Below are 140,017 nucleotides of genomic sequence, written 5' to 3' on the forward strand. Positions count from 1 at the left end.
TCTAGGTGTTATGGGCTAGTAAGGAGTTTCTAACACTGCCATGGAGCTTCGTTTAGGAAGCATTGAACAGGAGGGTATTTCCATTTGTCATGGTTTATTCTAGACAAAATAAAATACATACAATTAATACAATGCAACAGATTGACAATATTTACACTATTTACAATAATACACTAAGGTCATCTCTACAGTCGAAGCATGCAGGCATAAGGATTTTACAATTACAAAGGACCAACTGTGCACGTCATAAATATATATTAAATGCAATCCCACAAGTTACAACATACAGCACAACGGTCAGGGTTACTTAAGGTTCAATTCTCCATTCAATTCTCCAGTCAATAAAGTCCCCCTACATATTACACATCAACTTTCTAAGTATCAAGGCCAAGGCCAACAAACACTCAAGTTCATCACAATCACAATAAACATAGGCAAATCAGGTTCACTCACGTCATTTACGCATAACCTTGAATATAGAACTGTCAGGGCACCAGGCCAGGAGGTGCATGTTCTTCTGCTGCTGCTGAACAACTGAGGATGAGGACAGTTTATATAGGGGACTGATTGGTTGTGAGTGAGTGCAGGTGAGTGAGTGCAGGTGTGGTGAATGAGTGGAGCAGGTGAGGGGTGGAGCCAATGATGAGCCAGGGGGTGGGGTTGCTGTCCAGTGGGAATCTTTTGTACAGCCGCCCCAAATCTGCAAGATTTAAACTAACAAAGGGTCACACTGGCTGTAGGGCCGCCCCATGAAGAACAGATGGGTACTGGGGGGGCTCAGGTGGCGGTTTGGGCTTCACGGCAGGAGGTAGTGGAGGAGACTAGGAGGGAGCCGGGCTGCAGGAGGCGGAGTAGGAGACTAGGAGGGTGCCGGGCTGCAGGAGGCGGAGTAGGAGACTAGGAGGGTGCCGGGCTGCAGGAGGCGGAGTAGGAGACTAGGAGGGTGCCGGACTGCAGGAGGCGGAGTAGGAGACTAGGAGGGTGCCGGACTGCAGGAGGCGGAGTAGGAGACTAGAAGGGTGCCGGGCTGCAGGAGGCGGAGTAGGAGACTAGGAGGGTGCCGGACTGCAGGAGGCGGAGACTAGGAGGGAGCCGGGCTGCAGGAGGCGGAGACTAGGAGGGTGCCGGACTGCAGGAGGCAGAGACTAGGAGGGAGCCGGGCTGCAGGAGGCGGAGTAGGAGACTAGAAGGGTGCCGGGCTGCAGGAGGCGGAGACTAGGAGGGTGCCGGGCTGCAGGAGGCGGAGTAGGAGACTAGAAGGGTGCCGGACTGCAGGAGGCGGAGACTAGGAGGGAGCCGGGCTGCAGGAGGCGGAGACTAGGAGGGTGCCGGGCTGCAGGAGGCGGAGACTAGAAGGGTGCCGTGCTGCAGGAGGCGGAGACTAGGAGGGTGCCGGGCTGCATGAGGCGGAGACTAGGAGGGTGCCGGGCTGCAGGAGGCGGAGACTAGGAGGGTGCCGGGCTGCAGGAGGCGGAGACTAGGAGGGTGCCGGGCTGCAGGAGGCGGAGACTAGGAGGGTGCCGGGCTGCAGGAGGCGGAGACTAGGAGGGTGCCGGGCTGCAGGAGGCGGAGACTAGGAGGGTGCCAGGCTGCAGGAGGCGGAGACTAGGAGGGTGCCGGGCTGCAGGAGGCGGAGACTAGGAGGGTGCCAGGCTGCAGGAGGCGGAGACTAGGAGGGTGCCGGGCTGCAGGAGGCGGAGACTAGGAGGGTGCCGGGCTGCAGGAGGCGGAGACTAGGAGGGTGCCGGGCTGCAGGAGGCGGAGACTAGGAGGGTACCGGGCTGCAGGAGGCGGAGACTAGGAGGGTGCCGGGCTGCAGGAGGCGGAGACTAGGAGGGTGCCGGGCTGCAGGAGGCGGAGACTAGGAGGGTGCCAGGCTGCAGGAGGCGGAGACTAGGAGGGTGCCGGGCTGCAGGAGGCGGAGACTAGGAGGCGGAGACTTGGGAGGAGCAGGAGGCCTGCCTGCCCAAGGAGGAGGAAACATAGGGGAGGAGCAGGAGGCTCATACTCAATTAGCCGCTGAAATACAACCTCCATCAGGTGCTGTACTCTGTTGCTGCCTTCCAGGATATTGTTTAGAGTGGGCTCCTCTTCGGCCATGACAATGTTCTTCTTTCGGCTTCGAAGGACCATATAGAAAAGGATAGGGTGTTTCTAGGTGTTATGGGCTAGTAAGGAGTTTCTAACACTGCCATGGAGCTTCGTTTAGGAAGCATTGAACAGGAGGGTATTTCCATTTGTCATGGTTTATTCTAGACAAAATAAAATACATACAATTAATACAATGCAACAGATTGACAATATTTACACTATTTACAATAATACACTAAGGTCATCTCTACAGTCGAAGCATGCAGGCATAAGGATTTTACAATTACAAAGGACCAACTGTGCACGTCATAAATATATATTAAATGCAATCCCACAAGTTACAACATACAGCACAACGGTCAGGGTTACTTAAGGTTCAATTCTCCATTCAATTCTCCAGTCAATAAAGTCCCCCTACATATTACACATCAACTTTCTAAGTATCAAGGCCAAGGCCAACAAACACTCAAGTTCATCACAATCACAATAAACATAGGCAAATCAGGTTCACTCACGTCATTTACGCATAACCTTGAATATAGAACTGTCAGGGCACCAGGCCAGGAGGTGCATGTTCTTCTGCTGCTGCTGAACAACTGAGGATGAGGACAGTTTATATAGGGGACTGATTGGTTGTGAGTGAGTGCAGGTGAGTGAGTGCAGGTGTGGTGAATGAGTGGAGCAGGTGAGGGGTGGAGCCAATGATGAGCCAGGGGGTGGGGTTGCTGTCCAGTGGGAATCTTTTGTACACACCCAGTCCCAGAAAGTGATTGAGAGAGGATATTAACCGTTTCAGATGGCTCCAAAATGACACAGAGAAGAATGGCCGATGGTTTTTTTTTGGATTATTATCATTTATATCAAAAGTCCGGGAATAGACGTGTGGCTGATTGGACCAAGTAGGAAGTCCGAGGGAGTACGGCCAGGCTTAGAAGGTGTTAATTATGAGTAAAACATTTGGGCTAAAAATGCCAGCGCCAACAGACAATTTATTATAACTAGAAATGGCTTAGCCTACAGATCAGTAACTTATTATAACTAGACATGGCTGCTCCTGGGCCCTTCGGGCGGCCCAGCGTCTAGTCGGCGACCTGGCCAACTCGGGAACGATGTAAGTAGGGAATGAATGCCCCGCCCTTTAATGCAAACCCCATTATACCTGTTGTCATAGGACCCGTTTTGACCATCTGTTTGCCTGTGTCCATTTATGACCATATATGGAGATATCTGTCTGTCTGTCGGCGTCCATTTTATGTCCATATATGGAGATCACTGCAGATACAGTTCTGGGTCCATTTTATGCCCATATATGGAGATCTCTGTATCTGTCTGTGTCCCTTTTATGTCCGTATATGCCCATATATGGAGATATCTGTTTATCTGCGTCCATTTTTAGCCCATATATGAGATTTTGTTTTTGTTTGTTTCTTCTTTAAGCAGAATACGCAGCCTGCTTAAATCTGCATCATTCAAGTCATCCTCCCAGTCCCACGCTTTTTTGCTTGTCTTAAGTTTGTCTTTGTCTTTTTTATTTTCTTTTTTGGAGCGGGAGAGTTCAGCTTGAGTTTTTGAGAACCTGTTTTTTGTCAGTCTTGTGCTGTTGATTTAGCTTGTCTTATGTTTGTCTCCTCCGTCTGCACCTCAGCCAACCCAGATCTCGACTACTGATCCTTGCCGCGGCGGGGAACGCGCGTGCCGAATCTGAAGCCGGTGGGACGAACGGTTCTCGAGATACGCGGATTACATACAGACAGACAGAGATTTGTCGCATTTATAGATAGATAATGCACGTCATATTAATTCTCTCTCTGATAGACAATGTTCCCTCTTTAAATGTAAGTAGAATGATACTTTTTTGGAATAGAGAAATAACTCAATTATTTGTGCAAATTAAACTAATATTACTATTATGGCATTTTCACCCAAGTGAACTTTCATGTTTGTTTGTTTGTTTGTTTGATTGATTGATTGAAGAATGTATTAGAAGTTTGCAATAGGATAAGTAGATCCTAAGCTCTACGGCTTATTTACACAGGAACCACTTTATGTATCTCATATAACATTGAAAGACAGATGGATAGAGTACTTTGCAAGTTTTCATAGGATAACATTAATTACAAAAGTTACAAAATTGGGAGGAAAAGAAAGGGAGCATGGGGGCTTAGTCTATTTACAAGTCTCGAGTAGCAGCCGCCTGAAGGTGACTTTTCAGACCAATTTTGAAGGAGGCTAGGGATTTGCACTCCTTTAAGGCTTGCGGAAGGGCCACATGTTGGTGGTATAGCATGGAGAACGAATTTAAAGCCTTGTTTAGTATTAAATATACATTGAACACGATTAGTGAAGCTGCCTCTGGTGTTGAACTTGTGATCGTGGACATCCTTGACCTCTTTAGGAAGTAGTTTGTCAGTCACTGACTCACTACACATGGGTATCTTTGAGAATATAGATAGACATAAAATAAGATGTAGAAGAACTTACTCAGAAGAAACAAACAAACATACCTTCTGCAAGAATGTCTCCTGGTAGAAAACACACTAATTGCTCCTCTAAAGTAAGGATTCTAGTCTCCACTGCTTTAACTAGCCGCAAATTGCAACACTAGATTTTTTTATACTCGGATGAATCTAGGGTTGCAATACCACCCATAGGGATTCAATGCATGAAAACAGTTTTTTGCTAACTGATTGTATTAAACGACTTCAAACTCACCAATATTGTGGCTCTATGGAAAGCTTGGAATTTACTCTTGCTAACTGCAAAGTGTTTGTTTCTGAAAATTCCACCGTGGAATTGTTATGATTTTATTTTCTGTCAAGAAATTCAGTTCGGGTGATTATTTTTTCTAAGTGCTGGAGTTTGGAAGCGCTCGTGGGAAGTCACTCAGCAGTCCTGTGTACCAGCTCGTTCTGTCACATAGCCTAATGCAGGAGGCAGCGGGACGTGGTGTTATAGAAGACGAGCGCTTCCTAAGTTCAAGACTTAGAAAAAAAACATGGCTGCTCGGATTTTATTAACAGAAAATAAATCATAACAATTCTTCGGTGGATTTTTCAGAAACAAACAGTAGTAAATTCCAAGCTTTCCATAGAGCCACAATATTGGTGAGTTTGAAGTCGTTTAATACAATCAGTTAGCAAAAAACTGTTTTCATGCATTGAATCCCTATGGGTGGTATTGCAACCCTAGATTCATCCGAGTATAAAAAAATCTAGTGTTGCAATTTGCGGCTATGCTTTAACGCTTCTTTGAACTGGAAAATAAATTCCTCCCGTTTTCACAACGAGCCAGCCCGTGACGTCACTCTTTACAGACTGTTGTGTAACGACAATCTCCGACACAAAAGTCACACAAAGGTTTGTGCACTGAAAGGCTATATTATTTGATTTATAACACAGACTTTATCTGTATCATGTTAATTCACTCTGCTCTGTTTACGGTTTCAACTGTTTCAACCCGGACAGGAGAGAGGAACAAGGTCCCCGTCCTTCTCTCTATCTTGTCCGGGTTGAAACAGAGTAGCCTACACTACCCCAAAGTTCCCCGTAGAAGTAAGCCTGCCTGGTTGAGGTGATGGATGTTTTATTACTGATAAATTAACATTATTTTCAACAAAACAAAAACAACTCCCAGAATTATAATGTAATAATGTAGTCATATCATAATTCATAAAGCAAGTCAGCCCCGATAAAATACACGATAGTCTTCATCCAGGACCAGGGGCAGGGCTATTAGTAAACAAAATAAAGTATGATTTTCTGTCACACACAGTGTGTTCCTCTTCTCTGGTCCACTGATGCTTCAAAAACACACACACTGAATGGAAGGATGTAACCCCGTCTCCAGTCTCCCAGTCCGCAATGTTTGCAGGATGAATTGTAGAAGGAAAACACACGACGTCTCCCTCCCTCGTCTCTCCTGTCCTTGTGTTGTGTGTGTAGTAGTCTGTGTACGGACTACGGAGGAGGAGGAGAGGGGAGGGGAGGATGCACGTCTCCTCCTGACGCCCTGAATCTGATAGGTGCTTTTTGGGTGCTCCTGCTGCAGTGCTCCCAAGACGACGCTAGGTGGCAGCACGGTCACTGGAAGAGTAGTGGGCCCTTCAATGTTAAAGGAGTAGTTCAACCCCAAAATTATCAAAAACTATTCCCAAAACAAAAATTTGATTATAGGCCTAATAAATGGGTCTGGTCACCAGCCTCTTCGCCTATAACATTGTCGCCTTGATGGATATGGTCTTTTCGCGTGGCTTTTTCGCCGTGGAGGAGAGTGTTGGATATGGAAAAGACCATATCCATCAAGGCGAAAATGTTATAGGCGATTATGCCTGACACCAGTAAGGTCCACCCCAATTGTTTCCCCACCCAGTGCCTTGCATTTAGGTCCCCATTCAGGGCCAATGCATTTGGGTTCCCATCCAGAATCAATGGGGGTAGGCCTACATTTACTATAATCAATGTTTTTGTCTTAGGAATGTGACAAATACAAGAAATTCTAATTCAACTCAAGTCTCCATGGCGTGACTAAAACTGGTATAATTTCTGAGATATTTTCAATTATAAGTTTGCTGAGCCTTGCACCCCAATTCTTTGGCTCCAAATAAGAAAAAAGGGTGTACGGATGTTGTTATATTTTGTTAATGGTTGATTGAGGATTGTACTGTGAATGGGTGGGTGGGTGATAGGTTCTGTCTTGTGGGTCGACCAGGTATCTGTAATATCACACCAGAGCCAACCGCCAAACTAAATGCAATATCATTGCAATGGTTAATGGTTATTTCTGAGCTGAATGAAATCATGGTCAAATAACTTGATCTGAACATTTGACATTTAAAGAATATTTCTGTAATTAGTAGGCCTATAAATACATTGCTAAAACCCGTGGATAGCCAGTCATTATGAACATGCATCTTGTATAATAAATACTTTTATATTATACTTGTATAGAGCCCTGGGGGACAACTCATATTCCATATTCAATATCCAAAAAAGCTCCGATATTGATTTATTAACTGTCCAGAGAGAAGGGCTGATCACTGAGATAGTGAGATCGATCGTTTGACCCAGATATGGAACCCTGCTGACCTGGGACCAGCCCTTAATGCAGTGTTTCTCAACCTTTTTTCTGCATGAGCACACTTTTCATGTCCCAAGAATCCATGGGCACACCAACATAATACGGGGGTGTAAATATCGTCACTGTCGGGAAGAAACCTTGTATCTCCAAGTTTCAAATGTGTACGTTTCTTCACAAAGCAAAGCCCTGCTTCATCATACAAGATTATCGCACAAAAGTAGGGTGCGAGGCGTTGTTTGCTTGTAGAGCTGCTGTTTTCACTAGTTTAAATCATTTTTAAAATGGTAAATACATTACTGGCTTTCAAGCAGTTTCAAGGGGCACACTTGACCCTTCTCAGGGGCCCACCAAAGGTCCCCAGGCAAAGTGGTTGAGAAACACTGCCTTAATGAACACATTGCTATAATGTCTCCGCAGATGAATAATGTTGATATTTGCCACTCTTGAACATAATGGTGCATTAATTTGCTATTAGTGGCCTCAAAACTGCCTGTGTTTCACACAGAAAGACCACGCAGCTGTCAGACTATAGCCTATTGATTAATGAAGAGAACAATATCCTTATTGCATGCTTAAGATTACAATCTTTGAATATAATTCAAATAAATCAGTCATATGTGTGCTTGTGCGTGTGTGTGTGTCTGTCTGTCTGTCTGTCTGTCTGTCTGTCTCAGTGTGTGTGTGTGTGTGTGTGTGTGTGTGTGTGTGTGTGTGTGTGTGTGTGTGTGGCACAGTGAGAATGCATGATCAGAAACACATCAACATTATTTCAACAGATTCCCCTCCTTTATGTGAAGTTGTAGACATAGATAAGGAGACGAGACGATAACATGTCCACTTGTCCAGTCTGTGTCACATCTGGTATTATGATTACATTTTGATTAAGACGGTATAAAGCCTTCTTTAATCAACAGTAAGACTCCCTAAATTGGGAGACAAGCGTACACAAACTTTAGAAGGCAATGGTAGCCAATCAGGAGGGAATATGGGAAATGGGACAGATCCAAGTTGATGACTTGACTTTAGAGATGGTGTGTATTGTGTACCGCTTTGCGTGATTTTAGTGTCCAAAAATGTGTTTTGCGAGAATCAGGTTCCAGGTCCCTTTTACCCGTCTGTAAAAAGTGCCCTCTCCAGACGATGAATGCAGTTTTTACTATGGTGAAAGAAATGCAAATGCCCTCTTTCCATACCATACCTGAAGGCAGCATTCAAGATAATTGCCTTGTCCAAACTCTCAAGCCTACAGTTCTCACCACCAACAAGCGGAGTATGAACATGATTAGTGCCAAAATGTGAACTTTGGCTAGTAAAGCTAATAAATGGAAAAGAAGCATATTGATCTGAGAATTGGACAAACAAGTTGTATTTGATTGCTCATTATGCAGTAGGCTATAGGCTACTGTATGTTACTGTCTTTTTTTTTCACCAGCCCCCCGGCCCCCTAGCCTACCAGCCCACCGGGCAAATGCCCTGTATGCCAGAAGGCCAGCCCCCCCTGGATTAAGCCTTAAAGTCGACTGATGGACAAAGGACCTTTTTAGTCTACAGTTTACAGTTTAGGCATTTAGCAGACGCTTTTAATTCAAAGCGACTTACAATAAGCAGGTAATACAAATCACTATAATAAGCACAAGATAATATGTCAGTTCATTAACAACAATATAACAAACGCATAGGAATATCAATCTAGAAAAACAATAACATAGGTAGACCACACACCTAATTAGTAAAAACTTCTAAAACCTAAAATAAATGCTATCTAGCTTCATGTATGGTCATTGATGGTCATTGAGGGAAGGGGGAGTGTTACAGTAGTGCTATAGAGCATCGCAGTTGAAGCCCCACCCCGTCCTCACTCTGGTGTCGGAAGCGTTTTCTCCATTCATTTCTTCCATAGACATTTCATAAAGTATTTATTTAAACGTTTTTAAGCCTCGGACAAAGCCACCTCGGCTGGTGAGGAATCATGACAATATTCAATTTTTTTTAATGCAACGATTAATTGTAAAGCTGAAAAAAGGGCAGGGTACAAGACTGCGTACATCATTATTTAAAAAATCGCACCCGTGCGAAGTGAGCAGTGCAAACTAATTCCTGCAAGGGCGCCTGCGCGAATCAGTGTTGATAGGCATGCATGGCAATATTCTTTTTGTTGTGTATGATGTCAGTCTAGAGGTCTGCTCCGACTATATAAGGTTTTCGTGTGTCCTGACCTTTACACCGGCTCAAATTGAACAAAACCCAGGATTCGAAACAGCAACCATAGTCTTCGAGGGTAATGTAGCGTGGTCGCTGTCTTGAATCCTGGGTGGTGGTCGATTTGTGCCAGAAAGGTCCAGGATATGTGGTTGGTCAGACTTTTCCCTCTAACTTTGACTGATGGCCAACGCGAAGAAGTGCTGCGTTGCCTCTTGGAAACAGATTATGTCGGTTACACCATCAGGAGTATATTATGCGCAACATACCAGCCAGGTTTGTTAGTATCCTTGACCAGACCAAAGGCTAATAACAATTTATCGTGCACATTTATGTGTCACCAGAAACTCCATTTGGAGTAGCCGAGATGCAGGAGAAACTCCTAAATGTCGCAACAGATAGAGCCAAATAGAGCTTCTCTTGGGTTATAAAGCAAGGGGGAGACAGAGGGAGAACAGACAGGAGGTCAGACAAACAGCCTGGCCATTAACAGCCTGGTGGCAGTCAAAGAGTGAATAGAAGAGAAAAATACAGCCTCCGGAACCACAGACTCTGGGCTAGGAGACAAAATAACCCTGGTCGAGGAGGTTCCAGAACCACAGGACTTGGGTCCGGATGTTCTAGAACCACAGATCCTTCTTCAAAAAGGCACAAAACCACAGCCTGTTGGCCAGGAGACTCCAGAAATCAATGGCCCTGGTGGAGGTTCCAGAACCACAGGCCTTGAGTCAGGATGTTCTAGAACCATAGAAAAGCATGGGTGAGGAGGATCCAGAGCAACAGGACCTGGGTCAGGAGGCTCCAGAAGAGCAGGCCTCGAACAATATGTTCTGGAACCACAGACCTTGCAGCAGGAGACTGTAAGACAGTCTTCCACACCCCAAGAGCAGTCCACAGAGGCCCAGAATGTGGTCCTTATCAGCAGCGCTCCCATAAACTAAAAATACCACTGAACCTGACTCCATCACTTTACACCACTACTACTGCCGCTCCTTCTCAAGACCCTTGTCTTCACATTTGGAAGCCACTCATTCCAAAATTAGTGGTGATGAAAACTTTGCAATTGGAAAGCAAGCCCCGGATATAGTCTTTGGAGCTTCAGCACAACCAGCACCAAAGCATGGCGGAGAGGAAGAGGGCAGTGACAAAGAGGAAGCATCCAGTAATGTAGATATCTCTTTTGAACCTGTTATGTCACTGCAAAGGGTGGGGACCAAGTCTGGTAAGGAGGATGAGGAGATCTCTTCAAAGATCGGACCAAGCTGTATCGCTGGGACCGGGACATTAATCAGTGGAAGTAGCGTGGAGTGGGCAAAATCAAAATTCTCTTTCACCCTGTCAAACACTTCTAACACATCCTGATGAGGCGTGAGCAGGTGCTGAAGGTGTGTGCCAACCACACCATCTCCCAGGCCATGGAGCTCAAACCCATGAGATCATCAGCCAAGGCCTTGGTCTGGACCGCCAAAGACTACTCAGAGGGCGAGGGCCAAGTAGAACAGCTGGCAGCTATGTTCAAGACCACTGACTTGACTGAATCTTTCAGGAAGACCTTCTGTAAGTGCCCGAAGAGCATGGACCAGCAGGCTCCGGAAACACAGACCCTGGGCAAGAAGACAAAAGAACCACAGACCCTTGTCGAGGAGATTCCAGAACCACAGACCTTGAGTCAGGATGGTCTAGAAAAAACGATCCTTCTTCAAGATGGTGCCAGAAGATTTTAGTTTGTCAAGATCTGTTCGTCAACAAATTCAATGGCCTAAAGGGTGAACCAATCGGGTGCCTCCGTGTCTATGACATCGTTTTTTATGACGTATTTTCTGCGGCCTAAACGCGTTCTAAATCAGGGTGAACCAATAAGGTGCCTCTGTGCCTATGAAATCATGGACAAATGAACAGAATCGAAGTGTTTCATTGGTCTAGTTAACTCATGTTATCATCATTAGTGACATCATCATTTTTAAAAAAAAGCTGTTTATTTGTATTTTAAACTTGTATTAGTTGCCTATCATTTATAACCTGTAAAATGTTCCACAGTCTGTCTAAAAGTGTGGTTATTTTATCGCTTATCAGTGATATTCATCTAATACATTTTGAAATTCAAATTCAATGGCCTAAAGTGTGAACCAATTGGGTGCCTCCGTGTCTATGACATAATATTTTCTGCGGCCTAAACGCGTTCTAAATCAGGGTGAACCAATCGGGTGCCTCTGTGCCTATGACATTATGGACAAATCAACAGAATCGAATGTTTCATTGGTCTAGTTAACTCATGTTATCATCATTAGTGACATCATAATTTTTTTTTCAAAAGCTGTTTATTTGTATTTTAAACTTGTATTAGTTGCCTATCATTTATAACCTGTAGAATTTTCCACAGTCTGTCTAAAAGTGTGGTTATTTTATCGCTTATAAGTGATATTCATCTAATACAATTTTGAAATTCAAATTCAATGGCCTAAAGGGTGAACCAATCGGGTGCCTCTGTGCCTATGACATCATTTTTTATGACGTATTTTATGCGGCCTAAACGCGTTCTAAATCAGGGTGAACCAATCGGGTGCCTCTGTGCCTATGACATCATGGACAGATCAACAGAATCGAAGTGTTTCATTGGTCTAGCTAACTCATGTCATCATCATTTGTGACATCATAATTTTGGTGAAAAAGCGGTCTACTGTATAGGAGCGGTTTGCATTGCGGAAACTACACTCCCAGAATGCATTGCGAATGACACTTGTTTCCTGAAATATATCCCTTAAATCACGCTCAGTTTAGTTATCCAGGCCAGCATATGGCCTGACATGTAATGATTTTCATCTCTGTGGACGATTTTATCGTCATCTTTAACATAGTGCATCATATTTGTAAAAGAAAGACTCTCGCTCACGGATTTCTGCTGAAGTGCAATAATCCGCCGGGAAGACAGGGGGCAGTAATCTACTTCCGCGGTAACCGCAAGATATGTGAAAGAAGAAGAAGCTAGACCAATCACAGACGTCGATTTCACAGGATGTACATGTTCAGCAGTATGGGTAATGCAGTTCTTCTCCGTGCGATCTTGATTAAAACGTGTTTTTACTAAAACTAGAGTGATTGCATGCATACATACTCGGGGGTTATACAGGAGCATATAGAACCATTTTACAACCACCAGCCTAGTGGTAAGTGTACATTTTAAACAAGTGTTTAATTTAATCCTTCCAGTGAGCTATTTTATAGTAGAACATTTGTTTTCCTTACTGAAACACTTGTCACAATGTGTACTGTACACTGGAAAGTTGTTTTTTACTTCTCCAGTGTGGAATGTGGATACATGGTGTGCCTTTAGACTACCAGACACACTGACACACTTGTTACACTGGTGACATCAATCAGGGTTTTCTCCAGTGTGAACACGCTGGTGTTTCCTCAGGCCAGATGAGTCACTGAAACTCTTGTCACAATGTTTACAGTGAAAAGGTTTTTCACCAGTGTGAACACGCTGGTGTCTCTTCAAGGTAGATGCGTCTCTGAAACTCTTGTCACAATGTTTACAGTGAAAAGGTTTTTCTCCAGTGTGAACACGCTGGTGGGTCTGCAGGTGATGTGACTTTCTGAAACTCTTGTCACAATGTTTACAGTGAAAAGGTTTTTCTCCAGTGTGAACATGCTGGTGAGTCTTCAGGCCAGTTGAGTCACTGAAACTCTTGTCACAATGTTTACAGTGAAAAGGTTTTTCTCCAGTGTGGATACGCTGGTGTCTCTTCAGTTTAGATGACTCACTGAAACTCTTGTCACAATGTTTACAGTGAAAAGATTTTTCTCCAGTGTGAACAAGCTGGTGGGTCTGCAGGTGAGATGACTGTCTGAAACTCTTGTCACAATGTTTACAGGGAAAAGGTTTTTCTCCAGTGTGAACACGCTGGTGGTTCCGCAGGTGAATAGACCGCCTGAAACTCTTGTCACAATGTTTACAGTGAAAAGGTTTTACTCCAGTGTGGATACGCTTGTGTATCTTCAGGGTAGATGAGTCTCTGAAACTCTTGTCACAATGTTTACAGTGAACAGCTTTTTCTCCTGTGTGGACACGCTGGTGGTTCCTCAGGGTAGATGACTTACTGAACCTCTTGTCACAATGTTCACAGTGGTAAGGTTTTTCTCTAGTATCTCCTGAGAAAGAGAGAGAGAGAGAGAGAGAGAGAGAGAGAGAGAGAGAGAGAGAGAGAGAGAGAGAGAGAGAGAAGGGGAGAAGTAGGTTAAAACTGTTGAGTATAAAATGAGCATGCAAGTACTACTTCCGGTGCCGTCTGTTTCCGGCCGACAGTACAAAGGCAGGGCCTTTAGCCAATGAGGGATCAGCGTTCTCCGTCACTACCAACAAGTGCGACCTGATATAAATAACCCACACACATACAGACAGTGTCTTCTTCGTAAAGTGACTATGAGTGCACAGTTTGCAAGTTGGCACCAGACAGAGTGCAGTCTCGTTCTGATTTTTTGAGCGGTGGTAAACCGCTCCATAGAGTGGCTTTGCGTGTGTCTGTAGCCTTTTTCCTCAGCATTTTGTCATAGCAAAATGTAAGTACGTAGCATCATGTTTGTCTAGTGATGTCATATGTCGTATGTCTGTAGCCTTTTTCCTCAGCGTTTTGCCATAGCAAAACGTGTGTGTGTAGCAAAGCCTGTACATCCTAGACTCAAATCCTATCCTATCCTAAATCTGAAGCATGACCACCGCTCACTTCACAATGGGTGTGATTTTTAATTTAATTTTTCATCAAGCTCTTTTATTTCAACTCCCAGTTTCTTTTCCCCCACACGTTTAAGTCCTGTCGTGTTTAACACTGACTGACCTCCACTGGTCTCCTCCCAATCATCACTGTCTTCAGTGACTTCAGAGTCAGATTCAAGCTTGACTTCAACTTCAGGACAGCCTTCTTCATCATCGTCTTCACTTTTCACTGCTGGTAATGTCGACGTTGACCCATCAGGCTCATCTGGTCTTTGAAGTATCTCCTCCTGTTCCTCTTTAATGTGTGGAGGCTCTGGTTCCTCTTTATTGTGTGGAGAATCTGTTTCCTCCAGGAGCAGACTGGAGCTCCTCTCCTGTTTAATAGAATCCTCCTCTTTACACACAGCTATGTGCAGGATGTCTAGGAGCAGAAAAAGAACACAATAACGAACACTAGATTCCGTAAGTGTAAATAAACATTTCCATTCTCTATGTCCAAAATGAGGTATCATCATTATAAGGTGCATTCCCACCTAGCGCTTGAATCGTGCCATTCCTGTCGCTGGGTGTTGTTGGTCACTTCTTAAAGGGGCCACACCATGCTTTTCAAAATATATATTTTATATTAAATATTGGTCCATAATACGGTTTTATACAGGGTTAGGGTTTACCTCATGGTTCCACCTCATATATATAGTCTCAATAGAATATAGCCTCCCAAAAAGTACCGCCCCCTTCTCGAGGTGGCCCAATAAGAAATTATCCCCCTGTGACATAGAATGGGGCCCGATTTCAAAAGAGTACCGTTCAGTCACACCCATTCAGAAAATCACTGAAATGAAAGGCAAGGCTTAGAGTTAATGAATTGTTTTTTTTGGGGGGGCTGGAAGAGACACTGGGAAGACCAAAAAACAGGTAAAAAATGAAAAATGTGAAATTCATGGTGTAGTCCCTTTAAATTGATTAATCACTATACATACTATGGATGAAAAGAGTACAGCATTATAATTCATCTAGTCTTAATCTAGCAGTTGTATGTGTCAAAATAAGAATGATTCAGCAAATACTAAACTTCTATTTCATGATATAAAAAAAAAAAAAGTGTATATTGATCATTTATCATTTAAACATTTCCTACAGGACACTGCAGAGAATATTTAACCACACCACAAACCACTGCCAGCTATTTAAAATGTTTCTTTAGTCACAGAATATTTATCTCCTGTACGATCGATTCCCCCGAATAACAGTAATGACGGAGGTTATTTCTGTGCTTCCGCAAAGAAAAAAGAAAGCTAATCATTTCTCGAATTATCTCGACTTGAAGCGGCGTGTCTTGATCTCACGTGCACCGCAAATATGTGAGCGGAGATAAAGGCGTTTCTGCGAAAGAAATTGTCAGTAAACGGATCCTGATCTAATTTTTCAATTATGTAATTTCATGTATTCCTGTGATTCCATTCTTTTTTTTTTAACTACAGTAAATACATATAATGTTACAGCAACCCATTTAGCTCAAGGGTCGGCGCGAGGCGTTGTGAGCTTGTAGATCTGCTATTTTTGGTTGTTATGCTATGTTACCCCTGCATAGCGATGTTTTCTGGTGACTCATACTACCCTCCTAATATGTGAGCAGGCCATGTTTTTTCAATAACCTTTTTCATTTATTTTTAATAATTCTTTGGGAAAATGGAAACAATTAAATACAATAAAATTGTATTAAAAATAAATGAAAAAGGTTATTGAAAAAACACAGCCTGCTCACGTATTAGGAGTGTATTATGAGTCACCTGAAAAAAATATGTGTGTTTTTAATGAACCTATCAAGGTTAAAATGGAGTTTTACAGTTACAATGGATGTGTATGGGGAGAGGCCCTGGAGAGGAGGGCAGGATAACATTTACACCAAATATCTAAATATTGAATGAAGCAAATTAAAATGTGCAGGGTGTTCATAAAAGCCTAATGAGACCATAAAATGACCAAAAGTATTTTTGAAAGTGAAATACGGTATCCCTATACACTTACTGAAGTGTGGCTGATCTTCAGGTTCCTCCTGTTTAATAGAAACGGCCCTGGCTGAGTCTGGAGAGTTCATCTTCACCTGCAGTCTGGACTCCACACACTGGTCTGGAATGAAGCGATCCAACAAGGACTTTAATAACTTCACACCAAGTGTGTTCAAGAATATGCAAATAATGGTCTACAGTGAACGTAGCTAATCTGCCTTTAATGTTTCTGCAACCATGCTTCCTATACCCTTTACTATAGGGCCGTACAGACTTTGATGTGTCATGCGTTTCATGCGTTTAATATAAAACAGAGGAAGCATATGATACAAATAAGTGTAGCTCAAGGGCTGTGACTGTGGTCCAAAATGTATCCCCAAACTCCTTTTTTTAAAACCTGTGTAAGGGGAAAGTAGGGCTGAAAAGATCTATCATATTGACCCAAAAATATTATGTTAATTTTTTGCCATAATCAAGCAGCCCTTCATTATTTCTGACCTGATGGTGGCGCTAAAAGATGAAGCTCAATCAATTGAACACTTGGTTAGGGTTAATCCACCAGGAAGCATGAATGCACTGATTGAGTTTCACGACAATTTCATTTGAAGACATTTGGGGCTCTATCCCTAAACTTTTTTGCAATTTTTTCCCATCTTAAAAACATTGTTTAATATTTCAAATAGCTTATCTTTATGCTCACAACGGGTGAATGTAGATCGGCTATTAGTAGTATTTTAAAATGTGTTTCGAAATAGTAAAAAGAAGAAGCAAAGAAGTTTAGGGATAAGGCATGGATAGCTGCTAGTGTTTGGCCAAAAGATGGCGCCAGAGGAAAGGCCAATCAATCTAGGATCATCTCAGCATTATTGCAGCATTAAAGTATTTTAGATTTTGAATTTATTGCGACCGAAGGTCGCAGTGAAGTATGTAAACAGGCACATCCTGTCAGTAGGTCCGTAACACCTCTGTGTCTATAGCTGACCTTATCGGGCCCACCTCACCGCTTATCACCACATAAGCGCGGGGTGGCTCACAGTAGCTTACAGAGTACAGCATCTTGCAATGGGCCTGGTGTACAAGATAGGCTACACTTCTAAAATGTCAAGGAACACCAGAGGCAGCTCCACTAATCATCTTCGACCCAGTTTCAACACTAAAAAAGGCTCTAATTCATTCTCCAGCTATACCAACAACATGTGGAACGCCCTACTGCAGGCATTAAATCCCTAGCCTCCTTAAAAATTGGTCTGAAAAGTCACCTTCAGACGGCTGCTACTCGAGACTTGTAAATAGACTAAAGCCCCCTTCTGTTTGGTGGACAGTGCAGGGGGGGGGGGGGGGGGGGGGGGTGAAGGCGGGTGTGTGGTTGTGTGGTTGTGTGGTTGTGTGTGTGTGTGTGTGTGTGTGTGTGTGTGTGTGTGTGTGTGTGTGTGTGTTAGTCTGAAAGTCATGTTTGTGTAAGATTAAGTCTGTGTAGAGGCTTTTCAGATAGTAACCCAGGTCAAGATGTCTTTCCGCTGGTGTCAGTGCGATAGCACAGCAATGCTGTGGACTGGAGACGTCCTTGAACAGGATACAGTCCGAAAGTCAAAACACCAGGTGTCTGTGAGGGAGTGCGTGGGGGGAGGGAGGAGAGATAGGCTTTCTCCAAAGTGTTTGTGGAGAAATAGTATTCCCAGATGATGGGGAACCGCACTAACAGAATCCATATATGGCCAAGAAATACAGATTGTGCGGTGGTCACTTTTCACTTAAGGTCTTTTTCTGCTAAAGAGAAATTTGCCCGGGACCCAAACTAGTGAAAATAGGTGATCTACAACCTCGTGACACTTGAGCTTGTAGATTTGCCATTTTAACTACTTCTTAATTATACGTAAAACACACACACACACACACACACACACACACACACACACACACACACACACACACACACACACACACACACACACACACACACACACACACACACACACACACACACGCGTAAGTGTGTGTGTGTGTGTGTGTGTGTGTGTGTGTGTGTGTGTGTGTGTGTGTGTGTAAGGCTTGCGGAAGGGCCAAATGTTGGTGGTATAGCTGGAGAACGAATTTAGAGCCTTGTTTAGTGTTAAATCTACGTTGAACATGATTAGTGGAGCTGCCTCTGGTGTTGTGATCGTGGACATCCTTGACCTCTTTAGGAAGTAGTTTGTCAGTCAAAGAAAGGGTCAAACTCGTTCTTCTGCTATACCACAAAAATGTGGAATGCCTTCCGAAGGTCTTAAAGGAGTGTGGATCACTAGCATCCTTTAAAATCGCCCTGAAAAAACACTTACAGGCAGCAGCCGTTTGCAACTGGTAAAAACAAACAGGCCAGCCCAGCCCTACCCTCCCCTGCCCCTTCAAACAAACCTAGCCCAGCCCAGCCCTACCCTCCCCTGCCCCTTCTTTGTATATAGGCCTACCTACTTACTGTTTGTACTGTATTTTGTTCTTTCATTTTTTTAACTGACTATCTACTGCATAGTACTGTGTTCTATTCGTCTGTCATTCAATGTTATATGAGATACTTTAATGGTTTCCTGTGGAAATAAGCTTAGTCTTTTCTAGGATCTCCTTTTAGGTGACCTTGTACCCGTGAACTGTACCCGTCATGAAACTGTACCCTTTCCTTAGCCGCAAATTGCAACTAGATGTTGCAATTTGCGGCTAGGATGAATCTAGGGTTGCAATACCTCCCATAGGGATCCAATGCATCAAAACAGTTTTTTGCCATCTGATTGTATTAAACGACTTCAAACTCAGCAATATTGCGGCTCTATGGAAAGCTTGGAATTTACTCTTGCTATCTGCAAAGTGTTTGTTTCTGAAAAATCCACCGTATAATTGTTATGATTTATTTTCTGTCAAGAAATCCGAGCAGACATGGTTTATTTATTTATTATGTCCATAATTACAACACCAGAGGCAGTGCCACAGATCACGTTCAACCCAGAGTCAACTCAAAGAAAGGGTCGAACTCGTTCTTCTGCTACACCACAAAAATGTGGAATGCCTTACCGAAGGCCATAAAGGAGTGTGGATCACTAGCATCCTTTAAAATTGCCCTAAAAAACCACTTACAGGCAGCAGCCGTTCACAACTGGTAAAAACCTAGCCCAACCCTACCCTCCCTGCGGCTTCCTTGTATATACTGTACATACTGATTGTTTAGACTTACTGTTACCTGCCCCTTCCTTGTATATATTGTATATACTGTACTTACTGATTGTATAGACCTACTGTTTTCTTTTTTTTCTTTACATATCTACTGCATAGTACTGTGTTCTATTTGTCTGTCATTCAATGTTATATGAGATACTTTAATGGTTTCCTGTTGAAATAAGCTTAGTCTTTTCATGGATCTCCTTTTAGTAGACCTTGTACCAGTGAACTGTACCGTCATGAATCTGTACATTTTCCTATGCAAACTTCTAATAAAGCCTTCAATCAATCAATCAATCAATCAATTTTCTAAGTGTTGAACTTCGGAAGCGCTCGTCTTCACGCCATGTCCCACTGTCTCCTGCATAAATGTCACATTTAGAACCAGGTGGTCACAGGACCGTTGAGGGATTCATCCGATTATACAAAATCTAGTGTTGCAATGTGCGGCAACCTTTTCCTATGCAAACTTCTAATAAAGTCTTCAATCAATCAATCAAAGTCACTACATGGGTATCTGTGAGAATATAGATAGACATAAAATAAGAAGTAGAAGGACTTACTCAGAAGAAGAAACAAACATACCTTCTTCAAGAATGTCTCCTGGTAGAAAACACTTTAGCTCCTCTAAAGTAAGGATTCTGGTCTCCACTGCTCTAAAAGCTTCTTTGAACTGGAAAATAAATTCCTCCCGTTTTCACAACGAGCCAGCCTGTGACGTCACTCTTTACAGACTGTTTTGAAACGACAATCTGTGACACAAAAGTCACAAAAAGGTTTGTGCACTGAAAGGCTATATTATTTGATTTATAACACAGACTTTATCTGTATCATGTTCATTCACTCTGCTCTGTTTACAGTTTCAACCCGGACAAGAGAGAGGGACAAGGTTCCCGTCCTTCTCTTTATCTTGTCCGGGTTGAAACAGAGTAGCCTACACTACCCCAAAGTTCCCCGTACAAGTAAGCCTGCCTGGTTTGCGAGGAAGCTATTCGCAATCTAGTCTATGAAGGGAGCGCTCGTTTTATGGTTAGATACGCCAGCCAGTTACTGTCCACGACATTGCAAGCGGCGCGAAGGCCAGCGGACCTTGGTCCTGCTCTTCGCCCCCGAGCGCCGCAGGCGCGAGTGGTCGCGAAGAGCGGGCCAGGGCCGCGCGGCCGGCGGAGCGCCGCGCGAGTTACGAAGCCGTGGTGAATGCAATCGTTATATTTATGCCCAGGCCGTAAGGCCTGGGCAAGCGCACGATAAACGAAACGTTTGGTGCACCTCGCGCGGTCCAAGTGACTACAACCGAGCGCTCCCTACGTCCGGTTCAGCCAATCACAGGGGGCTTGGGGGAGACCGGAACCAGACCGGAACATGGACAGGCTTGCTTAACGGTGTCGGTACTACATCCACTCGGGCTCCATATCTGCGCAGGGGTCCTTCGCTTGCAAATGACGTCACACAATATGGCCGAACACAGCAGACCTACTAGCTCACAACACATAACAAGCGCAGCGCTTTGTAGGCTTGTAGATCGGCTGTTTTCGCCCCACCACGCAGCATGGCAACACCATTCTACAGAGACAGCAGTGTTCATTCTTCTCTTTTATAATTAATATATGATGATTGTGAATTTCACTTCTAACCTTTACTGAACACTGGAACATGACATTCCCAAAAAATAAAAAAACAAAAAAAAGATAACCAAATAATATAACCAAAATATAACCAAAAATATAAAAAAATATAAAAAAACAATATAAAATATAATATATATATATATATATAATATATATAATATATTATATAATATATTATATATATATATATATATAATATAATATATATATATATATATATATATTATATAATATTATAATATTATAATATTATTATAATATTAATATAATATTATATAATATAATACTATATATATATATAATATTATAATATTATAATATTAATATAATATATAATATTAATATAATATTATATTATATAATATATAATATTATATATTATATATTATATTATATATATATATATATAATATAATATAATATAATATATATATATAATATATTAATAATATATATAATATATTATATATATATTATATATATATAGATTATATAAATATAATATATATATATATATATATATATAAATATAAAAAAATATAAAAAACCAATATAAAATATAATATATATATATATTATATATATATAATATTATATATATATATAATATATATATAATATAATATATATATATATATAATATATTAATAATATATATAATATATTATATATATATATATATTATATATATATATTATATAAATATAATATATTATATATATATATATATATATATATATAAATATAAAAAAACAATATAAAAAAACAATATAACCAAAAAATAAAATAAAAAACCAAACCTATTTGCCAAAAATAGCTGATCTACAAGCGTGTAGATCTGCTATTTTTTGGCTAAAGTTCTCCTCAGAAAAGGGATGAGAGGATTGTTAATTTATTCTAAAAGAATGGTCCTATCACACATAGATTTGGTGTCTTCCCCTGTAGTAATTCTGAGGACCCCTAGGGGCCCTGGACCCCCTGTTGAAGACCCCTGCTGTAGATGCACACAAGGTGTATTTTCATTACTTACATTAATATAGCCCAGCCTACATTACATCTGCCCAATCTAAATTAACAGATAAAGTAAAATTGATAATTAAGTAACTGGACCTAATTAGGTGTAGGCCTACTGGTGTAGCCTACTTGTATCAACAACCAATTGATAGCTCTTCTATGGATTACAATAGAAAGAATGGAATTAACATGTTAAGTGGCCTTTAATAGCTCACATATCCCGAATTTCAATCTGAAAGAACCTGGAAAATGTGTTAGGACAATTAGAAGTACACTAGTATAGAGACATATATCATACACATATTTTTTAAATACATTTGTGTCTTTTAAAAAACATTATTTAGTGAACTTTTATTTTGAAGGCTAGTGCACTTTTATTTTGAAGGCTGGAGCCTGGCTTATTGTAGCTATCTCCCAGGCCGGAAACGCTAATGCAGCTCACTTCACGGAGCTCAGACGGAGGAGCCGATCCTATTGTGTGACGTCATCAACAGTCGCAGGACCCCCGCACTAGGATGGCAGAGCGAGCAGATATTTGACCCACAACGGCCAGACGCGCCTGGTTTAGGTGATGGATGTTATGATAAATGAACATTATTTTCAACAAAACAAAAACAACTCCCAGAATTATAATGTATAATGTAGTCATATCATAATTCATAAAGCAAGTCAGCCTCGATAGAGGACAAAGTAACTGATGATGCCAAGGAGCCGCTAGGTGGCAGCACGGTCACTGGAAGAGTAGTGGGCCCTTCAATGTTAAAGGAGTAGTTCACCCCCAAAATTATCAAAAACTATTCCCCCAAGACAAAAATGTGATTATAGTAAATGTACCCCCATTGTTTCCCCACCCAGTGCCTTGCATTTGGGTCCCCATTCAGGGCCAATGCATTTGGGTCCCCATCCAGAATCAATGGGGGTACATTTACTATAATCAATGTTTTTGTCTTAGGAATGTGACAAATACAAGAAATTGTAATTCAACTCAAGTCTCCATGGCGTGACTAAAAACTGGTATAATTTCTGAGATATTTAAATTACAAGTTTGCTGCACCCCCAATTTTTTGGCTCCAAATCAGAAAAAAGGGTATATGGATGTAGTTACATTTTGTTAATGGTTGATTGAGGATTGTACTGTGTATAGGTGGGGGGGTTCTGTCTCGTGGGTCGACCAGGTAATAATCTGTAATATCACACCAGAGCCAACCGCCAAACTAAATGCAATATCATTGCAATGGTTAATGGTTATTTCTGAGCTGAATGAAATCATGGTAAAATAAAGTACACTTGATCTGAACATTCTGAAATTTGACATTTAAAGAGCAATATTTATATAATTAGTATATATACATTGCTAAAACCTGTGGATAGCCAGTCATTATGAACATGCATCTTTTTTATATTATCTTGTATAGAGCCCTGGGGGACAACTGATATTCCATATTCAATATCCAAAAAAGCTATATTGATTTATTAACTGTCCAGAGAGAAGGGCTGATCACTGAGATAAATCATTTGACCCAGATATGGAACCCTGCTGACCTCGGCTGGGACCAGCCCTTGTGTTTCTCAACCTTTTTTCTGCATGGGCACACTTTTCATGTCCCAAGAATACATGGGCACACCAACATAATACGGGGATGTAAATGTCGTCACTGTCGGGAAGAAACCTTGTATCTCCAATTTTCAAATGTGTACGTTTCTTCACAAAGCAAAGCCCTGCTTCATCATACAAGGCTGTCGCGCAAAAGTAGTGAAAACAGCAGATCTACAAGCACACAACGACTCGTCGCACCACGAGGCGTTGTGTGCTTGTAGATCGTCTGTTTTCACTAGTTTAAATCATTTTTAAAATGGTAAATACAATACTGGCTTTCAAGCAGTTTATTCTCAAGGGGCACACTTGACCCTTCTCAGGGGCCCACCAAAGGTCCCCAGGCACAGCGGTTGAGAAACACTGCCATAATGAACACATTGCTATAATGTCTCCGCAGATGAATAATGTTGATATTTGCCACTCTTGGACATAATGGTGCATTAACTTGCTATTAGTGCCCTCAAAACTGACAGTGTTTCACACAGAAAGACCACGCAGCTGTCAGACTATAGCCTATTGATTAACGAAGAGAACAATATCCTTATTGCATGTTTAAGATTACAATCTGAGAATATAATTCAAATAAATCAGTCATATGTGTGTGCTTGTGCATCTGTCTGTGTGTGTGTGTGTGTGTGTGTGTGTGTGTGTGTGTGTGTGTGTGTGTGTGTGTGTCACAGTGAGAATGCATGATCAGAAACACAACATCAACATTATTTCAATAGATTCCCCTCCTTTATGTGAAGTTGTAGACATAGTTAAGGAGACGAGACGATTATGTCCACATGTCCAGTCTGTGTCACATCTGGTATTATGTTACATTTTGATTAAGACGGTATAAATCTTTCTTTAATCAACAGTAGTAAGACTCCCTAAATTGGGAGACAAGCGACCGCCAGGTAGCATACACAAACTTTAGAAGGCAATGGTAGCCAATCAGGAGGGAATATGGGAAATGGGACAGATCCATGTTGATGACTTGACTTTAGAGATGATGTGTACAGCTTTGCGTGATTTTTGTGTCCAAAAATGTGTTTTGCGAGAATCAGGTTCCAGGTCCCTTTTACCTGTCTGTAAAAAGTTCCCTCTCCAGACCATGAATGCAGTTTTTACTCTGGTGAAAGAAATGCAAATGCCCTCTTTCCATGCTATACCTGAAGGCAGCATTCAAGATAAAATTGCCTTGTCCAAACTCTCCGGATTTTGAATGAAGCATCTTATGTTGAAAGTATTGCCCTCTCTCTCTGTGTAGAAATCCATGCCGTTACGCCACATCTCCAGTATTGACTTATGCTTCGGTGTGTGGTATAAAGCTCCGAAAATAGAAAGCCGACCTCCAAGCTCACTGGAGGTCTGCTATTTTCTTTTTTTTCACACTGAAATGTGTCTTGCGACACAGCAGCCATGTAAGCGAAACATTTATACAAACATTTGACACAAAGGGAAAAAAAAAAAAAACAGGATTATATACATAAGGATAATACAGACAAGAGCAATGTCTACCGCCTAGCCTTCCTCTGGCCAAACTCCTGATTAAGCCTTAAAGTCGACTGATGGACAAAGGACCTTTTTAGTCTACAGTTTACAGTTTAGGCATTTAGCAGACGCTTTTAATCCAAAGCGATTTACAATAAGCAGGTAATACACATCACTATAATAAGCACAAGATAATATGTCAGTACATTAACAACAATATAACAATAGAACAAATGCATAGGAATATCAATCTAGAAAAAACAATAACATAGGTAGACCACACACCTAATTAGTAAAAACTTCTAAAACCTAAAATAAATGCTATCTAGCTTCATGTATGGTCATTGATGGTCATTGAGGGAAGGGGCAGTGTTACAGTAGTGCTATGGGTTTTGGTGGAGTCTGAAGAGGTGAGTCTTCAGTCCACGGCGGAAGCTAGGGAGTGAGTCTGTAGTTCTAAGTGTGACAGGGAGTTTATTCCACAGTTTGGGGGCAAGGAGGGCAAACTGTCTAGGACGAGTGGATTTTTGTCCTGGGGGTTTTAGCGAGGGTTCTGTCAGCATCCCTGTGTAGGGGTTGATCAGGTTTTGGAGGTATGGAGCCATACCTATAGGTAATATTTAGCAGGATTGTAGCAGCGATGATGTGTGGCAAGCTAGACCGGTAGCGACTCAGGGCAATACATACAGGCGAGGGCACCTCAATGGTTCCCACAGCATAGAGTAGGCCTAGCGTAAGAAACTATCTATCCACCTCCTTATCAACATACAAAACAAGTGTTTAATGTAATCCTTCCAGTGAGCTATTTTATAGTAGAACATTTGTTTTCCTTATATTACTGAAACTCTTGTCACAATGTGTACTGTACACTGGAAAGTTGTTTTTTACTTCTCCAGTGTGGAATGTGGATACACTGGTGTGCCTTCAGACTACCAGACACACTGAAACACTTGTTACACTGGTGACATCAATCAGGGTTTTCTCCTGTGTGAACACGCTGGTGGCTCTTCAGTTCATCTGACCGACTGAAACTCTTGTCACAATGTTTACAGTGAAAAGGTTTTTCACCAGTGTGGATACGCTGGTGGGTCTGCAGGTGACCTGACTGGCTGAAACTCTTGTCACAATGTTTACAGTGAAAAGATTTTTCTCCAGTGTGAACACGCTGGTGTCTCTTCAAGGTAAATGCGTCTCTGAAACTCTTTTCACAAGGTTTACAGTAAAAAGGTTTCTCTCCAGTGTGAACACGCTGGTGAGTCTTCAGGCCATATGAGTCACTGAAACTCTTGTCACACTGTTTACAGTGAAAAGGTTTTTCACCAGTGTGGACATGCTGGTGTTTCCTCAGGCTAGATGAGTTTCTGAAACTCTTGTCACAATGTTTGCAGTGAAAAGGTTTTTGGCCAGTGTGAACACGCTGGTGGGTCTGCAGGTGAGCTGACTGGCTGAAACTCTTGTCACAATGTTTACAGTGAAAAGATTTTTCTCCAGTGTGAACACGCTGGTGTCTCTTCAAGGTACATGCGTCTCTGAAACTCTTTTCACAAGGTTTACAGTAAAAAGGTTTTTCTCCAGTGTGAACACGCTGGTGAGTCTTCAGGCCAGAGGAGTCACTGAAACTCTTGTCACACTGTTTACAGTGAAAAGGTTTTTCACCAGTGTGGACATGCTGGTGTTTCCTCAGGCCAGATGAGTCTCTGAAACTCTTGTCACAAAGTTTGCAGTGAAAAGGTTTTTGGCCAGTGTGAACACGCTGGTGGGTCTGCAGGCTAGCTGACTGGCTGAAACTCTTGTCACAATGTTTACAGTGAAAAGGTTTTTCTCCAGTGTGAACACGCTGGTGGGTCTGCAGGTGAGTTGACTGAGTGAAACTCTTGTCACAATGTTTGCAGTGAAAAGGTTTTTGGCCAGCGTGAACACGCTGGTGACTCTTCAGTTTAGATGACTCACTGAAACTCTTGTCACAATGTTTGCAGTGAAAATATTTTTGGCCAGTGTGAACACGCTGGTGTCTCTTCAGTTTAGATGACTCACTGAAACTCTTGTCACAATGTTTGCAGTGAAAAGGTTGTTCTCCAGTGTGGACATGCTGGTGTTTCCACAGGCCAGATGAGAATCTGAAACTCTTGTCACATTCTTTACAGTGAATAGCTTTTTCTCCAGTGTGAACACGCTGGTGGTTCTGCAGGGTAGTTAACTGAGTGAAACTCTTGTCACAATGTTTGCAGTGAAAAGGTTTTTGGCCAGTGTGAACACGCTGGTGTCTTTTCAGGATAGATGAGTCTCTGAACGTCTTGTCACAATGTTTACAGTGAACAGCTTTTTCTCCAGGGTGAACACGCTGGTGTCTTTTCAGGGTAGATGAGTCTCTGAAACTCTTGTCACAATGTTTACAGTGAACAGCTTTTTCTCCAGTGTGGACACACTGGTGGTTCCTCAGGGTAGATGACTTACTGAACCTCTTGTCACAATGTTCACAGTGGTAAGGTTTTTCTCTAGTGTCTCCTGAGAAAGAGAGAGAGAGAGAAGGGGAGAAGTAGGTTAAAACTGTTGAGTATAAAATGAGCATGCAAGTACTACTTTTACAGATATGTATATTTGTGTATAAATGTATTTATGATCAACACAATCTTCCAAATGGGTTTAATAGCTTCTTTTCATTCAATTCGGATATTCATTCATATGTCACACGACAGTCAAAGGACCTTCATGTACCTTATTGTCGTACTTCCCTCAGGCAGTTTGCAATAAGGTATAGAGGTGCTAATGTATGGAATGCTGCCGATCCAAGGGTAAAAGAATCTTCATTACCAGTCTTTAAAGCCAACTACAAAAAAATAGGTATGTGGGCTCATACAAGCCTCAGGGAGATGAACGCCCCTGCCTTACATAGTTCCGGGTCACCCTTGGGCAAGGTGTAGCACCCGTATGCCTCCCCCATCAGGGTTACGAGACTACTGCCTTGTAGTGAGGCCCTGGAAGGTCAAAGGCTAAGGGACCTCCCCTGACCAGAAAAGGGTGTCTGAAGAAGTTGCGCTCTCAGTACACTAATTAGCAAACGACAAGATCATGAAGACACAACTTGTTTGCACCAGGGTTAAAGCCCCTGCCACCTCAAGATCATCCAAGTCACCTATGGCTACAACCATGATGAATGACGGGCTGGTTCTAAACCCAGATGGAAGAATCAGTTCTGATGCTGACAAGGATGATCCGGAAAGAAGATTTGTACGCAGAAAGACACCTTTCAGTGTTAGCACTTTTAATGTTCGAACTATCAGTTCCATTCAAAAGAAACACGAGTTGGCTTTCCTCGCTCAACATCACAATATTGATGTCATATGTGTTCAAGAGCACAGAGTGCACCATCCAGATGTACTTGTTCAAGAGAAGATTAACACCTACACGCTCATTACAGCCTCAGCTGAGAAGAACAGTACAAATTCTACCATCAGAGGTGTTGGTTTTCTTCTGTCACAAAGAGCACTGAAAGCTTGTCACAACATCACTAAACACTCCGAACGGATAATATCTATGACACTCGTTGGCAACCCAGAGACAACTGTCATTGGTTGCTACAGTCCAACCAACGAGGACAGGAATGAGCCAGATGTTGTCAATTTCTACAAGGATCTGTCCTCTGTTGTTTCAGCCGTCCCAGCACATAACCTGCTAATCATCGGAGGAGATTTCAATGCACAGCTTGGACCTGAAAAGGCACCCTTCACCTTTCATAAAGCAAGTAACAAGAACGGCAGACATCTGTCAGACTTTCTGGATCAATTCAACCTCATAGCCGCTAACACCAAGTTTCAGAACCGCCTAGGCAGGTTGTGGACGCATCGATATCCAACTGGACATCTTGCACAACTCGACTATGTATTATTCAGAAAGAAGTGGCAAAACAGTCTGAAGAACTGCAGAGCTTACACATCATTTGATAGTGTAGGTTCTGACCACAAGATTGTCTCCTGTAGGTGCCAAATCAGCTACAGGCAGACCAAAGTCCCTCTAAAGGACCCGATGAAAAAGGTGGACTGGAAGCGGGTCGCCGCAGATCCCACGCTCTGTCACACATATACAGTGGCAGTCCACAATAGGTACTCCTCCCTCAAAGAAGAGATGGAGGACAAGACAGACTTAAGTGCCAAATACAACCTCCTAGCTGAAGTGACTAAAGCCACAGCTTTGAAGACTCTCCCGATGAAGCAAAAGTGTGCCCATTCCATCTCTGATAGTACTGCAGTTACCAAGGCAAGAACAGCACTGAAGAAGGCCTCAGAGACCCATCGGAAGCGTCCTACCAGAGGTTCTCAAGCTGGACTGAAGGCAGCCAAATCTGCTCTCGACGAGGCCTACACCAGAACACTTGATGACATTGTCAAGTCTAAAACAGCTGAACTGGAAACTGCACACGAGGAGAGGAGACACTCTGCTGCCTGGGAAGTTCTCAGAGAATTGACCAATAAGAAGTCCTCCCCAGTCATTAAGATCAGAGGTAAAACCTCAGAAGACCGCTTGAACACCTGGTATGAACACTTCAGTAAACTCCTTGGTACTCCTGATCAGCAGCCAGTCGACTTAAGTGCTCCATTCTATAACCTAAAGGTTTCCGACAAACTGCCTATCAGGACAGACCCCTTTTCAATGGATGAACTGCAGACCATCATCAAAGGAATTGGCAAATCAAAAACACCTGGACCTGACGGAATTCCTGCCTTTTTATGGAAGCATGAGCTATTTCATGAAGAGCTCCTCATGTTCTGCAACGAAACTCGCAGGGGCAACAAACCCACCGCCTTCTCCATATCCAGCCTCATACCTCTACCCAAGAAAGGTGACCTCCAACAGCCTGGGAACTACAGAGGTATTTGCTTGTCAGCCATTGCTTCCAAAATCTATAATTCTCTTCTGCTTAACCGCATAACATCTCACATTGACCCAGTTCTCCGTAGGAACCAAAATGGATTCCGTAGGAAAAGATCAACTCTACCACAGATCCTCGCTTTAAGGAGGATCATCGAAGAACTACGGGTAGCAAAGAAGAAAGCCTCCATCATTTTTGTAGATTTTTGCAAAGCATTCGATAGCGTGAACAGGAAAGCTATGATGCATATACTGCTCAACTATGGAATACCAGAAGAAATGGTGAAAGCAATAGCAGTGATGTATGAGAACCCTGTCTGCTTTGTTCAGAGCATTGATGGACCAACAAAGGAATTCCAGACAACCACAGGCATCCTTCAGGGGGACACACTTGCTCCTTTTCTCTTTGTCATTGTTGTTGACTACGTCCTCAGGCAAGCACTAGACACCATCTCCTCCAAGGGTCTCACAATAGGCAGAAGATCCGGTCGTCAAAGTCAGAAGTGGCTGACCGACCTTGACTATGCAGACGACATCGCATTGATAGCTGAACACACATCCTCCGCTCAAGAGCTATTAACATCTCTAGAAGTGTCAGCAGCCAAAGTGGGCCTTTTGCTGAACGCCAAAAAGACAGAATGCCTGCTTCTGAATGAAGACTCTGATCATTCAACCATCCGCTCCATTGACGGCAGTGACATCAAAGAAACAGAGGAATTCAAATACCTTGGATCATACGTAGTCAGTAGCAAAAAGGACTTCCTGACAAGGAAAGGACAGGCCTGGAGTGCTTGCAATAAGCTACGTCTTATATGGCAGTCAGACATCTCAAGAGCTACCAAGATCAACTTGTTCAAAGCCTGTGTGGAAAGTATCCTGCTGTATGGTGCTGAAACATGGACAATGAATAAGGAGTTCCGGGATCGTCTTGACGGAACATACACAAGACTCCTCATGCGTGTCCAGAACCTTTCATGGAGGAACCATCCAACTAAAGCTCAGATTTATGGAGGCATCCCTCCCATCTCATTTGTGGTGGCACAAAGAAGACTCCGCTTTGCAGGACACTGTCACAGAGCAAAGGACCAGGTCATCTCGGATATTCTTCTGTGGAGACTCCCCTGCCCATCAAGGGGAACTAGACCACTCACATTCCCAGATGTTCTAAGTAAGGACACAGGACTGACTGTAAATGAACTTGGTGCGGCAATGAGCAACAGAGACCAGTGGAAGCAGCTTGTGTCGCTGATCTCGAGGGCACTCGAATGATGATGACAAAAAAATGCTCATTGCTAAAAAGTAGTAGATATGTTGATTATGTGTACAGGTCTGTAGGTAGAGTTTGTTGTATATGCATGTACTCCATTGTATGTAAACTATACTTAGGCATGTTTATTGTACATATTATTGTATGATGTTTTAATTTTACTTTTTATAATATGTATACTTATCCCTGATTTTATAAATTAGGGGAAGTTCTTCATAAGCCACCAGGCTTCTTAACTTCTCCTGCACAATATTGTCACACAAATGTATTGTTAATTGTATTTCAACTATGTGCTAATAAATAAATACAAAAATACAAAATACTTCCGGTGCCGTCTGTTTCCGGCTGACAGTACAGGGCCTTTAGCCAATGAGGGATCAGCGTTCTCCTTCACCACCAACAAGTGCGACCTGATATAAATAACCCACACACATACAGACAGCGTCTTCTTCGTAAAGTGACTATGAGTGCACAGGTTGCAAGTTGGCACCAGACAGAGTGCAGTCTCGTTCTGTTTTTTGGTAAACCGCTCCATAGAGTGGCTGTGCGTGTGTCTGTAGCCTTTTTCCTCAGTGTTTTGCCATAGCAAAATGTGTGTATATAGCATCATGTTTGTCTAGTGATGTCATGTGTCGTGTAAGAGCAGAATCATGAAAACATGTTTAGTTATTTTGTGACCATGGGGTGGCGCTATGCATTATGAAGGGGCCAAGTTCAAGGGCACCTGTGGGAGGTTTTGACCCGGAAGGGCAAAGGTTTTTGACTGCAAGATACCGTTGTTTAAACACGCTGTGCCGCGAATTGTTTGTTATGTTTGATGATTCATTCATTCATTAACTCATTTTGCGCCGATCCCGAGAATACTCGTGAAAAATACTCTAGTATCACATGGTGCCGATCCCGAGTATACTCGTGAAAAGTAATATATTACTGTAACGGCGGTTATCCTACCACGTTGATGGGCGGAAGCTCCTGAGTCCATCGCCCTCGCTGATTCATCATCATCACGGCTCCACGGGCACAAAAAAATAATCCCATAACATTGAGGCAGACGGGGAATCTCATCTTTAATGTCCATTATCTCCGAACAACACTTTCAGAGGGAAGATGGCAGTAGATGCTCGCTTATATAACACATGTTGAAAAGCACCGATCCGATCCGCCATTACACTATGTTGACTATGACCGATTCCTGTGAAGGACGCGATGACGTCAAACCGGAAGTGTTTACGCTATGGACTTCTGGCCTTCAAAATAAGACAACGCTAGTGAATGCAGCCTTTTGCAGGCACGCTGGACATTTTAATCCGTAAAAGTTAATAGCACAAAATGAGTTAATATGACTGCTTGTGGAACCCAATATATATATCATCACAGTGAAGTAAATAAATGTATCTTATTACATGAAGAAGTTGCCTGCATCGTATAATTTGAACATTGAACACAGCGAAGTTGAGCGAACGGTATGACAATAGATCTAACAGACCATCGGCGCGTCAGCCAAGTCCAACCACGGAGTCAACCCCTCGGTAGCTCGGTATGAGACCGAGCTCCCTAAATATGTCGTATGTCTGTAGCCTTTTTCCTCAGCGTTTTGCCACAGCAAAACGTGTGTGTGTAGCATAGCCTGTACATCCTAGACTCAAATCCTATCCTAAATCTGAAGCACGACCACCGCTCACTTCACATTGGGTGTGATTTTTAATTTAATTTTTCATCAAGCTCTTTTATTTCAACTCTTTTCCCCCACACGTTTAAGTCCTGTCGTGTTTAACACTGACTGACCTCCACTGGTCTCCTCCCAATCATCACTGTCTTCAGTGACTTCAGAGTCCGATTCAAGCTGGACCTCAACTTCAGGACAGCCTTCTTCATCGTCGTCTTCACTTTTCACTGCTGGTAATGTCGACGTTGACCCATCAGGCTCATCTGGTCTTTGAAGTATCTCCTCCTGTTCCACTTTAATGTGTGGAGGCTCTGTTTCCTCCTGGAGCAGACTGGAGCTCCTCTCCTGTTTAATAGAATCCTCCTCTTTACACACAGCCATGTGCAGGATGTCTAGGAGCAGAAAAAGAACACAATAACGAACACTAGATTCTGTAAGTGTAAATAAACATTTCCATTCTCTATGTCCAAAATGAGGTATCATCTTTATAAGGTGCATTCCCACCTAGTGGGTCGCTGGGTGTTATTGGTCACTTCTTAAAGGGGCCACACCATGCTTTTCAAAATATATATTTTATATTAAATATTGGTCCATAATACGGTTTTATACAGGGTTAGGGTTTACCTCATGGTCTCAATAGAATATAGCCTCCCAAAAAGTACCTCCCCCTTCTCGAGGTGGCCCAATAGGAAATGAGCCCCCTGTGACATAGAATGGGGCCCGATTTCAAAAGAGTACCGTTCAGTCACGCCCATTCAGAAAATCACTGAAATGAAAGGCAAGGCTTAGAGTTAATGAATTGGGTATTTTGGGGGGCTGGAGGAGACATTGGGAAGACCAAAAAACAAGAAAAAATAAACTATATTTAACCACTTGAACAGTCAATACTTAATAAACTTGACCTTTCACTCTGTACTTAGTCTGCTCTTTTTCCCCTCTACACCAAAGCTCTTGGCCGAACATAGTCGATCTACAAGCTCACAGCGCCTAGCAGCGCGAGGCGTTGTGAGCTTGTAGATCTGCTATTTTTGGCTAAAGTTCTCAGAATATGGACACTAGGTTTCAAGTAGATAATATAAAAAAAGACCCCCCCCCCCTTGGAGGACCCCCTGTAGTAACCCTGAGGACCCCCGGGCCCTAGGGGTCCCGGACCCCCCTGTTGAAGACCCTTGATTTAGATTGTTGGCACCTATATGTTGCTGCTTTCAAACTGGGGGCCACTTCTGTGTCTCATTAGTATTTGCTATATATATATATATATATATATATATATATATATATATATATATAAGGTTCTCAGAAACGTTTGGTTAGATTTTAGAAGTAGTTTTCAGGTCTAAATGGGTTCATTTCAATCATGAATTTAACTCATTTGCTGCCATTTAACAATACCTTCGTACTCCAATCCTGCCATGAGTCTCCATAGACTTCCATGTAATTAGTAGTGCACGGATCATGCACACCCATGCCTAGATCATGCACCACGTGTGTCCACATTGCTCACAGCTTTCAAACAAAAAAATCCGAATGGAAATCCGTTCAGGCATTCATGAGTTAACAGCCACTATGTTTTCCTAATATGTAAACAAAAATGGCTGCCATGCTTGAAAGATGGGGTTGCTATGGGGGTTAAACATGCGATTTCGCGATCGCTATCATGCCTACTATAGTTTTTGGGTTAGGGTTAGGGTTAGGGTACTCGGTACTTGAATTATTATTATTTTTTTCTCGGGTTCCTCGGGCACGGCAGGGCCGTACATCGGGAAATTCTCGGGTTCCTCGTGAACAGCAGCAAATGAGTTAAGAAACAATATTAAAACATAATACTTGACAAGTTGTGAGCTTGTAGATGGACTATTTTCAGCACATGTCCCCCCCTGCATAGCGATGCTAGGGTTCAAGTGGTTAAACTTACTGAAGAGTGGCTGATTTTCAGGTTCCTCCTGTTTAATAGAAACGTCCCTGGCTGAGTCTGGAGAGTTCATCTTCACCTGCAGTCTGGACTCCACACACTGCTCTGGAATGAAGCAATTCAACAAGGACTTTAATAACTTCACACCAAGTGGGTTCAAGAATATGCAAATAATGGTCTAAAGTGAAAGTAGCTAATCTGCTTTTAATGTTTCTGCAACCATGCTTCCTATTCCCCGACCCTTTACTATAGCGCCGTACAGACTTTGATGTGTCATGCGTTTTAGAAATGGTTTAATATAAAACAGAGGAAGCATAGGATACAAATAAGTGTAGTTCAAGGGCTGTGGCTGTGGTCCAAAATATATCCCCAAACCCCACTTTTCTTAATTTTTTTTTTAACCTGTGTAAGGGGAAAGTAGGGCTGAAAAGATCTATCATATTGACCAAAACATATTATGTTAATTCTTTTGCCATAATCAAGCAGCCCTTCATTATTTCTGACCTGATGGTGGCGCTAAAAGATCAAGCTCAATCAATGGAACACTTGGTTAGGGTTAATCCTCCAGGAAGCATGAATGCACTGATTGAGTTTCAGGACAATTTCATTTTAAGACATTTGGGGCTCTATTGTCGTCCATACCTTAACCCTTATCCCTAAACCTTTTTTTTTTACCATCTTAAAAACATGTTTAATATTTCAAATAGCTTATCTTTATGCTCACAACGGGTGAATGTAGATCGGCTATTAGTAGTATTTTAAAATGTGTTTTGAAATAGTAAAAAGAAGAAGCAAATACGTTTAGGGATATGGGGTAAGGCATGGATAGCTGCTTGTGTCCAAGACTCCAAGTGTAGTGTTTGGCCAAAAGATGGAGGAAAGGCCAATCAATCTAGGATCATCTCAGCATTATTGCAGCATTAAAGTATTTTAGATTTTGAATTTATTGCAACCGAAGGTCGCAGTAAAGTATGTAACCTTCTTGGGCCCACCTCACCGCTTATCACCACATAAGCATGGGGTGGCTCACAGTAGCTTACAGAGTACAGCATCTTGCAATGGGCCTGGTGTACAAGATACACTACACCTCATGTACCTGACAAACTACTTCTAAAATGTCAAGGATGTCCACAATGGCACAATCACAACACCAGAGGCAGCTCCACTAATCATCTTCGACCCAGTTTCAACACTAAAAAAGGCTCTAATTCATTCTCCAGCTATACCACCAACATGTGGAATGCCCTACTGCAGGCATTAAAGGAGAACAAATCCCTAGCCTCCTTAAAAATTGGTCTGAAAAGTCACCTTCAGACGGCTGCTACTCGAGACTTGTAAATAGACTAAGCCCCCTTCTGTTTTTCCTATTTTCTGCTTTTGTAATTGATGTTATCCTATGCAAAGTACTCTGTTCTATCCATCTGTCTCTCAGTGTTATACGAGATACATAAAGTGGTTCCTATGTAAATAAGCCATGAAGCTTTCTAGGATCTGCTTTTAGTTGACCAGTGATTTGTGCTGTCATCAACCAATCAATCAATCAAACAAACCTCAATGCCTGTGGCTGACCTGCCCACATATGGAGGCTGACCTGCCCATATATAGAGATCCCTGATGTCATCCTGCCCATATATGGAGATCCTCCATATATGGAGCTGAACCAACAACATTTGTAACACATCAAGGCATACATGACACGCTGAGTCGCAGTGCAGCCCCTGTACCACCACATACTAAGTTCAAACGTAGCCTAGTTGTAACATAAATGGCTTCTAAGTCAAGACTTACGCATTACAAAAATCTCAGCTGTTGCACCACTCTAACATATCTCTAAGTAACTACTAAATATTTACACCAGCCTTTGTGCAGCACTAAGTCCTTACTAAGTAACCTATCTCTATGGGAGTAGAGCAACTACACTACTAACGTGGCAGACAGCATTATATCGGCTATTTAATTAATTCAACAATGAAACGACCCATCTGTTTAAAACATACATTAAGCCCTATATACATTTCGGCCATTTGAAAATAGCCGATCTACAAGCTCACAATGTGTCTGCGATTAAGAGTTCTATATTGCAGGATTGATGAAGATCTTCCCCCTCCAAATAATGTGCTGCCCTGCGTTACTTCAAAACAGGGCAAAATGTATGAGGGGCCAATATAATTTCAATTTGTGATACAATCCGTGTGCAAGGATGCACTCGCCATGAGCACGCGTATCAATATGACTTTGTGTACATGCGTGTGGAGAGACGGAGCTCTCTGTCTGTTGACAAAAGACGATACAAGCTTTACTTTCTTACTAGAAACAGTTTGTTTTCATTGGATTCGGGAGCTATGACGTCATTTTATGCGACTATACTTTACTTTAGGAATAGTCTATGCATTACTAGTTACGTTATGCCTTAAGCAGTCGTGGTGCAACACATGTTAGTAACTCACTTAGTTACAAACTAACTAGTAGTTACTAAGCCTCTAGTAAGGACTTTACTCAACCAGAACTTACGTTCTGGTGGTGCAACCTGCCCCAAGTGTCTGTGAGGGAGTGCGCGCACGGGGGGAGAAAGGCTTTCACAGTGTTTGTGGAGAAATTTGTGGGGTATTCCCAGATGATGGGGAACCGCACTAACAGAATCCATATATGGCCAAGTAAGAAAGACAAATGGTGCGGTGGTCACTTTTCACTTAGGGTCTTTTTCAGCTTAAGACGCGCAAAAGAGAAATTTGCCCGGGACCCAAACTAGTGAAAATAGGTGATCTACAATCTCGCGACACTTTAGCTTGTAGATTTGCTATTTTAATTATAAGTAAAACACACACACACACACACACACACACACACACACACACACACACACACACAGTACATCATGTTTGAAGGCAGTGTGTGTGTGTGTGTGTGTGTGTGTGTGTGTGTGTGTGTGTGTGTGTGTGTGTGTGTGTGTGTGTGTGTGTGTGTGTGTGTGTGTGAGAGAGAGAGAGTTTATTTTATTCCTCTATCCAGACATTTGGGCTAAAAATGCCAGTGCCAACAGACAATGTATTATAACTAGAAATGGCTTAGCCTACAGATCAGTAACTTATTACCAGTAAGACTCCCTAATCGGGAGATAAGCGCAGCGTGATTTTAGGCCAAAATGTGTAGAAGTGTGGAAAAATGTGTATGTAAAAGTCGGCCTGATGGTGGCGCTATATGGGACAGAATAGAATAAGACAGATGCATGTTGATGAGATGAGTGTAGCCATACTGTGTACCGATTTGTGTGATTTTAGGGCAAAATCTGTAGGAGCAGTGTCCAAAAATGTGTTTGAAAAAATCTGCCTGATGGTGGCGATATATGGGACAGATCCATTTTGATGACATGAGTGTAGACATGCTGTGTAGCGATTTGCGTGATTTTAGGGCAAAATCTGTAGGAGTAGTGTCCAAAAATGTGTTTTAAAAAATCGGCCTGAAGGTGGCGCTAAATGGGACATATCCATGTTGATGAGATGAGTGTAGACATACTGTGTACCGATTTGCGTGATTTTAGGGCAAAAATTGTAGGAGCAGTGTCCAAAAATGTGTTTTTCAAGAATGGGCCTCATGGTGGCGCTAGAAGAGGGCCATGTGAGAATTGATGGGTGGAGGTCGTGGTTTGGCAGGCAAGGAGTATGTGTGCAAAATTTGGCATGGATCGGGGCAACGGTTGCGGAGATATGAGCAGGGCAAAAGTGTGACGTGTGACGGAGGGACGGACAGACGGACAAACAGACAGCCGGTGGAGGTTTTGGTAGTAAGTGCGACCCAACTAGACATGGCTGCTCCCTATTTGTGTAATCACTTGGGCTTATGTTACTTTTTCACAGAACACTTCCTGAATACGCAATTATAATTCATAAGCTTTAAGGAGTGATTGATTACTATTACTAATGCTATGGAGACTTGAGTTCAATAATACTTTTTGTTTTTTTGTTGCATTACCAAGTCAATAATTTGATTAAAATAAATGTACCACCATTGATTCCCCATCCGGAATCAAACGGGGTACTCTACATCTTTTGTCTTATAAAAAAATAATACATAAATCAATTGGGAAGGGTTAGGGTTAGGGTTTGGAACAGAGAAACAACTAAATTATTTGGTCATGATTTGTGCAAATGAATCACTAATATTACTATTATAGCAGGGCAGGGAATTCATGAAGGCCATGGACGCCGTTGCCACTCAGTTTGGCCTTGTGCCCCTCAAACCAATGGCATGGCCTGAGGCCACAGTGGCCTTAATGCCCCAGCTGACTGTACCACTTTCTCCTCTCGTCCTCTCTGTCTCTTTCACAATTATAATCCAGTGACTTTGATTGGTGCAGGGCTGAGCATGGATTCACCAGATTGTAAATACCATAATTGCGACCGTAGGTCGCATTTACTATCAAAAGCTCCACGGGCTGTCTGTCAGTCAGTCAGTCAGTCAGTCAGTGAGTCACACTTTTGCCCTGCTCATATCTCCACAACCGTTGCCCCGATCCATGCCAAAATTTCCACACAAACTCCTTGCCTGCCAAACTACAACCTCCAAGGACCCCCGGAGTTCCAGGGACCCCCAGGTCCCTGGGGGACCCCCAGGTGTAAAAACATTACCACATACACGTCACACTTTCCCCCTACTCATATCTCGGCCACCGTTGGCCCGATCCATGCCAAAATTTCCACACAAACTCCTTGCCTGCCAAACTACAACCTCCAAGGACCCCCGGAGTTCCAGGGACCCCCAGGTCCCTGGGGGACCCCCAGGTGTAAAAAAAATACCAAATGTGCAAAAATGACCAAATGACCACCCCCACGGGGCTGCTCACAGGGAATTCCCGGGGACCACCCACTCCTGGTACTCCAAAACGGATGCAAAAGTGGTGGCGCCCCCAGTGGAGGACCCCCTCCACTGCAGCTCACATAAAATGCCCTAACTCGGCCTAGGAGCGTCCGGGAGAGCCGGGGCCGGTACCTATTCGTCCACCAAGGCAACGCGGAGACCCCACCCCTCATTTCTCACATGGCCCTCTTCTAGCGAGACCTACGGTCGCTTATCTCCCGATTAGGGAGTCTTACTGGTTTATCTATTTCACTGCAGATTAGGTTATCATCCCTATTCCCTATCCCTTAAATTCAACAAATTATTTCAATGGACTTAAATCGTATTTTATTTGATGGCTATCATGACCTGGCATTTGGCCTTGTGCCCTCAATACATTGACAACAGCAACGGCCAAGTGGCCATGCCCCTAAAATGACGAAATTCCAGGACTGATTATAGCGTTTTGACCCAAGTAAACACTGTTCAGGTTCACTAAATCCCATTTTCTTCCAAATTACACAAGGGTGTGCCAAATGTAGTTCTGAGAGCGGCCATTTCTTGGGTAAACAGTAAACACAGCCTATCGGCTATATGATTTTAGGACGGCTACATATGTAATCACATAGCCGCTGGCACACACTATACAAACACATATAGATAAAATATAGATATAAAAGAAGAAGAAGAAGAAGAAGAAGAGAAAGAAAGAAACAAACAAACATACCTTCTCCAAGAATGTCTCCTGGTAGAAAACACCCTTTAGCTCCTCTAAAGTAAGGATTCTGGTCTCCACTGCTCTAAAAGCTTCTTTGAACTGGAAAATTATAAATTCCTCCCGTTTTCACAACGAGCCAGCCTGTGACTGTGACGTCACTCTTTACAGACTGTTGTGCAAAGACAATCTCCGACACTAAAGTCACACAAAGGTTTGTGCACTGAAAAGCTATATTATTTGATTTATAACACAGACTTTCTCTGTATCATGTTCATTCTCTCTGCTCTGTTTACGGTTTCAACCGTTTCAACCCGGACAGGAGAGAGGAACAAGGTCCCCGTCCTTCTCTTTATCTTGTCCGGGTTGAAACAGAGTAAGCCTGGTTTAGGTAAGGTGATGGATGTTTTATTACTGATAAATGAACAGGAAACATTATTTTCAACAAAACAAAAACAACTCCCGGAATTATAATGTATAACGTAGTCATATATCATAATTCATAAAGCAAGTCAGACTCGATACAATTATGATAGTCTTCATCCAGGGCTAGAGTAGCCTAATTGCCTCCGCCAGGCTAAAACATAGATAGAAAATAGACTATTTACAAGCTCGAGCCGAGCGTGTAGCACAGCGATTTTCTGTCACACACCAGGCCTGTCAACTCTCCTGGATTTCCCAGGAGTCTCCTGGATTTTGACCCCATCTCCTGGCATGCTCCTGGATTGGCAAATCTCCTGGATTTCTCCTGGATTTTGTATCAAACTCCCAAAATTCACCAGAACACAGGAAATTACATCTACTATGTTAATTTTCTTCATCAAATCTGTACACCTAAATTTGGCAGTTTAGGCTGAAATTGTACCCATGCTAGTAAAGCAAGCCTGATAAAAGTATCAAACATGCACAAAATTCACCACAACACAGGAGATTAAATCTACTATGTTAAAAAAAAATCTGGGGGAGGACCCCCAGACCCCCCGCTTTAGGGGTGGGGGCAATTCATGCAAGATCATACAGATATTCACTTAAGTAATGACTTACAGATGAGACATCATTATTAAAGATGTCTTACTTTGCTGCAGTCATCAAATCTGTACACCTACATTTGGCATTTTAGGCTGAAATTGTACACATGCTAGTAAAGTAATCCTGATAAATGTATCAAACATGCACACAATTCAACAGAACACAGGAAAATATATCTATTAATACGTTTTAGGGAGAGCACCCCCCAGACCCTGGTTGGGGAGTTCCGCGCACCCCCAAAAAAATAAATCTCCTGGATTCTGACAGTCCAATGTTGACAACCCTGGTCACACACACACACGCACGCACGCACGCACGCACGCACGGCACGCACGCACACACACACACACACACACACACACACACACTAAATGAAGTGGTTTATCTTAAACGTCTATCAGTCTATGAAATTGTTTTCTGATGGCACCTGCTGGTTACATTGAGCAACTGCAGCCTTCAAGGAGTTTCTGAGTTTCTGTCTCGAGACTGGAGCAGTTTTCTCTTCATAATCATCTCAGTTCAGAATGTTTCAAAGTAGTTGTTCTTCATGTAGATACAACATTAATAAATGTACACGCATGAAGCTCAGAACCTATCACTTTGTGAGCTTGTATAAGGGCGAAATTTCTGCCCTTGTATCTGCTAATTTAGATAGGCCTATAACCTTTAGTTCTGTAAAAATACATATTTTATGCACTGGCCAAGATGCAGGGTATTTCACCAGTTCCATGGACACTAAACTAAACACTGACTACAGTCACCACTCCAACTGAAGTGTCTAACTATAGTCCTTTGCATGTGAGATTAATATCCACCACAATCAAAGTAGTGGAAACTTCTCTACCTATCTCTGCAAACTGTTAATAAAATATTTATTCAATCGATCTCGATCAATCAATCAATCAATCAATCAATCAATCAATCAATCAATCAATCAGGTAATTTTTTAGCTATAGAAGTCCATTCAGTGCACTGTTCACAGCACAGCCGTGTGCATTACAAACTGGTTGTAAACAACAACATACCAACACACTGATTGTACACTGAAATAATAACAACTACTACTAAGACGCCTCAAGGCGACCTCGCCCTAAATGGCGAGGTCGCGCCATCTTGGCCATCAGGTCAGTGATGTAGGCCTATACCAGTTACCCATATATGAAGACCTTTGTAGACCTCTTGGCCATCTGGCCAGTGATGTAGGCCTATACCAGTTATCCATGTATGAAGACCTTTGTAGACCTCTTGGCCATCTGGCCAGTGATGTAGGCCTATACCAGTTACCCATATATGGAGACCTTTGTAGACCTCTTGGCCATCTGGCCAGTGATGTAGGCCTATACCAGTTACCCATGTATGAAGACCTTTGTAGACCTCTTGGCCATCTGGCCAGTGATGTAGGCCTATACCAGTTACCCATATATGAAGACCTTTGTAGACCTCTTGGCCATCTGGCCAGTGATGTAGGCCTATACCAGTTACCCATATATGGAGACCTTTGGTACCCATAGATGGAGATCCATACTGTATATGGAGATATGCTGTGAGAGCCCAAACATGCTTACCGAGTTATTTGTTTTGTGAAAGTCCTATGAAATCTATGACATCTGACATCATACATACAATCCCTTGTATGCCATTACATGGAGATCCCTAGCTGTCTGACACACCCATGTGAACTGTCTTGGCCATCTGTCTTGGCCATATATGGATTCTGTTAGTGTGGTAGGCTATGTGTCAAGGGGGCCAATGAATATTGTAGTTTTATGAAAAGTATTCTTCTGCCCCTAACATATACATGCAGAGTCACATGTTTATGAAACTTTCTAGAATGGTAGAGAGGGTTATTCCAAATCTAACTGAAACCAATCTTACTCTAACAAAGCAAACGTTTGAATGAATGCATAGCTGAATGTGTAGAGTGGACGCCTGCTAAAAAAAACAGGAATCAGATTATCATAGATCATAGATTAGATTCCTGGCTCCGGCTAATGTTTAGCCGCTAAACAGCAAAACATAAAGGGAGAAGCACACACCTAAGTTGGTGAGGTGCTGACCACGCAGGTGAATACTGGTTAAGAATACTGGTTAGCCGCTAAACAGACCTGCTAGGAATAGTGATGAAAAGCTATAGTCTATTTAGAATAGTATAATGACTCCCCCCTTGTCAGGTGAAAAGAAGCAACTTGGACTCCTCATGCATAGAAGGAAGCATGAGGTCATGTCATGAGCTCTCCCCAGGTTGGCAGAGGGAATGTAGCGCCCAGGATTACATTAGATAATTGACACCGGATGAAAAATGGGTAACAAAATCGTGGGATAAAGAATCTAGGTAATAATAATAATAATAATAAAGAATGTGATAGTTTCATTTCCCTAGAATTGCACCTTTCTATATAGTTTCCCCATAGTCTTCTTCACCCCCCCCCCCCCCCCCTCCCCCTCCCCCCTTTCTGATTCCTACTTGGCCCCTGTTATCGCTATATTTTTAATTGAAATGTCACTAGAAGAATCACTGTATGAAATTTGTCTAAAATGCCCCACTGACATGAACCAGAAAACAGGCCCACAGATCACTATGTCACACATCAGTGGCGTCAGTTCAGAAAAAGCTAAGGTATGGCAACATGACTGGTGTCTTGAACGCGCGAAGACACCAGTCATGTTGCCATACCTTATCAACAGGCATGATTCATTTATTTCTGAGAAGTACATTTTCTTTTTTCCCCCGTTTCTACGGTTTCTTGGGCTGGATATGGCAGCCTGGAACGGTTGTTAAAGTGCAGCTAAACTTGGCATGTTAGTAAATGTGCCACAATTAACAATAATGCATCGCACCTGTGCAGCTAAAATGTGGAGGATATAATTATAATACCTTGTTAAAGTGACCATTTTGTAAAATTTTGCATTTGTAGTTATTTTACTGTATTTTAACAACATAATAACCAGCACAGATAGACAAAGAGGCATTTATGTATTTATATTTAAAAGTAACTTTTATTTCCCCCCCTGAACCCAGGATATGGCAGCTGCATACCCCTGCCATACCCAATTGACGCCCCTGTCACACATTAGCAGGCTGGTGTTGAGCCCTGTCTCTGGGCTGTATACAACTGAGACATCAGCAGGCTGCTGTTGTTTCTGTCCCCACCACCATTCATTAGCACTTCTCTGTCCTGCCGAGGGGTGGCGTTAGAAGCAAAAGACACGTTCATAATTGAGGGGTTCTCAGGCTGCTCCCCCCACCCCTCTCTCTCCCCCTCCCCTCCCCGTGTCACATGGAACGTGCGCTGAGCACGCACAGCAGCAGCTGGGGGGGGTTTTGCGCGTGTAAGAGAGATGATAATGATGACGGGGAGGGGGATTAAAGGAATTTAGCGGCTGAGAGAGAATCTTGATATTTCCACATAGGTATAGGCTATAGCAACCAACCGGAGAGAATACACACACAATACAGATGCAGAAATAGTTGCGTTTTGGCACAAGGTGGGGAACAACAGACACATAGGTGAGCTGTGCTGTGGTTGTGTGGCTGTGGCTGGCAGCCGCCCGCGTCAAGAGAGGACGCCAGATGCAATATGCTGCATTCTTCGCGCTGTGTGTGTGCGTGTGTGGAGCCACGACGCACGAAGCCCCGATAGTTCTTCTCTGCCGTGATTGATTATGCTTGCGGAGGAAAGGAGGTTCGAGGCTGAGCAGGGACTGAAGAAGAAGAAGAAGCCTCCACCGGCAGAACTGGCTGCGGCTGCTGAGTGAGTAGAGGATGGATGGATGGATGCTATAGCGCAATGTCTGTCTGACACCGTGGTGGAACATAGCCTATTCACCTTAGTCCAGTGTAGGCTATACGCCTTGGATTAGCCCATATGTATTCAGATTAATAAACCCATTCTATTTTATTTTTGGACACAATCTGTCCTTATAGGCTATTATTGACGATACGGGCCCTAATGCATTGCTTTGTGCCTCGCAGACTTTGATATTATGTGTTTTGCATTGGCATCCGTCGCTCATCATTCAACATCATTTTCATACGCGGATGGACACGTGCGCGGCGGCGGCGCCCGCCTCACTCTCTGTGTGTGTGTGTGTGTGTGTGTGTGTGTGTGTGTGTGTGTGTGTGTGTGTGTGTGTGTGTGTGTGTGTGTGTGTGTGTGTGTGTGTGTGTGTGTGTGTGTGTGTGGTGTTGCTGCTGCTGCATCGCCTTTTGTGGTTTTGACGTCCGAACGCAACCCGTATTGATCATCAGAGAACGTGGACGTGATTTCACGGAAGCATTCGATCCGTTCGTTTGGGTTTTATCTGTTTTCATGCCATCCATGGCTGCTGCCGGAACCGTATATGAATCACAATTGGAGGGGATAATTAAGGCTATACGACCGACAGCCTGCTATTAACATTTAGATCCCCCCTCCTCCCTCTTCATAAATATGGGGAGGGGGGGTGACCTCGGGGACACAACACAGCGCGGTTACATGATCACTTTGATCTCGGGAGGAGGGAGAAAAAAAAAGAATGAATCGGAAACGCTTTGATGAGCCGATGATGATGAGCAGGCATGCAGGAGGCTTTATTATCAGAGAGAGAGAGAGAGAGAGAGAGAGAGAGAGAGAGAGAGAGAGAGAGAGAGAGAGAGCGCAGCTAAAAATAATCCTCCACAAGCAGCCCTGATGATAATAAAAACAAAACACAGCACAAGACACACAACCCCCTAAATGAATGAATGAATGATGGCAGGTCGTCGCTTTCATCAAACCCAGATGTTTTATCCGTGGTCCGCGGCCGATTATTATTATTCTTTTAGCGGATGTCTATGTTGTGTTATTATCATTCATTCCACAGGCGTTTCTCCTGTCAGTCAGTTGGTAGGCTACTCATATTTTGTCTCTATATAACCTGTTGTCAGAATCAGCACCAGAACAGAGCAGAACCACTGCAGCCGGAGCTGTCCATGGTGCTAAACGCGTTGTGAGCGTTTGGCGTCTAGCACCATGGACAGCTCCGGCTCCCACCGTACGAAGGTGGCGCTTAATATAACGACAAAGAGAAAAAAGCAAAACACCTGATCACAGCTGGATTGTTAACGTGAAGATCAGCTCTTTTCAACAAGCGACGACGCCGTCTTCAACGTTTTAAGGCCAACAACCCCTTAGTTGAGAGAGAGATGAAGCAGGGACCCCCACAACCTTTTCAGAGATTCCATATAGTTTCATCGTTTGACAGCACAATCATCAGTGTATTTTGGATTCATTGATGTCAATTTGTGTTTTCAGATATGTAACCACTTGAACTGGCGTCAATACTATGGTCAATACATAAATTGACATTTCACTCTGTACTTATAGTGTGCTTGTAGATCTGCTATTAGCTTGTAGATCTGCTATTTTAGCTGCTATTAGCTTGTAGATCTGCTATTTTCGGCTAAAGTTCTCAGAATATGGACACTATAGGGTTCAAGTGGTTAATATAAAAAAGGAGAAAAAAAGCTTCTCACAAAGATTTGGAGCACCCCCTGTAACAATTCTGAGGACCCCCTAGGGGTCACAGACCCCCTGTTGAAGACCCCTGGTGTAGAGGCTGTATGGTATGGAGTGTAGGCCTACAGGCTGCACTACAGGCTAAAGGCGAGGCAAGCAAGCTGCTGCAAGTTATTATTATTATTATTTTAACATTTAAACTATAATTATCTCGAAAAAAAAATGTGTTGTGAGCTTATAGGTCAGATATGTTCTGCTACATGATAATGTCCCCCCCCCCCCCCCCCCCAGGATAAGAATGCTAAGGGTTCATTCAAGTGGTTAACCATGAATGATTGATGGTTTTATATTCACTAAATATAAACATGTTAGGCTTCTCACAAGGAAACACACACATGGTGGTTTTCAGGGGAGACTGATGAAAGATGATTTATAATTTGGAGGCTTTGTTGGGGGGAGTATATACTGATATATACTGTATATATATACACTGTATATATATATATATGCCTCCTGCATCAATGTCTGGCAAACACAACAGCATTTTTCTGCAATTCAGCCCCCTAGAGTTGTTCAAATGTAGACTGCAGCCAGCATAAAATACAAATCAAGAATAATTGTGTACATGGGATACACATACAGTATATGTATATATATATATATATTCTTTTCTACATTGTTTTCTGTTGTTCTGTTTTCTTGTTTTCTCATGATGGAGACATGATTGTGTGAATGCATTCAGAGAGAGCGCGCGCGCGCACGGCAATGCCAGGCTACTAACACTCTTCCTCATAGGGCCATGGTTAATCGTTGTTGCAAGCAAACATTTGACCTAATTCACATTCTCACACAATAACAGTCGACCCCCCTCCTCCCGTTCTCTCTCTGTCCCTCTCCCTCTATCCCTCACACACACACATGCACGCACGCACGCACGCACGCACGCACGCACACTCACTCACTCACTCACTCACTCACTCACTCACTCACTCACTCACTCACTCACTCACTCTGTGTTTGTGTCACCGTGGGTGAGGTTTTGCACCGCACAAAGTCCCATGAGGTTTTATCAAACGGTGAGCAGATTGGCAGCAGGGCTGTGTGCTGTGCAGACTAGAGTAGGATATTAAATAATGGACACACATGGAAATGTACTGGAGATTCTGAGGAAACAACGCATTATCACTGACTCGACTCAACCCACCCTGCTGTTAGTTACACCTGAGAGGAAGCATGTCTTCATCACCTTATCTGTGAGACCAAGACACTCAGCAGCTTCCTGTTGGAGAAGTGTGCGTGCACATTAACTAGATCAGGGGTCTTCAAAATTTTCAGGCCAAGGACCCCTTAGCTGAGATTAGAGATGAAGCAGGGACCCCCACAACCTTTTCAGAGATTCCATATCGTTTGACAGCACAATCATCAGTGTATTTTGGATTCATGTCAATTTGTGTTTTCAGATATATAACCACTTGAGCCGTCAATAATTCATAAACTTGACCTTTCACTCAGTACTTAGTCTGCTCTTTTTCCCCTCTACATCAAACCTCTTTGCCAAAAATAGCCGACCTACAAGCTCACAACGCCTCGCGCTGCAAGGCGTTGTGAGCTTGTAGATCTGCTATTTTTGGCCAAAGTTCACAGAATATGGACGTTAGGGTTCAAGTGGTTAACATAAAAAAGGAGAAAAAAAAGTTTCTATCACACAATGATTTGGAGGACCCCCTGTAGTAACTCTGAGGACGATGTTTCTGGTTGACATTGGCACATTTCACTTGTTTTTTCATCTCACTCACATCACTTTGTCTGCTGACCTCACTCAGCAACGAAATAAAAATAAAATAAACAAAAATTAAAATAAAACAATTCACAGGAGGCAAGCAGTGATCACCCCATGATGTGTACTGCAATGTAGTTTCAAATGCACTACATTGCAGGCATTTTTTTTTTGTTGTAAAAAACTAAAAAAGAAGAAGAAGAGGTGTCATGTGACATGCATGATCTGGGCAGATTGCCCCATGAAATGTGCCAATCTCAACCCAAAACAACGGTACCTACCTACTAGGTAGTTAGGTAGGTAGGTAGGTAGACCTTTATTGATCCCCATGGGGAAATGTCAGGTGTCAGCAGCAGTATGTAAACTGATATTACATGTAAACTGATATTCGAAAATCCCCATACAGTATGTTTACTGTTGAGTCATCTTCCTCTACCTATCTATCTAGAATTCCTCTCACATTTAATTAAATTGTTTTAGATGCAACTCAAGTCGACATGGCGACATACCTCTGCTCCGAGCTCAGGCACGGCTGCACTTATCTTTTCAAATCAACCTGTTATAGCGCCAACATGAAGCCAATCATGCTACAGATCATGAACGCATTGTGTGATTGTCACCAAACTCTGCACGGACATTCTCAGTAGCCTAAGGATGATCTGGAACTCCAGATGATTCAAATTGGCCTCATCGTGGCGCTATAACAGGTTCCACCCTACGCTACTAATGAATCCAACACAACACTGATTATAGTGCCATCAAACAGGCCAATATGATATCTATGAAAAAGTTGAATCTGCAACACAATACTACGTATGCTACGTACTGCTTCCTCTTTCTCTCAGCCGAAGGCCCCTGCAGTAAACCTCCCCTTGTCATACTTTCACAAAAATAGCAAAAAGCTACTGTAGGTGGATTGATAGTTGAATGAATCGCTTAAATTGCTGTTTCCCACGTTTAAAATTTGAGCCCGGCAATTACACACATTTAGGCCTAACTTTTGTCCAAAACTGCAAATCTTTGAATTAGGGATGTCCCATATTGACTTTTGTACCGATAAAACCCCAAAACTACCATACAGTAAGAACTCCTGTAAAAAATAAAACATAATAAATAAATAAAAAATACATTTTGTTTTACCTATACCGATATCTTTCCATATAATTCTTTATGCAAATATCGACCGATAATATCGGACATCCCTACTTTGAATATATATTTTTAAAAGCGAACATTTGTAACTCAAATATTTGCTACTGGGTGGTCCCTGGAGCAACATTATTTTGAGATGGGGGTGTCCGCGGCCAAATACATGCATGAAAATGTTTGAGAACCACTGATTTTAGAAGAAGGATTTATAGAAGACATTTCTAGAATCGGGTGAAAATATTCAAAGACTTGCACACGTTTAACGGATTTGAGGAAACATCTCTGATGGAAAGATGAAGACGATGATAGATGTTCTTCCAGTCAGCCATGCTGTCCCAATCAGCAGGGGCGTCACAAGGGGTAGGAAAGTGGGACTGAGTTACCAGGGCCCAAGGTGGAGGGGCCCTAATAACTTTATCTAACATTCATGGCGGGCCCGCAGTGAATCCTTGTACCCAGGGCCCAGAATTTGGTGTGACGACCCTGCCAATCAGTGTTACTGCCAGAGAGAAAAGAAACCAGGTCTATGGAAACAAGCCCAAAATAAGCTACCCTAGTAGTTACATACTGTAGCACCAACCAACACACAAATAATCCTGACATTTCTTTTCACAGATGTATGGGGGAGGTGTGTCCCTGTCACAATATATTTTCAGATGGGGATCTGCAGACTAGGGATGGGACGACAAGCGATATTATCGTTTATCGTGTTAAAAAACACTCACGATAATCGTATCGTGGAGATTTAATTCATCGTGATATCGTCCTCCGTCTAGAGACACACTCAGTCTCCTCGAGTTATTGGCTTAGGAATGCGACAAAAAAACAAACAAAAAACAAACAAACTGCATGGGGTGAGAAATCGATTGCACAAATTACATTTTGGGGGTCAACTATCGCTTTAAACAACATTAGGAAGCAAGCCCAAATAAGCAACCACACTATGAAAACAAGCCCAAATAAATAAATACGAAGAAATTGCCAATCGGCTATATTACTAATTCTAATAACTAAACTATCCAAGCGACTTTATGTTGGTTGCGGTACAGAAAAATAAATAAAAAAGAACCCAAAGTCACTTATAATAAGCGGACATGGCGACTCTGCTCCCAACACAACACCAGTCCAGTCCATTCCGGTCCGGTCCGTCTCTTCTCCAGCCAGGACTTCCGGGTGGCCACCACCTGACAGCTGTGAGCCCACAGGTGACGGACAGTGTTCCTAATTTGGAGCCACAGGCAGAGAGGATTGTGGGAGAGGAGTGGTCTGGTGGTGGTTGGGGCGGTGCATGGGGAGGAGGGCTATGTTTAGCAGAGAGAGAAAGAGGAACTGAATGGTAGACTAGAGCAGTGGTTCTCAACCTGTGGGTCGGGACCCCCAGAGGGGTCTCCAAATTATTTTGGGGGGTCCCCAGATGATTAGCTTAATGTGAAATATTGTTTTCTCACTCTAGAGTTAACAAACCAACATAAAGTTTAAGGGTATAGAGGGTATCTGCACATTTCTAAAGTGACAATTTAAAGGACAACTTAGTTTTTTTACAACAAGGGTTCATAACTGTTAGAAAAGAAAAAGTGAGTGTTAAAATGTTTTCATTTGCTTCGTTCTATTGTTTTATCATGTTTACCGTGCTAAAAAGTGGGGCATGCGTACAAGTGGCTAAATATGTATTTTTAGACACAATAAGCCAGCAGTTTCTTTATTGCTATTTACAGTAACACTTCCAGCCCCCATAAGTCACATCTAACCATGAAAGGTTGCGTTGTATCTTGGGAATGGGAATTCTGTGTAAAATGACATATTTAGCCACTTGTACGCATGCCCCCAACCACTGAAATAAGAATCTCTAAAACAATAGAAAGAAGTAATTGAAATAATTTTAACACTCATCTTTTATATTATTTAATTACAATCTAAAATATGAACCCTTGTTGTAAAAAAGTAAAGTTGTCCTTTAAGGACTTTTTGATACCTCTAAAACAACAAATTAAACATTGGTCAAATTGTCAAATATTAGAGGCAGAAATTCTGAAAATAGGCGATCTACATGCTCACAACGCCTTGCAATGCGAGAAATGTAGCATAGAGAAAATAAGCATAACCAGAACTGCACTCTGTCGAGGTGCCAACTTGCGCCTTGTGCACAATTAGGCCATACAGTCCATGAGAGGAGAGGGAGAGAGAGGCAGGGAGACAGAGAGAGACAGAGAGAAAGTGAGAGAGAGAGAGAGAGAGAGGCAGGGAGACAGAGAGAGAGAGAGAGAGAGAGAGAGAGAGAGAGAGAGAGAGAGAGAGAGGTGTAGACAGACCCATTTAACACATTACATTTTCAGAGTTTCACACCAGAAACAAACAGATCCACAAGCCCACACAAGTGGCGTGACGTGCATGTCACGGTAGAGCTCTGATGTGAGCTTCTACTGTACTTATTTTTTCGCTATATTTGGAGAGTATAAATGAGGCTTGTGAGACGCGGAGGGAGGCGAGGGGAAGGGAAGGAGCCTGGATGTTGAGATGTGAGATGTGACAGCAGCAGCAGCGGTGAAGGCTCGTCTCATCATCTCCGTCTTTCAAGCATCTTCAAACACCTGCCTCACAAGAAGACTCCCACGCAACGCGAGGCGAGGCGAGCCATGTCCTCACGTTGTTTTGTTGAACACCTACACCTTTTTCCCTTCATCTCCCTTATTAGCCTCCCACTGTATATCGTTACCTTGAATCTCAATAACCTTTCATGTATTTTCTTAAATTAGCGTCTTAACTCGTCATGCTATAGTGTCACACAAAAGTAGCAGAAAATAGCAGCTCTACAAGCTCGTAGCTCTGTGCTATTTTTGAAAATCATCGTTTTTTTGGACATTTTCCACCCGACAAAGCGACGATATCTGGTCGGCTCTGTCGTTGTCAGTGCAGGTGTGATTACGGCGACACCGTCGCAGCTGTGAATCAAACCAGTCGTGTTCTCCGTTGTTGAACGTTTGGGTCCGTTCTGTTGAAAGCGATGCGTCTCGCTGATGAGCCGGCGATGTTAATGAGGGCTCCTGTGGATGTTTCCATTTTGGCAGCGGTTTGCGAGTACGTCTAATCTCTCTGGAGACAGACTGTTGGCTCGCACTGCAGCTTACAAATGCTTCATGCCTAAAGCAGTGCTTCTCAAACCGTTCTGTCTCAGGTCATCCCTGTAAGTAACGTTTTCATTCACGGCACCCCTGAATATATACCGTTGTTCCCTGTTGAGATTGACACATTTCACCCAGGTTATTTTATCTAACTCACGTCACTTTGTCTGCTGACCTCACTCAGCAACGAAATAAACACAAATTAAAATAAAACAATTCACAGGAGGCAAGCAGTGATCACCCCATGATGTGCACTGCAATGTAGTTTCAAATGCACTACATTGCAGGCGCTTTTTGAGAGTGAAAAAATAAGAATGTGTGATCTGGGCAGCTTGCCCCAGGAAATGTGCCAAGCTCAATAGGGAACAACGGTATATAAGACGCCCTAAGGGCGAGGTAGCATACAGGTCAGTTACAGGTCAGCTATATCCATATCTGGAGTCCGTGACTTGAGGTCAGATGTAGAGGTATTGGCCAGCTCCATATACGGAGATCTAGGTGATGATCCAGTCGTCTCCATGTATGGCTATCCAGGGTTTGATGAGGTCTGTGTCATGATCTTCATCCAGGTGATGATAGTCAGCCACATATGGAGATTCATGTGTTGTACCAACTTTCTCGGCTATGGAGCGTGAGCGTGACATGACATGACTGACGCACAACGCATATGAAGCGTGACTGACGCATAGTAAATGCGACCCTGGGCGTTGTGCCGGCGTCGTACGGTGTAAAAAAAAAGAAAAAAGAACTGGGTCAAAACGTTGAGTTTTTTTTAAGTTGGCCAGACCCTACTGTACTTTTACTCCACTACAATTATTTGAAAACTTTAGTTACTGGTTACTTATTTGATTATTATTACAAAACATACATTACCCACTTCAGCCCTATATAGATTTCTGCTATTTGAAAATAGCCGATCTACAAGCTACAAGATGTCTACATTGCCTATACATTTCATACTGTTGAAAACTTGTGAAATGGGACACTCTGCATAATGATTACTTTCTAGAAAAGAACCGGTTCTGGTTCTTTCTCCCGCCTATGGGATGAACCAGAGGTGTGCTTTTCCACCAAGAACCGGAGTTGGTTTCCGAACCGTAAAAGCTGGTTCGGAACTGGAACCACAAAATCCTTGGTTCCACTGGTTCAATCTGGTTCAATCTGGTGGAGACGCAAGCCGGTTCACAAGAATGAACCACGGTTCCAAGAAAGTTGAACCGGCACTGGTTCTGGAACCAAGGTTCGTTTGGTGGAAAAGGCCCCTTTGAGTACTTTCTCCACCACTGTGTATACACTACAGCCAGCACTGGAAACAGTGATTTTGATATGTATGGCAACGCATGGCATGCTGTGAGGAATTCTCTGACAGAGATATCTATGGAGGGGTTTTCCCTTTCCAGAAACAGGCTGTGTTTATGAATGGTCACTTGAGAGATTTCAGAGGTGTTGGTTGTCAGTTGGCTCATGTCTCATCATGTCTCTCCCAAACTATCGCTGCTTTTCACTCGCTTCACTGAATGAAGCTGGGCTGAAAGCGGTGGGGGGGAAAAACAACTAAATATATCACGCCCATTTTGAACGTCTTGTGAACCGAGCTAGCCGAGCTATTTCGGCTATAGTCACAAAAACCCGAAATCAGTTCTGAGAGATTTATTAATAGTTCACCCAACTTACTGACCCGTGTTGTGGGTTATACCTGGACCTTTAGAGCAGTGGTTCTCAACCTGTGGGTTACCAAATTATTTTGGGGGGTCCCCAGATGATTAACTTAATGTGCAACACTGCATGTTTTCTCACTCAACAGTAAAACAAACCAACGTAAAGTTTAAGTTTAGAGGGTATCTACTATCTGCACATTTCTAAAGTGACAATTTAAGGACTTTTTAATACCTCTAAAATGACAAATTGACCAAAAAATGACCAAATTGTCAAATATTAGAGGTAGAAATTGCGAAAATAGCTGATCTACATTGCTCACAACGCCTCGCGTTGGGAGGCGTTGTCAGCTCGTAGTGCTGTATAGGGTATAGGGTGGGGGTCCCCAGTTAAAATATGATTATTTTGGGGGTCGCGGCCTGCAAAGGTTGACAACCACTGCTTTAGGGAGTGGCAGTGGCTCGGGAGGTAGAGCGGCCATCGTGGAATGTGACGGTTCACGGTTCGATGTCCATGAGCAAGGCATTGAACCCCTAACTGCTCCTTATGAGCCAGTTGGCGCCGTACATGGTTTCCTCTGCTCTCGGTGTGTGCTGTGAAAGTGTGTATGAAAGGGTTCATGTGAAATACATTTTAACATGTTTTGGAGAAAGGTGCTAAAGTACCTGTACTATAGTACTGTAAATGCAGTCCATTTACCAGTAATCCTAGCAGTCAAGGCATAAGTCTTTAGTCTGCTCAGTTAAATAAACAAACAACTAAGCAATTAGTTGTGTTCTACTTGGTTGTAGATCTGTGTATTGGCATCATATTATTTGATAACTATTATGTGTTCACTCCAATAAGCCACACGTCTTGTATCAAACTTTGAGAGCCATGGTTTGTAAGCTCACATCATCAGGCCTTCCATAGCACCTGTGGAAACACTTTTCTATTCATCTCTACATGCACAGCAGCCATATTGGGGGAAAAATGGTCGTCTTCCTTACTTCCTTCACAGGTCTTATCAATTATACTAATGAAGGCCCTGTTCCATTTATTGTTGCACATTGGTTATCAAAACGTTTTAATTTCAAGGACCCCCAGGTGTGGTTATAATATGCAAATGTCTCCAGGAAGAGAAAAAGGCTGTAGTTTCTATTAGCTTGGGGGATCCCCATTGATGATGTCACTGGTAGGTGGGTTTCTGAATTGCTCACTAGTTAGAGACACAGAGTAGACAGAAACGTTGCCGCCGTTTAATGAGTGTTAAAAAGGACCGATTATTTGAAGATGCGGTCGAAAATGGGCGAAGAGTTCCCCGTAATGATGTGTTGATGTCTGATTTTCAGCCTGCTATCAAGTCGGGTCTCTCTGCACTCTGCCGACCCACAAAATATTGACTCTGTTTTTTGTTTTTTTTTGTGAGAGAGGTTAAAAACTGCGGGCAAATCCTAATTAGCAGCATGACTAACGGCTGCGTTAGGATGAATATATTATCAGCATTTCTCCTCTCATTTAGGATCTCTCCGGAGCCACGCGTTTACGGCTGCCGTGCTCTGAGCATCCATGGACTCGCCTCGCTATAAGTGGATGTTAATTATTATACAATCCTACGGTCGTTACCATTCCATGTACATATTTGGATGCTCATTTGTTCGGGAACAGACGTGCGACCTGACTGTGTTATAAGACGATGGATTGTTTACAAGTATGTGCGCGATGAAATACAACAAATAGATATCGTTTTTTATTGGCAGAAGTCTGTCTTATCTGTCTATAAGAGGGTCAGTGTGTGTGAGTGTGTGTGTGTGTGTGTGTGTGTGTGTGTGTGTGTGTGTGTGTGTGTGTGTGTGTGTGTGTGTGTGTGTGCGTGTTTCCACATTATGTTTTATACTGAAAATACGTAACTTCAGTGGTGGATCCCCCAACGGGCCTAGAGGGGTCATGGGGGCTCTCAGTGGTTCCCAAACGCTTCAGCCTGTGACCCTAAAGAGAAATTAGACATTCGCGCTGGGGACCCAAACTAGTGAAAATAGCAGATCTACAAGCTCAAAATGCGTTGCGTTGTGTCGTGCCGCGCCACCGCATTGAGAGCTTGTAGATTGGCTATATTTTCACTACTTCTTAATTATTATAATATTGTATTTATGGAATTTCTGAGATGTGTTTGTTTGTTTGAAAATCTCCATCTTTCCATCTTTTGAAATATATATTTTATTTTTGGTTGGAAAAGAAAATAGGATTTTCACTCGAGTTTTGACCCATACAAATGTGTTCCGTGACCCACAAACTGGGAAACAGTGCTCTGTATTATTTGAGCGACTGATAGCCACAGTTCTAGAGCCAGACCACTACAACTAAACAGGCCTCACATACAGAGCCCCACTGGCATGAGGGCTCATTCAAGCAAGTCAGAAGGGACTCAAAAGTCTCAATGATTACCTCTGCTCATAAAAGCTGATGCAGCACTCGACGTCGGTCCATGACCAACCATGGCTAAACACAGCACTGCTAGTCAAATGAACTCTTCTTGATGTCTGGTCTAAAGCCCCAAATTGAAACGTATTAGCTCACGGACCCCCATTTGAAAAGATACGCCAAGGACCCCAGTAAGAGAGGATTTTTACGGCTCTAGCAGTGATTTTCAACCATTTTAATTTCAAGGACCCCCAGTTTGACATGCATTAGGCTACAGACAAGTCAAATCTATGTTCATTTTACTCTCAGGACATAAACAGATGAGGGTCCATTTGGTGGACAGGGGACCCCCTGGAACTCCCTCAAGGACCTGGGGGTCCCCAGACCCCACTTTGAGAAGCAACGGTCTTGAAAGTCACTATGTCAAAGCGCAGTGAAAACTAAGCAAGGTATAAAGATGCTAAGCAAGGGATAACAACGCCTCTGCCATGGCATCAGGGTCTAATCACCCTGTCAGGGTTTATCTCTCCATAATGACCCACTCCCCAATGATTATCCTGCTTATTACACGGCTACTTAATAAGGAAATTAATAAATTGACCCAAAAGTAACGGTAATGAAAGCACTGTATTCCATTAATTTAAGCCAGGCGCGTCCAATGCAATGCGGACGGTCGCCTCGGAAAACAGCAGGAATTGTTGAACAAACAGAATCAATATTCGGTTACTGCATTTTCTAAAACGGCTAGTTCCATTCCTTGATTCTGATTGGCTGGTTGCTGTGGTATATGAGACTATACACACCTTGAATCAGTTTATATCAAACCCAGGTGCGTTATTTCTTTCCACAGTGTTCCACAGTGCACCAATTATCTGCACCTGTGTTGTTTCTGCAGCCTTTGCCGGGAACTATTTTCTTGTAGCTGGGGACTACTTTCTTGCAGAGCAGACCTTATAGTGTATTATTAGTGACATAGAACAGTTTTAATTGGTACATGTCTATGATTTTTCATGTTGCCATATTCTAATCGTTTTAGAAAAGCAATAAGCCACGCGAGGCTTGTGGTTACCTGTATTTTACACCGGATGAGAGGGTTGGAGACACTCCCTACGCCTCTCAGCCGGTGTAAAATACCAGGTAACCACTCGCCTCTTGTGGCTTATTGCTTCAGTCTATTTCTCACTACAAAATTTCAAAAGCATTCTTGAGAGCAATGTTTAGCTGTAAATGAGTTTGTTTGCATGGCTGCCATGTTGGATACGGCAGAATATCAAGCAGTGCAGATTGATATGGGCCAGGTGCTCTGAGCCTTTGATTAGACAGCCGGTCTGTTACTGAGCTCAGCGGTCATTATTCAAAGATAACAGACCACGGTATTCAGTCATTGACCAATCAGAATCAAGCATTCAACCAAGCCGTGTAATAACAGTCTTCCCTGTGTAACCTCCTGTATGCTCGGTGCTTGCAGGGACGCATGTCGGCCTCTCCTCCATCAAAACAAGCCATCTAACACATTCCTGGAGTCTCCACCCAATATTCTCCATGGTTACCAGGCATAGTTCGCCTTGTCTTTACTTGTGGAGCAACTGTCTACAGCAGGGGTATTCAACTGAATTGTTCAGGGGGCCACATTGTCAGAAACCCAAGGGGCCAGGGGCCTTACTAACCGGGAGAAACCTAGGCCTAACCTATAGTTAGGCCCAAATCAGAAATTAGCCTACAAAAACAAATATGTTGCTACATACTGTACATGTACTGTAAGCCCCTCCCAAACACAAAATGTGTTCCCGGCCTGAATGGGTTAATAGCGAGTTAAGAGCTGCAATATATTTCGGTTTGTTTCGCTGCAGAGGATATACTGTATACAGACCTGCACCGCATGACGTAACTTGCCTTAAACGCCGCGGTGGATTCGAACGCTCGGCTACTTTACCGCTGCGCTACTCGCGCGCCCTACAACTGCACTTTTTGCTCCCAAAATTGCCGATTTACACACTCGCAGTGAGCGTGTAGATCTGCTACTTTCGGCGAATGCCTCCCCCCGCCCCCCCCCTGCCTGGAATACAGGGACGCAGGGCCTTCTTGTGGTTAACTCTGCGTGCAAATGTCAGATCACTTTGTAATTACACACCACCTGTTGTCCCTTTCTCCCACCACAGATCCCAGCGGGAGCGTGCTGCTGCCACCTCTCTGCGTACATGTGTGTGTGAGTGCGTGTGAGTGCGTGTGAGTGTGAGTGTGTGCGTGTGACAGCACGTTGTGTGCTGCTTCTCCGCGGTATACATGTGTGTGAGCGTGAGCAGCGCGTGTATGACAGCAGCAGCGCGCTAGCGCCCCCACATGGCCTCGATGCAGGACGGGCTGAACTTCACGGCTCCTCCCGTCGGCAAGGTCCTGCTGCTGGGCTGCATCGCCGCCGCCTCCGCCTTCGTGGTCACCATACTGATCGTGGTGCTCTGCGTCGGCTGCCAGAGGTGAGAACGCTAGGCCAGGGGGTTCCCCACCAGGGGGGGTGCCCCAAATAATTTTGTCAGGATAGAGTAGGGCCTTCCTCCAATCAAGTGGGGGCGGGACTTACACGCACCAAGGCCTGCCCCCACTTGATCATGATTCACTTAAGTGAAATCACTAACCTACCTTTAATGTGCAACATTGTTCTTCACTCAACAGTAAACAAACCAACACAAAGAGGGTATTTGCAGACATTTATAAATAACTTTTCAATACCTCTAAAATGACATTAAACATTGGCCAAAATGTCAAATATTAGAGGCAGAAATTGTGAAAATAGCAGACCTACATGCTCACAGCGCCTCGCAACAATAGAACCGTGTTGTACAAAATGTAATGCCTCAACAATTACAACTCCAAGTGCTCTAGGGTGGTGGTGGTGGGGGGGGGGGGGGTCCCCAGTTCAAATATGATTATTCTGGGGTTTGTGGCCTGAAAAGGTGGAGAACCACTGCATTAGACCAGGGGATTCTCTACCTTTTCAGGCTGCGACCCAGACAAAATAATCCTATTTGAACTGGGGATCCCCAAAAAATAATCCTATTTGAACTGGGGAACCAACAAAAATAATCTAAGGTTGTATAATCAAGTGTAAAGTCTGGCCAAAACCTCTTTCACTTGAATGGGGTGTATTTGCTTCTGCAGCCTGTAGGAGGTGAAATAGCGACATCTGCTGAGTGCCTAATGGGAACAGCATTCTTCCATATGAGATTCGATTTCAAGAGCTCTCCCTTGCCGCCTGGGTGAGATTAGGGATATATATACACCCAACTATTTTAAAGCTCCGATGCAAGGATCACGGAATGCAGTGTCCCTCCCTCCCTGTCACACTTTAATGCGTTGTTTAATAAAGAACAGAACTGTCTGGGAATGAGCATGTGATTAATTAACGATTCACATTGATATGTTAAGATGTCACGGAATGTCTTGGACATGAATGAGGAGACGTTGCTGGAGGAAGGTGTGATTCCTTTGCATGCTCAACATTCCAGTTCCCCCCCCGTCTCAGGACACTGTTATATCACATTATTAACGCTGCTTGATGCTCACCCAGGGGTCGACATTTGTTATGTCCATACACAGACACATGTGTCCCTGGCAAATTTAGATTTACACACCATTATAGTGGTCTTATTTTGTCCATAAGACACAATAGAGGGTATGCGCGTGACATCACTGTTGCTGGAAGTTATGTGGGAACGCCTACTGAGTGGCAAAAAACAAATTTCCGCCAAACAGAAAAGTCCTATCTGATTGTATTAAACAAAGTTAAACTCACCAACATTGCAGCTGTACTGAAAGCTTGAATTATCCTCTTTCTATCTGCAAAGTTTTTGTTTCATAAAAATCCACCATAGGCATGTTATGAGCTACTTTCTGTCAAGACATTCTGCGCAGGTTTAGTGTCAGAGTTTGGAAGCACTCATTTTCAACAACACAACATCCTGCTGCCTCCTGCATTATGTGCAATTTAGAAACAGGTGGTATGCAGGGCGGATGAGTGGTTTGCAACTAGCACTTCCAAACTCCAATGCTCCATGCTGCTCAATGTTTTGCCACTCAGTCTAGATTAGGGGGGCGGGTCCCAGTCGACGTGCATACCCTCTATTACTGAATGTCAAGTCTCCGGGTTTTGTTCAGAATAGCCTATGTATGACACTGATTTCACTATGACACTATGCCACTATGGTCTCAAATGTTTCATTTTTGCAAGGACCCTGTAGCAACTCATAATGTAATAACGGCTCATAATGTAATAAGGGCTCATAATGTAATAAGAAAAATGTAATAAAAACTCATAATGTAATAATCAGCTCATAATGTAATAAAAAAACGAGCGCATAACGTAATAATGGATTTTTCAATAATGTAATAATGTAATAATGTGTTACATTATGAACCTCCACATAGGAGGCTCATAATGTAATAAAACTTCATAATGTAATAACGTATTTTTATTACATTATGAGCTGATTATTACATTATGAGCTTTTATTACATTTTAATTATTACATTATGCGCTTGTTTTTTATTACATTATGAGCTGATTATTACATTATGAGTTTTTATTACATGTTTTTATTACATTATAAGCCCCTATTACATTATGAGTTGCTACACACCCTGCCAACTTTGTTGATGAAGAATGGAGCAACTATCTGCTAAACATGCAGCAAATGAATACATATGGGGATCATTTAACTGTACAAAGAGCATCCACAATGTTCAACATACAGTTTGTGATTGTATCGACATTGGGTGTTGATGCAACATCGATAATATCCCCATGTGGTCAGTATGACGAGTCCGACAGTCTGCCATTGCTAGATCTGGGCCACTTTGCCGAACAGGCATTGACAGTAAGGCTTGCCCACCTGCCCCCGGTAAATAAAACTTTGGGGCAGGTGAAGTTTGCTTTCAGGTTGCCCGACCGGGCAAGTGCTCATTTGAGAGGGGACACGACCGTCTATAAACACGACACAAGATATCTGTGTAAACACCTGAACGTGGCCATAAAAAAATATATAAAATGACAAAGTGTGAAACCATAGCAATCATAACTACCTAGGTATTTGTATTTGGAGGTATTGAGGTATGATTAAAAATTGTTATCGAGTTAAATTGAGTGGTAATTAAAATCTTACCTATCATTTTATAATGGACGAGTGTTGCGCAAGTGTACATGACCTTTGGGCAAGTAGAACATGACCTGTACTTGCCCGACGGGCAAGTGCCTATGATGGACCAGTCACACACTTGATTCAAAGAGTGCACCACTTCGATCTGTCCAGACTTAGGGCCAGAATGAGGTACCGGGTCAGGGCCAGAGTGAGGGCTTCTGCTTCGTGGACTCTTTGAATCAAGTGTGTGACTGGTCCATCAAGGCTTACATAATGATCCCCATGACCTTCGGCAAAGTGGCCCGGAACTAGCAATGTCAGACTGTCATACTGACCACATGGGGATATTATCGATGTTGCATCAACACCCAGTGTCGATACAATCACGAACTGTATGTTGAACATTGTGGATGCTCTTTGTACAGCTAAACGATCCCCATATGTATTAATTTGCTGCATGTTTAGCAGATATTTGCTCCATTCTTCATCAACAAAATTGGCAAGGTGTGTAGCAACTCATAATGTAATGAGGGCTCATAATGTAATAAAAACATGTAATAAAAACTCATAATGTAATAATCAGCTCATAATGTAATAAAAACAAGCGCATAATGTAATAATTAAAATGTAATAAAAGCTCATAATGTAATAATCAGCTCATAATGTAATAAAAAATACATTATTACATTATGAAGTTTTATTACATTATGAGCCTCCTATGTGGAGGTTCTTAATGTAACACATTATTACATTATTACATTATTGAAAAATCCATTATTACGTTATGTGCTCGTTTTTTTATTACATTATGAGCTGATTATTACATTATGAGTTTTTATTACATTTTTATTATTACATTATGAGCCGTTATTACATTATGAGCCGTTATTACATTATGAGTTGCTACAGACCCCCTTAACTCTGAGAGTGTACACAACTACACATTGACCCGTAATGGTCCATTTGGTTCCACTCTCATTCAGTAACAGACCTGTTATGGTCATTCAGGGCTAGTTCTTTTTGTGGTTCTGGTAAACATTACTGTCCACTCATTTTGTACTGTACTGTATGTCCGTGGCAAAAATGGAATTTTGACAAAAAGCTCCACCACAAGCCAGCATGGCGACAACCCTTGTGCTCACCTCACAAACCTTCACTTTTTTCCTCAGCAGAAAATAGATCAGGCCTCCTCCAATCTGTAAATATATATCTTTGTTTTAACGTAGAAATGGCTTGTGATGATGTATTATTAATTGCTGTTGTGTCCATAGGAAGGGGAAGACTCACAATGTCTCTGGTGAAGGTAGCAAACACCGCCTCATGGACATGGTAAGGAAACTTATAGTTTTAGTCTCAGTCTTGATAGCTTGTAGAACACTATGCATTGTTAGCTTGTAAAACATTCGTTTTGGCATACGTTTTGATTGATGTGTTGAACTTACTGCGTACATGTTTGTGTATGTAATACGTCATGTTGAACTGTGTAGGCCTACATGTGTCTTTTTGTCATCAGGGAATCACACGGCTTGCGTGGCCAGACCGTTGCCTCCCACAATTTTCAAATGCTTTACAGTTATACAGTCTGGAACAATGGAAGCTCTGAAAAGGATTTATCCTAATACAAATCAAAATCATTGTCATTTCATGAACGTAAAAGACAAACAGATGAATAGCATTCAGGAAGTGTAGTATCAGACTCTATAGCGGTGGTGTCCAAACTTTTCAAAGGAGGCCACATTAGAAAATATTAAATCACCCAAGGGCCGACTACATCTCCTGGCATAATGTACCTTCGGACCATAACAAAGTCACACATACAGTATGCATTTAAACAATGTTATTCAACTATCATCATCAATATCTAATATCAATGGTCCTTTGTCAGGTGTCTGCTCTTAACAAAACACAAATAACTTTTTTCCCCCCAGCCTTATATCACATTACCAAATGTAACCAGTCATGCAAGGTAAAAAATACAATAAAATGTCCTTTCTTTGACCCCTTCAGAATGAGACAACAGGGAACAAGGAATTCTGACAAATAATACTCTGGGGAAATATTCTTGTTTGATGGTTCTGGCGGGCCGTTTATAATTTACGAATGAAGCTGCGGGCCGTATAAAATGTGTCCTCGGGCCACATTTGGACACCCCTGCTGCATAACATTCAGGAAGTGTGCTTTCAGACTCTATATAGCATTCAGAAATTGTGGAATAGTTGTCTGGCTACGCGAGACAAGGGAAACAGCGGTCTAAACTGTGTATGTATGTGTGTATGTACTGTACAGTATGTGTGTGTTTTCAGGCAATCCCCTGGCAGTCTAACCTGTGTGTGTATGTGTCCATGTGTGTTTTATCTAAACCGTATATATGTGTTTATATTTACTGTAGGTGTGCATTTCCAGGGCATCCTCAAGCAACTCCAAACTGTACATGTGTGTATGCGTATGTGTGTATCTTCAGGGAACCCGCAGACGGTCTAAACTGCATGTGTGTATATGTGTATGTGTATGTGTGTATGTATTTATGTGTGCTTCCAGGGGATCCTCAGGCAATCCTCTAAACTTCGCTCCATCAGTAAATCGGACACTGAGATGAACAAGATGAACTGCAATGGCAAAAGTGAGTGAATCTCTTAAACGTTCTACACATCATCATCATCATCATCATCATCATCATCATCATCATCATCATCATTGCTGTCGGGCGGAAACCTTGCATCTTCACAACGAACGCCCCACTTTGTCTGTTTTGTATTTTCGTGGCGCAAAAGCCACGAAAATAGCAGATCTTCAAGCTCACATGACTTGTCAACGCATTCTCACCCCAAGAAGTTTGACTGCAGGGAGGGGGACTGTAGATCCACTATTCTCACTAGTTTGTTTTGGGGGCAATTCTTTTTTTTTTTTAATGTTCGCCTGAAAGTGGTTGATACATTAATGGTTGCATTAAACAATAAAACGCTCATATAGATTATAACACGAGTTAAGAGTTAAGATCTGTTTATTTGACAGGGACCGTGCTCATTAATGGACATGTCAGTTTTCACTTCAATGTAAATGAGCCAGAGTTAGCCCGCCGTGGGCTAATTTTCATCTGTAGTCCCTGGACCCCCATTGGTGGTGATCAACCCCCCCAATCCAACCCTTGATGCTGAGTGCCAAGCAGGGAGGCATTGGGTCCCATTTTTATAGTCTTTGGTATGACCCGGCCGGGGAATTGAACCCCCGACCTCCCAGTCTCAGGGCGGACACTCTAACCACAAGGCCACTGAGCTGGTCAGTCAGACAGACAGACAGACAGACAGACAGACAGACAGACAGACAGACAGACAGACAGACAGACAGACAGACAGACAGACAGGATCCCCATTGGTGGTGGTGATCAACCCCCCCAATCCAACCCTTGATGCTGAGTGCCAAGCAGGGAGGCATTGGGTCCCATTTTTATAGTCTTTGGTATGACCCGGCCGGGGAATTGAACCCCCGACCTCCCAGTCTCAGGGCGGACACTCTAACCACAAGGCCACTGAGCTGGCAACATGTAGATAGATGGGCATCGATTGGAATTAAATCATTAATCTGCAAAAACAAAAAGAAGAAAGAAAATAGCTGAATTTGAGGTCAAATGTGGCTATTGCCATTCCCTGTTGCCCCAAATGACGTCCCTGTGGCACACGTTGATTAGGGCAGGGGTTTTCAAACATCCAGGCACCCTGGGGTGCCGTGACGGTGCTGTGAGATAATGTGATAATATTTGGAATGATATACAAGCCCCGAACCAGTATGCCTCCTTTCCCCGGAGTTTGGCTATTTTCACTATTTTAAATGATTTTTACAAGGTTTCCACCCTTCAGCAACAACATTTATGGACTACCGAAGACGTCACTGCTGCTAGAGGGCGCAATCCCCCCGGTTCCTATTGTTATTTTTTTGTGTTGAAATCCCCATAGGGGATTCTTAGATCACATCATATAAGAACTGTTAAAACTAGTAAGACACGTCAGCTAGGGCGACAAGCGACCTCGCCCCAAAGGGCAAGGTTGCGCCATGTCTTGGCCATCTGAGATTCCCCTATGGGGATTTCAACGCAAAAACTTAAAATGGGAACGTCCGGTGACGTCAGGACTTTGTGATACAATAATAGTGCATAACACCATGTTACTGTACATAAATACAGGGTATAGATCAGGGGGTATTCAACAGGGGGTCCGGGACCCCTAGAGCGTCCTCAGAGTTACTACAGGGGGGGCTGCCAAATCCTTAGGATTAGGAGCTTGAACCCTAGTATCCCTATTCCGGCGGGGCCATTCGCTGAAAATAGCAGATCTATAACGCGCCGCAACACGTTGTGAGGTTGTAGGCTCTATCCAGTGAAGAGGTTTGGTGTACAGGGGGAAAAAAGAGCAGACCAAATACAGATCCAAAGAAAGAAAGAAAGAAAGAAAGAAAGAAAGAAAGAAAGATCATTGACAGATCTTGGAGCTTGTTGGATAATACTGTCTCAGTTTGTGCACACACACAGTAAGGACAAGAAAAGCACATTTGGATTAATGTCTTCTAATAAACGGCCAGTCCACAAATCGAGGCCCCAATTTACTGTCAATGGAACAATGAGCTTTTACTTTTGGCTGAAAGCAATAGCCATAGATCTGGCAGCGTCACTGAGTGACGCGTCACTGAGTGACACGATTGGCTGTTGCTTTTTTCAAAATGATTTGGTGCAAATCATCCCCCATTCAGGCTATGCATAGTGAGTACAAAGGAAGATGATGATGATGATGATGATGATGATGATGATGATGATGATGATTTTTTATTGACAGAACACGAAATATACATGCATGACCATATATTTGTACACGTGTCAAAAGGATAACACACAACAAAGACTGAGGACGAGGTTGAGGAACTAGTCTCACTCTGACAAGGTTAGCAGGCACTAATCTCACTCTGACAAGGTTGGGAGGCACTAGTCTCACTCTGACAAGGTTGGGAGGCACTAGTCTCACTCTGACAAGGTTGGGAGGCACTAGTCTCACTCTGACAAGGTTGGGAGGCACTAGTCTCTCTCTGAGGAGGTTAGGAGGCACTAGTCTCTCTCTGAGGAGGTTAGGAGGCACTAGTCTCACTCTGACAAGTTTAGAAGGCACTAGTCTCACTCTGAGGAGGTTAGGAGCTACTAGTCTCACTCTGAGGAGTATAGGAGGCACTAGTCTCATGAGCCAACGTTCAGGAGGTACGGTACAGACACCTCAGTAATCCATCTCTTGAGTTATCCATAAACACAAGCTTTCCTAAGAAATGGCAAAACGTCCCTTCCTCCCTGACGCGTCGGAAGGAGAGTTATTAAATCCACAGGTTCCAACCACTGGGCTGTACAAAGTGCTTGAGCGACCAATGGAGCGAGCTACGGTGTTGCTAGGCAGATTCGTTGCGCTATATGGGCAGTTTACCGAGTGGCCACAGGGTCCGCCGTTCAGTCTAAGAACTGAGTTCTGAGTATAAAATACTTTAGTTTCGACTCCTCTCTCTACTTTCTTCATTTAGGAAAAAGAAAGTCACTGTTCAGTTGGACTTCGTGTGAAGCTGCAGTCCAAATAACTGATGGTTAGGTCCAGATGATATTCAGCCAGCTCTTTATGCAGGACTTGAAGGCAGCAACAGAACTAACAGACTTAAGGCTTGCAGGTTACCCAAACCCATTCCACATAACTGCTGCAGAGTATAAACACAAGTCCTTTCCAGTACAGCTTTTGAATCAGTACAAGGTGCAGTACAAAGTCTATGAAGCTCCTGCTGGTGGACTGAAATGAATGCACTGCTAACCTTAGAAAGGTAATAGGCTCTGTGCATAACTGTAGTCCCAGTTTTCAGAAGATGCCATATCTGTTTACAGTTCCAGTTCATTCTAATATACAGCTTTGTTTGATTGGCTCGGCAGCATATTTGAACTGGAAATGCTTGCTAAGGCTATAAGGACGGAGGATCAATCTATTTGGCTATAATAAGGTACTTTAAGGATCTGTACTAGTGTATCCGGATGTGCAGGTGTAATCAAAGTGACATTGAAGTGCCCCCAGCCAATATTTCAAGAGCACTTTTTCTAATATTCTTGTCTTTGTTCTCCGTGATCTAAGGATAGATTTGTGCACAAATAAGAATAGCGTACGCTGTTTTAGGCCTGGGTGGATATTAATAGCAGCCTCTAATAACAGACTCTTTTTTAAAGAGCTGTATGGCAATAAAAGTAAAATAAGAGCATCTACAGCACAGGGCATTTTGGTTGGTATTAACCCGTTAAAACCCAGGAAAGCATCCACATAATTTCAGATTTTAGTGTAATTCAGAAATAGCATTTATAACATTTTTGAAAAATCTCAAAAGTGTGAGAACTACTTGACGTACGGTAGAAGGCATTCCAAACCCAATCATTTGATTATAATAAATGTTCCCCCATTGATTCCAGGGGGAAATCTCGCTTTTTCGATCATTTCGACAACGGAGCGTCGGCAGGTATCGCTACTCATCCCACGGAGGTTAGGGTTAGGGTTAGGTTTGGTTGTCGAAGAGATGACTTGTAGAAATAGCGACACGCTCCCTGATTCCAGACGGGTCTCCATCTGGAATCAATGGGCCTACAAAGAGTCGGTCAAATTTTTGGGGGTGAACTACTCCTTTAACGGGTTTCTCTGGTAATTATGGCACGCCTTGCAGAGGCGTCTAAAACAAGCAGCGTCCAGCCAGCATGGACGTCCTGCTGCCTACCGTCCGTGCGGTCTTTAACTCTGAGCTCCCCTCACACCCCCTCTAACAGGCTGTATGCACAGCAACCACATGGGAGAGAAGCTGGGTCTCTTATCACTTCCTTCAAAGGTATCACCAATGATACTAACAAAAGAACCTTTCAACCTTTCAAAGTAGCGCATTTGATAGGCATTATGCACAGGCGTATGCCCTGGCCACACGAATAGCCGCGGATCATAGATTATAATTTAGTATGCCCTCAAAAAAAGTCTAGGACACACCACTGCTTGACCCCCATAACTCTGAAAGTGTACAAATGGAACCAAATGGACCCTTGCAGGTCCATTTGTACATTCAGAGTTAGTCATTCGGAGCTCCTCAAGGAACGATGAGGGTCCCTGGACCACACTTTGAGACCCACTTGTGTAACAGAGTGTTTAAAGTGAGCCAACATGCAACAATATCAGCACCCTGACCTCTGTTTGACCAGAATGGAACAGTGCCTTCATTAGTATCACTAACATCTGTGAAGGAAGTGAGAAGAGACCCAACTTCTCTCCAAAATGGCTGCTGTGCATATAGCCTACTCTGAGCTTCATGGTTCTCAAAGGCAGGCAGCTCCCCTCGCCCCCCCTCTAACTCTGAGCATTCGTTATCTCAAAGGCAGGCAGCTCCCTCACACCCCCTCCGGGGCCGGAGGGGAGGACGGGGCGGAGCACACTTACTCGGAGGTTGGCCGCCGTTGTTCCTCCTCCGCCGCACGCACTACTGACGATGCCCTCTATGCCATGGTAGGCAGGGCCGGCCAGACGGACACCCCGGCCCCTCCAGCCGTGCCGGCCAACACGCCGGCGCCCCCCGACCTGGACGGGGACGGAGCCGAGGAGGGAGGGAGCCTGCCCGAGCCGGAGGTGTCTCCGCCGCCACCGCCCACCAGCGGCCCCCCCCAGGGTGAGACCACCAGCACGGCCGAGTACGCCTGCGTCCGCAAGCTGCGCAAGGCCGACAAGGCTCCGCAGAAGAGGGACAGCGGCACGGACATGATGGGCGAGCCGCCGGCGCCGCCCCCGCGCCACCACGCCCCGCCGCCCTCGCACCCGGCGCCGCCGCCGCCCGTGCCCGTCATGCACCCGCACAGCACCAAGCTGCCCCGGAGGAACGTGGAGGCCTTCAACCTGCCCGCCTTCCCCAAGGTTGGTACATACAGTAGCGGGTGACCCTCGCCGCCATCATTGTTGTTCACCGACCGTTTTCAACCTCATCTTCATGATAATTGGTCCTCCTCAGTAATAGGCCATTTACACTGGCAGCCAAATCCAGCCTGAATCAGATCCGTGTCACGTCCAGATTGGAATCTGATTTGTTCCATGTGAAAACATGTGACCATTTAAACCAATCAGATTCCAATCTGGATGTGTCACAGATCTGATTCAGGCTGGATTTGGCTGCCTGTGTAAATGGGGCCTAAGGCTCATCTGGCACCATTTCTGTCTACTCACTCTCTGTCTCGTTGGTGGGCTGTGAATAGTTCAGAAACCTGTCTACCAATGTCAATGTGGCTTCCAAGCTAATACAAACGACATTCTTTCTCTTCTGTCTCCTCTCTCTCTTCCTACATATCTACACTTTACATAGTGATTCTCAAAGTTCTCATTTGAGGGTCCATTTGGTTCCATTTGTATGCTGTCAGAGTTACAGACCTGTAAGGGGCCATTTAGAACCTGCTCAAAGGTTCCTGGACCTCACTTAGAAAACAGTTTCCAGCAGTTTCTCGACACACAGAATCCAGAGTGTTATATCAGATTTTCACAGCAGAACGATAGGGTTCAGGTTACATTTGGGTGAAGATGGTGGGAGCTGCATGGAAGGTGTAGAGCAGGGGTGGGCAACTTTGATGATGGCGAGGGCCACTATATTTCCACCTTCAATCGAGAGGGCCACATTGCATATTGCTACTTCCTACTTTGTCATTCTAGTACTGTATCTCATACAAAAGAAGCAAAAATAGCAGATCTACAAGCTCAAAACGCACGGCTATTTTGGCTTTTGAATTGGAATCCTTAATAATTTTTTGTTATTTTTTTATTGGAATCCTGAAATGTAACATTCTGATTTAATTTCAAACACATTTAGTTATATATTCATGTTGACTCTATGAACCTAAATACAAATACCTAAATTGGACATAAAAAAATACATTTTTACTACTATCCTAGTCATTAAGCTACTAATATAGACTGACGGAATTAAAGCAGGTCATGTTTGTAATTGTAACAGGTGAAATCAATAATATATCAGTATTCCGGTATTAACCAGCGGGCCGCATGAAGTGAAGGTGAGGGCCGCATGTGGCCCCCGGGCCGCCAGTTGCCCATGTATGGTGTAGAGTATAGAGTTCTCTTGTGCATGTTCCGTTCCCAGCAGCGCCGGTGCCTCGACCCGGGCACTGGAGTTTGACAAAACACAATTGACCCTTCACTAAGCCCCACCCACTTCACTCTACCACTCTGCCAAGGTCTGGCAAGCTGTGCTTAGTTCTCACCCATTTTCTGAATTCTAAATTTACTCAAGTAAAAGTACAAAAGTGTGCATCACAAATGTACTTAAAGTACCAAAAGTAAAAAGTAAAAAAAAAGTAAACTTTTGCAGAATGTCCCATTTCAAGTTTTCAAATATAATATATATTTGTATAATATAATAAATATAAAAATCTTTTGAAAATAGCAGATCTACAAGGTCACAATGCGGCTATTTTCAAATGTCAGAACTGTATATAAGGCTGAAGTGGCTAATGTATGTTTTGTAGTAATAATCAAAATCTAGTAACTCGTAACTAAAGAGTTAAAAAGCACAATATTTGCCTCTGAGATGCAGTGGAGTAGAAGTAAAAGTGGAAACACTCCAGTAAAGTAAAAAGCACCTCAAACTTTAAAGGACAACTTTGTTTTTTTACAACAAGGGTTCATATTTTAGATTATAATTAGAGAAAAGAAAAAGTGAGTGTTAAAATGTTTTCATTTGCTTCGTTCTATTGTTTTATCGCGTTTACCGTGCTAAAATGTGGGGCATGCGTACGCATGGGGGCATGCGTACAAGTGGCTAAATATGTCTTTTTAGACACAATAAGCCAGCAGTTTCTTTATTGCTATTTACAGTAACACTTCTTGCCCCCATAAGTCACATCCAACCATGAAAGGTTGCGTTGTATCTTGGGAATGGGCTTATTCTGTGTAAAATGACATATTTAGCCACTTGTACGCATGCCCCCAACCACTGAAATAAGAATCTCTAAAACAATAGAAAGAAGTAAATGAAATCAATTTAACACACTCTTTTATATTATTTAATTACAATCTAAAATATGAACCCTTGTTGTAAAAAACTAAAGTTGTCCTTTAAGTACAGTACTTGAGTGAATGCACTCAGTTACTTTACACCACTGCTGATGGACCAGTCGATGGCATTAGCAGAGAGACTGACAGGTCTGCAGCTAGAGCTGCTGGTGATTCGTTTACAGGCAGGGGCGTCACAAGGGGGGGAAAGTGGGACTGAGTTACTAGGGCCCAAGGTGGAGGGCCCTTAATTATTTTATACTTTAGCTATTGAAAAATAGCAGATATACAAGCTGCACTCGGTGCCGCGCTGCGAGCTTGTAGATCTCTATTTTTGAGTCGTGAAAATGTGTGCAAATCTTTGAATATATGTATTTTTTAACATTTGTAACTAAAATTTTGCTTCTGGGGGGTCCCTGGAACTAAATATTTTGAGATGTACCACAGAGAACTGACATAGAAACATAGAAGGATTTGAAATATTCAAAGACATTTTCACAATAAAAAAAAAATAGCAGATCTATAAGCTCGCAGCGCGGCACTCGGTGCCGCGCTGTGAGCTTGTATATCTGCTATTTTTCAATAGTTAAAGTACCCAGAATTTGGTGCGACACCCCTGGCTAGATCTGCTGGTGATTTGTTTACAGGTTCAACATCCTGAGCCAGTCTAGCCTCGCGGAGGCAGACAAATATGCCATTGCAAAGACAATTTGCCCATGGCAGATTATATGTCTGGCTCCGCTCAGTTATTCAAACATTTCACGGCTCACAAGTGGTGAGGAAACAACCAGAGCTCCAGCAGTAACCGCCAAGAAAGACATAACACTGACACCAACCAGGGCACAGTATGCAAATGTAGGGCGGGGGTATCACTTTTGCGCAGCGCTACTCTGATTGGTTGTTGTAGGTCTAACCAATTTGGTCTTCACCAATGGTTCTCAACCTGTGGGTTGGTACCCATAATTTTTGGGGGATTCCCAGATGATTAACTTTTTTTCTCACTCAACAGTAAACAGACCAACATAAAGTAAAACATAAACTAAAGTGACAATTTAAGGACTTTTTAATACCTCTAAAATGACAAATCAAACATTGGCCAAATTGTCAAATATTAGAGGCATACTGTAAATTGTGAAAATATGCGTTTGAATCCTGAAAAGTAACAAAGGTAAAATTCAAGAGGCTGTATTAAAGCTAAACTATTTGGTGGGAAGTTGTAGGAATATCATTTGCAGTGGTTTGTGGGATGAGTAGTTCCTTTAATCTTAAAATATGTTTAGGGCAAAGTCGTGGGCTCATGTGGGCGGCTGGCAGCATTTTGCTGATTCGAATCCCTGTCAATAAAGGCATAAAAGCCCCCAAAACATATATAAAAAGAATTGTATATATATATATATATATATATATATATATATATATATATATATATATATATATATATATATATATATATATATATATATATATACTGTATATATATAGTTGTACTACAGTCTTTTTTAAAACGTCTATGGAGCAAAGTAATGGAAAATACACATCCAGAAACAATAAGCTGTTAAAAAAAAGCGCTGAGTCATTGAGGTATGGTCCGACCTACTAGGCCTAAAAGTAAAAGGCCTGTGTTGAAAAGTGTACTTACAGTAGGCTAAAGGTACAAAAGTATTGGCACCAGAATTTACTTACAGTACAAATGCAGAAGTACTGTAGGCCTAATCACATTGTGTGTGATGTGAGTCTTAAGCTGCTATCAGAGTCGGGTCCGCGGTGTAGTGCGGTGTAGTCTTTTTGAGTCATAAAACTACAACGTTAACGCTCAAAAAGACTACACCGCACTCCACCGCGGACCCGACTCTGATCGAGGCTTTAGCGGGAAGGAGAGCGTTTTCTAATGAAGTGCGTGTTTGTGTCAGGTTTCCTGTTGATGCTGCATGCAGCAGACCTGCATGCATGCAGGGGCGTCACAAGGGGGAGGGAAAGTGGGACTGAGTTACCACTTACCAGGGCCCAAGGTGGAGGGGCCTTAATTATATTTTATACTTTAGCTATTGAAAAATAGCAGACATACAAGCTCACAGCGCGGCACCGAGTGTCGCGCTGCGAGCTTGTAGATCTGCAATTTTTGAAAAGTCGTGAAAATGTGTGCAAATCTTTGAATATATGTATTTTTTAAGCAAACGTTTGTAACTCAAATTTGGATTCTGGGGGGTCCCGGCTGGAACGAAATATTTTGAGATGGGGGTCCGTGGCCAAATACATATCATTTTTGGGGTCCTTCACATGAAAAGGTTTGAGCACCACTGACATAGAAACAGGTGCAAATCTTTGAATATATGTATTTTTTAAGCGAACTTTTGTAACTCAAATTTCAGTTCTGGGGGGTCCCTGAAACTAAATATTTTGAGATGGGGGTCCGTGGCCAAATACATGTCATTTTGGGGGTCCTTCACATGAAAAAGTTTGAGCACCACTGACATAGAAACATAGGTTTTTCAAAAAAACTTTTCAAAGACTTGCACAAATGTTCAAGATTTCAAACCCCCTATGAAGAACCTTCATGGGGGGCCCCGCAGTGGATCCTTGTACCCAGGGCCCAGAGTGTGGTGCCACACCCCTGGCTGCAGCAGACCTGCAGGGTCTCTGTGGGCATCTGGTGCTCAGACTGTACGGACGGTGCAGGTCTCTTTTTTTTGGAGTGTGCACTCATCTACGACAAGAACAGTGCTTGCTCTGCTTATTTTGTGACATGTTAGCACTTCTTTTTCTGGTCTATTCCTGGAAAACAAAACGACGTGTTGAATTTAAACAACATAACAGAGTGGCCAACCCTTATTAAACAACATAACAGGGTGGCCAACCCTTATTAATTAAACAACATAATAGCTAGAACTGCATGGTAAAGGGACACAATTTTGCTCCTTATTTTTTGGAAACCAATCAATGACATAACCACTCAAACCCTCTAGACTTTTGCTGAGTTGTCTCTGTGCTTGGGACTGCTTCTTTCTTTCTGTCTTGGGAATTGGCTTATTGCGTCTAAAAAAAGTACATATTTAGCCACTTGTACGCATGCCCCCACCCACTGAAATCGTTACAATTTCTAATTACAGTCTAAAATACAGTAATTGTGGGGTAAAAGTACTCATTATGCCAGTTCAAGTTTTTGAATGTATAAAAATCTTTTGAAAATCTACAAGCCCTCAATGCGTCACATCGTGATGCATCGTGAGCTTGTAGATCGTCTATCTTCAAATGGCCGAAATGTATATAGGGTTGATGTGGTTAATGTATGTCACAATCTACAAAGTAACTATAATAACTAAAGCTTTCATCTAACTAGTGGAGTAAATATACAATATCTGTCTCTGAGATGTAGTGGAGTAGAAGTAAAAGTACTGATAATTGGAAATACTCCAGCAAAACTGTACTTAATTACAGTACTTAGTAAATGTACTTAGTTACTATCTACCACTGGGAATCGAACCGGGGACCTTTCCGGCCACAAGTGCGCTCCTCCAACCTTTGTGGAACACCGTCTGCTACCCATTCAGGGGTCGGCAAGGTCAGGGCAGTGCTGTTGTTGTACATGCACGGTTCACAAGCAGAGAGCATGTGTGCGTGTATGCAGGGACGTGCAGAGAATGTTAGAGAGGCAGGGGCTGACATTTCTAAAAGGGCCTTTTGGTGGAAATATTGAAAATAGCAGACCTCCAAGCTCACAATCGCGGCGTGTTGTGAGCTTGAAGGCCGGCTGTTTTCTGTGCTTGATAGCACACTGAACTAAGCACACCGTAAACAAGTCAATACTGGAGATGTGGCGTACAGCATGGATTTCTACACAGAGAGGACAATTCTTTCAACATAAGATGCTGCATTCAAGTTCAGGAGAGTTTGGACAAGGCAGTTCTCTTGAATGCTGCCTTCAAGTATGGCATGGAAAGAGGGCATTTGTGTTTCTTTCACCATAGTAAAAACTGCATTCATGATGATGGTCTGGAGAGGGCACTTTCTACAGACAGATAAAAAGGCAGGGGCTCAAGCCCCCTTTGATGTCTATGCATGCACATGCCTGTGTATGTATGTATGCATGCATGCGTGTATGCCACACGTGTGTGTGTGTGTGTGTGTGTGTGTGTGTGTGTGTGTGTGTGTGTGTGTGTGTGTGTGTGTGTGTGTGTGTGTGTGCGTGCGTCTCCACTGGATGAGGCAATACCCTGAAACATGCTGGACCAGTAGGAACACGTGGTCTCTCACACAGCATCAGAAGGAACACGTGGTCTCTCACACAGCATCGCCTCCTATAAGCCTCATTCCCTTCCTTCCAGACCCCAATCTATTGTTCCTCCGATCAAAAAAGAACAATGACAAAAACACACATCTGAAAGTGTCCTATTTATCTCTCTCTCTGAAATTACTTTGTATTCTGATGAATGTCACATTTCAAAAGGGCTGTTTTATATAGTCACTGTAGGGCAGAAACCTATCCTTTCGGTATTTGAACTTTTATTTTTTATTTTCTTAAATATAAATTAATGCCCTGTGAATCGGCTATTTTTGGGCAAAGAGATTCGGTAGAGAGTGAAATCAATAATGTATCAGTATTCTGGTATTAACCTTGCCGGCCCCATTAAGTGAAGGTGGGGTGAGATGGATGGATGTGTGTATTATGGCAGTGGTTCTCAACCTGTGGGTCGGGGACCCCCCTGGGGGTCCCCAAATTACTTTGGGAGGTCCCCAGATGATTAGCTTATGTGAAACATTGTTTTCTCCCTCAACAGTAAACAAACCAACATCAAGTTTAACTGAGGGTATCTGCACGTTTCTGAAGTGACAAATTAAACATTGGCCACATTGTCAGATATTAGAGGCAGTAATTGTGAAAATAGCCGATCTACATGTAGATCGGCTATTTTCACAATAGAATCAAAAAAAAAAAGGACAACCTTTTTTTACAACAAGGGTTCATATTTTAGATTGTAATTAGAGAAAAGAAAAGATGAGTGTTAAAATGTTTTCATTTAATGCTTTCTATTGTTTTAGTGATTTTAGTATTTTGATTTCAGTGAGTGGGGGCATGCGTGCAAGTGTCTAAATATGTCTAAAAAGACATATTTAGCCACTTGCGTGCATGCCCGACCTGGGGGCATGCATGCAAATCAAAATTGTTAAAATCACTAAAACGATAGAAAGAAGGAAATGAAAACATTTTAACACTCATGTTTTCTTTTCTATTAAGACTATCTAAAATATGAACCCTTGTTGTAAAAAAACAAAGTTGTCCTTTAAAATATGATTATTTTGGGGGTCGCGGCCTGAAAAGGTTGAGAACCACTGTCGTATGGTGTTAGCGTCCTCATAATCTGTGAGTGTGGTTGGTGTGTCCACTAGGAGGCAGTGTTCATGGGAAATGGGGAGCAGTACATCTGGAAGCCTCCGGAAGACGACGACCTCGTCTTGCTCCAGAACAAAGGCCTGGTCCCAATGCTGCCTCACACCATGGAGAACATACAGCCTACGGCTGCTGCGGTGAGTCTATAGATGTCACACTATAGATAGTCGGGGGATATCTTCAGAAATAGTGTCAAATCCTGGAATAAATTCCTTACCAAAACATTTCTTCACCAATGTCTTTGTAAAGGTGTCTAGTAACACATCTCACAAAGACTGAAATTCAGTTTCCCTAGGACAATCCTTGACAGCTGCTGAAAGTTGGGGTCCAATTAAATTAACTATACAGGATAAAACACACCAAAAGTAGCACGTGAAGGGTCAATCTAGGGCAGGGGTCTCAAACTCAATTTACCTTGAGTCTGGCTGAGGATGGGCCGCAGCCTCAGCGCACATGCACATGCACGCGTGCGCAGCGCGTGCATGTGAGCGTGCACATGCACTAATAAAACAAATTAGTGCATGTGCACTAATTTGTTTTATTATTATACTGTAGTTTCATACCAGTCTAACAAATCTATCTCCCCATCAATGAAAAATAAAAAAGATAAACAAGGACCCTGGTGTAAACAAGTTGTGTTTAACTTATGGAACATGTACTGTACTGTTAACTATACTGTATTATAACTGTTTTGAGGTTCATATAAAAGCCACACTAACATTAAACTTTCATATTAAGGTGGGGGCCACAACATATCGTCTCGCGGGCCGCAAATGGCCCCCAGGCCGCCAGTTTGAGACCCCTGATCTAGGGGTTTTTCATGATTCTGAATCCATTGCAAGTCATTCAAAATCATTCATTGGGCTAAGAAAATGCCCCACCAAACTATGGTTTAGTGATGAGTCATCACTTTTCACAGTTTTGTGGGAGCCGCCTTCACCCCAAGGAATGCTTTTCGTGCAAAACAAATGCTTGCAATGGATTCAGAATCATGAAAAAACCCTAGTTTGACCCCTCACATGCTACTTAAAGCAAATTTATTTTGGTGTGTTTTATCCTGTATAGTTAATTTAATGGGACCCCAACTTTCACCAGCTGTCAAGGATCCTCCTAGGGAAACTGAATTTCAGTCTTTGTGAGATGTGTTACTAGACAGCTTTACAAACACATTGGTGAAAGAATCTTTTGGTAAGGAATTTATTCCAGGACTTTTTAAGATATCCCCTGACTAAGAGAACATACAGCCTACTGCTGCTGAGACCAACGCTCTGGACTAGAGCTAATGCTCTGACAGGCGGCTGGCTCAAACACAGGACCAGGATTTCTCTGCCCTACGAGGGCTCAACTTCAGTCAAAAATAAACAAAACTACTTTGCTACTCACCTAACCAAAGGTAGTTTCTCAGCACCCCGCCCACTTATTTTTTTGTCATGAAATAAAACGCATCCAACTCGACCGCCACTTATTTTCCCGGGTTGTGTCTGCGGTGGCTCGAAGTGGATGCATTTTATTTCATGACAAAAATAGTGTATTTTACAGAGTGGGTGGGGTGCTGAGAGGTTTCCCACCACAAAGAATATACTTTCAATGCAAAATGACCTTTGTTTAGGTGAGTAGTGAAGTAGTTTTGTTAAATGTTTATTTTGACTGAAGTTGAGCCCTCGTAGGGCAGAGAAATCCTGGTCCTGTGTTTGAGCCAGCAGCCTGACAGAGCATTAGTGAGACCTTGCTGACGCTCTGGACCGGAGCTATGTCACACTATGGAAAACATACAGCCTACTGCTGCCGCGGTGAGTCTATGTTGGTGGTTGCTGTCTTCACATTGGATAGACAGACAGACTGACAGAACATCCTTCATTGATCCCCAGGGAGATTCAGTTGTCATAGCAGCACCGCAGTAAAGATGAAAGGAACATACAGGTACTGTATGGGTCACGTGCAGGAGACAGTATAAAGACGACTTTACATGTGACCTGGACTGTCTATATGCTACTGTACTCTATGTTATGATTAGGAACGTTTGATGATTTGACCATGTTTCTATCCTTGTTTTTCCCTCGCATCTCCGTTCTCCCTCCCGTTCCTGAAAACTACAAATGACGGAGCATGCAAGGAAGACTGTGTTCCACGTATTTATTTCTACCTGTAAATAATTGTAATGAGCCAGTAAAGCATTTTTTCTTTTTTTTTGTCCGATGTTCTTTTTAGTCCATGGGCCATACGAGATGTCGCTCTCGGAAAGGTGGTAAAGGTTACTTTAAATTTTTTGAAAAGCTCTATATCTATAGATTATATTTTGGTTCTGAGACACAGCTAAATTAATGTTATCAGCCGCTAAAGTGGGTGTCCCATTAACTATACAGGAAAAAAAATGCAAAAAGATAATCTGCTTTAAGTAGCAATATGAGGGTCAAACTAGGGTTTTTTCATGATTCTGAATCATGAAAAATAAAAACATTCCTTGGGCTAAAAACTGTGTTTTTCACAGTTTTGTGGGGCCGTTTGTACACTGTCATAATTAGCGGAGACCTTGACATTTTAAAGCTTGAGAAACACTGATCTAGGGAATATCACAGAACGCAGTACTTGCGCGCTGTGCTGGGCACAACTAATGACGACGCGTCCCTCTGTGTGTGTGTCCGCAGGTGGCAGAGATGTACTCCAAAGTCTGCAAACCGGGGAAGAAGAAGCGCGCCGTTCCGGGCTCCCCCCCGGCCAACCTGGGCTTCCGGACCTTGGGGCGCCCCGACCGCGACCGCGACCGGGACGGGGGCTTCAGCGTGGTGGTCAAGCCGCAGACCTGGGCCCCCCAGGAGGCCAAAGGAGGCGGAGGACCCTCCCTCGACGACCACTGCTACGAGTCCATCGGGACCGGGACTGGCGTCACCTCCCACGAGGAGTTGTTGTTCGGCGGCTTGAGCATGGGCATGGGCATGGGCGGAGGAGACCCGGCGTACGAGAACGTGGACGCGGGCCCCTGGAAGCGGGAGCGGCCGCCCAACTCGTGCGCCACCCTGCGGCCCCGCCGGAAGAAATCCCAGCAGCCCTTGCAGCAGCAGCAGCCCCCTCCCCCGCCGCCCACGCAGCAGCATCACCCTCAGCAGCAGCAGCAGCACCCTCAGCAGCAGCACCCCAAGGGCCTGCTCCTCCCCGGGGACAACCTGTACGAGAGCATCGGAGACCTGAAGGCGGGGCAGCACAGCGCCACCTCCAGCACCACCACCATATTTACCTTCAACGACGGCATGGAGATGTACGTGACGGGACTCTGAAAACAAACGCTGTGAAGCGCCGCACTGTGACCCCGCCCCCCCTCTCTCTCTCTCCTCCTCCTCTCAGCGCTAAGGAGCTAAGCTAACGCCTATGTTTTGACTTAAAAGAGAGCGCTTCGCGTTCGCTTTCAAGATTATCTTCGCGTGACTGGTCCTCGCTAATGCTCGTCGTAAGACGGCACCGTTTCTTGTCTGCTCGCTCTTGTGTCTCAGAGGAATAGGCCTGTGGACCAGTAGGGATGGAGCTCGAAACACGAACCTGTTACAAACTCGATAACAAATGTAGTACCCTGTATCAATAAGCTTTGGGCTTATCTAGCTTGTTATCGATTATAGCGGCCCATGACATCGTGTTTAAACAATCAAGACAAGAGGCGATCAAGAAATGATCACAGTACTATTCCTAATATAAAGATATTTAGCACTTATTGCACATGTGGAATAATGATATGTTTTACTTTTGTCAATTGTCATCTTCATAGATGATGGTCAGCCACAAACTCACAGTCACAACAACTGGCCAATAAAAAAAAGATACCAGTTATGTTCTGAATTTGTCGTCTCACAAAATATTAGAAAACGCTCAATAGTGGGCTCGATAAAAGCCCGGCTCAATAAGCAGGATCAATGAGGTGCTCATTATCAATAAAAAGTAACGAGCTCCATCCCTACCTAGCAGTGACATCATGGTTTGGCAGCTTTGGTAATTTCAACGATTTTGTATTATTATTAGCCTAAAGGTGCCGTCTTATGATGAGCGTTAGGGAGGACCAATCACATGAAGATAAGGTTGAAAATCGGTGAATCGCTACTCAAACTTGCGCGCGACGCCCGTGCGCACCTAACGTACAAAACCAGGCGTAACGCTGCAAGGAACGCCGACTCAGCCCCGCCCCCTTCCCCTCCCCCACCCCCACATGCTCACTCACACATGTTTACATTCAAATCACGACATCGCGCCTCTCGGAGGCTACCAGAGGCCTTTAGGGGGCGCTAGAACGTTGGCGGTCAACGAGCGGGCTTACGACCCGGGTCCGGAGAAGAGAAAAAAAAAGGAAGTTCCAATCTCTATATACAGTATATTTATGGGACTCCCTCTTTCCCAGGTGTTTCGCCCAGGTGGGCGTGGTTATTATATGCCTAAATCTCAGCGGTGGAAAAATAACTCATACTTCTTACTTAAAGGGGAATAACACTCATTTTCAACATTGATATATGTCATTAATATACCTTGGAGTTGTGTGGAAATAAGAAAAAAAGTCCCCCCCCCCTTCTGTGTTGCCTATAACTGGAGGATTGATTGTGGGGTCTGGCTTGCAAAGTACACTTTGATGATGTCATCAAAGTGTACTTTGCAAGCCAGTAATACGCGTTCTGAGCTCAAATAGCCAACGTATAAAATAGGGCTAAAGTTTGGTTAATGTGTGTTTTGTAGTATTATAATTTATATCCACAAAGTAACTAGTAACTCAAGTTTTCAAATAATTTTAGTGGAGTAAAAGTACAATATTTGCCTATGAGTTGTATTGGAGTAGAAGTGAAAGTATTGGAAATTGGAAGCACTCAAGTTGAAGTACAAATACCTCAACATTGTACTTAAGTACAGTGCTTAAGTAAACGTACTTATACTTTACACTCCTGGTTAAGGTTAGGCTTAGGTTTAGGCATATAACCACACCCACCCGGGACGAAACACCTGGGAAAGAGGGAGTTCCATGTGTGTAAACCTTCTAAGGAAATCCAAAGGTAGTGAATTATAAATGAGCACAAACAAAGAGCCGTCGCAGAGACAGTAGCACTTGTATTTTATGATCCATAGAAAAATGCGTCAAAGCACAAGTCAAGTTGAAAAGCCTAAATTCTTCCTCAATTATTTTGCGCGGGTAAAAAACGGGACAGTTCTACAGTCGGGTGGTCCGAGCGGGACCGCCTCTGAGGGGGACGAGGCCAGTGGTGGAAGAAGTACTCAAGAGCTTTTACTTAAGTAAATGACAGAAATGCTGTTACAAGTTTTATTTTATTTTTTTAAGTAGGCCTACAGTGTTCAACCTTTTACAAATGTACAAAGATATTGGCATCAAATGTACCAAAGTAGATGGCGCATTTCACAATATTGCTATACTGTTTCCGAAACTAGCCGATCTACAGTATAAGCTCACGACGCGGCACATCACAACATGTTGTGAGCTTGTATATCAGCTATTTTTGTGCATACCACAATAAGCTCTACTGCAGCCTGAGGGTTCAAAAAGCCCCCCAAAATATATTTAAAAAGATATAAAACTAGTAAGACGCCCAAGGGCGACATGCGAGGTCGCGCCAATTCTTGGCCATCTGGCCAGTGATGTATATCGGACCATATATGGAGATCTGTACTGTATATGGAGATATGCTGTGAGAGCACAAACATGCTTACTCAGTTATTCGTTATGTGAAAGTCTACGATGTCTATGACATCTGATATCATACCCTTTTATGCCCATATATGGAGATACCTGTCTGTAAAACCAGCCACACAGATATGGGCTGTCTTGGCCATCTGTCTTATATGTCTTATATATCTGCCATATATGGATTCTGTTAGTATGGTATGTGGCCGATGTGGCCTCCATATATGGGCATTCCCATATTAAGTCCTGTTAGATAGGGCTTAATATTGCTGACATCAGGGAACTCCATATATGGGCATAACAGGGATTATGTTAGTGTGACATCACAGTGACATCAGAGCATGATGTCAGAGCGACAAACCCATAGAACCAGTGTCAGGCGTGACAGACAGACAGAGATACACGCGTACGGACAAGCTGTGACCGTTCACGTACTAATCTGCGACCTATGGTCGCAATAAGGCTTAATTGGTTAATGTATGTTTTATAATAATATCTGTTTGGCGAAGTAACTTGTAACTGATATTTTCAAATAACCGTAAATAGAATAAAAAGTACAATAGAGGCTTCGGAGAGCCGAACTTATATTATAAAATATCGAGATATTTTTGAATACTATAGTACTATAGTAAAAATCAAAATTGCACTTAAGTACAAATACTTGAGTAAATGTAATTGGTTACTTTCCACCACTGGTTGAATCCCTTGGGTAGCACTTCTATGTCTGTGATGGACAGGCCTCCCCTGGAGATGGTCAAGATGCGATTCAGGAGGGAATTGAAACGATACAAAAGGAATGAATTATTAATCAAAAAAAAATACTTGAAAGCTCAGGGACCAAGAGTAAAAAAATAAATATGAGAGTATTATAATGAAATTTGCACACATTTTTCATTCCTCCTCCTCCAAAAAAAGCTTCAAATTAATTTTGACCATTCTCACGTTTTTAAGACGAGCCAGATATATCTATATATCTATATATATATATATATATTCCCCCCCTCCTTCATGTTTCGTTGCATATCTCCACGGACTTTGAAAACTGTCTCCACTGCCGTCTGTAAATTCAATGTTTTACTTTGTCGAACCTGTTTCTGCACACTTTGCCTGCTACGAGTTGCATGCGTGTAAGAAAAAGAAAAGAAAAAGACAAAAAAAAAAAATCAAGCACTGTCATGTGGTACCTATATGAATGGTTCATTTGATTTATTTTCAGTTCTGTTTGTTTTTTTCTATACTGTTGTTGGTTGTTGAGTTATCATTTTTTCTGGTGCGTTGCTTTTATTTCTCTCCGGAGCAGTGTCAGTACTTAGACTGAGGAGGGGACTGTTTTTTTTTGTAGCGAATGGGAGGGGGGGGGATAGTTGGACCTCTCACTGCGTGGTTCCGAATAGACACAAGATGAAGACAACTGCTCGGGTCGTTAGACGGTTTCAAGCTGACCACAGTGACAACGGCGGAACCATGAAGTCCATCCATTCAACCTTTATTTCAAATTCTCTGAGAGATATGGTCGATCGATTGAAGACTTTATTAGAAGTTTGCATAGGAAAAGGTACGGTTTCATGACAGTATACAGTTCACTGGTACAAGGTCAACTAAATGCATACCTAAAAAAAGCTTTTGGGCTTGTTTCAATTGGGGGTCCTTTTTTAACTCAGAATGACAAATAAAACAAATAAAAGTACTATGCAGAGAATATCCAAAACAAAAACAGTCGTAAAACACAATGCAAAATAAATGGTATTTACAGTAGAAAGGTCAGGGGAAGGTAAGGATAGGCTTTGTTTTATTTTACCAGTTTGGAGTAGCAGCCGCCTGTAAGTGGCTTTTCAGTGCCATTTTAAAGGAAGCTATGGATTTACACTCCTTTAAGGCCTTCGGTTGTGCATTGGGTTAGCGCCGGCATAGCAGGAGAACAAATTTGACCCTTTTTTCTGGCCAAATCTGGGTTTGGACATGATGATTGATTGATTGATGCAGAGATTAATGTACACACATGTAAAATCACATATAAAGTAACATACAGTAAGAACAACAAAGGAAAACAATAATGTTGACAACAATCAGTTTAAACAGTTCCATGTTGACAGCGATCACGTTAAAACAGTTGCGTGCAGGTAATGCACGGTTATTAACTCTTACGAGTTGTTTCACGTGTCCGCCGCACCATAACGAGCGTTCGTTCTATTACCTGTCTGAGCGCTGTAAGCAGATGAGGGGTGGCGTGGGTGTGTACAGTAGCAGCAGCTCCCGCAACGTTAGTCTCAAATCTGGAGCGCATATAAACATTAATGGCGGCGGGATCACTTCTTTGGTGGTCTACTATGCCTGGATCTAATTTCTCTGTGTCTGAAAACTGATGCAGAGGGGGAGGAGCAGCCTCTCGCTCCGTAATGGCGGCCCCCATACTGTTGTGGATTCTTTTTTCACTGCTCCGTGAGCAATGCAGCCGTCTTTTACACAAGACCACAATAGGAAATAATGGATGGCTATTTTTCTATAAATTCGCAAAGGTAAGCTACTTTGAAGGCCGTGAGCAGACTGTGAACAACCTAAATGGCGGCAAAAGAGTTAAGTACATTTCTGGCCAGTGCTATAGGTTGTTCAATTCAAGATCTTTAAGATCTTGTTGCAAGAGGTTACAAGAATCAGGTGCACCAATGCTGAAAGCAGTGTTTTCCCATGTCCAATTTGACCTGAGACTGACCTGTGAGTCCAGGTTGAAACCGTCTATAGGTGGAGGCAGTAGCCTATACGCGTCACCTTCACCTACCTCCTCGTCACCACCATCAATCAGTCATCGCCGTCATACATCATCACCACCACTCTCTGTGGATCCGTCACCACCATCATAGTCTCTGCCTTCACCCGGCTTACAAAGCTAGTAGAACTGATGTGTATTTTATTAGCGAGTCCCCACTTCCATCCACGGACATTTTAATTTCTCTCTCTCTCTATCTCTCTCTCTCTCTCTCTCTCTCTCTCTCTCTCTCTCTGTTAATCAGTGTTAAAATGTTAAAGCAAGCGTTGCGGAAAACGATGACAATGCGAAAGCGGGGAAAAAGAGCCGCTATAAAAAAGGAGAGTTATCACGCAAAAATGACGACGTAATCCTGGACGATATTGAAAAAAAAGACGATTTCATTTGACCAAAATATTCCCCCCAAGGAAACAAAATGTGATTCTAACTGTATGTTGATGCAAAAATGTGTGTTATGTACAAATACAAAAGTGAAAGAACAATAAATATATCATCGGTGTCAAGAAATCTATCTTTTACTATTTATGTTTTAATTGTGTTTTATTTTTGTTTTTTGTTTTTTTTGGAATGACTTTAAAAAAAAACTGGTGACACAATTTGCAAGAACAGCTTACGATGTAAATCTAATTGTACCGTTTTATGGGTTTGTTGTTTTTTGGAGCCCTGAAGCTATACGGTGCATGGTGAAATCCCCCCGGTGTTGATTTAGCCATCACGGTACCTCCGAGAGTGTTAAAAATGGAACCGAATGGACCCGTAAGGATTCCATTTGTAACAGTCTCAGGTGCCAATCATGGCTTTCATTTGTAGTCCTACAGCGGCCATGTTGAGGACCAACACAGGTGTTCTGATTGGTGTAGAACATTAGTTGCTCCTCAACATGGCCGTTTAGGACTACAAATGAAACCCATGAATAAATAGGTGCTTTGAGTGATATTTCTTGGTAAAAACAAACAAAGTGTTTATCATAAAAGCACTATATTCTGAGAGTAATTATTGTGAAATATTATTTTTGTTCTGTGACAATGGTCTCCCCTAGCTCACTAGCGCTCTTTAGGTAAAGGAAAATACATTTTCTTCCAATCGTGAGAGAGCTTCAATTTTACATCGTCATCAGGAGGGAGAAGTTCAACACAAAGATACATTCATGGGTTGCATTTGTAGTCCTTACAGAAAAATGTAAACACCTGTGTTGGTCCCCAACATGGCCGGTGTAGGACTACATGAAACCCACATGTTCCATAGGCCTCCTTTAAAGTTTCATCACTTTCAGTTTCACATGTTCATCCTGTATGAGTTCTCTCTCCTGATTGGATAAAACTGTTATCCCGCGAGCGGAACACCCGTTTTCTGTTTACTAAAGAGCTGGAGAGACCAGGAGACCCCCTGTTACCGGGATTTCATTTGTAGTCCTAAACGTTCTGCGCCAATCAGAACACCTGTGTTGGTCCTCAACATGGCCGGCATAGGACTACAAATGCAACCCATGAATAAGCAACGGCTACTATCTGAATATAGAGCTATCTAACGCATACTCTAACAAAAGAAACCAAAACAAGAAAATCACTCACTGCACCTTTTACCCATTTGTAAATCTGAGAGGGTACGAATGCAACCAAATGGACCCTCGCGTGTCCATCTGGTTGCATTCGTACCCTATCAGGGTTAAATGAACACTGGGGATTTGGCTGTGGACGGTGTGTTCTTAGAAAGCCCAGCTAAGTTTAATGTGGCAGCTAATGTTGTGTGTTTGCTGTTCAGACTACAGGGTCCTGTACTCAAAAGCGTGTAATTAAATTAAGTGCTAAGTGCAAAAGATTGTAATGTTTTATATCAAGATTACTATTCATGAAAATGTCAGTCAAGTTTATACTTTTGTAATAAAGTGGCACTTTAAAAAAAGAGACCTTTTTATGTCATAGTCTGACTCATTAAAAGCCCAAAATTTTGAAAGAGAAGCGATATTTCCCCTCAAAATTTGCTGTGTAAGAATGAATACGTCCTCATAGCCTTATGCCTTAGCATAATTAGAAACACAATTAAACATTATTAAACCCAATTAAACAGCAGCCAAGGCCATTTTGAAGAGTTTGCTCTGCCGTCTAATACAAAATGACCGAAGGGTAAATCATCTTTTATATTTTATCTAAATATAAAACATGATTCTAAATATCTACCATCTGACCTCAAAGCCACAAGGTTCTGAGTGATGAATTAATATACGTGATTTATATTCATTTATTAAGAATATCTAAAGCACAAATGAGCAATATTCCATGCTATTAAATAACAAACAAAAAAATCATATCATATTCATATTCAATCATATTTTTTTTGTAACTCATCTTGTGTAGGCTTACATTTAAACATCTTTCATATATTCAATCAGGTCTTTTGTGTACAATCTCACAACCTTGTTTCACATGGTCTTTCTTTGTGTGTGTCTGTGTGTGTCTGTCTGTGTGTGTGTGTGTGTGTGTGTGTGTGTGTGTGTGTGTGTGTGTGTGTGTGTGTGTGTGTGTGTGTGTGTGTGTGCGTGCGTGTGCGCACACACGCGTGAATGTGAGAGAGTAGCCTATCCATGTTTTTTCCATCTGCATGAATGTGTGTATTGTGTGTGTTTGTTTCTCTCTCTCTCTCTGTGTGTGTGTGTGTGTGTGTGTGTGTGTGTGTGTGTGTGTGTGTGTGTGTGTGTGTGTGTGTGTGTGTGTGTGTGTGTGTGTGTGTGTGCGTGCGTGCGTGCGCGTGTGTGCGTGCGTGCGTGCGTATGTATGTATGTTCACATGAGCATGAGAGTACAGGGGTCTGTGTCTGCTGTGGAGCTGTAGAAAAAAAGAAATAGGTCACCCCTTAAAACAAAAAGCTTGCAGTCAACGTGGCAACCGTCTGCTGAATTGTCATTGGCTGCCTTGTCTCCATAGCAACAGGTTAACCTTGAGGCAGTAGTCACATGACCAGTGGAGCCTTGTGCCGTCTTGAAGGATACGGCGTGGTCACATGACCTGGTCACGTGACCTGTGAGCACCCTGTCAGTTACACTGCTACTGTGTAAAAGGGGGGACTATATGCTTCTCAAAGTGGGGTCCGGGGACCCCCAAGGGGTCCTGGAGAGAGGTTCCAGGGGGGTCCCCAAGCAAAATGATAGCCAAATATATACTGTAGCATCAGGATCGGTTTGACCAATTTTAAGTCTATTTCATACATGAGCTGTTTGAAAATAGACGATCTACAAGCTCATAATGCACACTATTTTGAACAATTGTGAAAAATCTTGGGATATTTCTTATAATAGGCCTACAATATGTTATGTTTGAGAACAATAAGAGATAAGGGCCTACGCTTATAAACACATTAACCCTGGTGTCCCTATTTTGGTCATGTCGTTATACAGTAGGTAAACATTTACAAAAATGGTCTAAAACTGTGGGGGGAAAAATATTACGAAAATATAGCAGATGTTAACAAGCTATGTTTTGGGGCTTTTATGCCTTTTTTTTTATAGCAGTGGTTCTCAACCTTTTCAGGCCGCACCCCCAAAACGATCATATTTTAACTGGGGACCCCCCAACCCTGATGAGCACTAAGAGTTGAGGCATTACATTTTGTATAACACAGTTCTATTGTGAAAATAGCAGATCTACATGCTCAAAACGCGAGGCGTTGTGAGGCGTTGCCTCTAACATTTGACAATTTGGCCAATGTTTAATTTGTCATTTTAGAGGTATTAAATAAGTCTTTAAATTGTCACTTTAGAAATGTGCAGATACCCTCTATACACTTGAACTTTAAGTTGATTTGTTTACTGTTGAGAGAGAACACAATGTTTCACATTAAGTTAATCATCTGGGGACCCCCCAAAATAATTTGGGGACCCCCCTGGGGGTCCAGACCCACAGGTTGAGAACCACTGATTTATAGTACAGTAGGTAGACAGGAAACAGGGAGAGAGATGGGGAGTGACATGCGGCAAAGGTCGCCGGGATTGGGGCTCAAACCCGTGACACGCTGTCAGGCATTAGAGCCTAAGTGGTATGTGCCTGGACCGCTAGGCCAGCAAGCGCCCCTATTAATGAGAGGTTTAATCCATAGTAGAACATGCTGGTGAAAATGCCAATTAGGGAAAGAAAACTAATGAAACCAGGATTAGTACATCACACATTAGAATTAGATCACTGGTGAGAAAGTGAGAAATAACATGTGCTACCATGTTGAACGTGCAAGCTGGATGAAGGATCTATTCTAGACAGCTTCCACAGATGCTCCCCCCCAAACCACAATTTATGTATTATAAAATATTTGTGTAACTAATTGTTAATTTTCTATAGGCGACTGTATGTGCTTTCTACAACAGCTGTGTTGATGACCACATTATTGTAATTATCATAATTGTAATTACAGGTATTATTGTTATTGAACAGAATTTCAATTAATCAAATAAATTACAGTTCAGTATTTGTATGATGTGTCTGATATAGCCTACATACATACTAGTGGAAGAAGCTAATCGTGTCCTATACTGACCCCTGGAGGCTTTTTGGTGTATAACTGAGGACATACAAGTGGTTCAAATGGATAGGCCTACTTTTTAAGCCATTTGAGCTATGCAAAACATGGAGCTTGTAGACTTGCTATTTGCAAATGGTAGAAAGTAAAAATATCTCAAAATTGGACTTGCGCACGGATTGGACTCAAGCGCAATGCCAAGAAAACAAAAAGGTAATGACAGTTATCACCAGAGGACACATTCCCACTGCCGATGGGGCAGCGCGAGAGGTAGTCGTCTATTCAAATATCTCTGGGCCTGGAATGCTTCAACAGAGCCAGGATCTGAAGATCCGGAGGGCAGTTGTCTAGAATTCCCCTTCATGAGATGAGAAGAGTGGAAATATGATACTGTGAGAAGACCTCGAGAGGAGGCCGTTTGTGGCTACAGCGGAGTCAGTAGTGGTTGCGACCGTAGGTCGCACTTACTACAGAAAGCTCCACCAGGTGTCCGTGCGTCAGTCAGTCAGTCAGTCAGTCCGTCCGTCACACGTCAGACGTCACACTTTTGCCCTGCTCATATCTCCGCAACCGTTGCCCCGATCCATGCCAGATTTTGCACACACACTCCTTACCTGCCAAACTACAACCTCCAAGGACCCCCGGAGTTCCAGGGACCCCCAGGTCCCTGGGGGACCCCCAGGTGTAAAAAAAATACCAAATGTGCAAAAATGACCAAATGACCACCCCCACGGGGCTGCTCACGGGGAATTCCCGGGGACCACCCACTCCTGCTACTCCAGAACGGATGCAAAAGTGGTGGCGCCCCCAGTGGAGGACCCCCTCCACTGCAGCTCACATAAAATGCCCTAACTCGGCCTAGGAGCGTCCGGGAGAGCCGGGGCCGGTACCTATTCGTCCGCCAAGGCAACGCGGAGACCCCACCCCTCATTTCTCACATGGCCCTCTTCTAGCGAGACCTACGGTCGCTTATCTCCCGATTAGGGAGTCTTACTGGTGGTAAAAAAGTACTCACATATGTTTTACTTTAAGTATCAATACTGCAATGTAGAAATGCTCTGTAAGGGTGCCCACACACCAAAATACCTAGAGTGGAATCCGCCAATGCGTTTCAATGAGAGTGAAGCGGTTTCATGCCAGCAGAGGATTTCTGCAAAAAACGCTCCCTTATCATTGAAATGCATTGGCGGAACGCGGATTCCACTCTCATAGGTATTTTGGTGTGAGGGCACCCTTACAAGTAAAAGTCTGGAATAAAATAAATTATGTAGTAAAAGTACAAAAGTATTGGCATCAAAATGTACTTAAAGTACCAAAAGTGGAAAGTAGTGATTATGTTTTCAGTTTTCAAGATCTTTTGAAAATAGCAGATCTACAAGCTTAGAAATGCATCACATTGTAAGCTTGTAGATCAGCTATTTTCAAATGGCTGAAATGTATATAGGGCTGAAGTGGTTAATGTACTATGTAATAATAATCAAAATCTACAAAGTAACTCAAGTTTCCAAATACATGTAGTGGAGAAAAAGTATGATATTTTCCTCTGAGATGTAATAGAGTAGAAGTAAAAGTATTGAAAATTGGAAAAAAGTAAAATACCTCAAAATTGTACTCAAGTACGGTTATGTTATGTTATGTTATGTTATGTTTTATTTATTTGATATGGACATCACAATCACATTGGACGAACCAGATGCATTGATATAACTGGGAGTCTGTATGGGGGCTGAGACACTCACAGCTCAGCAGGGGAGGACCCAGAGGGTGTCTACACACACAAGAATGTCATGAATGGGTGTCACATGGACGAACCACATCAGAGGTGGAACTCTACGGTGTGGGGTTTCTCAAAGTTGATGCCGTGGCACCCTAGGGTGCTGTGATGCAAGAACAGGTGTGTACCACAGGACACTTTGATACTATTTGGAATGTGTCGATATTACTACAGTTTAATCACGTAGACCAGGGGTGTCCACTTTCAAAGGGGGCCGCATTACAAAATATTAAAACATCCACTCTAAGGGTGCCCACACACCAAAATACCTAGAGTGGAATCCGCCAATGCATTTCAATGAGAATGGAGCGTTTTTTGCCAATAGAGGATTTCTGCAAAAAAAATGCTCCATTCTCATTGAAATGCATTGGCGGATTCCACTCAAGGTATTTTGGTGTGTGGGCACCCTAACGCCTGACATAATGTACTTTCGGTCGGACCATAACAAAGTCACATACATATGCATGGCATTTAAACAATTTTATTTAACGATCATCATCAATATTTAATGTCAATAGTCTTTTGGCAGGTGTCTGCACTGAACAAAACACAAATAACTCAGCCTTATCTCACATTACCAAATGTAACCAGACGTGCAAGGTAAACAATACAATAAAATAGCCTTTCTTTGACCCATTCAGAATGAGACAACAAGGGAACAATCCTGACAAATTATATTCTTATATTCATATTATATTCTTGCTTGACGGTGCTGGCGGTACAACAGTAAAAATACAGTAAAAGTGACCGATTTGCTCGCATACATTTTATTTCTGCTTAAGTCATTTATTAATTTACAGACGACTTATCCAAGCACACAACGTAATTATGTTAAATCTGAGTTTTATCCTCGGGTTCATTTCAAACCTACGAGCGTTCACATTTTCTTAAGCACAACATCACAACATAATCCATTTTATAACACGACATTCATTAATATAAAAAAAAAACAATTCCATCTATTCTACCTGAGATGGTAGCTATGCATGATGCATACATACATTTAAACTGGTGGTAGAGCAGCATATACAGCTTTGTCTCAAAATGTTTTAATACTGTGTAAAAAGCATTGGAATTAGCAGATGACATACAGTAGCATCCCAAATCATCACTGAAACTTCCCACTGGACTTCAAGCAACCCGGACTTCAGAAGGCTGACATTTCTCTAATTTAATTGTTTTGAGAGGTCGCGTGTAATATTGTAATTAGGGCTGGGACTTTAACTGATTAATTGTGATTGATTAATTAATTACAAAGCCTGTAATTAATTCAATTAATTTTTTTAATCGCATCCCAGCCCTAATTGTAATATTTAGAGATATGAAAAAAAAAAAAAAAAAAAGTTTTGAATATTTGACTGCATGCGCAATGTATTAGAACATAGATTTTTTTTAACAGAATTATGAACAATAATGAACTTTTCCACAATATTCTACTTTTTTGAGACAAAGCTGTAGAATGAATGTTCTCATCTCAATAGATACACTGTATCAGATCATTATTGCCTCGTCATTACACGGTTCAATACTCTATTCTTATTGGTTGATCGAGGTATCCTGCTTTCTGTTAGTTAAGTTTCAAGGACCCCCGGTTTGATATGCATCGTGCCACGGACCCCCACAGTAAAATCAATGTTAATTTAAATCTGAGAGTGTACAAATGGAAGCAAATGGACCCTTGTGGGTCCATTTGCTTCCATTTGTACACTCTCAGAGTTACAGACCTGTAAAGTTCCCTGGGCCTGATATTGATAAACTAGCCCTTACCCGTTCAAAGATATGAGCTCCGAAATGATGTGCAGTGTGTGGGTTATGGGATGTACACTGTGCACACAGTATATGAGGGATGGAAAGTAACTTTAACTGGTGCTTGCATGCTAATATGTAGGAGCATCAATGTAAGAAATACCCGTTCCATTTAACGGCTACAGAGATACTGTGTACCGATCTGCATGATTTTTGGACAACATCTGTAACAGGGCACCCCCCCCCCCCCGTGTGTGTGTGTGTGTGTGTGTGTGTGTGTGTGTGTGTGTGTGTGTGTGTGTGTGTGGGTTTGTGTGTGATTGTGCATGGCCTGAACAACAGCGCCCCCCCCTTAACATGTGTGGTCACAAAAGGTACTGTAGGCTAAATAGATATAGATACACCATAAAAATGCGAATATACAGCATACGATTTGTGAAAGTGACAAACGGGCTTCACAGTTATGTCAGGTGTGTTCATATGCTGATGGTGATGCGATTTCAGATCAATTGCTCCAGCCACCGAGGAGAAACGCTGTTTCATACAGACAGACAGACACTCACTCACTCAGACAGACATTCGCAAAATTATAGTATAGATGTCTGTTATTTCATGATAATAAGACAGCTGTCTGCCACTGTTTACGTTGCTATTGAAACATAAAGCTTGTAAAGCCAATCAAATCATCATTTAAAACAAATCGAAATAATTATAGTGAGTAAGTAGCCGTGTAATGAGCAGTATAATGTATTTATACATATATTATTTTGATATCTATATATCTCTACTTAAAAGTCAAAAGGCAACGTTATTGTTTTTGTGAACCTATGGATATACATTTTATATCTCTCTAATCCTTTTATATTATAAAAGGATTAGAGCAACGTTCAGATCAAAGATTTGCAACTCGCTTAGTTGAAACCTTCAACAGAATCCCAAACCTTAACAAATGTGACTGTCCACTTCTAAACAATGCGCAGAGAGACCGTTTCATAGTTCATAGCAACAGCTCTTGTCACTTCATTATTTGTCATTGTCATCATCAGCAAACCATGATTTTGTGTTTAGCTATATCTATATATGATGATATATTCCAGTTTATTTGTATTACATTCTATAATTTCACCAAATGTCTGTCACTCTCGGGCAGGCGCAACTCGGAAACGGTCTCAAACCTGGTGTGCCGAGTGACATATGACCCAGACGCGTTGAATGGCAAGTCGGAACAGACCAACGGTTTGCATCGGCTTCCCTGATTTGCCAAACCAAACCGCCGGCTTCGCGGATTGGCCGAAGCGTCACGTCACATTTGTGCCACTTTTAGCCATACATACTGTAATTCCCTGATAACTCCCTGATTGGCTAAAACCCTTATACCCGACCTGTGGGCCGAGCTTCGTGTAATGTTTGTGCTGCGTTATAGCCAAGTGACAGCGTACGCAATGGAACAAAAATGGAGGCACACAATGGAACAAAAATGGAGGAACGCAATGGAACAAAAATGGAGGAATATAATGGAACAAAAATGGAGGAATATAATGGAACAAAAATGGATGAACGCAATGGAACAAAAATGGAGGAATATAATGGAACAAAAATGGATGAACGCAATGGAACAAAAATGGAGGAATATAATGGAACAAAAATGGATGAACGCAATGGAACAAAAATGGAGGAATATAATGGAACAAAAATGGAGGAACGCAATGGAACAAAAATGGAGGAATATAATGGAACAAAAATGGAGGAACACAATGGAACAAAAATGGAGGAATATAATGGAACAAAAATGGATGAACGCAATGGAACAAAAATGGAGGAATATAATGGAACAAAAATGGAGGAATATAATGGAACAAAAATGGATGAACGCAATGGAATAAAAATGGAGGAACGCAATGGAACAAAAATGGAGGAACGTGATAGAAGAACAGCAGTAATGTTGAGACGGAGGAGAAGGAGGAAGGCATGGTTATCATGTTCAAAGAAAGGTGGATGAGAAGAGGGGTCTTAATAACATGTATGACTAACATGTACAGCAGTGGTTCTCCACCAGTGGTCCCTGACGGGGTTATGGGTGGTCCCCAGCTAAATGATGGAGAGTCGGTAACCAAATGGACCCTTATAGATCTTTAACTCTTGAGAGCGTACAATGAAACCATTTCATTTTACGGTCTCAAGAGTTTTATGATTGTTAAACATCTGCATTACTTCATTTACAAGAAGTCTACGCAGTTAGAGATTGTAGAAGAATTGTTATTTTGTTCAACGTGTGCCGGTTATCTCTCCTATGGCACCAACACCAAAACAGCATGGAATTGTGGACAAAATCATATCCAACGGTAACCGAATATTCAAAGTCTTAGGTCTGAGAGGCTAAATCTCATCAAACAGCGGTCCGTGGCTCTAATGCCGAAAACGTAATGGTCCTTGATATGAAAAAGGTTGAAAAACAAGGATGTACACTACAGTATTCCCCCCTTGCATTGTTCACAAAATGCATTGCCGACATACAGTAGTAGGCCTATGATATCTTCTACAACTTGTTGCTGGCAATTTGATTTCATTTGAAGTCCAATCTCACGAGGGCTTCAGCCCTCCAGCAACAGAGTGACTCAGACCGCATTCTTCTCTGCCACGTTCTAAAAAGGTTTCAATTAGTCGCAAATCTTTGATCAGAAACGATGCTTAAAGATCAGTCCCAAAATAAATCAGGTACAGTACAGTATATGATAAAAAATATCTCATTTATACAATATGTCTCAATTCGCCTCGCCTGTTGCATAACAATACAAATATCGTCATTGTCGAGTGGAAACCCTGTATCTCCAAGTTTCAAATGTGTACGTTCTTTCGCAAAGTAAAGCCCTGTTCATCATACAAGGCAGTCGCACAAAAAAGTAGTGAAAACAGCAGATCTACAAGCACACAACACTGCGCGGTGCGAGGCGTTGTGTGCTTGTAGATCGGCTGTTTTCACTAGTTTAAATCATTTTTAAAATGATAAATGCAAAACGAACAGTTTTGGACATACAAGGTTTTCACCCGACAACGATGAAATGTTAAAACCCATCACAAATGAATGTAGCAACATTTGCACCAGTCTATGTTTGGACAGAAGAGTTATACACCGTCTAAACATTGTTAAACGTTGCTGTAAGTGATATCATTTTTTTGAACACAAAACAAAAGGTTTCTTAACTCATTCTGTGCCAATCACGAGTATACACGTGATATATTAGCGCATCCCACAGTGCCAATCACGTGTATACTCGTGATTCAAAAAAAAAAAAAAACATTTTTTTGAAATTTTTTTTTTTGAATTTTTTTTTTTTGGACCCCATCAAAACTAGTGAACATGATTTCAATCGCGATTTTGCATGTTTAACCCCCATACAACCCCCATACAACTCAGGTAGCAGACCTCCAAGCTCACAACAGTGTAAAACATAATGGCTATTATCTCAAGAATGCCTGAACGGATTTCCAATCGGATTTTTTTGTTTGAAAGCTGTGAACAAACTGCACAAACCCACAACAATGCAATCCAGGATTGCATTGGATTTTTTAGAGCTCATTCTTCTCTGTTTTTTCCCATGCATGAGGTGTGCAAGGTTTAATCATGGCTAAGTTGACGAAAATAAGGCTTTTAAAATGCTTGGTAGCCAATAGCTAACTTCAAGCTAACTTCATCCTCTTCCTGTACATGCACAAAGGAAAGTGTTTAGGCAAGTCATGGCTGCAGGGCTTCTGCATATACCAGCATATCTCTATGGGATTGTCTGTGGCACACTTGGCCCCCTCTAGTGGTGAAAGGGTGGCATTAAATGAGTTAAAAGGTAAAATCTCTATAATCATTGCTATATAGAGTGTTTGTTCAGTAACAGGGGTATCCTGATCTCTAATAAATATTCATTTATCAGCTTCAAATGTAATGTTCCTGAACCAACGTTTTTTTCTTTTTCTTTTGTCACTGCCAGAATAGAGATACATAGAGAGATATTTAACACTAATAAACAAAATATCACTCAAGACTACCTTGAACTGTGTGTTAACATGACGGCTCTTCCTCCTCGTCGCTCCCGTTGTCAGATCCGTCCGTCCCAAAGTAGCGGTCCCCAAAGTCCCCTGAAATCACATAAACATGAAGGGTGAACACACACAGACAGTAAGTCTTCCAAATGGGATGGGACAGCGAGCATAGTGGCTCAGTGTGTTAATATACATGCCTATATCTATACTATAATTTTGCGAATGTCTGTCTGAGTGAGTGTCTGTCTGTCTGTCTGAGTGTCTGTCTGAGTGTCTGTCACAGCGTTTCTCCTCAGTGGCTGGAGCAATTGATCTGAAATCGCATCACCATTAGCATATGAACACACCTGACATAACTGTGAAGCCCGTTTGTCACTTTCACAAATCATAAGCTGTATATTAGCATTTTTATGCTGTAACTAACTACTATCTATTCTGCATCTAGCATGAGGCATATCTATTCTGCATCTAGCATGGGGCAACATGTTTAACCAGCTCTGTTTGTGTTCGTGCGTGTGTGTGCGTGTGTGTGTGTGTGTGTGTGTGTGTGTGTGTGTGTGTGTGTGTGTGTGTGTGTGTGTGTGTGTGGGGTGGGCGGGGGGGGGGGGGGGGGGGGGTGTTGGCTGGCCCTCTTTCAGATGTCATGTAGATCGGTACACAGTATCTCTGTAGCCTTTAAACGAAACGGGTATTTCTTAAATTGATGCTCCTACATATTATCATGCAAGCACCAGTTAAAGTTACTTTCCATCCCTCATATACTGTGTGCACAGTGCACACCCCATAACCCACACACTGCACATCATTTTGGAGCTCATATCTTTGAACGGGTAAGGGCTAGTAAATATAATACACTGGTTTCCAAAGAGTGGGACCAATGTTTATGGGTCACGACTCAAGTAAAAATTCCATTTTCTTTTCCTACATTGAAAATATATATTTCAAAAGATGTATTATTTTATAACTATAGTTAAAAAAAAAGAAGTAAGAAATTCCATAAATAAATAAAAAATATAATAATTAAGAAGCACTGAAAATAGCCGATCTACAAGCCCGCCAACGCGTTGCTGTTGATCCAAGCTGTAAAATGAGTGTATTTCCTTGCGTGTTGGACGTACCGATGCCGGGGATGACGTGCAGCCAGCTGTCCAGGCTCTTGTCCACGGCGGTGGTGATGATCTTGATCTGGGGGAAGGCGTAGGCCACAGAGTGGACCCCCAGCTCTGCCATCAGCAGAGACACCAGCACGATGCGGTCCTCCTGGACCTCATGGTCCTGCACACAGACAAAAACACATCCATGGATAGGGCGATTATGACATTTTACATGACGATTAATTGCGAAAAATAATTGCGATTGACGATTTAATTACATTTCTGTTTGGCTTGCAGCCTTTGAAGTTTTAACTGGCATATTTGACAATTTTTAAAAGGTGTGATGTCATGCACCAATGTTTAACATTATGATACAGCAGGTCACATGGTCTCTCTGTGAACTGTAACAGTCAGAGAGCAGAGAGAGAGCAGCGCCTCCCGGTTGACTCGGCTGGTACAGGAAATTGAGGAAGTAGCCTCAACTTAAAATGTATTTTAATTGCAATTCTGCGCACATAAAATATATGTACCCAATCGAATATCTTACATCGATATCCTTCACGTGAACTAGTTTGTTGAAGCTCTGCATTTGTCTCGGGCACCGAGCACTACCACTGTATGTGACCGTCTTTAGCTCCCTCCTCCCCGGCTGGAATCCAGCCTTCAACCGCCCAGCAGCGGGGCTGGTAATCCACCCACGAGTTTTATCATTTCAGCAAATATGCCAAACTAACTGCTTGACATGAACAATGTTGCTAAAACTAAGATATCTGAGAGGTAATATAATGCCTTGACGTCATCAACAAAATACTCCAGTAAAGAAAAAGTACCTCAAAACTGTACTTGAGCAAAAGTACTCAGTTACTTCACACCGCTGACAGTGCAGATACGTACCAGCAACACCCTCACAGCCATCATGGCGGCGGCGCCCGTGGACACGGTGCTGTCCATCAGGATGACGTGGTCGTCGCTGATGTCTTTGGGCAGACGCAGGTAGTGCAGCTGGACAGGGACGTAGAGAGAATGTTAGAGAGGCAGGGGCTGATGTCTTTGGGAAGGACAGGGACGTACAGAGGATGTTAGAGAGGCAGGGGCTGATGTCTTTGGGCAGACGCAGGTAGTGCAGCTAGAGACAGGGTGTTACCACGGAGACGGCAGGAAGCAGGGAAGAAAAGGATGAGGAGGGGGGGACACGTCAAGTTACCAAGGAGACGCCGGTCTGCACCACGTGAGAGAGTGAAACGCCAACTATCTTAGAGAAGGGGATGTGTCACCAATCAAGGATTCCCCCCGAATTGATATATGTATGTATTTGGCAGCAGACCGAAAATTATTAAAATCACTGTTTTTAATCATTTCAAACATTAGCAGAAGTTTGCAGCTACAAGTACAATTTTTAATTTAGGCATTTAGCAGATGCTCTCAATCCAGACCACCTGGAACCCACCCTGTAAACAATATGCCTTCCGGTTGGTTCCAAGATTTCTAACGGAAGTGCTGCGTTTAATGGAAGTTACCGGGGAAGCTCACTTCCGGGGAAGCTCACACGGCGGAAGTTGAACGCTTTCTGCCTTATATTGTCACCAGGCTGTTCTCTTCGCAGATGAGTAAAGCCTGGTTACGCGAGGCTACCTAGGGACCAAGGACCATTGGTTGAGAACCACTGATCTAGGGCATTCACAAATATAGATGTTCTGTATTGGATTTTGAATACCAAAAAGTATTTGAATAGCCGAATATTCGCGGGTAATATTGACATATCATAATTTCATCCAATAAAAATGAGCAATTCTGTTTCATTTCACATTAAAATGCTGTGTCGCAAGTGTAGTCATGTTTTCTTTCACCCACAGTATGCAAAGATTTGGCAACAATCGACCATGAATGGATTTAGGAGAACGTCAGAGCCCACAGCTGGATGTCTGTCTGCTGTTCTGTATATATTGGCACTACTTTATACGGAAAATGTATAAAATATACAAAATGATATCAAAAATGATATCAGCGAATATTTGACTTTGATGTACAGTGTCGAATAGTGGTTTTGATACTCGAATAGTCGATTATTCTGTGAAAACCCCTAGTGGGAACCACTGTGTGTTAGTTGCCGGTGGTTCTCAAACAGTGGTCTGGGGACCACGAGTGGTCCTTGAGGGGGTTCCAGGTGGTCCCCAGCTACTGTAAATGGTGGAAAGTTGGTAACCAAATGGACCCTTATAGATCTTCAACTCTTGAGAGTGTAAAATTAAACCAAACAAAACGTTCAAAGTTTTAGGTCTGAGAGGCTACATCTCATCAAACGGTGGTCCGTGGCTGAAATGCTGAATAAAATAAATGCACCTTGAGGTGAAAAAGGTTGAAAACCACTGATCTAGAGTGTGTCGGTTCACCTCAGGTTCTCCAGAGTCCATGTTGGTCTGGATGAGGATCTTACCTCAGGTTCTCCAGAGTCCATTTTGGTCTGGATGAGGATCTTACCTCAGGTTCTCCAGAGTCCATGTTGGTCTGGATGAGGATCTTACCTCAGGTTCTCCAGAGTCCATTTTGGTCTGGATGAGGATCTTTACCTCAGGTTCTCCAGTCTGGATGAGGATCTTACCTCAGGTTCTCCAGAGTCCATGTTGGTCTGGATGAGGATCTTGCCGATGCGGACGTCCTTGCAGACGGCTCTGAGGGCCGGCTCCATGGTCTCCCCCGCCCGGAGCACGGACACGCCGGTGATCTGCACACACATGCACGCACGCACAACATAAGTTAAACGACACATATGTCATCTACAACACGTGCAGTATGTACAACATAAGAAAACAAGAACGCTCACCCTAAAACATGCTCAGTAAAACTATTCCTAAACTTTATTCCTAATCTCAACTATGTGTAAACGTATAACCTTATTCCTAAACGTAACCTCAGTAGAACTATGTGAAACAGTAAAACTGTGAAACCCCTATGAAGGAACTATAGGGGTCCAGCATGGAGTCAGAGCAACATGGAGGAACTGTCACTCACCCCTTTCCCGTTGTTGGTACGACCTTCATACACCTGACCTTGTGGCGTCTGAACGGTGCACGGCTGTACGGCATGCGAACAAACAAACAAAACAATCAAAGTCACTTTCTGGGCGAGGTGCCATTATATCTCAACTGACATTAATCTATTTAAAAAAATATATACATTTGAATAAAAAGACAAATCAATCTTATTTTTTTTTAAATTATAGCCGATCTTAGTTATTCAGACTAATTATTTAAGTTGATTATTTAAAAATCTGTCACTAAATATACATCAGTCATTAAATATACAGAAATATTATTATATTATTTATTAACACTTTGAACTGATTATGCTTTGTTGCCAAAAATGGCTGATCTACAAGCTTGCATCCGCACCATGTTGTGAGCTTGTAAATCAGCTATTTCTGAGGTGCGACGCCATCGCAAATCGTAAGGCAAAGTATAAACCGGCCTTTAACACATGGGAAGCCAAGGTTTCTAACATTTCTAGCTGTTGCTGCTGCCGTCGTTCACTTACGCTTTAATTTTGAAGAGCCTCGGAAGCTTCGTCCGTGTGCACGCGAGTGTCCACTGACGATTGAGGAAGATAATCTATTTGTTTACAAACGCTTGCGAAACTAAAATCCAAACCGGGGCCGACCATCGCGGTAAAGTGTCGCCGTGAAAACAAGCAGATCTCTGCTTCCCTGGCGTTCTTTGCACCTTATTCATAGATAAAGCTGTTTTTATGTTTAAGCCTAGAATGGAAGTCAATGCAGCATAGACCATCCATTCTGTGTCTCTGCGAGTAGCGGGGCAGTTAAGGAGAACAATACTTCAGTTCTGGAAAGAAGCACCAAAATTTTACAGAGTGTACCTCTTGGGTCATTCTTTAGAAAAATCACATTAGACACTTAATTTTCAAAATGGCCACCAGTTTTAAAGATGGCCGCCTTTTCGGATATGTTTTACAGGACGCCAGCCAGTTAATATCGAATTTTCATAATATTAAAGGGGTGGTGACATCCAAAAATAAATTTTGAGTTTTTTATGCTTTTTTTAATGTTCCCTGGCCTCAATTACACCAAAAAAAACACAACTTTTGACATGCAGTGGTTTTCCTGCTATCTGTGTGTTTGTGCCGGTTTCTGCATAATGAGTCTCAAACGCGCAGTTCATTGGATACTGGACTCATACGTCGTCAGTCCTCCTCTCTCCCAGTCTCCCTGTCTGTATTTCTCCCATAGAGTTATTTCTCCACAGCCCAAGTTTTGAGGAAGTGACCTCTTACATTATATCGTCCTTTAATTGTAAATATGGGCATATAAAATACATTTATCCATTCAAATATCTTATTTACATCAATATCCTTCATATCAAGTAGTCTGTTTATGCTTTAGTGAAATAATTAAAATCGCTATGTATTTGCGCACAGCGGAACCTCTCTCCTTCTTACCGACACTCTGTGTCGGCTGTGTCCGACTAACAGTGCACTGCTCCCCGGGGTAGAGCTAAGTGGGACCTCCCTCCTTTTACCGACACTCTGTCGTTGCTGTGACAGTGCACAGCGCACCCACACACACACACACACACACACACACACAGACAGACAGACAGTAATGCGAGCAGACAGTAAAACGCTATAACACAAGCAATAGGTGTTTCTCTAAACTGAGGCATTTAGCCAAAATATGTTGCTATAACTACAAAGGACCATGACGTTTTTCTGCATTGCGGAGCGGAGCTGAACGTTACCGCGGCGCCGACGGTCTAAATTGAACTCCGCGAAGGTACATAGTAACCGCAGGGCTCCGGTAATGTATCGTTCCCGGGGTAAGAAAAAACACCCGCGCCTCGGCTCGTAATGACACAATTCCCCGCTGATCATGCAGACGCGTATGCCTCAGGCCAGGGCTTAGCTCAGCCTCTTTAGCTGCCATGGTTGTGTGTGTGTCTGTGTCACAGCCACTGTCTTGTGCGAAAGCAACAAAAAATGCGAGCACGCATCTCTGTGTGTTGGAGCCGGGGCGGCCGCAGATCTGTATGTGCGTGCGCGTGCGTGTGTGCGTGCGTGTGTGTGTGTGGCCACTTTGGGTACCATAGTTTGAGAATCGCTGTCCTATAAGGGCTGAAGTGATTGATTTGTATTAATAATCAAAATCTACAAAGTTACTAGTAACTAAAGCCTCCAAATGATTGTAGTGGAGAGATAAAGTGCATTTGCCTCTGAGATGTAGTGGAGTAGAAGTATAAGAATTGAAAATTGGAAAGGGTTAGGGTTAGGGTTAGGGCTAATACTCAAAATTGTACTCAAGTACATGTACTTACTGCACTATAGGCCTACTAATATTTATTTTGTTAGAATGAGTGGGAGAGAGAGGCTCCCCTGGTGGTGAGTTTAGAGTATTTCAGGTGACAGACCGTTTTTCATGACACCTAAACAGAGAGAGACACCATGGCTCCATGGAGTGGATTTTCAAGTTTAAACATTTTAAAACATGTTTTTAGGACCAGGGCAAAGACTTTTATGATTGGTAAAAACAGAATGTCATTTAACCTTTAAAGTTGTTTTGTAGGTTTTAAAACATCCTGAGTTCATTTATTACACTTTTAAAGCAGCCAGAATAACCTTTCTGACTTTTGGTTGGGGTCTTTCCTCACCTGGGACCCCTCAGACAGACCCCTGAGCCTATTTCAGTAATCGCTCTGCTCCTGCTCCAGAACAATGTTAAATTAGATCTGAAATATGCTCTGAAATAAAAAATGACTAGTAGCAAATAACAGAGGTCTTCCACGGGGGGTCCGGGACCCCTGGGGGGATCCTCAGAGCTACTACAGGGGGCCTGCCAAATCTCAATTTATTTTTGAAACTTCGAATGTTTTTATGTATCCTGGTTTTATATATTGTACTTTGATGGTTTATTAGTATTCTCAGTATTATTTATGTTTTTTTTGTGTTAAACAGTTATGGTTGACAGCTTGACAAAAATGTTTCTACAGCTGTTACTGCAGGGATTGCAATAATGAAGGTATTGCAACTTTTCACTTTGGGCGCAGAACAACATTTCCATTTATTGCACTGCACTCACACTGACCACACACACACACACACACACACACACACACACACACACACACACACACACACACACACACACACACACACACACACACACACACACACACACACACACACACACACACACACACACACACACACACACACACACACACACACCTCTTTGTTATTGTCACCCCAAAACCCTCACCTTATTAGAGCCCATGGTCAATTACGCCCAAAGAGATTCACTACAATACAGTAATTTCAGACATGCAGAATATATTTGTCTTCATCATCATCATCTTCAATGTCCAACCTAATAGTGTTGACACAGTCTCCACCATAGCATAGAGTGAAAGGCAGGTTATTTGATCAGCTTTGATGAGCTCAAGTACTGTCTTTGGAGCAGGGAGAGCAAGAAACCTGACTGGAATATACCCTCCACTCTCTGAATTCCATCTATTTTCTTCGATTGGTGGAAGCACAGGGTATGGTATGGTCAGGTATGATTTATCCTGCATTGTGACAGAGTTGGCGCGGAGGTAATGTGGTAGCAGTGCAGCACGAGTTGGAGGTAGCATCTCACCCTCCAAGTTCTTTGACAGAAATAGATCCCATCTGAGTAATCCCAGGGTTGTTGGACCTTTTGAACTGTAAACATGGCATGCAAAATGTTCCGACTGCAATGTTGATGGAAGCTCACCATTTATAAGCTCAGGAGGAATGGCCAATGACCTTGCCAAAGTCCTTGAAGCAGAAAAAAATACTTGCCGAAGTTTTACTTAAACCAGCCATCTTTGTGGAAACTGATATTATTACTACAAAACGACAAGCCCAAAGTTATTTGTAAACTGGGTGCTTTCCTAAAGAGTGTTATAGCCTTGTTCAAATAATGTTTGCCATGCCCACTTTTTGCTACGTCTGTTTGAATATTGTATTATACTGTTATGTATTGTATACTGTATGTATATACGGTAATCTGTGCTCCATACCATGTGATCATGGTCGTGAGTAAATAAATGATGATGATGGTTAATGGCTTGGTCATCATCATCATCATCATCAAGTAGGCATTTACCCATGTCTTTTTGGTGATTCCAACAAATGTTCTTCCCCAGTCAGCACCTGAAAAACTATGTACGCAAAGGAACCCTTGACATTTGTAAGAACCAATAACTTGAACTCACTCGAATATATAAATTTCCTTTTTTTGTACCGGAGGCAAGGACTTGATAAGGAATCGGGGTATCAGCCTCTTCATGTGTTTGCACTTCCTAAAAATCATGTCCCTTGATGAAGGTATCCTATTATGATGCCTACTTTGTCATACCTGACAAATTGCCCTGAGCTTCCATCAATTGAAAAAGATGGAATTCAGAGAGTGGAGGGTATGTCCAGTCAGGTTTCTTGCCCTCCCTGCTGCAAAGGCAGTACTTGAGCTCATCAAATGTGGCTGCAAAGCAGGTTACAAGGGACGGTGCAGCTGCTCAAACAATAACCTGCCTTGCACTCTCCTCTCTGCAAATGCTATAGTGGAAACTGTCAACACTATTAGGGAGGACATGTATAGTAGTGAATTTCTTTGGGTACAATTGACCGTGAGCTCTTTAAGAGGATAGGGTGCGGGTTTTGGGGTGACGATAACAAAGAGGTGTGTGTGTGTTGTGTTGTCAGTGTGAGTGCAGCGCAATAAATGGACATGTTAGACTGCGCGCCCAAAGTGAGAAGTTGCAATACCTTAATTCTTGCAATCCCTGCAGTAACACCTGTGAACCTGTCTGTCTAACACAAACATGTAATAAATAATACTGAGAATACTAATTAAAACAGTTAAAAAAAAGAAAAGAACTTCCCCATCAAGATTCGGCAGGCCCCCTGTAGTAACTCTGAGGACCCCCTAGGGGTCCCAGACCCCCTGTGGAAGACCCCTGGGTATTTGCTACTACTATTTTTTGCTTTCAGAGCCCAGTTACAACAACTTTAATGCTTCAGTTATGTATCTAATTTAACATTGCTCTGGAGCAGGAGCAATGCGATTACTGAGATAGGCTCAGGGGTCTGTTTGGGGGGTCCCAGGTGAGGAAAGACCCCAACCAAAAGTCAGAAAGGTTATTCTGGCTGCTTTAAAAGTGTAATAAATGAACTCAGGATGTTTTAAAACCTACAAAACAACTCTAATATTATGAAAATCGGACATTAACTGGCTGGCGTACTGTTCAGAGGCAGCCATCTTGGAAACATGGCAGCCATTTTGATTTTTCAGTGTCTAATGTGTTTTATCATAGGAACAACCCCTAAGGAGTACTTGTGAAAAGTTTTAGGTTTCTTTCCACTTCTGAAGTATTTTAGTGCAAAAATGCATTTATCTGCCCCGCTAGAGCCACAGTGTGACGTATGGACCAGGGTCATTCACAGACAACACAACATGCGCGCAGCACGCTGCACAGTTAACCCTTTGTTGTCTCGTTGAGGAACGAGACAACTCCTTTTGGCAGAGCGACCTCTAGTGGCCTTATCTCGTTACTGAACGAGTTTGGCCCCTTGGGTGTTAATCAGACTTGAGGAGTGTGGGTTTGGTCTTCAGCTCACCTGAGATGGTAGGAAGGTCAGAGCGTGTTCTATCAGCTCACCTGAGAAGGTAGGAAGGTCAGAGCGTGTTCTATCAGCTCACCTGAGATGGTAGGAAGGTCAGAGCGTGTTCTATCAGCTCACCTGAGATGGTAGGAAGGTCAGAGCGTGTTCTATCAGCTCACCTGAGATGGTAGGAAGGTCAGAGCGTGTTCTATCAGCAGCCTCATCAGTCTCTTTGAGTAGAAGATGAACTCGTCTCTGCTGGTGTCCTTGTTCCTTAAAGCACACGCAGGACATGGAGACATTAGACAGAAGAAACACAAGTAGGATTCATCATAAGAACACTGTGTGTGGAGCATACAGTCGAACAAATGCATATCCCGTTCCCTCTTTCCAGTAAAAAAAAAAGCAAAGCAAAGCAAAGCAAATGTCAGTCTGTCCATTCTATATTATATAAATATTTTTTATAAATTTAGGGAGGCCATAGCTGAACGGTCAGTGAGCCTGCCTATAGGACTCCGGAGGTCCCAGGTACGATGGCAGTTCTCATCAATGTGTTGAAGTGTCCCTGAGCAATACCCTTAACCCTGTACTGCTCTGTGGGCAGCACTCAGCTGGGTGAGGCTGAAAACCTGTGGTATAGGACAGGTATAAAACATGAATAGAGGGTATGCGCATGCATAAAGTGAATGGCATATCGAGTGGCAAAGTGAGTGGCAAAATGAGTTTAACGTCATTTAACGTTGTGTAATGCAATCAGATAGGACTTTTCTGTTTGGATGTATGGGCTGTCAAGGCCAGAGAGTAGTTTTTTGCCACTCAGTAGGCGTTCCTGCATAACTTCCTGGTATGATGATGATGTCACGTGCATACCCTCTATAGAACATGTCTTAAATCTACATGTATACCCTGCAAGATCGTAATAACATATACGTCTACATTAGCCATTATAATTCCTTGAATGTGAGCGGATTCAACACCAGCCTGGACAGTTTATTTTGAGCTGTTTGCATTTTAGCTTTTGTCCTCTTGAGGGTGCTAACGTACCATGTAGTACAGCCAAAGTCAAGCTGAACTATCATAAAACAGGCTATTCTTTGCATTGTATTTTTGGAGCTGTGTGGAACACAAGCTCCCTATACGTGGCCGTGTGTGTAGGTATGTGGGTGGGTATGTGGGTGGGTGGGTCTGTGGGTCTGTATGTAGCCTGTATGTAGTAACCCTGGGTGACCAGAGAGGTGCTGTTGAGTCTAGCCTGCCCTGAGCATCAACTGCAATACACACACACACACACACACACACACACACACACACACACACACACACACACACACACACACACACACACACACACACACACACACACACACAGCTCCATTTTGAACAGAGGTTCGATTTTTTACTTTGACTTGACATACTGTACATATGTCAGTGATGTCATTACGTGCGCGTCCCGCATCAAAAACTCATTCAAGTCGCCCAGGGACCGGGGATGCGCCTCCATTGGAGTCCATGTTAAAATAATGTACTTCTTCTACTTAAGTTGCTATATTAGTTTAGATAGTTTAATTCGTTTCCGTTTTAATGTATTGTGTAACATAAACACTGTAAAGATTTATTATCAGTTAAACCTGGAACAACTAAAACTATTTTCACTAGTGGTTCTCAAAGTGGGGTCCTGGGTCCTTGAGGGAGTTCCAGGGGGTCCCCAGATAAATGATAGTTAGGAACCAAATAGAACTTTATGGGTCTGTAACTCGGTGAACAAATGGAACCAAATGGACCTGTTCCATTTGTACTCTACTATAATTAAATGGGTGTCTGTAGCCTAGTGTATTTAGAAATCCTAGTTCTAAGTTCAAACATTAGCCAAATTGTAAAATAAATATAAGAAATAGGCAAACATTTTGAAAATAGCCGATCTACAAGCTCACAGCGCTCGAAAACATTGTATTGAGGACTCATAAAACTTTTCTGGGAGCCATTTGAATGACCACCTGTGGGTCCCGGGACCTATTACATTGAAAACCTAGTAACATCACTGTTAAGTACATACCGGATGATGGTGTGCAGGCCTCGAACCTGCGGCGTGCTCTCCAACACGCTGAGCGTCTGGGGGAGGGGCTGGGTCTGCTGGGCGGAGGCCAACACCGCCCTGCGTGGAAGGAGGAGGCGCTGTGATCGTGTGTCTTCTAAATGCTTCACTGAGAATAATAATAATAATGACATTTATATTTTATATAAATAGGAAAATATTTTTCGGAGGGAGGGTCCAAGGCCAAATACTTTTTTTTTAAATGACAAGGGAATGAAGGGATGAAATTACAGTTATTTGCTAAATTTAGTGAAATGAGCGTCACCGCAACTACACTTGCAATTTCCAATTGCATCTTCCTAGTTATTATTATTATGACTACATGTCAGCAGCATACAGTACCTGACACTGAGCTCACGCTGCATGTAGGGAGAGGGGAAGAGAGAGAGAGAACACATGTATTCTGACCGGAAGAGCAACCATTCATGAAAAACATTTTCCAAAAGTACCAAAACTGGGTGGGAAGATCACTCATTTCCATTTACAGTTTTTTCCTCAATTGCTTGATCCATGTCTCTGCTTGTCGGGCCAAAATCAGCCGACTCCAAAATGTTCATTTTCCAGAAAATTAGAAAACATCCAGCTCAAGTGGAGTTAGGAGGTTTTTGCCTAAAGTGCTTTTTACTACTTAAATTTACTACTTAAATAGCAGATCTACAAGCACACAACGCCTCGCGATGTGAGGCGTTGTGTGCTTTTAGATCAACTATGTTCACTACAAAAAAAGGAAGGTTTTGGACATACAAGGTTTCCACCCGACAACAACGATATACTTGCATAGTTTGCATGCATTATATACCGTACTTTGTCGTGCAACAAACCTCCTCAAGCTGACTGTGGACATGTTGAACTATCAGGTCAATGGCCACCATGTTACCTCCACCTGGGGGGGGGGGAGAGAGAGAGAGAGAGAGAGAGAGAGAGAGAGAGAGAGAGAGACAGAGAGACACACACACAGCTAATAAAGCCAATGAAAATGATACTAAAAATTACAGTAACTACGGTATATACTCATCCCTCCTTTCTCTGTAACAACGGGATATATCTAATGAGTGTAAAATAAAACCAAATGGAGCCGTCATTTTATGCTCTCAAGAAGAGTTAAATTATTGTTACAGCATCTGCATTACTTAATTTAAAGGACGCCTACCCAATTAGGGACTGTAGAAGAATTGTTATTTTGATCAATGTTTTGCCTGATATCTCTCCTATGGTACCACATCAATACAGTATGGAATTGTAGACAAAATATTATCCAACGATAAGAAAATATTCAAAGTCTTGGGTCTGAGAGACTAAATCTCATCAAACGGTGGTCCGTGGCTCAAATTCTGAATAACTGTAATAATTCTGATCAAACTGGTTCAGAAATTGATTTTTTTGAGAAGTAACTCTAGCTAATCTTACCTCTTGGCACAACAATATCAGCTAGCCTCATGGTCGGCTCAATGTATTGCTCAAAGGCGGGCTTCACAAACTTGTTATATTGCTTGATGACGCCCTCGATGTCCCGCCCGCGGTCCGTGATGTCCCGGCGGAGACGCCGCACCAGCCGGATGTCCGAGTCGGTGTCCACGAAGATCTTCATGTCCAGGAGCTGCGAAACATCGTGGTTGACATCAACAGTCCACTATTATAGGCCCGTCACGATTATTTGATATAATCACAGTTATGTTTTTGCATTATTATGACTAGAATCATTCATCGTATGAATTCATCGGTTGAAGAATTATCATAGAAAATTCAAAGAATTTCAGAAGAAAAATAAAGAGAATAGACGATCTACAAGCTCACAGCGGGTGTGACATGTAAGCTTGAAGATTGGCTTATGACTATTTCCACTTTTTTATAATTAATTTATTAAATATGTCATGTTTTGGCCATAGTATATTATTTATTTCGATTTTTGGTACCGATCGTTGTCAGTCGGTTATTTGTAAAATTATCCCTACATAAATTATTTCAAATAATTAAAATTATCCCTTTATAAATTATTTAAAATAATTTATAAAGGGATAATTTTACAAAGAACTGACTGACAATGATCGGTACCAAAAATCTAAATAAATAATATACTATGACCAAAACAGGACATGATATGACAAATAATTTGTCATATCATCTGCAATTTTTGCTTACAAATCATTGAAACATTGAAATAGGCCTACAGTATATCAATATATTCAACCCCCACAACGCAAGTAAATCATTGAACATAGTTTTCTTTGACAATTAATCGACAAAGACACATTTGCCTTTTCTGACAATTCAAGTCAGGCTTTTCAGAAGTGAAATAAACGTCAGACTGACCTGAAGCAGTTCTTTATCTGCAAAGGACATAATGCCTTCAAATATGATAACACTGGCACCATACACTGTTTTCTGTCAAAGGAAAGGAAAAGACAGTAAATACGCAAATAACCTTTTTCAAAGAAATGTCTCGGATAAAATATATTGAGATTTAAACAATTAAGTGTTCCAGAGCATTTGTCTAATTGTTGTTGCTGTGGGCTCGCCTGAAAGGCGAGAAAACTATGTTATCTTCATTATTTATTTATGTGCCTGACAGTACAAAGGCAGGGCCCTTAGCCAATGAGGTGCAATTGGACATTTTTACAACAGCACTCAGTCAGCAGCGCTCCGCTCCGTTGTGTCAAAACTCTCTAGAAGCTAACAGTGTTAGCAGCATCAACAGCTAACAGTGTTTACGAGCGAGTCCACACTGTTTCGTAGGAACAGTATTTCTAATCTCTCATTGGGGTTGTCATACGTAACACCCTAACTTTGGTATATCAATAAACCATAACAACAAATATTTACATTCTCTCTCTCTCTCCTCCACCACCAACTCCCCCCGTACGGCCGTACCCTCAGATCAGCGAGCAAATTCCTCCTTGTCAGCCCCTGGCACAAACCTACGCACCATGAGGGACCGACAGGGTCTTCTGCTGGGCGGCACCACGCCTGTGGAACAGCCGTCCCATTCATTTGAGAGCACCACAGACCCTGGACTGTGGGCACCACAAAACTTGGACTTAGAAAAGGCCTTGTCGTACTAAACTATGGACAAAGTCAAGTATTGGAACGGCTAGCAGCACAAAACAGAAAAGAAAATCACACCTGTGTGAAGTGAGCAGTGCTCACTTCCCACTTCACAAATACTGTTCCTGAAGAAACAGTGTGGGTTCGAGTAACACGTTAAGTACACTATGATAGATATGTGCTCATCATTGTATTGTACAAAGGAAGGACATAATAACAGTGGACGCTCCGCCTCCGCACCATGCCAATCAGAAAAGGGACATGCAGATAGGGAGATACAACATGAGTATTTGATACAATGGGAAAACACTGCACATACACACATGGTCATACACACAAAGTCACAAATTGGAGCGGCTAGCACCGCTCAAGAAATAAGGATTTCTTTGTCCTCTTTTTTTGTCATCTGCATCTTCTCATGAAAGCCATCATCTCCAGATAGATAGATACCTTTATCCCAAGGGGAAACTCAGTGGTCCAATGGTAGCACAGCAGTATACAGTTATACACAAAGTTACAGAGAAGTAAGAAAAAAAGGTAGGAAGAAACAAGAACAGTACTGTAACAGTAAAGAGAAGGTGCATCAAGAGAGGGGGGTGAATAATATATAAATACATATATACATAAAGTGTCTTAGGGCACAACTATCAAAATAGTACAGTGTCCACGGAAATCCAGAGTCCAAAGAGACCATAGCAGTCAATGCTTAGTTAGTGCAACAAGTATCTCACTGTCATTGTTAAACAAAGCAAAATACTCCGTCTTTCCCATCAGCAGCAGCAGCAGCGCCATCTTTCTCATCATCATCTTCCTTGGTAGTCGTGGCTGCCAGTTCCCACCTGATGTTGTGTGGGAGTCCTGACTGTGCCAGACCGTACTGAGTAACTGCTAGCCTGCATAACGTCTTCAGACTAGGACTCAAGTCTAAGATGTACAGGCTTGATGTACTGCTGGGTGTGGTTCGACCAAAGAAGATGAAACGATTTCCCACCATGCAGCAGCACATATCATACATCTCGGACGGGCCTTCCCCCTTGGGCTCAACCTCCTTCGAGGTGAAGGTTTGTGGATTTAATTTCCACAGCTCATTGAAGGGCTGGTTCAAGGTTTTGCCACCAAACATGTACAGCTCTCCTTTGTAGGTAAAGACTGAATAATTGTAGCGTTGCACTGACCGATGCGTTGCCCAAGGCGTACTCAGCCAGCAGTTGGTCTCTGTGTCAAACACTCTGATGATGTAGCAGTAATTCCTCACCAACAGCTGTTCCTTATCAACACAAAATACAAAGATCTGGGTCCCAACGATGGCAGTGTGGTATGCTGAAAAACGTGGTGGAGTGCCTCTGGTTTTAATTAAAGACCAGACCATAGTGGTGGTGTCCAACATGTAGATGTCCTTATAACATGGAGTCAGCTTGGTGAATCCTCCAAGTACATACAGGACTTTCCCCAAGACACAGGCTGAGTGGCCTCTCCTCCCCTCTGGAACAGTCCCGGACACCCTGGGGTTAAACCATCTGTGGGCGTCAACATCAAATGCGTAAAGCACGTTGCAGTAACGCCACCCTCCCCAGATGTAGATGGTATCTTCTATCAGCACGGCGGTGTACCCCCAGCACGCAGGGGGACCTTCTCCTCTTAAGGTCGTCACGGGGGGCGACTTCACCCAGCGCATGGACACTGTGTTGAAGACGGCCACCTGAATCTGATCACCGTTGTCCAGATCCTGGTAGCGTCCAAAGCAGTACACGTCGTATCCAACCGCCACGGCAGCACTGGGATTGAATTTATTTATTCCTCCTCTCACATGTGCCGTCCAGTGAAACATGATCTCACAGGCCAGCGTCAATCAGTGCAACTAACTCACAAAGGAAGGCCAGTCCACTGGTAAATGGTGCTATTAATTGTCGTTTTGTTTATTGGACAAAGCATTATAGAGGACAATTATATGGTTGTGATGATGTTGTGTGATGACGTCATTATGTTGGGTAGCAACGAGGCTCTATGCACGGCAGCCACATTGGAAAGAAATGACTTCCTTACTTACTTCCTTCACAGGTCTTATCAATCTTATCTTATTTTGCTACTATAATTCGAGGGGCCAAGACTTTTTTTGTCAGCGGATGGCCAGCGCAGGAATACTTCAATTCAACTGGGTTTGCACCCAAAGTATCCCCCAGTGGTCTGGCTATGGTAAAGGCTATCTTCCCCATCTTGATGACGATGAATAATGTAACTTTTTACATAATAATTTTATGTTAGCTACATTTTTGCAGCAGATTTTAGCAGTTAATTCAATTGACTTTTTCTGTAACCTTTTCTGAACCCAAAACCCCAAAAGTCCATTGAGTTCAATGGAAGAGTGGTGCGTGGCGAGCTTGAGGTTTTAAGCACCTCAGAAACAAATATTTGAGTTACATGCTCGCTTTAAAATATATATATTGAAATATATACTAGATCTACTACAAGCTCGAAGCGCGGCACTCAGTGTCGCGCTGTGAGTGGTTCCAGGTTTAAGTGGGCTAAAGGGAGGTGGTCTCACCCAGTCTGTGTCTTGCGTGTATGGTGAAGTTGTACACTATATATATACAGTATATGTTACAGTTTTTCAGTAAAATTGAGAACAGGAGCGCTCGTCGTGCGTCACGGGGCGGAACAAGCAGTCGCTTTGATCCACAACAACAACAACGTCAACGTCAACGTAGCGTCGGCAGGAATGATATCGCCTTACCCCACGGAGGTTAGGGTTAGGGTTAGGGTTAGAGTTTGGCATAGTAAGCTAATGGCTAAACACAGCTGAGCTAGGCTAGTAGATAAACAACGAAAGAGATGACGCAAACGAGTGACGTCAGCGACTGCACAAGTGAATGGCTGTTGTCGCCATCTCATGGTGAATGCGCAGAATTAGTCACAGGTGCGCTGATAAGAGACTATCAAGGTGAATTGATCCAGGTGGTGTTAGGGGTGTGTGGTGAACGACAAAACGAGCGCTCTTACCCCAATCTCACTGAGTTACCCAAACTGACTGTAACGTATGTCTCACCCAGTCTTTGTGTCGGCCGTGCGTGGTGAAGTCGTACACTATATATATATATATATGTCTCACCCAGTCTTTGTGTCGGCCGTGCGTGGTGAAGTCGTACACGGGGATCTTCACGCTCTTCCCCTGTTTGAGCTTCCTCAGTGTGGGGACCAGCAGCTCAAAGTCAAACGCTCCGGGGTGATCAAAGTTGTAGTCGTTGCTGGCCGCCAGCGCCTGCTCCTCTGCGGATAACACCTGCAACGAGCCACCAGGCACCCAGAGGTTATCACCAAAACAACAACAGCACTTTCTTTTTTCTGTGTGTGTGTGTGTGTGTGTGTGTGTGTGTGTGTGTGTGTGTGTGTGTGTGTGTGTGTGTGTGTGTGTGTGTGTGTGTTTTTATAGCCAAAGAAAATAATAATTTAATAATAAAGACTTGTGAACACAATAAACATTATTACAATTGTTAAGGTTATTATTTTAGATGTATTTGTCTAAAGAAAAACTGGAATTGTCCTGTCTGCATATTACACAGCTGTGTTTGTTAATGCAGATAGGTAGAGGAGAAAAGGTACAATATTTGGATCCGAGATGTAGTGGAGTAGAAGTACAGTATAGCCAGGTATTGGAAATTGTACAGATATACCTCAAGACTTTACTTAAAGTTGTACTATGTAACTTTTTTTATAAAACAAATCTTAAAATTCTCCTAACTATTAAATCACAAAAGTTTTAGAAGATCCGCGCCGTGAATTTCAGCCTGTAAAGCCTTCTCTGTATGTAAACTGAGATCCTTGCCGTGGACCGGATCTCGCGCCAAAATTGCGTCATCACACTACCGGCCAATCACAGCGAGGGTTATACAACTGCCGGCCAATCACAGCGCATCTTGAAGTGGGGTCGCTATGGCAGCCATATTTGTTGTCGCCCGTTTGTACCATCCCTTCTCTAGGTAATTTCGCCTACCAGGCAGGGTGAAGGAGTCCGTATCTCTGGAATTACTGAACGCACAGGAACAAGGGACCCCTTAAAAGATAGATCTCAGCGAGGTGGAGGCAGACGCGGGGGTCTGAAGGTACGAAAAACGTCCGAAAGACGCGGACGCGACCGCGGTTTGCTATAGGGCTAATGACCACTAGTTGGGCATCTTACACAGTATGGCTTTAAGTACAGTACTTAAGTAAATGCACTTAGTTACTTTACATCCACTGCTCCAACAGATCATTCAGAGGAGGACAAAAAGGCCACAAAGTCAACTGTAACATTCATGTAGCGTAGTGTGTAATATCTCACCTTGAATGTAACAAACATGTACAGTAGTATAATATAATGTAATGTCTCACCTTGAATGTAACAAACATGTACAGTAGTATAATATAATGTAATATCTCACCTTGAAAGTAACAAACATGTACAGTAGTATAATATAATGTAATGTCTCACCTTGTAGAAGGAATCCATGGACAGCAGTACAACCCACGGAACGTCCAGAGCCTCGATGATCTTATTGGCCACCGTGGTTTTCCCTGAGGCACTGCCTCCACACAGCCCTGGAGAGAATGTTCATATCATAATATGTATGTTTACATGTTTGAACTGACTATACAGCCCTGGAGAGAATGTACTCATCATATTATTATGATCATCATAACATGTATGTTTACATGTTTGAACTGACTATACCGCCCTGGAGAGCAGTCGTTCTCAAACATTTTTGTGTCAAGGACCCCCAAATTGACACTTATTAGCCCGCGGACCCCCATTTGAAAAGATGTACCAGGGAGCTACATTAGAGAAGATTTTTACGGCTCTAACAGTGACTCTCAACCATTTTAATTTCAAGAAACCCTGTTTGATATGCATTAGGCTACGGACCCCCATTTAATGGCATTCCTATCTCTGAGACACCTATTCATATTTGTAAAAGCAATGTTAATTGGACTTTGAGAGTGTATTGGTTCCATTTGTCTGTACTCTCTGAGTTACAGACCTATCATGGTCTGAGTACAGACCTATAAGGGTCCATTTGGTTCCTTACAACCATTTAGCTGGGGACCCCCTGGAACTCCCTCAAGGACCCCACATTGATAATCACTGATGCAAAGCATCAATGATCATCATTGTTGTTTATGTGATTATGTGATAATTGCGACGGGCCTAACGTACCGATGACGAAGGCCTCCTTGGAGTGCGCGCCGTGCTCGTTGTACCAGGGCGGCCGGCCGGCCGTGTAGATGGTGCGCGTTCCCGTGCGCAGGAGGGGCGGCTCCGACGCGCTCATGGAGGCGGTGCTCTTCCTGCGAGGGGCGACGCCCACCGGGGGGAGGAGCCGGTCCAACGAGTCCTCCCCGCTGCCGCTACACAAGGCAGGCAGACACACAGACAGAGAGACAGACACACAGACAGACAGACAATTATTGATCCCACAGGGTAAATTCATTTGCCAGAGACGGGGCCCACTTGAAGATCTCCAAAGCATTTGTGGCCACTTTTGGTTCCATTTTATGCTCTCAAGAGTTAAATTATTGTTAAATATCAGCATTACCTAAGTTATGAGAAGTCACAATTAGAGAAGGTAGAAGAACTGAATTTAGTAGAAGAATTTAAAGTTTCACGGGGGCATACGCCTTTTCTATTATATTTTTCTTCGCGGCATACTATGTACTGCAGGGGTAGGTCACCAAGGGAGTGCAGGTAGACCACATGACATGCCTCTAAAAATATATAATTAGAATATAAAAAGAATATGTCAATATGACATCATGGCTTCTAAAGCAGGCAAACCTCCAATGCAATATTTGTACAAGAGTCAGTAGCATTACAAAGAACCCCAAAACCTACCACTTCCATACAGAATGGGATGAAGACATTTCCCCCAGTATTTCCCATTTATTTCAAGTTTTACAAGTGTGTTTGTCTAAAATGTAACGCCAGTGCTGCTGTTCCAAAGCCCGCCTCAGGCCATCAGCTAAAACATTTTGGATGGGTAGATCATGTTGCACTAGTCATTTTAAAAGTAGATCTCACGTCAAAAAAGTGTGGGCACCCCTGATGTACTGTATACCCTGTATCATGGTAGAACACGCCACTGTCTATAATGACATGCCCAAAACAGTGAAGCCAGGTTGAACAGTGTTATAAAACAATGCAAGGGAACACAGCAACTCAAATCCCAGCAGGGTAATCTAAAACACAGCTACTCTAGCCTCACAACCACCCCAGATCACTGCATGCCTCCCAGACTGTTAAAGGTAGAGTGAGAGAGATTGTGTTGTTTGTTCAGTAGCAGGGGTTTCCACATCTCTCAATGCAGTTGCGATCTCTGGTCGCAACATTAGCTTCCATTTTAGTGTGAAGGTCTTCAGTCATATATCACTAAGTCTACACAGTAGAAAATCTCACACCTGAAAAGATTTCCTAAAGCGCTCACAATAATCGTGTCATGGAGATTTTTATATATCGTGAAATTGTCCTCTGTCATACGCTGGGATCAATTCACCTTTGATCCACTTAGAACCTCTACAATTGGTAAAACACACCTGTAAAAGTACATTTTTTTCTCTCTACCAAATCTACAAGCTACAGTATGTTTTAGCAAACGTTCTGCCCCAGAATATGGATACAGGGGTTCGAGTGGTTGATAAAAGTGGCATTTTAAGAGTATCGCGATAATATCATAAATCGCCATTCCTTTGGTCAAAATAATGGTGACATGAAAGTTTTCATATCGTCCCATCCTATAGGCGACTGAGAACTCTATAAGTTCTTACCTGCGTTCAGGCCGCAGGGACCAGCAGCCAGAGATCCTGGCTCCTCCCAGCAGACTCATGTCTGTCTCTGAGAACGAGTGACGGCCCGACGCCTCCATCTGACACCGTTAATAACTAACCAACACTCCCTGAATGTATAACACTGCACACTGTATGGCAGCAGTACAACTTACTACAGGCCAGGCCTGCTTACAATCCTGGCTATGACACAAAAACGATACACACAAAGTCGAGCAAGTTCAGTCTTTTATGTCCTGCTTTGACTCAAGTAAATAAATCTTTATCGAGAGGAGGTCAGAATCTGTTTCTGCGCGCTTTGTCATTCTCTCTCTGTTTATCTCTCGATTTCGGTCTCTCTCTGTCTGTTGGTGTGTGTCTCTCTGTCTGTCTGCGTGTCTCTCTCTCTCTCTCTCTGACCACTTCGGAGTGTATTTAGAGAGAGGATTACAGGATCACAGTTAACTGACAGTAAAGAGCTCTTTTAGCTTGGTATTAATAGACACCTGTGCCATGCTCTGAGTTCACTGCTCTGAGACGAACCACAACATGACCTAACTGGACCCCTGCTGCTTCTCCGGGGCGGGGAGCCCCAGGGGTCCTTGAGGCCAAGGGGTTTTCAGGGAGCCCCCAGGGGACCCGGAGAAAAGGGAGAGCAGTTCAACCACTTAAAGGGGTATTTCACTTTACTACTCTGGTTTTTGTGTGCACCACCCCAGACAGTTTTTTTAAGTTGTTTGGTTCATCATTTATACATTTTATATTATCCAACTTCAAACTCCATTTTAACAATGTTAGAGTCATTGAAAACACATGTCTCTGCTTCTGGGGTCTCATATGGTCCTTCTAATGTGTGAGTTCAAATATAATCATGGCACAGAATCTTTTCTCTGATCGGTTGGCCAAATACATACCAAATATTATGAAAGTATCAATACTACAATGTAGATACTAGAGTTTCAAATAAAGGTCTGGAATTCAAAATGTACTTGAGTAAAAGCATGAAAGAGTTGGCATCAAAATGCACTTAAAGTAGGCCTACCAAAAGTGAAAGTACAAAATATTTGAAAACAGCGTTGTGAGGCAAAGAGATTTGGTAGAAAAAAGACTGTATCAAGTACATTATGTACAGGTCTGTTTTACCAGAGGGTTTAAATGGTACTGGATATACAGCTCTGCAAATAAAAGCTCTGACAATAATGTAACTTGTCCTAGAAAAGTCTAAGCTTAACACCAGAATATTTCTTCAATTTCTACAAATATTGCTACAAAACCTGTATAGGCTATACAGTCATTATAGGGGCATAAAAAAAAGTTGAAGGATGAAATTAAGTGACTGCATAATGATGTTCACATCATGTATACTTTACATTACCTAAGGACATTTTTCATATAGCCTATATAAGTTTTAACATTTCCCACAAAATAGCCAATGTTACATCGAGGTGCCCAGATGTCCTATAGTGCCCACTTATACACAGGAGTCAGGAGGACATGGCTTTTGGTGTTATCCTTTCAGCACCATAGTATTGCGAACTTAAATAGAGTATTCAATCAATAATCAATCAGTGAATATATGGTATTGCCTCCATATCGATCAATTGGATGATACAATCGTATATCTCCTGCTGTTTTCAGAAGATGAACGCGTTGAACGAGATGCACCGTACAGAAATAAATGAATAAAAAAGAGATAGTTCATTATTGTTGTTGTGGTCGGTGCAGGGTCTGAATCTATATAATCCCCGTTTTGGCCGTGCGTTTCACCTGCTACTATCCCAGATCATTGAACCATAAAACAGCTAGTTTATATGATATTATGTAAGTTTAATTCCCATCACTGAGAAGCATAACATGCTGCTGTTTGGTGTGTTGGTAGTAGGAGGAGGAGTCACTGATGTCCACTATAATCCCTCCCTCCATCAAACGCTAAACACGATTCAACCCCTCCATTCATTCATTGTACTGTATTTTATGTTATATTATCTCGACATGTTAAACATTTAAGCTCGTGTACCTGTCCGAGAGGGATGACATTTGTTTCTCCCGTGCGCCGTTTCCATGGGGATCCTGACACTTCCTAGTGGGGAAAAAACGGGGCAGTAAAAAAAGCTGCAGCGGAATTATGGGTAATGTAGTTTCCGATACAGTATTTTTTTTTATTATTATTTTTTAGCCCGGTTTAGCCGTGAGTAATTAATCGACTTTAGCGTGTTGTTGTGCAGTTTAGCCAATTAGCCACGTACCTCACAAAAAAACGTTCACATTTGAAAAATAAAGTGCTTATTGAAATCTAAGTAATGTCATAATGTTGTACGTTTAAGCAGAATTACCCTTATCCACCGTATTGTTTAATAAAAAGCATTTTAATCCGATCTGCGGCCATTTTCTAGGATTTTTCTCAACGCAATCCCATCGGTTGGGAGGTGTACTGCACGCTGATACATCACAACCTATTTAGAAAATGACGACCGATCGGATTAAAATGTTTCTCATTAAACAATACGGACGATACGGGTAATTCTGCTTAAGCGTACCATATTGTGACATCCTTGAACCTTCAGTAAGCACTTTATTTTTTGAAATCTGAACGTATGTGTAGACGTACGTGGCAATTCGGATAAACTATTCAACACCAGCTTGAAGTCGATCCATGACGACCGTCATGTTTCAGGGCTAAGCAGTGACTCAACCCCATTAATTTCAAGAGAAGATTCCAAGTTTGATGTCCATACCTAAGCAGAAAAAATAATGTATATGTAGCCTATATATTATATGTATATAGAATATAACCAGCTTAATGTTGCAAATGTTATTTGCAAATATATAAATTAAGGCAAAAAAGAAGCAACACATATTTTTTATTTTATTTATTCAGTTTAAAATGTAAATGTCAAATATAAAAACATAATATCGTGACAGATAGAGAGAGTGGGTGGAGGGGGAAGGATATAGATTTATTCACAGTGGTGGGAAGTATCCAAGTACATTTACTCAAATCTACTGTACTTAAAGCAGCACTATGTAATCTGAATTCCCAGGTGTCATTCTTTTTTTCGCCACTAGAGAGCACTGTGTGACCTGCAATTAAATGTTAGACTTGAACCACTTTAACCATTATTTTATGCTACTAAAAAATAGCAGATCTACAAGCTCAACTGTGTCTGTGCCGCGCTGTCAGCTTGTATATCTGCTATTTTTTTGAAAAATCAAGATTTATTTAGCAAATCTTTGAATATAGCCTATATTTTGAAAGCGAACATTAGTAACTCAAATCTTTGCGTCAGAGGGGTCCCTGATACATAATATTTGGAGATGGGGGTCGGCGGCCCAAATTCATATAATTCTATGCTAGGGGTCCTTGACATGAAAAAGGTTTGAGAACCACTGACATAGAGACATGAGTTTTTCAAAAAACCTTGTAGCAGATCTACAAGCTCGGGCTTGCCGTGTATATCTGCTGTTTTTCACTAGTTACAGCATAAAATAATGGTTAAAATCGGTTAAAATCTGACGCGACAGTCGACAGACACAAATGCGCTCCAGGTCTAAATGGGTTAAGTGCTGACATCTTTACCATTGAGCTAATAGAGCCGGCCTGCTTGCTCAGGGGATAAATTGAATCTTGACCATCAGGTCACAATTCATGTCAGAGGACCTTTGACACGAACCGTCTCACTAGAAGAGCAGGGAGACAAAATACAATCACCCCAATTGCATAAGTTATATTTTATTAACATCCTCTGCCACACAGATTGGACAAAATTACATTTTATCCATAAAAAAAAACAATACATTGTGAGGCTTTAAGTACAATTCTGAGGTACAGTATTTTACTTTACTTGAAATTTCATTTGTCAATAATTTGCTTCTACTCAAGTCCATACATTTCAGAGGCATTTTTTACTCCACTATTCATTACTTTTATTTTGGTACAGTATATTATTGATGCCAATACTTTTGTACTTTTACTCCAGTTACATTCTGAATACAGGACTTTTACTTGTAACAGTATACTTATATTGTGAAGTTGCTACTTTTCATTCAGTATAAAATCGGAGTTCTTAATTCTTTCACCACTGTTTATTCCTCATAATTCATCATATAGAATGTCACTGTCACTATCGGGTGGAAACCTTGTATGTCCAAAACCATGGAAAAGGTTCCTTGTGTTACAATGGATTCGATATGTATAAAACCCAGACAGACTTCACTTAACCACTGTCAACTTTCACAAATGTTTTTTTGTTCAAAATAGGAAAAGTAGCTGATCTATAAGCTCACGATGCGTTGAACTTGCAATGTTATGCATTGAGAGCTTATGGGCTGTTCTTGACTACTTTTGTGTGACACAGTAGCTTGGGCGAAGTATGGACTACTTTTATGAAAACAATATAAAATACTGAAGTATGGAGATACAAGCTTTGTGCCCGACAGCTACACCATCAGTTTAAAAAGCATACCGTCGTTGTCGAGTGGAAACCTTGTACTGTATGTTCAAAACGTTTTAAGATAGTGAAAATAGCCGATCTATAAGCACACAACGCCTCGCATCACGAGGCGTTGTGTGCTTGTAGGTCTGCTATTTTCACTAGATTTGTGCGACAGTCTCGTATGATGAACATAATATGTTATATTTCAAATATACACATTTGAAACTTGGAGATACGAGGTTTCTGCCTGAAGGCTCATGTATACTCCAGGTGAAGTGATAGCTCTTCACTTTTTAGGTCATAAGCTGGTGATGACAAGTGGTGACGTCGGAAAGTAAAAGCTGAGGAGATGTGTCAGGGTTTGCGGTGAAGCCTCTTCACCGCGGCTAATGACGTAATGTAGCTTTCTGACTTTAGAAAACGACACTGCGGTGATAGCTGCTCACTCCACCCTGGACTATGAATGAGCCTTGACAAGTGACGATACAGATTATCATCATGGAAGTGCAGTGGGTCGTCGCTGGTCACGCGACCATCAGTCCTCATCACGTCCAATCGCGTGTTTGTATTCCGGTCGTCGTGGTAATGACGACACTTTGACCGTTGACCTCCATCAGTCCCACAGGAAGTGTCTCTGTGACTCCCATGATGTCACTTCCTCTGTGTAAACAAGAAGAATCCATGGCAAACCGCCGTTCCTCCGCGTCACGGAGCAGCCGGCTACGACGGCGGATTTCTGAACGAACCTGTGGAGAAAAATAAAAGAATTACAGTTTATGCCAATTCATTCCTCCCACTGCTTGTCACTGCTGTTGTGTCCCACCGGGAGGATGTAGTAGAGACTTCGTCCTACTCCACCCGTTCAACATGCCCCGCTGACCAGCCGATTTTGGATAACCAAACCACGCCCCCGGAGAGCCGCTGTAATCCAAACCGCGCCCCCCGACCGTGCTTTTTGTAGGCTGTAATACTCGCTGGCTTTATGCTGGCATAACAGTAACAAGCCCACCACCTATATGCACAAGTAGGCTAGTAGTTGTAAAACATATATTATATTCTAAAATAATGCTTCTATGCCAATAGAATGGCAGAGATGAGCCAGTGGTGAATGGACAGAGGCTAATCACTCTGACGGCTCATCTCTGCCATTCAGGTGGCATAGAAGTATGTATGCACTATTTTATAATCTAATATCTTTTTTACAACTTCAGACATGCTATACTTTTATCTAATTGCAATTTTCTAATGGTAATTCACTCTTAGATAAGCTCAGTTGACAGTGCAGGCATCCGTCATGCTGCAATGTGGGAGGGAAGCACATCGGTCAAATGGACGATGTTCATTGAGCTGGAACAAATGGCCGAAGCAGCTGAGTAGCTCAGACCATAGGAGACACTTAAGACTCTGTAGCTGAGACCATAGGAGCAGGGGCGTCACAAGGGGGGGAAAGTTACCAGGGCCCAAGGTGGAGGGGCCTTAATTATTTTATACTTTATCTATTGAAAAATAGCAGAGCTTGTAGATCTGCTATTTTTGAAAAGTCATGAAAATGTGAGCAAATCTTTGAATTTCTTTTTTCTTCTGGGGCGTCCCTGGAACTAAATATTTTGAGATGGGAAACATAGGTTTTTCAAAAACCTTAGAAGGACTTGCACAAATCTTCATGATTTTTCAAAAATAGCAGATATACAAGCTCGCAGCGCGGCACTCAGTGCAGGGCTGTGAGCTTGGATATCTGCTATTTTTCAGTAGTTAAAGCACAAAATAACGCGTAATTATGCGTTCCCAGTCTAAATGGGTTAAACCTCCTCCCTCTATGAAGAACATTCATGGGGTGAACGCAGTGAATCCTTGTACCCAGGGCCCAGGATTTGGTGTGACACCCCTGCATAGCAGACAGGAGACTTAAGGAGTCCATTCCGTTACAATTAAATTCACTCCTTCTATCCTCTGTCTAATCAGTGGCTCTGTTCCTCAATCAGTATCGGTTGGCTGGACTCTCTCTCTGTCTCTATCTCTGTATCTCACTATTTCTCTATCTCTCTCTGTGTGTATCTCAAAGTGATAAGAATTATTCACTGGCATGGCATGATGAAAGCTTTCTTACAGCTTAAGACACCACACCAATACATGTCTCTCTCACACGCACGCACGCACGTACACACACACGTACGCGTGCCAAAACCACATCAAAGCACGCCTGAATAGCACGCATCAATTCTCTGCCAAAATGTAAAGCTGATCTTAAATCTTGGCTTCATTTATTAAATACTAATTGGAGCCAGGGGTACACTGGACATGCCCTTGGCAACATGGCTCATTTCAGCTTGGACATGTGTCTTGTCCAACGTGTGCTGTTCTTAACTGTCTACGTATATTAGTAATTATTATTGCATGTTTGTATGTTTGTATAGACCAGTGGTTCCAAACCTGTATAACTATAACAAGTTGAAACCTTTTTGTGTTTAATCCATTTTGGCACTTTTTAATCGGCGATATAGTGCTTGTAATTATTGCCAATAAAGCATTCTATCTAATGTATCTACGCACACACAGATGGACGGACACATACACAGACTTAAGGTGGTTTTGTGTATTCAGTCTAAATGTATAGAACGCAAGTCTGTCCACCACCAGTCCACCACGGCTCCGGCACGTAGCTGTGTCTTGGGCAGTGCTGTTGTTGTTTGACAGTAACTCTCTTTGGACCACTTCCCTGTCATTTCCCACAGCCACACCTATACGCAGAGCAGTGCCGCTTTCATTGGCTTCACGGAGCTCACGGACGGTTAAGATTTGAATGAAGTTGGTTGAGATGGACTTTATTCAAATTAGATCCGTCCTTATCAGTCAGATACGGCACATCAGCGGGAACTTTGCACTAGACCAGGGGTAGGCAACCTTATGCACGAGTGCCAACATTGGCACAGGGGAGGGTGATCACTGGCACACTGGCAGAAGAGTGAGAGAGAGGATTTATATTTTAAAATAAACTATTGTTTTAAACGTGGTCAATTAAATCAAGTCACCTAACTTGCAGCAATTACATTCCTGCACATAATTCTCCATTCATTAAAATCATGTGACATGGGGAGGGAATCGGGGAGATAGTTGGACTATTGCTCTAATGATCATTATGTCCTAACAATCAAAATGAATTTTTGATGGGGTGTAATTTTTGATGGGATGTGTCATTAAAATGTATGTTGACAATGACATGGCACACTTAGTATCTAGAAGGGAAAAAAAGGCACTTAATTTCAAAAAGGTTGCTGACCCCTGCACTAAACGGACGGTCACGCATGCCCCCATTGGAAATGAATGGGATTCGTGCGTTCACACAGATTTCACAGAGTGGGTGTGAAAGAGGCTTGGTGCATCATTACACACCTCTGCTGAGCAGCTGCAGGTTGCGCCCCTCCTCCTGGACCTGCAGCTGCAGCACCTGCTGCAGCAGCTCCTGTCTCAGGGTGTCCTGCACCAGACCCATCCTCTGGAGCTTCTCCCCGTTCAGCCTTAACAGAGCACGACCTGAGAGGAGAGAGAGGAGAGAAGTATTCCATTAAAACCCACCAGACCCATCCAATGGAGCTTCTCCCCGTTCAGCCTTAACAGAGCACGACCTGAGAGGAGAGAGAGGAGAGAAGTATTCCATTAAAACCCACCAGACCCATCCAATGGAGCTTCTCCCCGTTCAGCCTTAACAGAGCACGACCTGAGAGGAGAGGAGAGAAGTATTCCATTAAAACCCACCAGACCCATCCAATGGAGCTTCTCCCCGTTCAGCCTTAACAGAGCACGACCTGAGAGGAGAGAGAGGAGAGAAGTATTCCATTAAAACCCACCAGACCCATCCAATGGAGCTTCTCCCTGTTCAGCCTTAACAGAGCACGACCTGGGAGGAGAGAGAGGAGAGAAGTACTCCATTAAAACCCACCAGACCCATCCTCTGGGGGCGTACTTCATTAAAACGTGTGGTTAACGTAACCTGACTCAACCAGATGGTGGCAGCAGTGCGCACCGCCCTTCCTTACCATCTGACACCGCTCTGGGAGAGTTGATAACACTCGTAAAAGTCCCAGGCCGGACGAATCAGCTGCAGCTATGGGCGGGCTCTGAGTGGCTCTGAGCCAATAGAGTCTGACTGTAGATCACGTGGAAACCCAGGAGGCGGATTCCGGGTGTAACGTCATGCAGACAGGCCAATATGAGTGGTTGGAGTTGGCACTCCCAGACTGTGATAGACAGACGGCCCCATACAATCACCTGCTAAAAAACGTGAAAAAATGGCCCGCCTCCTACATCGGTTTGGTTGGAATAAATCCAGATGGTAAAAGCAGGGCGGTATGCAGGCATATGCACTGCTGCCACCATCTGGCGCAGTCAGGTTATGGTTAACGTGGGTTAAAAATAATCTACATTTTTTAAAGGATTTTTCAAAAATGTTCAAAAATAGCAGGTGTACAAGCTTGCAGCGCTATACAAAGTGACGTACAGTACATAGCAGTTGTGAGGACAGTGTCTCTGTGATGTCATAGTGTCAGAATGTGATTCAGAATGTGATGTCATAGTGCGACGTAAATTGTTTTTGTCTTGCAATGCAACAAATACAAAATATTATTATTGAACTCAAGTCTCCATGGCTTGAGTAATCAATAAAAAAAAATCCTTTTGGGGGTGAACTACTCCGTTAACGGTCCGTTCCCTTAACAAGTTCCCTTTCATGATTCCTATAGGGGGTTCCAAATGGACCCTTACAGATATGGGGGTTCTTGAAAAGTTTGAGAACCACCGGTACAATTACAGTACCAGCTCTGACAGTGTGATAAAAAAGGTTCCAAATGTGATGGAACCCATTCTGGTTCCTCCCGATTCCTCCTGTTCCGGATCCCAACCCTGAGTGTGATGTCATAGTGTCATAGTGTGATGTCATAGCGTCCCCGTGTGACATCATAGCATCCTAGTGTGATGTCATACCTGTGATGGCGTGCTGAGAGAAGGCCTCCACGTATGTCAGGTAGTTGTGAGGACAGTGTTTCTTCAGCCACCTGCACACGTCCTGTTGGGACCACACCACCACGGGACGCACCAGGCTGGGCTGCACCGGACTGGTGTGATACAGCCCGTAGTTATCACTGTGGGAACCACGCTGGAGAGAGAGAGACAGCACACACACACACACACACACACACACACGCACACGCACACGCACACGCACACGCACACACACACACACACACACGTTTCCATTACTATGGGTAACTCAGTTAACTCAGTTAACCACTAACTCAGGGGTTTTCAAAGTGGGTGACGGGGCACCCTGGGGTGCCGCGACGGCAGTCCAGGGGTGCCGCGGCACTTGAAAAAATATTTAGTGTCCTTTTAAACTTGAAGTACAAAGTTATTTTCAGTCAGTTCTAACCAAAATGGCTATTATCTCAACGTTTTCCTCAAAACATAATCACTAAAATATCGTCACTGTCGGGCAGAAACCTCGTATCTCCAAGTTTCAAATGTGTACGTCTTTTGGTAAAGCAAAGTCCTGCTTCATCATATAAGACTGTCGCACAAGTCTTATAAAAACAGACGATCTACAAGCACACAACATTGCGAGGCGTTGTATGCTTGTAGATCGGCTGTTTTCACTAGTTTAGTACATTTTATAGATGATAAATACAAAACGAACGGTTTTGGACATACAAGGTTTCCACCCGACAACGACGATATGCTATAACTATAAGGTGCTGGGAGTGAAAAATATAATGTAGGGGTGCCTCGGATTAAAAAGATATTTATGGGGTGCCCTGAGACAAAAAGGTTTGGGAACCCCTGCTATAACTGATCAACAAATGAATCATCATTTTAGGATATAGCTGAACATTGGCGCAAAATAGAAAGCAGATCTATGAGCTCAATCTCCCGTGATCCTTTGGGTGATGTCATCAAGAAGGCAGAAACCTTCGTTGGCTTCTTTCTCTATGCATTGTTCTGCAGAATAACAGCTTTATCTCAGAATCTTTCTCAGCTAAACAATTAATCATATTCCTGGCACCAAAAGTGTTCAAAGTTCAATGAGAACAATACAAAAATAATACAAGCTTACAAGGGGACCAGCAGTGAGACAAAGAAGTGAAAACACAAAAACTGCTCGGAAAAAGACAGAAAAAAAATAATCGGCTCCCAATCAGAACTAAATCATATAGGCTACAGTGAAGAGGAATATTCATCTCTAAAGTATTGGTAAGGAAATAGCTTTGGTTCTCACAATGTCTATTTATCAAATCCTACTATACTTGTGGGGAGTCCTCACAAGTATAGTAATATAATCGCACACACACATGCACGCACGCGCACGCACGCACACACACACACACGAAGAGAGTGAGAAAGTGATAGAAGCCAACTGGTATAACACCCAGCATTAAACATTAAACAAAGCATGTGCAGAACCCACCAGAGGAGTGGTCAATGGACTCCATATTGCAGCTCAGTGATTCTCTGTCGTTTCAAGGACCCATCGTTTCATTATCAAATGAATACTTTGATCATTCAGTCACTTTTTAAATGTCCTAATGAGATGACGCCATAATGTGAATGTCTTACACACACTAACCCTCTGCTAAGATCAAACAAAACTCCCTCTAAAACTCGCTCTCAAGCCTTTCTGGAAGAGGCTTGAAAATATCAAAAGGCAGCACTGCCCCCAGCACGTAGTAGTGCACGCAATGACTAATACCAGTAAGACGCCCTAAGGGAGAGAAGCGAACACGGGCCAATTGTTTTCGTATAGACCAGGGCTACTCAACTTACTGTAAGTTTGGCTCTGGGGCCACTCAGCACAATACAAAAAGTCCAAGGGCTGCAAGCTAAAAATGACGGCCCTATTCTGGACGTTTAGACAATGATTTTGTGACACACTACATGAGTAGTCTAAAAATTAAGGAAACACACAGAAAACAGCCACATTTCCATAATGTAAGGCCAAGCCTCATTGAACAAAAATATCGTCATGGAATGATTAATGATGAAATTATGAAGTTTCTTCTTTTGGAACAAACAAATTAGCAGAGTCTTGTATAAAACAAGACAAAAATTGTTTCCTAGTGGTTTTGGAGAGAAACTGAAAAATCTGAAATGATTTGTCCAGGCTGAAAGTAGACAAAATTAAATATATGTATTGGTATGACCATGACAGGCATTTATTTGTTTTGTTTAGAGAGGGTTGTTTTAATATTAATGGCAAATTCAAAATAATCTATTCTTCACCCCAGAGAGAGAGAGAGAGAGAGAGAGAGAGAGAGAGAGAGAGAGTTTTTGTTTTAACATTGCTATCATTGTAACTACAAACTGACACATTCAATGGATGTCTCTGTGTAATAAATTATTTGTGTGGGGGTCTCATTTTCCAACAGCAAAATAATGTAAATCCGTGGTTCTCAAACACTTGCATGTGAAGGATTGATACAGTACATATCAGGCAACAGAGTAGACCAGGGACACAGCCTGAAAAGTCAGGGAACTCTTCAAGTAGGGCATTCATTTACAAAAAAAATATATAAACTCAAACACTTTTTTTTTTTTCAAAAAAGTGTACAGAAAGTGTTCAAATTATGTTTTTATGTGGCCACACCCACCAGTTCATTAAGTAGGCTATGCCTGGTTGTCAGGTGGGTGGTGACCCAGCTGAAGTCAGCCACACCCACAGTGATGGGTGAATGGTAAAAGGGGAGGGGGTGAGTTTATGATGTCATTAAATCTGTGTTTTTCGACTGGGCCATTTGACTCAGTGGCTTTCAGCTTTCAGTTAGAAACATTGCAAGCAAGCATTTGCTTTGCACGAAAAACATTCCTTGGGGTGTAGGTGGCTCCCACAAAACTGTGAAAAGTGATGACTCGTCACTAAACCATAGTTTTATGGGGGCGTTTTTAGCCCAAGGAATGTTTTTCATGCTAAACAAATGCTTGCAATGGATTCAGAATCATGAAAAACACCTAGTTTGACCCCTCACATGCTAGTTAAAGCATATTTATTTGGTGTGTTTTATCCTGTATAGTTAAGTTAATGGGGACCCCAACTTTCAGCAGCTGTCACGGAGTCTTTGTGAGATGTGTTACTAGACACCTTTACAAGGTAAGGAATTTATTCCAGGATTTGACACTATTTCTGAAGTTATCCCCCGACTAATAAAACAGAAGAAAGTACAAAACAATGGCACCACCTCTTTAAAACATTGTTTTAAGAGCTTTCTGCCCCAGCAGTCTTACTGTATATATCTCTCTCTTATCGGGCAGAGGCAGCGCTCTGTGTTCTTCTGTGTTTTAAAGGAGCTGTCACAAGGATAAAGCCGTCGGGCACAGCTATAGCGATGTGAACACCCAGAGATTTACCCATCAGTCAGTTTGGAGAACAAACAGTTTGTTCGCTGGGTGACAGTAACGGTTGTAACAGTGTGCCAGGAGACAATGTTCCTGCAGGGCATTAGATAACAATAATGGAGTCCACACACTGAGGATAACATTCTAGATGACCTGATCTGCCTGCCGCACACTGATGAGTGATGACAAGCCCAATGGAAAGGAGAAACCTTTCATCTCCATATTTTGAAGATGGGGTGGAATAGAATAGAATAGAACTTTATTGTCACATCACATGAATTACACGTAAAACAGTGGGTGAAAAACATTGCAGTGCAGCATAAAACAACAGAAGCAGTTAAAAGTGATAAAGTGCTAAATCTCGAGAAACGTTCATTTAAAACCGTAGAAATATGAAGATATAAAACTGCCATACCACAGTTGTGTGCCTTTTTCTGTTTTGTACGTGTCTAAGCAGTTACCATTACTCTAATAATAATAAATGGTTATAATATGCAAATATGTCTTCCCTGTGTATTTTTGGTTTCTCCCTGACAGCTTAAAGGCCCAATCGAAAGACACCACTGTAGTGACACACTAAAATCATCCCCATCCCCTTATTATCACACAACAACACTGTGGGTGTGGCTGACTTCAGCTGAAAACCAGGTATACTTAATGAACTGGTGGGTATGAAAAACATAATTTTAACACTTTCTGTACAATCTGAAAAAGATCTTCCTCAAAGTATAATCATAATACCCGATGATGACGGGTATTTAACCTTTTGTTTTTCTCTCAAGGGTGCCCAAAAGGTAGATTGTGATACTAGTAGATCACAAGGGCAAGTGCTGGTGACTCCATGCCCCTATAAAGAATTATCATGAAAATGTTCCTGATTGGCATCAAAAACTTCCTTCGCATTGAATGCTGAATAAAAAAAAAAGAAAAAAAAACTTCCTTCGCGGCTTCTACAGTATAACTCACAATGCAAGGCTTTTCCTATTAAGAGTGTTGCCTCGCAAATATCAGTAGTAGGATTACCAAGTTATATGTGCCCGGCAAAGAAGCTGAAAACCTACTGTACCACTAGCTCCCATAGAGAATGGGAGGAATATATTTGTTTCACTACATCCCATTCCAAGTGTGCTTGCCTATTGCCTGCATGTCACCATTTAAAAAAAGAGGACATTTTTAACAACCCCCTCAGTATATTCAGCAATGGATCCAATTTGTTTTGGTTGGTAGATCTTATTGAGCTGGTCATGTTAAAAGTAGTTCTCAAATCAAAAAAGTGTGGGCACCCCTACTTGATCAAACTACAGCATCACACAAAAGTATCGAGCATGTAAGATCTGCATTTAATGTATTTGTTTTGCAATTTTTTAATTTGGATCCTGAAAAGTAACCGTTCTGGACATACGGTAATGACACTGTCACAAAAGCTGTGACGACAGTCAGTAAAGTGCATGCATGGGATTACATGACTAGCTCTGAATGGAATGTGTCTGTTGAGAAGACAAACAACATGGTGGCTGGGCAGAGGGAAACACCTGGCCTGCTCATCTGAAGTGTTGACATGTGGGTGATGACAACAGTCAGTCAATATGTTATTGTCACTTGCCATGCTGTAGACATCAAAGGGGGCTTGAGCCCTGCCCCTTTATCTGTCTGTAAAAAGTGCTCTCCAGAACATGAATGCAGTTTTTACTATGTTGAAAGAAATGCAAATGCACCCTTTCCATGTCATACCTGAAGGCAGCATTCAAGAGAATTGCCTTGTCCAAACTCTCCCGGACTTGAATGCAGCATCTTATGTTGAAAGAATTGCCCTCTCTGTGTATAAATCCATGCCACACACCACATCTCCAGTATTGACTTGATTATGCTTAGTTCAGTATGGTATCAAGCACCGAAAATAGCCAGGCTCACAACGTGAGCTTGGAGGTCTGCTATTTTCTATATTTTCACCAAAAGGCCCTTTTAGGAATTTCAGCCCCTGCCTCTCTAGCATTCTCTGCACGTCCCTGTCGTCACTGTCACCTCATTATGTCCCAAACTGTTACCTTTCAAATTCAAAAGCATCAAAAGTAGCAGATCTACAAGCTCAATTTGTGACACTGTAGTATGATCAAGTAGCTCAGTAGGGCATAGGGCTGTCACGATTATGACATTTTACATGACGATTAATTGTCACTCAAATAATTGCGGTTGACGATTTAATTGTTTTTTTGTCGTTGACAATTACACTTCTGTTTGGCTTGTAGGCTTTAAAGTTGTCAGATATGACATGGCAGATATTACACATTAATTTACAAATAAATGACTGAGATATTTGACAACTTTATACTAAGAACATTGACACTAATTTTGAAAATGTTTGAAAATACTGATCTACAAGCGCACAATGGGTTGCAACATGGAAACGATTATGACAAAATGATTGTGATTATGTCAAATAATTGCGGTTAGATGATTATGTAATAATTGTGACACGCCTAATGGGGCATTCATTCACGAAAAAAAAAAAGCACAAAAGTTAGAATATGGAGACAGCGACAATATTATCTTTATATTATGTCTTTATAACCAGCTATAAAAAAATATGATCAGGGAAGATATCAAAAGCAGAAGGAAATGTGTATTGCTATGCATTCATACCGTATGTGCATGTGTACTGTGTGTGTGCGTGTGTGCGTGCGTGCGTGCGCTTTAGTGGTGACTTTTGCAACGTGAACAAATGCCTTGTGATAAGGCTTTTGTTGCAAAGCAATTTCCACACAAGGACAAAATAAAGTGTCTGTCTAGCATATGCTATAGGGTTACTGTATGTCAACGTAAAGCATATTTCCCACAAGGGATAAAACGGTCTCCAGCAAAGTGCTTTGTAGGGATAGATAAAAAGAAAACAACAACAACATCCTAAGTAAGCGAGAGTAGACAATACGGGACAAAACAAACACAATGCAATACAATAATGGCAGTGTACTGTAGAGCGCCGGTGCGTGCGATGAGGGAGTGTGCTGTGTTGTGGGGTATATTGTTTCATTTTGCTTCTGCAGGCTGTTCAGTGCCGTAATGGATCTGGTAATGGTTCCATCTCCACACAAGGGCCCGTGTTCCTGATGTGTCCTGAAGAGACAGCCAGGTTATATACGGCTAAAAGCTGCTGCTCTGCAGTGGCGGATCACAAAGTGCTCGACCTTAGTACTCGAGTCAGAGTAGATACAGTATAGGCCTGTGGTTCTCAAACTTGGGGTCAGGACCCCACGTGGGGTCCCCAAATTATTTTATGGGGTCCCCAGACGATTAGCTTAATGTAAAAGCAATGTCTCACTCAACGGTAAACAAACCTACATAATTGTATACAGGGTATCTGCACATTTATAAACTGACAATTTATGGACTTTCAAAAGCGTTTTAATACCAAACTGGCCAAACTGTCAAATATGAAGTAAGCAAGAGGGGAAACATTGTGAAAATAGCAGATCTATATGCTCACAATGCCTCGCAGTGCGAGGCGTTGTGAGCATGTTGATCTGCTATGGACGAGGGAGATACTAGACTTTTGAGGCCATCGGGCTGAGGCATTGAGTCACTCTGCTACTGTACGTGTAGCGATCATAGCGTTGCACCAACCAAGAAGAGACAACAAACAAACCCCAGAGCACGCAATGGGAGAAGAAGCCCTGGCCCAGTGGATGGGACATTTAGATTAAAAAGAACTCACTTATTGATTCACTCGTATCGTATACCAAAATGTGTTATTTACTTGGGGAATAAAATATTACAAATCCTCTGATTAATTAGGTAACATTTTTAAATAGCTAGATCTCTCTCTCCCTTCCTAGAAATGTGAGGTGGAAGTCAAAAGTGCAACAATAAATCTTTGAAATGCAGTAAAAGTATCCAAAAAAAATCAAACCTAGTGTGAAGTGAGCAGTGCTATTTATGAGTTAATTTCATCAAGTGTCCCGCTAGTCAATCACAGCACGTCCTGCGAAGCTTGGCCAATGGGACCCTGGGCGTACGTACAACAAACTTTGAGCCCCGGACATTTTTTTAACAAATTTTTCCCCCCAGTTTTTGACCGGACATTTTACACAACAAACGTTGACACGTTTGTGCCAGGATGTAGGCCATATTTAGACCTGATGTAGCCTCACTTCAGTTTACTTAAAGCCCCGGACATTTTTTAGCACGATTTTCCCTTCGGCTTTTGACAGGACAAAGCCAGATGTTGGAGCTATATCTCCTGTTCCAGGAGCACCGCTCAAAAGTACAAAGTAACGTAAAGATACAAAAAACAGCACACATAGACATCAAAGGGGACTTGAGCCCCTGCCCTTTTATCTGCCTGTAAAAAACGCCCTCTCCAGACCATGAATGCAATTTTTACTATGGTGAAAGAAATGCAAATGCCCTCTTTCCATGCCATACCTGAAGGCAGCATTCAAGAGAATTGCCTTGTCCAAACTCTACTGAACTCGAATGTAGAATCGTATGTTGAAAGAATTGCCCTCACTGTGTAGAAATCCATGCGGTAAGTCACATCTCGAGTATTGACTTATTTATGCTTAGTTCAGTGTGGTATCAAGCATCGAAAATAGCCAACCTCCAAGCTCACAACGTGTTGCAGCGCAGCGCGTTGAGTGCTTGGAGGTCTGCTATTTTCTATGTTTTCACCAAAAGTGCCCTTTTAGAAATTTCAGCCCCTGTCTCTCTAACATTCTCTGCACGTCCCTGAAAAACAGCACAGAATTCAAGTAAATGTACTTCATTCGTAACGGTCCCACCGGTGCCTGAAGATACAGTGAAGTTAAAAAGCTGCTGCTCTGTGATGGATCAGCTGAGCCGCTCTGATAATGCAATGTTCAGGGAAACAGCACACACAGCATTGCATTGTCGTAGTTCTCCAACTTCTCTGGCTTCAGTTCAACCTTTTCCCGGAGTTCTGAATCCAAGTCCTACAGGAGCACCTTTACCTGCCAACAACATCCTACTATAAAGTGAAGCTGAGCAGTGTTTGTCGACTAAAACTATGACTAAAAAGGTTTGTCCACTAGGGGCGCCTGGTGGCCTAGTGGACCAGGCGCATACCATATGGGCATTGCCATTTCGGCATCCATGCCTTCGGTGTCGTCGGTTCGATTCCCGATCCGGGTGACCTTTGCCTCATGTCACTCCCTGTCTCTCCCCCATTTCCTGTCAGTCTACTGTCCTATCCAATAAAGGCAAAAAGCCCAAAAACAAATCTTTAAAATAATAATAATAAAAAAAAAGGTTAGTCGATTAACTTTTTTACACTGACAAAAACTAAATAAAAACAACCTCAAAACTAAGCTATGGTCATTAAAACTGTGATTATATACAGTATATTTTGAGAATTTCGTCGATGAATGAAAATGAAGACTAAAATGTTAGGGAGGGACTTGTGGAGAAGAGATCAAGTAGTGCCACACAACGTTGTGAGCTGGTAGATCTGCTATTTTGGGCACACAGCTGGGTATAAATCAGGCTTTTCAACAACATCACTGCCGACCAACGTACATTTTAGTCGACTAAATCAACTGTAGATTTAGTCGACAAAAATCTTATGATATTGAGTAAACTAAAACTACGCTAAAACTAAAACATACCAGATGACCTTAACATGGCTAAAACTAAATGGATTAAAAAAAAATCAACACTAAAGTGATGGAGTGTCTGTCTTGAGCAATTGATTTGAACTGGTGACTATTAACACATGAAGACGGTGAGGAAGCCGTTTTATTTTATCTTTTTCATTTTTGTCACTTTTGGATTTGAGGATTGGTCAAACTTCACGTGATAGCATAGGATATCAATAGGCAACCACACTTGCAATTTCCCAGGATTGCACCGCTCTCGTTAATGGTTACACTGCAACCTGCAGAAGAGCGAGGTGAATCGTGATCTGTGGTTCGTGAATCCGTGGCAGCAGATTCAGCATGCATCTTCTGTTGCTGTTGGTACGGCTACCAGTTCCCACCTGACGTTGGATGGGAGTTCTGACTGTTCCAGACCATACTGAATAACTGCCAGCTTGCATAATGACTTCAGTGTAGGACTCAAATCTAAGATGTACAGATCATCAGAGCATGTATCGTCAGCTTTGTATCCTCCAGGGAGGATGATACGATCTCCCACCATGCAGCAGCACACCCAACACATCTGAGGCGGGCCTTTCCCCTTCGGATTAACCCTCGTCCAGGACAAGGTCTCTGGGTTGAATTTCCAAAGGTCATTGAAGGTTTTTATTACAATGGGGGAGCTGTACTTATTTGGTGGCACCAATTTGGTGCCACCAAATATGTACAGCTCCCCATTGTAAGCAAAGGCTGAGTGACCGTAGCGTCCTTCTGGAAGAAACTGTGGAGAGGGTGTGCTCAGCCAGCAGTTGGTTTCTGTGTCAAACACTCTGATGTTGTTGTCCTGGTTCACGCTGCCCCCGAATACAAACATCTTCGTCCCGATGATGGTGGCAGAGTGACCTGAAGAAAATGGTGCCTGAGCGCCTCTGGTGACAATTAAAGACCAGACCATTGTGGTGGTGTCCAACTTGTAGATGTCATTAGTGTGCCCCGTCTGGCTGGATCCTCCATAAACATACATGACCTTACCCAAGACGCTGGCTGAGTGGTTGCGCTTCCCCTCTGGAACGGTCCCAGAAACCCTGGGCTTGAGCCATCTGTGGGTGTCGACATAAAAGGCATAGAGCACGTTGGAGATATCCGATGTCCACTTATTCCCTCCCCACACGTAGATGATATTATCTATCGTTACAGCTGTTTGGCCCAAGCGCTTGGGGGGAACCACAAGGGCTTGTTCTCCCTTTCCAGATGTCACTGGGTGCAGCTTCCTCCAGCGTAAAGTGACTGTGTTGAAAACGTGCACAATCAGCTGAACCTTGCTGTCGTTAGCGAAGGTGTACACCTCGTAGCCTATTGCAACAGCCAAAGGAAGGTCATGTTTTGGTAGTGCATTTGGGTACACTGTCCATCTGAACATTTCTCACAGTGCAGATGAAATAAAATATGTTTCTTCAAGCGTTGCTTCTGTAAAAGTCAGCAGTCCTATTGTGCATGCTATTACTTATGGGTTCAGTGGCGGAAATGTCATGCAAAGTCTGACCAATCAAAAATTTCAATCCTCATACCACTGTTGTATATTTGATGTTTGTACAAAAGAAGCTGCTACTCTTATTATTGTACCACTTCATTGCCTTAAATGCTTCACTTGAAAATCAAATAAACAAAGTTTAAAAAAAAAAAAAAAAGTCTGACCAATCAACAAAGGTCACGTCACTGTGTATGGGCATGAAAGGGATTGTATGTATGAAGTCAGATGTGATAGACATCATAGGATTGTCACATAACAAATAACTGAGTAAGCATGTTTGGGGTCTCATAGCATATCTCCATATACAGTACATGGATCTCCATATATGGGTAACTGGTCCGATATACATCACTGGACAGACGGCCAAGACGTCGCCCTGAGGCGTCTTACTAGTATTACACGTTAAATAATCTGTACATTGAAACTATACAAACCAGGAGCCAAAAAAGGAACCTGGCATCTGTCTACATATAACTTTAACCTTTACATAAGCCTGCAAGGAGAGTTAACATT

At 42.5% G+C, this 140,017-nt stretch overlaps 3 protein-coding genes across 3 annotated transcripts in view; 1 reads left to right on the forward strand and 2 right to left on the reverse strand.

Moving 5' to 3' along the window:
- Nucleotides 1-34,788: 34,788 nt before the first annotated feature.
- Nucleotides 34,789-121,633, reverse strand: uckl1a (uridine-cytidine kinase 1-like 1a). The gene is made up of 15 exons (XM_080733281.1): nucleotides 121,594-121,633; nucleotides 117,976-118,166; nucleotides 117,253-117,359; nucleotides 115,894-116,064; nucleotides 112,056-112,127; nucleotides 111,153-111,342; nucleotides 110,550-110,628; nucleotides 109,707-109,805; nucleotides 107,833-107,926; nucleotides 102,035-102,097; nucleotides 101,625-101,747; nucleotides 99,920-100,027; nucleotides 99,050-99,206; nucleotides 97,938-98,027; nucleotides 34,789-34,806 (listed from the first exon to the last, which is right to left on the reverse strand). The coding sequence occupies exons 1-14, from the start codon at nucleotides 121,611-121,613 to the stop codon at nucleotides 97,951-97,953; spliced, it is 1,551 nt and encodes a 516-aa protein (XP_080589407.1). The 5' UTR covers nucleotides 121,614-121,633; the 3' UTR covers nucleotides 34,789-34,806; nucleotides 97,938-97,950.
- On the forward strand, nucleotides 59,197-80,722 carry LOC308290624 (uncharacterized protein; the record flags this gene model as incomplete). The annotated part of the gene is made up of 6 exons (XM_080732534.1): nucleotides 59,197-59,330; nucleotides 63,260-63,317; nucleotides 64,527-64,608; nucleotides 69,396-69,925; nucleotides 77,450-77,587; nucleotides 80,096-80,722. 6 exons carry the CDS (start codon nucleotides 59,197-59,199, stop codon nucleotides 80,720-80,722), a joined length of 1,569 nt encoding a protein of 522 aa, XP_080588660.1.
- A 2,989-nt stretch (nucleotides 121,634-124,622) lies between the features above and the next one.
- The window catches only part of samd10a (sterile alpha motif domain containing 10a), a gene marked incomplete at both ends in the record, with an annotated part of 31,567 nt that continues 16,172 nt past the window's right edge, over nucleotides 124,623-140,017 (reverse strand). The window contains 3 exons of the mRNA XM_080732536.1: nucleotides 124,623-124,755; nucleotides 127,396-127,540; nucleotides 128,987-129,158. Coding sequence (XP_080588662.1) covers nucleotides 124,623-124,755; nucleotides 127,396-127,540; nucleotides 128,987-129,158 — 450 coding nt within the window. The remainder of the gene's footprint in view (nucleotides 124,756-127,395; nucleotides 127,541-128,986; nucleotides 129,159-140,017) is intronic.

This window comes from Nannobrachium achirus, assembly GCF_963921795.1.
Source record: "Nannobrachium achirus genome assembly, chromosome: 9".
Lineage (NCBI taxonomy): Eukaryota > Metazoa > Chordata > Actinopteri > Myctophiformes > Myctophidae > Nannobrachium > Nannobrachium achirus.

Excerpts from the sequence above, each read along its gene's own strand:
- uckl1a (XM_080733281.1), bottom strand. The coding sequence starts at position 121,613 with ATGTCATCCCTCTCGGACAG. Across the intron at positions 117,360-117,975 it reads CAAGGAGGCCTTCGTCATCG|GGCTGTGTGGAGGCAGTGCC; the intron begins GTACGTTAGGCC and ends CATTCTCTCCAG. Across the intron at positions 111,343-112,055 it reads CAGATAAAGAACTGCTTCAG|CTCCTGGACATGAAGATCTT; the intron begins GTCAGTCTGACG and ends GATGTTTCGCAG.